Raw genomic sequence first — 144,179 nt, 5'->3', positions numbered from 1 at the left:
CTCAAATATGTCCAGAAATCATGTTTAGGTGCTTTGTGAACTTTTTGATTCCGGTTAAAAACAACGCCCCCACGAGTGGCAATCTCGGCATTAATTGACAAAACTTCACCGCGCGAGTCGCGAAGTGAGTTTTTGCCACGAACGCACCCAATACACTCAAATATGTCCAGAAATCATGTTTAGGTGCTTTGTGAACTTTTTGATTCCGGTTAAAAACAATGCCCCCACGAGTGGCAATCTCGGCATTAATTGACAAAACTTCACCGCACGAGTCGCGAAGTGAGTTTTTGCCACGAACGCACCCAATACACTCCAATATGTCCAAAAATCATGTTTAGGTGCTTTGTGAACTTTTTGATTGCGGTTAAAAACAACGCCCCCACGAGTGGCAATATCGGCATTAATTGACAAAAGTTCGCCGCGCGAGTCGCGACGTGTGTTTTTGCCACGAACCCACCCAATACACTCCAATATGTCCAAAAATCATGTTTAGGTGCTTTTTGAACTTTTTGATTCTTGTTAAAACCATTGCCCCCACGAGTGGCAATATCGGCATTAATTGACAAAAGTTCACCGCGCGAGTCGCGAAGTGAGTTTTTGCCACGAACGCACCCAATACAAACCAATATGTCCAAAAATCATGTTTTGGTGCTTTTTGAAATTTTTCGTTCCAGTTAAAAACAACGCAACCATGTGTGGAAATATCGGCATTAATTGACAAAAGTTCGCCGCGCGAGTCGCGAAGTGAGTTTTTGCCACGAACGCACCCAATACACTCAAATATGTCCAAAAATCATGTTTAGGTGCTTTGTGAACTTTTTGATTCCGGTTAAAAACAACGCCCCCACGAGTGGCAATCTCGGCATTAATTGACAAAACTTCACCGCGCGAGTCGCGAAGTGAGTTTTTGCCACGAACGCACCCAATACACTCCAATATGTCCAAAAATCATGTTTAGGTGCTTTGTGAACTTTTTGATTGCGGTTAAAAACAACGCCCCCACGAGTGGCAATATCGGCATTAATTGACAAAAGTTCGCCGCGCGAGTCGCGCCGTGTGTTTTTGCCACGAACCCACCCAATACACTCCAATATGTCCAAAAATCATGTTTAGGTGCTTTTTGAACTTTTTGATTCTTGTTAAAACCATTGCCCCCACGAGTGGCAATATCGGCATTAATTGACAAAAGTTCACCGCGCGAGTCGCGAAGTGAGTTTTTGCCACGAACGCACCCAATACAAACCAATATGTCCAAAAATCATGTTTTGGTGCTTTTTGAAATTTTTCGTTCCAGTTAAAAACAACGCAACCATGTGTGGAAATATCGGCATTAATTGACAAAAGTTCGCCGCGCGAGTCGCGAAGTGAGTTTTTGCCACGAACGCACCCAATACACTCAAATATGTCCAAAAATCATGTTCTGGTGCTTTGTGAACTTTTTGATTCCGGTTAAAAACAACGCCCCCACGAGTGGAAATATCGGCATTAATTGAGAAAACTTCACCGTGCGAGTCGCGAAGTGAGTTTTTGCCAGGAACGCACCCAATACACTCCAATATGTCCAAAAATCATGTTTTGGTGCTCTGTGAACTTTTTAATTCCGGTTAAAAACAACGCCGCCACGAGTGGCAATATCGGCATTAATTGACTAAAGTTCGCCGCGCGAGTCGCGACGTGTGTTTTTGCCACGAACCCACCCAATACACTCCAATATGTCCAAAAATCATGTTTAGGTGCTTTGTGAACTTTTTGATTCCGGTTAAAAACAACGCCCCCACGAGTGGCAATCTCGGCATTAATTGACAAAACTTCGCCGCGCGAGTCGCGAAGTGAGTTTTTGCCTCGAACGCACCCAATACACTCAAATATGTCCAAAAATCATGTTTAGGTGCTTTGTGAACTTTTTGATTCCGGTTAAAAACAACGCCCCCACGAGTGGCAATCTCGGCATTAATTGACAAAAGTTCGCCGCGCGAGTCGCGACGTGTGTTTTTGCCACGAACCCACCCAATACACTCCAATATGTCCAAAAATCATGCTTAGGTGCTTTTTGAACTTTTTGATTCTTGTTAAAAACATTGCCCCCACGAGTGGCAATCTCGGCATTAATTGACAAAAGTTCGCCGCGCGAGTCGCGAAGTGAGTTTTTGCCACGAACGCACCCAATACACTCAAATATGTCCAGAAATCATGTTTAGGTGCTTTGTGAACTTTTTGATTCCGGTTAAAAACAACGCCCCCACGAGTGGCAATCTCGGCATTAATTGACAAAACTTCACCGCGCGAGTCGCGAAGTGAGTTTTTGCCACGAACGCACCCAATACACTCAAATATGTCCAGAAATCATGTTTAGGTGCTTTGTGAACTTTTTGATTCCGGTTAAAAACAATGCCCCCACGAGTGGCAATCTCGGCATTAATTGACAAAACTTCACCGCACGAGTCGCGAAGTGAGTTTTTGCCACGAACGCACCCAATACACTCCAATATGTCCAAAAATCATGTTTAGGTGCTTTGTGAACTTTTTGATTGCGGTTAAAAACAACGCCCCCACGAGTGGCAATATCGGCATTAATTGACAAAAGTTCGCCGCGCGAGTCGCGACGTGTGTTTTTGCCACGAACCCACCCAATACACTCCAATATGTCCAAAAATCATGTTTAGGTGCTTTTTGAACTTTTTGATTCTTGTTAAAACCATTGCCCCCACGAGTGGCAATATCGGCATTAATTGACAAAAGTTCACCGCGCGAGTCGCGAAGTGAGTTTTTGCCACGAACGCACCCAATACAAACCAATATGTCCAAAAATCATGTTTTGGTGCTTTTTGAAATTTTTCGTTCCAGTTAAAAACAACGCAACCATGTGTGGAAATATCGGCATTAATTGACAAAAGTTCACCGCGCGAGTCGCGAAGTGAGTTTTTGCCACGAACGCACCCAATACACTCAAATATGTCCAAAAATCATGTTCTGGTGCTTTTTGAACTTTTTGATTCCGGTTAAAAACAACGCCCCCACGAGTGGAAATATCGGCATTAATTGAGAAAACTTCACCGTGCGAGTCGCGAAGTGAGTTTTTGCCACGAACGCACCCAATACACTCCAATATGTCCAAAAATCATGTTTTGGTGCTCTGTGAACTTTTTAATTCCGGTTAAAAACAACGCCGCCACGAGTGGCAATATCGGCATTAATTGACTAAAGTTCGCCGCGCGAGTCGCGACGTGTGTTTTTGCCACGAACCCACCCAATACACTCCAATATGTCCAAAAATCATGTTTAGGTGCTTTGTGAACTTTTTGATTCCGGTTAAAAACAACGCCCCCACGAGTGGCAATCTCGGCATTAATTGACAAAACTTCGCCGCGCGAGTCGCGAAGTGAGTTTTTGCCTCGAACGCACCCAATACACTCAAATATGTCCAAAAATCATGTTTAGGTGCTTTGTGAACTTTTTGATTCCGGTTAAAAACAACGCCCCCACGAGTGGCAATCTCGGCATTAATTGACAAAAGTTCGCCGCGCGAGTCGCGACGTGTGTTTTTGCCACGAACCCACCCAATACACTCCAATATGTCCAAAAATCATGCTTAGGTGCTTTTTGAACTTTTTGATTCTTGTTAAAAACATTGCCCCCACGAGTGGCAATCTCGGCATTAATTGACAAAAGTTCGCCGCGCGAGTCGCGAAGTGAGTTTTTGCCACGAACGCACCCAATACACTCAAATATGTCCAGAAATCATGTTTAGGTGCTTTGTGAACTTTTTGATTCCGGTTAAAAACAACGCCCCCACGAGTGGCAATCTCGGCATTAATTGACAAAAGTTCGCCGCGCGAGTCGCGACGTGTGTTTTTGCCACGAACCCACCCAATACACTCCAATATGTCCAAAAATCATGCTTAGGTGCTTTTTGAACTTTTTGATTCTTGTTAAAAACATTGCCCCCACGAGTGGCAATCTCGGCATTAATTGACAAAAGTTCGCCGCGCGAGTCGCGAAGTGAGTTTTTGCCACGAACGCACCCAATACACTCAAATATGTCCAGAAATCATGTTTAGGTGCTTTGTGAACTTTTTGATTCCGGTTAAAAACAACGCCCCCACGAGTGGCAATCTCGGCATTAGTTGACAAAACTTCACCGCGCGAGTCGCGAAGTGAGTTTTTGCCACGAACGCACCCAATACACTCAAATATGTCCAGAAATCATGTTTAGGTGCTTTGTGAACTTTTTGATTCCGGTTAAAAACAATGCCCCCACGAGTGGCAATCTCGGCATTAATTGACAAAACTTCACCGCACGAGTCGCGAAGTGAGTTTTTGCCACGAACGCACCCAATACACTCCAATATGTCCAAAAATCATGTTTAGGTGCTTTGTGAACTTTTTGATTGCGGTTAAAAACAACGCCCCCACGAGTGGCAATATCGGCATTAATTGACAAAAGTTCGCCGCGCGAGTCGCGACATGTGTTTTTGCCACGAACCCACCCAATACACTCCAATATGTCCAAAAATCATGTTTAGGTGCTTTATGAACTTTTTGATTCTTGTTAAAACCATTGCCCCCACGAGTGGCAATATCGGCATTAATTGACAAAAGTTCACCGCGCGAGTCGCGAAGTGAGTTTTTGCCACGAACGCACCCAATACAAACCAATATGTCCAAAAATCATGTTTTGGTGCTTTTTGAAATTTTTCGTTCCAGTTAAAAACAACGCAACCATGTGTGGAAATATCGGCATTAATTGACAAAAGTTCGCCGCGCGAGTCGCGAAGTGAGTTTTTGCCACGAACGCACCCAATACACTCAAATATGTCCAAAAATCATGTTCTGGTGCTTTTTGAACTTTTTGATTCCGGTTAAAAACAACGCCCCCACAAGTGGAAATATCGGCATTAATTGAGAAAACTTCACCGTGCGAGTCGCGAAGTGAGTTTTTGCCACGAACGCACCCAATACACTCCAATATGTCCAAAAATCATGTTTTGGTGCTCTGTGAACTTTTTAATTCCGGTTAAAAACAACGCCGCCACGAGTGGCAATATCGGCATTAATTGACTAAAGTTCGCCGCGCGAGTCGCGACGTGTGTTTTTGCCACGAACCCACCCAATACACTCCAATATGTCCAAAAATCATGTTTAGGTGCTTTGTGAACTTTTTGATTCCGGTTAAAAACAACGCCCCCACGAGTGGCAATCTCGGCATTAATTGACAAAACTTCGCCGCGCGAGTCGCGAAGTGAGTTTTTGCCTCGAACGCACCCAATACACTCAAATATGTCCAAAAATCATGTTTAGGTGCTTTGTGAACTTTTTGATTCCGGTTAAAAACAACGCCCCCACGAGTGGCAATCTCGGCATTAATTGACAAAAGTTCGCCGCGCGAGTCGCGACGTGTGTTTTTGCCACGAACCCACCCAATACACTCCAATATGTCCAAAAATCATGCTTAGGTGCTTTTTGAACTTTTTGATTCTTGTTAAAAACATTGCCCCCACGAGTGGCAATCTCGGCATTAATTGACAAAAGTTCGCCGCGCGAGTCGCGAAGTGAGTTTTTGCCACGAACGCACCCAATACACTCAAATATGTCCAGAAATCATGTTTAGGTGCTTTGTGAACTTTTTGATTCCGGTTAAAAACAACGCCCCCACGAGTGGCAATCTCGGCATTAATTGACAAAACTTCACCGCGCGAGTCGCGAAGTGAGTTTTTGCCACGAACGCACCCAATACACTCAAATATGTCCAGAAATCATGTTTAGGTGCTTTGTGAACTTTTTGATTCCGGTTAAAAACAATGCCCCCACGAGTGGCAATCTCGGCATTAATTGACAAAAGTTCGCCGCGCGAGTCGCGACGTGTGTTTTTGCCACGAACCCACCCAATACACTCCAATATGTCCAAAAATCATGTTTAGGTGCTTTTTGAACTTTTTGATTCTTGTTAAAACCATTGCCCCCACGAGTGGCAATATCGGCATTAATTGACAAAAGTTCACCGCGCGAGTCGCGAAGTGAGTTTTTGCCACGAACGCACCCAATACAAACCAATATGTCCAAAAATCATGTTTTGGTGCTTTTTGAAATTTTTCGTTCCAGTTAAAAACAACGCAACCATGTGTGGAAATATCGGCATTAATTGACAAAAGTTCGCCGCGCGAGTCGCGAAGTGAGTTTTTGCCACGAACGCACCCAATACACTCAAATATGTCCAAAAATCATGTTCTGGTGCTTTGTGAACTTTTTGATTCCGGTTAAAAACAACGCCCCCACGAGTGGAAATATCGGCATTAATTGAGAAAACTTCACCGTGCGAGTCGCGAAGTGAGTTTTTGCCACGAACGCACCCAATACACTCCAATATGTCCAAAAATCATGTTTTGGTGCTCTGTGAACTTTTTAATTCCGGTTAAAAACAACGCCGCCACGAGTGGCAATATCGGCATTAATTGACTAAAGTTCGCCGCGCGAGTCGCGAAGTGAGTTTTTGCCACGAACACACCCAACACAAACCAATATGTCCAAAAATCATGTTTAGGTGCTTTTTGAACTTTTTCGTTCCGGTTAAAAACAACGCCCCCACGAGTGGCAATATCGGCATTAATTGACTAAAGTTCGCCGCGCGAGTCGCGACGTGTGTTTTTGCCACGAACCCACCCAATACACTCCAATATGTCCAAAAATCATGTTTAGGTGCTTTTTGAACTTTTTGATTCTGGTTAAAAACAACGCCCCCACGAGTGGCAATATCGGCATTAATTGACAAAACTTCGCCGCGCGAGTCGCGAACTGAGTTTTTGCCACGAACGTACCCAATACACTCAAATATGTCCAAAAATCATGTTTAGGTGCTTTGTGAACTTTTTGATTCCGGTTAAAAACAACACCCCCACGAGTGGCAATCTCGGCATTAATTGACAAAACTTCACCGCGCGAGTCGCGAAGTGAGTTTTTGCCACGAACGCACCCAATACACTCAAATATGTCCAGAAATCATGTTTAGGTGCTTTGTGAACTTTTTGATTGCGGTTAAAAACAACGCCCCCACGAGTGGCAATATCGGCATTAATTGACAAAAGTTCGCCGCGCGAGTCGCGACGTGTGTTTTTGCCACGAACCCACCCAATACACTCCAATATGTCCAAAAATCATGTTTTGGTGCTTTGTGAACTTTTTGATTCCGGTTAAAAACAACGCAACCACGTGTGGAAATATCGGCATTAATTGACAAAAGTTCGCCGCGCGAGTCGCGAAGTGAGTTTTTGCCACAAACGCACCCAATACACTCAAATATGTCCAAAAATCATGTTTTGGTGCTTTGTGAACTTTTTGATTCCGGTTAAAAACAACGCCCCCACGAGTGGCAATATCGGCATTAATTGACAAAAGTTCGCCGCGCGAGTCGCGAAGTGAGTTTTTGCCACGGACGCACCCAATACACTCAAATATGTCCAGAAATCATGTTTAGGTGCTTTGTGAACTTTTTGATTCCGGTTAAAAACAACGCCCCCACGAGTGGCAATATCGGCATTAATTGAGAAAACTTCACCGTGCGAGTCGCGACGTGTGTTTTTGCCACGAACCCACCCAATACACTCCAAATTGTCCAAAAATCATGTTTTGGTGCTTTGTGAACTTTTTAATTTCGGCTAAAAACAACGCCCCCACGAGTGGCAATATCGGCATTAATTGACTAAAGTTCGCCGCGCGAGTCGCGACGTGTGTTTTTGCCACGAACCCACCCAATACACTACAATATGTCCAAAAATCATGTTTAGGTGCTTTGTGAACTTTTTGATTCCGATTAAAAACAACGCCCCCACGAGTGGCAATCTCGGCATTAATTGACAAAACTTCGCCGCGCGTGTCGCGAAGTGAGTTTTTGCCACGAACGCACCCAATACACTCAAATATGTCCAAAAATCATGTTTAGGTGCTTTGTGAACTTTTTGATTCCGGTTAAAAACAACGCCCCCACGAGTGGCAATCTCGGCATTAATTGACAAAACTTCACCGCGCGAGTCGCGAAGTGAGTTTTTGCCACGAACGCACCCAATACACTCAAATATGTCCAAAAATCATGTTTAGGTGCTTTGTGAACTTTTTGATTGTGGTTAAAAACAACGCCTCCACGAGTGGCAATATCGGCATTAATTGACAAAAGTTCGCCGCGCGAGTCGCGACGTGTGTTTTTGCCACGAACCCACCCAATACACTCCAATATGTCCAAAAATCATGTTTAGGTGCTTTGTGAACTTTTTGATTCCGGTTAAAAACAACGCCCCCACGAGTGGCAATCTCGGCATTAATTGACAAAACTTCGCCGCGCGAGTCGCGAAGTGAGTTTTTGCCTCGAACGCATCCAATACACTCAAATATTTCCAAAAATCATGTTTTGGTGCTTTGTGAACTTTTTGATTCCGGTTAAAAACAACGCCCCCACGAGTGGCAATATCGGCATTAATTGACAAAAGTTCGCCGCGCGAGTCGCGAAGTGAGTTTTTGCCACGAACGCACCCAATACACTCAAATATGTCCAAAAATCATGTTCTGGTGCTTTGTGAACTTTTTGATTCCGGTTAAAAACAACGCCCCCACGAGTGGAAATATCGGCATTAATTGAGAAAACTTCACCGTGCGAGTCGCGAAGTGAGTTTTTGCCACGAACGCACCCAATACACTCCGATATGTCCAAAAATCATGTTTTGGTGCTCTGTGAACTTTTTAATTCCGGTTAAAAACAACGCCGCCACGAGTGGCAATATCGGCATTAATTGACTAAAGTTCGCCGCGCGAGTCGCGACGTGTGTTTTTGCCACGAACCCACCCAATACACTCCAATATGTCCAAAAATCATGTTTAGGTGCTTTGTGAACTTTTTGATTCCGGTTAAAAACAACGCCCCCACGAGTGGCAATCTCGGCATTAATTGACAAAACTTCGCCGCGCGAGTCGCGAAGTGAGTTTTTGCCTCGAACGCACCCAATACACTCAAATATGTCCAAAAATCATGTTTAGGTGCTTTGTGAACTTTTTGATTCCGGTTAAAAACAACGCCCCCACGAGTGGCAATCTCGGCATTAATTGACAAAACTTCGCCGCGCGAGTCGCGAAGTGAGTTTTTGCCACGAACGCACCCAATACACTCAAATATGTCCAGAAATCATGTTTAGGTGCTTTGTGAACTTTTTGATTCCGGTTAAAAACAACGCCCCCACGAGTGGCAATCTCGGCATTAATTGAGAAAACTTCACCGTGCGAGTCGCGAAGTGAGTTTTTGCCACGAACGCACCCAATACACTCCAATATGTCCAAAAATCATGTTTTGGTGCTCTGTGAACTTTTTAATTCCGGTTAAAAACAACGCCGCCACGAGTGGCAATATCGGCATTAATTGACTAAAGTTCGCCGCGCGAGTCGCGAAGTGAGTTTTTGCCACGAACACACCCAACACAAACCAATATGTCCAAAAATCATGTTTAGGTGCTTTTTGAACTTTTTCGTTCCGGTTAAAAACAACGCCCCCACGAGTGGCAATATCGGCATTAATTGACTAAAGTTCGCCGCGCGAGTCGCGACGTGTGTTTTTGCCACGAACCCACCCAATACACTCCAATATGTCCAAAAATCATGTTTAGGTGCTTTTTGAACTTTTTGATTCTGGTTAAAAACAACGCCCCCACGAGTGGCAATATCGGCATTAATTGACAAAACTTCGCCGCGCGAGTCGCGAACTGAGTTTTTGCCACGAACGTACCCAATACACTCAAATATGTCCAAAAATCATGTTTAGGTGCTTTGTGAACTTTTTGATTCCGGTTAAAAACAACACCCCCACGAGTGGCAATCTCGGCATTAATTGACAAAACTTCACCGCGCGAGTCGCGAAGTGAGTTTTTGCCACGAACGCACCCAATACACTCAAATATGTCCAGAAATCATGTTTAGGTGCTTTGTGAACTTTTTGATTGCGGTTAAAAACAACGCCCCCACGAGTGGCAATATCGGCATTAATTGACAAAAGTTCGCCGCGCGAGTCGCGACGTGAGTTTTTGCCACGAACCCACCCAATACACTCCAATATGTCCAAAAATCATGTTTTGGTGCTTTGTGAACTTTTTGATTCCGGTTAAAAACAACGCAACCACGTGTGGAAATATCGGCATTAATTGACAAAAGTTCGCCGCGCGAGTCGCGAAGTGAGTTTTTGCCACAAACGCACCCAATACACTCAAATATGTCCAAAAATCATGTTTTGGTGCTTTGTGAACTTTTTGATTCCGGTTAAAAACAACGCCCCCACGAGTGGCAATATCGGCATTAATTGACAAAAGTTCGCCGCGCGAGTCGCGAAGTGAGTTTTTGCCACGGACGCACCCAATACACTCAAATATGTCCAGAAATCATGTTTAGGTGCTTTGTGAACTTTTTGATTCCGGTTAAAAACAACGCCCCCACGAGTGGCAATATCGGCATTAATTGAGAAAACTTCACCGTGCGAGTCGCGACGTGTGTTTTTGCCACGAACCCACCCAATACACTCCAAATTGTCCAAAAATCATGTTTTGGTGCTTTGTGAACTTTTTAATTTCGGCTAAAAACAACGCCCCCACGAGTGGCAATATCGGCATTAATTGACTAAAGTTCGCCGCGCGAGTCGCGACGTGTGTTTTTGCCACGAACCCACCCAATACACTACAATATGTCCAAAAATCATGTTTAGGTGCTTTGTGAACTTTTTGATTCCGATTAAAAACAACGCCCCCACGAGTGGCAATCTCGGCATTAATTGACAAAACTTCGCCGCGCGTGTCGCGAAGTGAGTTTTTGCCACGAACGCACCCAATACACTCAAATATGTCCAAAAATCATGTTTAGGTGCTTTGTGAACTTTTTGATTCCGGTTAAAAACAACGCCCCCACGAGTGGCAATCTCGGCATTAATTGACAAAACTTCACCGCGCGAGTCGCGAAGTGAGTTTTTGCCACGAACGCACCCAATACACTCAAATATGTCCAAAAATCATGTTTAGGTGCTTTGTGAACTTTTTGATTGTGGTTAAAAACAACGCCTCCACGAGTGGCAATATCGGCATTAATTGACAAAAGTTCGCCGCGCGAGTCGCGACGTGTGTTTTTGCCACGAACCCACCCAATACACTCCAATATGTCCAAAAATCATGTTTAGGTGCTTTGTGAACTTTTTGATTCCGGTTAAAAACAACGCCCCCACGAGTGGCAATCTCGGCATTAATTGACAAAACTTCGCCGCGCGAGTCGCGAAGTGAGTTTTTGCCTCGAACGCATCCAATACACTCAAATATTTCCAAAAATCATGTTTTGGTGCTTTGTGAACTTTTTGATTCCGGTTAAAAACAACGCCCCCACGAGTGGCAATATCGGCATTAATTGACAAAAGTTCGCCGCGCGAGTCGCGAAGTGAGTTTTTGCCACGAACGCACCCAATACACTCAAATATGTCCAAAAATCATGTTCTGGTGCTTTGTGAACTTTTTGATTCCGGTTAAAAACAACGCCCCCACGAGTGGAAATATCGGCATTAATTGAGAAAACTTCACCGTGCGAGTCGCGAAGTGAGTTTTTGCCACGAACGCACCCAATACACTCCGATATGTCCAAAAATCATGTTTTGGTGCTCTGTGAACTTTTTAATTCCGGTTAAAAACAACGCCGCCACGAGTGGCAATATCGGCATTAATTGACTAAAGTTCGCCGCGCGAGTCGCGACGTGTGTTTTTGCCACGAACCCACCCAATACACTCCAATATGTCCAAAAATCATGTTTAGGTGCTTTGTGAACTTTTTGATTCCGGTTAAAAACAACGCCCCCACGAGTGGCAATCTCGGCATTAATTGACAAAACTTCGCCGCGCGAGTCGCGAAGTGAGTTTTTGCCTCGAACGCACCCAATACACTCAAATATGTCCAAAAATCATGTTTAGGTGCTTTGTGAACTTTTTGATTCCGGTTAAAAACAACGCCCCCACGAGTGGCAATCTCGGCATTAATTGACAAAACTTCGCCGCGCGAGTCGCGAAGTGAGTTTTTGCCACGAACGCACCCAATACACTCAAATATGTCCAGAAATCATGTTTAGGTGCTTTGTGAACTTTTTGATTCCGGTTAAAAACAACGCCCCCACGAGTGGCAATCTCGGCATTAATTGAGAAAACTTCACCGCGCGAGTCGCGAAGTGAGTTTTTGCCACGAACGCACCCAATACACTCAAATATGTCCAGAAATCATGTTTAGGTGCTTTGTGAACTTTTTGATTCCGGTTAAAAACAATGCCCCCACGAGTGGCAATCTCGGCATTAATTGACAAAACTTCACCGCACGAGTCGCGAGGTGAGTTTTTGCCACGAACGCACCCAATACACTCCAATATGTCCAAAAATCATGTTTAGGTGCTTTGTGAACTTTTTGATTGCGGTTAAAAACAACGCCCCCACGAGTGGCAATATCGGCATTAATTGACAAAAGTTCGCCGCGCGAGTCGCGACGTGTGTTTTTGCCACGAACACACCCAACACAAACCATTATGTCCAAAAATCGTGTTTAGGTGCTTTAAGAACTTTTTCGTTCCGGTTAAAAACAACGCAACCACATGTGGCAATATCGGCATTAATTGACAAAAGTTCGACGCGCGAGTCGCGAAGTGAGTTTTTGCCACGAACGCACCCAATACGCTCAAATATGTCCAAAAATCAAGTTTAGGAGCTTCGTGAACTTTTTGATTCCGGTTAAAAACAACGCCCCCACGAGTGGCAATATCGGCATAAATTGACAAAAGATCACCGCGCGAGTCGCGACGTGTGTTTTTGCCTCGAACTCACCCTATACACTCCAATATGTCCAAAAATCAGGTTTAGGTGCTTTTAGAACTTTTTGATTTTGGTTAAAAACAAAGCCCCCACGAGTGGCAATATCGGCATTAATTGACAAAAGTTCACCGCGCGAGTCGCGAAGTGAGTTTTTGCAACGAACGCACCCAATACACTCAAATATGTCCAGAAATCATGTTTAGGTGCTTTGTGAACTTTTTGATTCCGGTTAAAAACAATGCCCCCACGAGTGGCAATCTCGGCATTAATTGACAAAACTTCACCGCACGAGTCGCGAAGTGAGTTTTTGCCACGAACGCACCCAATACACTCCAATATGTCCAAAAATCATGTTTAGGTGCTTTGTGAACTTTTTGATTGCGGTTAAAAACAACGCCCCCACGAGTGGCAATATCGGCATTAATTGACAAAAGTTCGCCGCGCGAGTCGCGACGTGTGTTTTTGCCACGAACCCACCCAATACACTCTAATATGTCCAAAAATCATGTTTTGGTGCTTTGCGAACTTTTTGATTCCGGTTAAAAACAACGCAACCACGTGTGGAAATATCGGCATTAATTGACAAAAGTTCGCCGCGCGAGTCGCGAAGTGAGTTTTTGCCACGAACGCACCCAATACACTCAAATATGTCCAAAAATCATGTTTTGGTGCTTTTTGAACTTTTTGATTCCGGTTAAAAACAACGCCCCCACGAGTGGCAATATCGGCATTAATTGAGAAAACTTCACCGTGCGAGTCGCGACGTGTGTTTTTGCCACGAACCCACCCAATACACTCCAATATGTCCAAAAATCATGTTATGGTGCTTTGTGAACTTTTTAATTCCGGTCAAAAACAACGCCCCCACGAGTGGCAATATCGGCATTAATTGACTAAAGTTCGCCGCGCGAGTCGCGACGTGTGTTTTTGCCACGAACCCACCCAATACACTCCAATATGTCCAAAAATCATGTTTAGGTGCTTTTTGAACTTTTTGATTCTGGTTAAAAACAACGCCCCCACGAGTGGCAATATCGGCATTAATTGACAAAACTTCGCCGCGCGAGTCGCGAACTGAGTTTTTGCCACGAACGTACCCAATACACTCAAATATGTCCAAAAATCATGTTTAGGTGCTTTGTGAACTTTTTGATTCCGGTTAAAAACAACGCCCCCACGAGTGGCAATCTCGGCATTAATTGACAAAACTTCGCCGCGCGTGTCGCGAAGTGAGTTTTTGCCACGAACGCACCCAATACACTCAAATATGTCCAAAAATCATGTTTAGGTGCTTTGTGAACTTTTTGATTCCGGTTAAAAACAACGCCCCCACGAGTGGCAATCTCGGCATTAATTGACAAAACTTCACCGCGCGAGTCGCGAAGTGAGTTTTTGCCACGAACGCACCCAATACACTCAAATATGTCCAAAAATCATGTTTAGGTGCTTTGTGAACTTTTTGATTGTGGTTAAAAACAACGCCTCCACGAGTGGCAATATCGGCATTAATTGACAAAAGTTCGCCGCGCGAGTCGCGACGTGTGTTTTTGCCACGAACCCACCCAATACACTCCAATATGTCCAAAAATCATGTTTAGGTGCTTTTTGAACTTTTTGATTCTTGTTAAAACCATTGCCCCCACGAGTGGCAATATCGGCATTAATTGACAAAAGTTCACCGCGCGAGTCGCGAAGTGAGTTTTTGCCACGAACGCACCCAATACAAACCAATATGTCCAAAAATCATGTTTTGGTGCTTTTTGAAATTTTTCGTTCCAGTTAAAAACAACGCAACCATGTGTGGAAATATCGGCATTAATTGACAAAAGTTCGCCGCGCGAGTCGCGAAGTGAGTTTTTGCCACGAACGCACCCAATACACTCAAATATGTCCAAAAATCATGTTCTGGTGCTTTGTGAACTTTTTGATTCCGGTTAAAAACAACGCCCCCACGAGTGGAAATATCGGCATTAATTGAGAAAACTTCACCGTGCGAGTCGCGAAGTGAGTTTTTGCCACGAACGCACCCAATACACTCCAATATGTCCAAAAATCATGTTTTGGTGCTCTGTGAACTTTTTAATTCCGGTTAAAAACAACGCCGCCACGAGTGGCAATATCGGCATTAATTGACTAAAGTTCGCCGCGCGAGTCGCGACGTGTGTTTTTGCCACGAACCCACCCAATACACTCCAATATGTCCAAAAATCATGTTTAGGTGCTTTGTGAACTTTTTGATTCCGGTTAAAAACAACGCCCCCACGAGTGGCAATCTCGGCATTAATTGACAAAACTTCGCCGCGCGAGTCGCGAAGTGAGTTTTTGCCTCGAACGCACCCAATACACTCAAATATGTCCAAAAATCATGTTTAGGTGCTTTGTGAACTTTTTGATTCCGGTTAAAAACAACGCCCCCACGAGTGGCAATCTCGGCATTAATTGACAAAACTTCACCGCGCGAGTCGCGAAGTGAGTTTTTGCCACGAACGCACCCAATACACTCAAATATGTCCAGAAATCATGTTTAGGTGCTTTGTGAACTTTTTGATTCCGGTTAAAAACAACGCCCCCACGAGTGGCAATCTCGGCATTAATTGACAAAACTTCACCGCGCGAGTCGCGAAGTGAGTTTTTGCCACGAACGCACCCAATACACTCAAATATGTCCAGAAATCATGTTTAGGTGCTTTGTGAACTTTTTGATTCCGGTTAAAAACAATGCCCCCACGAGTGGCAATCTCGGCATTAATTGACAAAACTTCACCGCACGAGTCGCGAAGTGAGTTTTTGCCACGAACGCACCCAATACACTCCAATATGTCCAAAAATCATGTTTAGGTGCTTTGTGAACTTTTTGATTGCGGTTAAAAACAACGCCCCCACGAGTGGCAATATCGGCATTAATTGACAAAAGTTCGCCGCGCGAGTCGCGACGTGTGTTTTTGCCACGAACCCACCCAATACACTCCAATATGTCCAAAAATCATGTTTAGGTGCTTTTTGAACTTTTTGATTTTTGTTAAAACCATTGCCCCCACGAGTGGCAATATCGGCATTAATTGACTAAAGTTCGCCGCGCGAGTCGCGAAGTGAGTTTTTGCCACGAACGCACCCAATACAAACCAATATGTCCAAAAATCATGTTTTGGTGCTTTTTGAAATTTTTCGTTCCAGTTAAAAACAACGCAACCATGTGTGGAAATATCGGCATTAATTGACAAAAGTTCGCCGCGCGAGTCGCGAAGTGAGTTTTTGCCACGAACGCACCCAATACACTCAAATATGTCCAAAAATCATGTTTTGGTGCTTTTTGAACTTTTTGATTCCGGTTAAAAACAACGCCCCCACGAGTGGCAATATCGGCATTAATTGAGAAAACTTCACCGTGCGAGTCGCGACGTGTGTTTTTGCCACGAACCCACCCAATACACTCCAATATGTCCAAAAATCATGTTATGGTGCTTTGTGAACTTTTTAATTCCGGTCAAAAACAACGCCCCCACGAGTGGCAATATCGGCATTAATTGACTAAAGTTCGCCGCGCGAGTCGCGACGTGTGTTTTTGCCACGAACCCACCCAATACACTCCAATATGTCCAAAAATCATGTTTAGGTGCTTTTTGAACTTTTTGATTCTGGTTAAAAACAACGCCCCCACGAGTGGCAATATCGGCATTAATTGACAAAACTTCGCCGCGCGAGTCGCGAACTGAGTTTTTGCCACGAACGTACCCAATACACTCAAATATGTCCAAAAATCATGTTTAGGTGCTTTGTGAACTTTTTGATTCCGGTTAAAAACAACGCCCCCACGAGTGGCAATCTCGGCATTAATTGACAAAACTTCGCCGCGCGTGTCGCGAAGTGAGTTTTTGCCACGAACGCACCCAATACACTCAAATATGTCCAAAAATCATGTTTAGGTGCTTTGTGAACTTTTTGATTCCGGTTAAAAACAACGCCCCCACGAGTGGCAATCTCGGCATTAATTGACAAAACTTCACCGCGCGAGTCGCGAAGTGAGTTTTTGCCACGAACGCACCCAATACACTCAAATATGTCCAAAAATCATGTTTAGGTGCTTTGTGAACTTTTTGATTGTGGTTAAAAACAACGCCTCCACGAGTGGCAATATCGGCATTAATTGACAAAAGTTCGCCGCGCGAGTCGCGACGTGTGTTTTTGCCACGAACCCACCCAATACACTCCAATATGTCCAAAAATCATGTTTAGGTGCTTTTTGAACTTTTTGATTCTTGTTAAAACCATTGCCCCCACGAGTGGCAATATCGGCATTAATTGACAAAAGTTCACCGCGCGAGTCGCGAAGTGAGTTTTTGCCACGAACGCACCCAATACAAACCAATATGTCCAAAAATCATGTTTTGGTGCTTTTTGAAATTTTTCGTTCCAGTTAAAAACAACGCAACCATGTGTGGAAATATCGGCATTAATTGACAAAAGTTCGCCGCGCGAGTCGCGAAGTGAGTTTTTGCCACGAACGCACCCAATACACTCAAATATGTCCAAAAATCATGTTCTGGTGCTTTGTGAACTTTTTGATTCCGGTTAAAAACAACGCCCCCACGAGTGGAAATATCGGCATTAATTGAGAAAACTTCACCGTGCGAGTCGCGAAGTGAGTTTTTGCCACGAACGCACCCAATACACTCCAATATGTCCAAAAATCATGTTTTGGTGCTCTGTGAACTTTTTAATTCCGGTTAAAAACAACGCCGCCACGAGTGGCAATATCGGCATTAATTGACTAAAGTTCGCCGCGCGAGTCGCGACGTGTGTTTTTGCCACGAACCCACCCAATACACTCCAATATGTCCAAAAATCATGTTTAGGTGCTTTGTGAACTTTTTGATTCCGGTTAAAAACAACGCCCCCACGAGTGGCAATCTCGGCATTAATTGACAAAACTTCGCCGCGCGAGTCGCGAAGTGAGTTTTTGCCTCGAACGCACCCAATACACTCAAATATGTCCAAAAATCATGTTTAGGTGCTTTGTGAACTTTTTGATTCCGGTTAAAAACAACGCCCCCACGAGTGGCAATCTCGGCATTAATTGACAAAACTTCACCGCGCGAGTCGCGAAGTGAGTTTTTGCCACGAACGCACCCAATACACTCAAATATGTCCAGAAATCATGTTTAGGTGCTTTGTGAACTTTTTGATTCCGGTTAAAAACAACGCCCCCACGAGTGGCAATCTCGGCATTAATTGACAAAACTTCACCGCGCGAGTCGCGAAGTGAGTTTTTGCCACGAACGCACCCAATACACTCAAATATGTCCAGAAATCATGTTTAGGTGCTTTGTGAACTTTTTGATTCCGGTTAAAAACAATGCCCCCACGAGTGGCAATCTCGGCATTAATTGACAAAACTTCACCGCACGAGTCGCGAAGTGAGTTTTTGCCACGAACGCACCCAATACACTCCAATATGTCCAAAAATCATGTTTAGGTGCTTTGTGAACTTTTTGATTGCGGTTAAAAACAACGCCCCCACGAGTGGCAATATCGGCATTAATTGACAAAAGTTCGCCGCGCGAGTCGCGACGTGTGTTTTTGCCACGAACCCACCCAATACACTCCAATATGTCCAAAAATCATGTTTAGGTGCTTTTTGAACTTTTTGATTTTTGTTAAAACCATTGCCCCCACGAGTGGCAATATCGGCATTAATTGACTAAAGTTCGCCGCGCGAGTCGCGAAGTGAGTTTTTGCCACGAACGCACCCAATACAAACCAATATGTCCAAAAATCATGTTTTGGTGCTTTTTGAAATTTTTCGTTCCAGTTAAAAACAACGCAACCATGTGTGGAAATATCGGCATTAATTGACAAAAGTTCGCCGCGCGAGTCGCGAAGTGAGTTTTTGCCACGAACGCACCCAATACACTCAAATATGTCCAAAAATCATGTTCTGGTGCTTTGTGAACTTTTTGATTCCGGTTAAAAACAACGCCCCCACGAGTGGAAATATCGGCATTAATTGAGAAAACTTCACCGTGCGAGTCGCGAAGTGAGTTTTTGCCACGAACGCACCCAATACACTCCAATATGTCCAAAAATCATGTTTAGGTGCTTTGTGAACTTTTTGATTCCGATTAAAAACAACGCCCCCACGAGTGGCAATCTCGGCATTAATTGACAAAACTTCGCCGCGCGTGTCGCGAAGTGAGTTTTTGCCACGAACGCACCCAATACACTCAAATATGTCCAAAAATCATGTTTAGGTGCTTTGTGAACTTTTTGATTCCGGTTAAAAACAACGCCCCCACGAGTGGCAATCTCGGCATTAATTGACAAAACTTCACCGCGCGAGTCGCGAAGTGAGTTTTTGCCACGAACGCACCCAATACACTCAAATATGTCCAAAAATCATGTTTAGGTGCTTTGTGAACTTTTTGATTGTGGTTAAAAACAACGCCTCCACGAGTGGCAATATCGGCATTAATTGACAAAAGTTCGCCGCGCGAGTCGCGACGTGTGTTTTTGCCACGAACCCACCCAATACACTCCAATATGTCCAAAAATCATGTTTAGGTGCTTTTTGAACTTTTTGATTCTTGTTAAAACCATTGCCCCCACGAGTGGCAATATCGGCATTAATTGACAAAAGTTCACCGCGCGAGTCGCGAAGTGAGTTTTTGCCACGAACGCACCCAATACAAACCAATATGTCCAAAAATCATGTTTTGGTGCTTTTTGAAATTTTTCGTTCCAGTTAAAAACAACGCAACCATGTGTGGAAATATCGGCATTAATTGACAAAAGTTCGCCGCGCGAGTCGCGAAGTGAGTTTTTGCCACGAACGCACCCAATACACTCAAATATGTCCAAAAATCATGTTCTGGTGCTTTGTGAACTTTTTGATTCCGGTTAAAAACAACGCCCCCACGAGTGGAAATATCGGCATTAATTGAGAAAACTTCACCGTGCGAGTCGCGAAGTGAGTTTTTGCCACGAACGCACCCAATACACTCCAATATGTCCAAAAATCATGTTTTGGTGCTCTGTGAACTTTTTAATTCCGGTTAAAAACAACGCCGCCACGAGTGGCAATATCGGCATTAATTGACTAAAGTTCGCCGCGCGAGTCGCGACGTGTGTTTTTGCGACGAACCCACCCAATACACTCCAATATGTCCAAAAATCATGTTTAGGTGCTTTGTGAACTTTTTGATTCCGGTTAAAAACAACGCCCCCACGAGTGGCAATCTCGGCATTAATTGACAAAACTTCGCCGCGCGAGTCGCGAAGTGAGTTTTTGCCTCGAACGCACCCAATACACTCAAATATGTCCAAAAATCATGTTTAGGTGCTTTGTGAACTTTTTGATTCCGGTTAAAAACAACGCCCCCACGAGTGGCAATCTCGGCATTAATTGACAAAACTTCGCCGCGCGAGTCGCGAAGTGAGTTTTTGCCACGAACGCACCCAATACACTCAAATATGTCCAGAAATCATGTTTAGGTGCTTTGTGAACTTTTTGATTCCGGTTAAAAACAATGCCCCCACGAGTGGCAATCTCGGCATTAATTGACAAAACTTCACCGCACGAGTCGCGAAGTGAGTTTTTGCCACGAACGCACCCAATACACTCCAATATGTCCAAAAATCATGTTTAGGTGCTTTGTGAACTTTTTGATTGCGGTTAAAAACAACGCCCCCACGAGTGGCAATATCGGCATTAATTGACAAAAGTTCACCGCGCGAGTCGCGAAGTGAGTTTTTGCCACGAACGCACCCAATACACTCAAATATGTCCAGAAATCATGTTTAGGTGCTTTGTGAACTTTTTGATTCCGGTTAAAAACAAGGCCCCCACGAGTGGCAATCTCGGCATTAATTGACAAAACTTCACCGCGCGAGTCGCGAAGTGAGTTTTTGCCACGAACGCACCCAATACACTCAAATATGTCCAGAAATCATGTTTAGGTGCTTTGTGAACTTTTTGATTCCGGTTAAAAACAATGCCCCCACGAGTGGCAATCTCGGCATTAATTGACAAAACTTCACCGCACGAGTCGCGAAGTGAGTTTTTGCCACGAACGCACCCAATACCCTCCAATATGTCCAAAAATCATGTTTAGGTGCTTTGTGAACTTTTTGATTGCGGTTAAAAACAACGCCCCCACGAGTGGCAATATCGGCATTAATTGACAAAAGTTCGCCGCGCGAGTCGCGACGTGTGTTTTTGCCACGAACACACCCAACACAAACCATTATGTCCAAAAATCGTGTTTAGGTGCTTTAAGAACTTTTTCGTTCCGGTTAAAAACAACGCAACCACATGTGGCAATATCGGCATTAATTGACAAAAGTTCGACGCGCGAGTCGCGAAGTGAGTTTTTGCCACGAACGCACCCAATACACTCAAATATGTCCAAAAATCAAGTTTAGGAGCTTCGTGAACTTTTTGATTCCGGTTAAAAACAACGCCCCCACGAGTGGCAATATCGGCATAAATTGACAAAAGATCACCGCGCGAGTCGCGACGTGTGTTTTTGCCTCGAACTCACCCTATACACTCCAATATGTCCAAAAATCAGGTTTAGGTGCTTTTAGAACTTTTTGATTTTGGTTAAAAACAAAGCCCCCACGAGTGGCAATATCGGCATTAATTGACAAAAGTTCACCGCGCGAGTCGCGAAGTGAGTTTTTGCAACGAACGCACCCAATACACTCAAATATGTCCAAAAATCATGTTTACGTGCTTTGTGAACGTTTTGATTCCGGTTAAAAACAACGCCCCCACGAGTGGCAATATCGGCATTAATTGACAAAAGTTCGCCGCGCGATTCGCGATGTGTGTTTTCGCCATGAACCCACCCAATACACTCCAATATGTCCAAAAATCATGTTTAGGTGCTTTTTGAACTTTTTCGTTCCGGTTAAAAACAACGCAACCACGTGTGGCAATATCGGCATTAATTGACAAAAGTTCGACGCGCGAGTCGCGAAGTGAGTTTTTGCCACGAACGCACCCAATACACTCAAATATGTCCAAAAATCAAGTTTAGGTGCTTTCTGAACTTTTTGATTCCGGTTAAAAACAACGCCCCCACGAGTGGCAATATCGGCATAAATTGACAAAAGATCACCGCGCGAGTCGCGACGTGTGTTTTTGCCTCGAACTCACCCTATACACTCCAATATGTCCAAAAATCAGGTTTAGGTGCTTTTAGAACTTTTTGATTTTGGTTAAAAACAACGCCCCCACGAGTGGCAATATCGGCATTAATTGACAAAAGTTCACCTCGCGAGTCGCGAAGTGAGTTTTTGCAACGAACGCACCCAATACACTCAAATATGTCCAAAAATCATGTTTACGTGCTTTGTGAACGTTTTGATTCCGGTTAAAAACAACGCCCCCACGAGTGGCAATATCGGCATTAATTGACAAAAGTTCGCCGCGCGATTCGCGATGTGTGTTTTTGCCATGAACCCACCCAATACACTCCAATATGTCCAAAAATCATGTTTAGGTGCTTTTTGAACTTTTTGATTCTTGTTAAAAACATTGCCCCCACGAGTGGCAATATCGGCATTAATTGACAAAAGTTCACCGCGCGAGTCGCGAAGTGAGTTTTTGCCACGAACGCACCCAATACAAACCAATATGTCCAAAAATCATGTTTTGGTGCTTTTTGAACTTTTTCGTTCCGGTTAAAAACAACGCAACCACGAGTGGCAAAATCGGCATTAATTGACAAAAGTTCGCCGCGCGAGTCGCGAAGAGAGTTTTTGCCACGAACGCACCCAATACACTCAAATATGTCCAAAAATCATGTTTAGGTGCTTTTTGAACTTTTTGATTCCGGTATATTACATCGCAACCACGTGTGGCAATATCGGCATTAATTGACAAAAGTTCGCCGCGCGAGTCGCGAAGTGAGTTTTTGCCACGAACGCACCCAATACATTCAAATATGTCCAAAAATCAAGTTTAGGTGCTTTGTGAACTTTTTGATTCCGGTTAAAAACAACGCCCCCACGAGTGGCAATATCGGCATTAATTGACAAAAGATCACCGCGCGAGTCGCGACGTGTGTTTTTGCCACGAACTCACCCAATACACTCCAATATGTCCAAAAATCATGTTTAGGTGCTTTTAGAACTTTTTGATTCTAGTTAAAAACAACGCCCCTACGAGTGGCAATATCGGTATTAATTGACAAAAGTTCACCGCGCGAGTCGCGAAGTCAGTTTTTGCCACTAACGCACCCAATACACTCAAATATGTCCAAAAATCATGTTTAGGTGCTTTGTGAACTTTTTGATTGCGGTTAAAAACAACGCCACCACGAGTGGCAATGTCGGCATTAATTGACAAAAGTTCGCCGCGCGAGTCACGACGTGTGTTTTTGCCACGAACCCACCCAATACACTCCAATATGTCCAAAAATCATGTTTAGGTGCTTTTTGAACTTTTTGATTCTTGTTAAAAACAATGCCCCCACGAGTGGCAATATCGGCATTAATTGACAAAAGTTCACCGCGCGAGTCGCGAAGTGAGTTTTTGCCACGAACACACCCAACACAAACCAATATGTCCAAAAATCATGTTTAGGTGCTTTTTGAACATTTTCGTTCCGGTTAAAAACAACGCAACCACGTGTGGCAATATCGGTATTAATTGACAAAAGTTCGACGCGCGAGTCGCGAAGTGAGTTTTTGCCACGAACGCACCCAATACACTCAAATATGTCCAAAAATCAAGTTTAGGTGCTTTCTGAACTTTTTGATTCCGGTTAAAAACAACGCCCCCACGAGTGGCAATATCGGCATAAATTGACAAAAGATCACCGCGCGAGTCGCGACGTGTGTTTTTGCCTCGAACTCACCCTATACACTCCAATATGTCCAAAAATCAGGTTTAGGTGCTTTTAGAACTTTTTGATTTTGGTTAAAAACAACGCCCCCACGAGTGGCTATATCGGCATTAATTGACAAAAGATCACCGCGCGAGTCGCGACGTGTGTTTTTGCAACGAACGCACCCAATACACTCAAATATGTCCAAAAATCATGTTTACGTGCTTTGTGAACGTTTTGATTCCGGTTAAAAACAACGCCCCCACGAGTGGCAATATCGGCATTAATTGACAAAAGTTCGCCGCGCGATTCGCGATGTGTGTTTTTGCCATGAACCCACCCAATACACTCCAATATGTCCAAAAATCATGTTTAGGTGCTTTTTGAACTTTTTGATTCTTGTTAAAAACATTGCCCCCACGAGTGGCAATATCGGCATTAATTGACAAAAGTTCGCCGCGCGATTCGCGATGTGTGTTTTTGCCATGAACCCACCCAATACACTCCAATATGTCCAAAAATCATGTTTAGGTGCTTTTTGAACTTTTTGATTCTTGTTAAAAACATTGCCCCCACGAGTGGCAAAATCGGCATTAATTGACAAAAGTTCGCCGCGCGAGTCGCGAAGAGAGTTTTTGCCACGAACGCACCCAATACACTCAAATATGTCCAAAAATCATGTTTAGGTGCTTTTTGAACTTTTTGATTCCGGTATATTACATCGCAACCACGTGTGGCAATATCGGCATTAATTGACAAAAGTTCGCCGCGCGAGTCGCGAAGTGAGTTTTTGCCACGAACGCACCCAATACACTCAAATATGTCCAAAAATCAAGTTTAGGTGCTTTGTGAACTTTTTGATTCCGGTTAAAAACAACGCCCCCACGAGTGGCAATATCGGCATTAATTGACAAAAGATCACCGCGCGAGTCGCGACGTGTGTTTTTGCCACGAACTAACCCAATACACTCCAATATGTCCAAAAATCATGTTTAGGTGCTTTTAGAACTTTTTGATTCTGGTTAAAAACAACGCCCCCACGAGTGGCAATATCGGTATTAATTGACAAAAGTTCACCGCGCGAGTCGCGAAGTCAGTTTTTGCCACTAACGCACCCAATACACTCAAATATGTCCAAAAATCATGTTTAGGTGCTTTGTGAACTTTTTGATTGCGGTTAAAAACAACGCCACCACGAGTGGCAATGTCGGCATTAATTGACAAAAGTTCGCCGCGCGAGTCGCGACGTGTGTTTTTGCCACGAACCCACCCAATACACTCCAATATGTCCAAAAATCATGTTTAGGTGCTTTGTGAACTTTTTGATTCCGGTTAAAAACAACGCCCCCACGAGTGGCAATATCGGCATTAATTGACAAAAGTTCACCGCGCGAGTCGCGAAGTGAGTTTTTGCCACGAACACACCCAACACAAACCAATATGTCCAAAAATCATGTTTTGGTGCTTTTTGAACTTTTTCGTTCCGGTTAAAAACAATGCAACCACGTGTGGCAATATCGGCATTAATTGACAAAAGTTCGCCGCGCGAGTCGCGAAGTGACTTTTTGCCACGAACGCACCCAATACACTCAAATATGTCCAAAAATCATGTTTAGGTGCTTTGTGAACTTTTTGATTCCGGTTAAAAACAACGCCCCCACGAGTGGCAATATCGGCATTAATTGACAAAAGTTCACCGCGCGAGTCGCGACGTGTGTTTTTGCCACGAACTCACCCAATACACTACAATATGTCCAAAAATCATGTTTAGGTGCTTCTTGAACTTTTTGATTCCGTTATACAACATCGCACCCACGTTAGGCAATATCGGCATTAATTGAGAAAGGTTCGCCGCGCGAGTCGCGAAGTTAGTATTTGCCAAGAACGCACCCAATACACACCAATATGTCCAAAAATCGTGTTTTGGTGCTTTTTGAACTTTTTGGTTCCGGTATAGTACATCGTTCCGGTTGAAAACAACGCAGCCACGAGTGGCAATATCGGCATTAATTGACAAAAGTTCGCCGCGCGAGTTGCGAAGTGAGTTTTTGCCACGAACGCACCCAATACACACCAGTATGTCCAAAAATCATGTTTTGCTGCTTTTTGAAATTTTTCGTTCCGGTTAAAAACAACGCAACCACGTGTGGCAATATCGGCATTAATTGACAAAAGTTCGCCGCGCGGGTCGCGAAGTGAGTTTTTGCCACGAACGCAGCCAATACACTCAAATACGTCCAAAAATCATGTTTAGGTGCTTTGTGAACTTTTTGATTCCGGTTAAAAACAACGCCCCCACGAGTGGCAATATCGGCATTAATTGACAAAAGTTCACCGCGCGAGTCGCGAAGTGAGTTTTTGCCACGAATGCACCCAATACAAACCAATATGTCGAAAAATCATGTTTTGGTGCTTTTTGAACTTTTTCGTTCCGGTTAAAAACAACGCAACCACGTGTGGCAATATCGGCATTAATTGACAAAAGATCGCCGCGCGAGTCGCGAAGTGAGTTGTTGCCACGAACGCGCCCACTACACTCCAATATGTCAAAAAAATCATGTTTTGGTGCTTTTTGAACTTTTCGATTCCAGTATACAACATCGCACCCACATGTGGCCATATCGGCATTAATTGACAAAAGATCGCCGCGCGAGTCGCGAAGTGAGTTTTTGCCACGAACACACCCAATACACTCCAATATGTCCGAAAATCATGTTTTGGTGCTTTTTGAACTTTTCGATTCCGGTATACAACATCACACCCACACGTCGCCATATCGGCATTAATTGATAAAAGTTCGCCGGGCGAGTCCCAAAGTGAGTTTTTGCCACGAACGCACCCAATACAAACCAATATGTCCAAAAATCATTGTTTGGTACTTTTTGAACTTTTTCGTTCCGGTTAAAAACAACGCACCCACGTGTGGCAATATCGACATTAATTGACAAAAGTTCGCCGCGCGAGTCGCGAAGTGAGTTTTTGCCATGAACGCACCCAATACGTTCCAATATGTCCAAAAATCATGTTTTGGTGCTTTTTGAACTTTTTCGTTCCGGTTAAAAACATCGCACCCTGGTGTGGCAATATCGGCATTAATTGACAAAAGATCGCCGCGCGAGTCGCGAAGTGAGTTTTTGCCACGAACACACCCAATACACTCCAATATATCCGAAAATCATGTTTTGGTGCTTTTTGAACTTTTCGATTCCGGTATACAACAACGCACCCACATGTGGCCATATCGGCATTAATTGAGAAAAGTTCGCCGCGCGAGTCCCAAAGTGAGTTTTTGCCACGAACGCACCCAATACAAACACATATGTCCAAAAATCATTGTTTGGTACTTTTTGAACTTTTTCGTTCCGGTTAAAAACAACGCACCCACGTGTGGCAATATCGACATTAATTGACAAAAGTTCGCCGCGCGAGTCGCGAAGTGAGTTTTTGCCACGAACGCACCCAATACGTTCCAATATGTCCAAAAATCATGTTTTGGTGCTTTTTGAACTTTTTCGTTCCGGTTAAAAACATCGCACCCTGGTGTGGCAATATCGGCATTAATTGACAAAAGATCGCCGCGCGAGTCGCGAAGTGAGTTTTTGCCACGAACACACCCAATACACTCCAATATATCCGAAAATCATGTTTTGGTGCTTTTTGAACTTTTCGATTCCGGTATACAACATCGCACCCACATGTGGCCATATCGGCATTAATTGAGAAAAGTTCGCCGCGCGAGTCGCAAAGTGAGTTTTTGCCACGAACGCACCCAATACAAACCAATATGTCCAAAAATCATTGTTTGGTACTTTTTGAACTTTTTCGTTCCGGTTAAAAACAACGCACCCACGTGTGGCAATATCGACATTAATTGACAAAAGTTCGCCGCGCGAGTCGCGAAGTGAGTTTTTGCCACGAACGCACCCAATACGTTCCAATATGTCCAAAAATCATGTTTTGGTGCTTTTTGAACTTTTTCGTTCCGGTTAAAAACATCGCACCCTGGTGTGGCAATATCGGCATTAATTGACAAAAGATCGCCGCGCGAGTCGCGAAGTGAGTTTTTGCCACGAACACACCCAATACACTCCAATATATCCGAAAATCATGTTTTGGTGCTTTTTGAACTTTTCGATTCCGGTATACAACATCGCACCCACATGTGGCCATATCGGCATTAATTGAGAAAAGTTCGCCGCGCGAGTCGCAAAGTGAGTTTTTGCCACGAACGCACCCAATACAAACCAATATGTCCAAAAATCATTGTTTGGTACTTTTTGAACTTTTTCGTTCCGGTTAAAAACAACGCACCCACGTGTGGCAATATCGACATTAATTGACAAAAGTTCGCCGCGCGAGTCGCGAAGTGAGTTTTTGCCACGAACGCACCCAATACGTTCCAATATGTCCAAAAATCATGTTTTGGTGCTTTTTGAACTTTTTTATTCTGGTTAAAAACAACGCCCCCACGAGTGGCAATATCGGCATTAATTGACAAAAGTTCACCGCGCGAGTCGCGAAGTGAGTTTTTGCCACGAACGCACCCCATACACTCCAATATGTTTAAAAATCATGTTTTGGTGCTTTTTGAACTTTTTCGTTCCGGTTAAAAACAACGCAACCACGAGTGGCAATATCGGCATTAATTGACAAACGTTCGCCGCGCGAGTCGGAAGTGAGTTTTTGCCAGAAACGCACCCAATACACTCCAATATCTCCAAATATCATTTTTTGGTGTTTTTGAACTTTTGATTCCGGTATATAACATCGCACCCACGTGTGGCAATATTGGCATTAATTGACAAAAGTTCACCGCGCAAGTCGCGAAGTGAGTTTTTGCTACAGACGCACCCAATACACTCCAATATGTCCAAAAATCATGTTTTGGTGCTTTTTAAACTTTTTGATTCCGGTATACAACATCGCACCCACGTGTGGAAATATCGGCATTAATTGAAAAAAGTTGACCGCGCGAGTCGCGAAGTGAGTTTTTGCCACGAACGCACCTAATACACACCAATATGTCCAAAAATCATGTTTTGGTGCTTTTTGAACTTTTTCGTTCCGGTGAAAAACAACGCACCCATAAGTGGCAATATCGGCATTAGTTGACAAAAGTTCGCCGCGCGAGTCGTGAAGTGAGTTTTTGCTACGAACGCACCCAATACACTCCAATACGTCCAAAAATCATGTTTTGGTGCTTTTTGAACTTTTTCGTTCTGGTTAAAAACAACGCACCCATAAGTGGCAATATCGGCATTAATTGACAAAAGTTCGCCGCGCGAGTCCCGAAGTGAGTTTTTGCCACGAACGCACCCAATACAAACCAATATATCCAAAAATCATGTTTTGGTACTTTTTAAACTTTTTCGTTCCGGTTAAAAACAACGCATCCACGTGTGGCAGTATCGGCATTAATTGACAAAAGTTCGCCACGCGAGTCGCGAAGTGAGTTTTTGCCACGAACGCACCCAATACACTCCAATATGTAAAAAAATCTTGTTTTGGTGCTTTTTGAACTTTTCGATTCCGGTATACAACATCGCACCCACGTGCTGCACTATCGGCATTAATTGAGAAAAGTTCGCCGCGCGAGTCCCAAAGTGAGTTTTTGCCACGAACGCACCCAATACAAACCATGATGAGGACATCAACACCGTCGATACATCCACGTCCCCCCATGTACAGCATGATGGTCCTATTACCCGCGCTCGTGCACGTCAACTAAATTATCAGGTGAGTTCTTTCTTGAGTTCATATTCCTCGTCTTTATACCCCGGAGACGCGTGCACTCGTGTTTTACTCAGGAACGATGGAGAGGATCCAAAGGGAAGAGGATTCGCGCGGGGTGGATTCGGACTGCAGGGCAGCGCCAACTTCTGACGGCCGCCACGACTTCATGTGAACTCCGATTTGGGCGTGCAAGTACTTCATGGAAAGCTTATCAAGTCTACTTTCAAATGGATCCAGCCACATGTCCATATCTCTTCTGGAGCGGCCGCAATTGTCATTTTACTCCCGACTGTTTTCTGTCCATGGTGCTGCGTCACCTCTTTTGGCCCAATGGGCTGTGTATCCAAGTTGGGCCCATTAGGGGCGCGTCCTAGGGTTGGAGCACGACCCTATGGTCGTTCTTCCCCTCTTCTTATACCTCTAGTCGCCGCCAAGAACAGGCGGGTTTTGATGATAGAGATAGCTACTTGCTACCGGCTCGCAGCGCGCGTGTTGGCTAAACCGCCCGTCTGCCTGTAATCGGAACCCCACCATATTGTGTTTGATAGCGAAACTTTCATCTTTATCTAGCAATTTCAGTGCTTGTCCTACTTGTTCTTGCTTGTTCTTCGATTGCTTGCAGGACGAGTGCCCTCGTGGCCGGGTTGACACGCACCACAAGTTCGCGGCGACCATAGGAGACGGTGTATCGGTTGCTAAGGCGCAGCGTCTTTGGACGGTTGTAGTCGGGCCGTGAACGTCGTCTTCATCCAATCGAGTTATCCCTTACCTCTCATCGAAAGATCGGGCCACAAACCCTAGCGGGTTCGCATCAAACCAATATGTCCAAAAATCATGTTTTGGTACTTTTTGAACTTTTTCGTTCCGGTTAAAAACAACGCACCCACGTGTGGCAATATCGGCATTAATTGACAAAAGTTCATCGCGCGAGTCGCGTAGTGAGTTTTTGCCACGAACGCACCCAATACACTCCAATATGTTTAAAAATCATGTTTTGGTGCTTTTTGAACTTTTCGATTCCGGTATACAACATCGCACCCACATGTGGCAATATCAGCATTAATTGAGAAAAGTGAGTTTTTGCCACAAACGCACCCAATACACTCCAATTGTCCAAAAATCATGTTTTGGTGCTTTTTGAACTTTTTCGTTCCGGTATATAACATCGCACCCACGTGTGGCAATATCGGCATTAATTGACAAAAGTTCGCCGCGCGAGTCGGAAGTGAGTTTTTGCCACAAACGCACCCAATACACTCCAATATCTTCAAATATCATTTTTTGGTGTTTTTTGAACTTTTGATTCCGATATATAACATCGCACCAACGTGTGGCAATATCGGCATTAATTGACAAAAGTTCACCGTGCAAGTCCCAAAGTGAGTTTTTGCCACGAACGCACCCAATACACACCAATATGTCCAAAAATCATTGTTCGGTACTTTTTGAACTTTTTCGTTCCGGTTAAAAACAACGCACCCACGTGTGGCAATATCAACATTAATTGACAAAAGTTCGCCGCGCGAGTCGCGAAGTGAGTTTTTGCCACGAACGCACCCAATACGTTCCAATATGTCCAAAAATCATGTTTTGGTGCTTTTTGAACTTTTTCGTTCCGGTTAAAAACATCGCACCCTGGTGTGGCAATATCGGCATTAATTGACAAAAGATCGCCGCGCGAGTCGCGAAGTGAGTTTTTGCCACGAACACACCCAATACACTCCAAAATATCCGAAAATCATGTTTTGGTGCTTTTTGAACTTTTCGATTCCGGTATACAACATCGCACCCACATGTGGCCATATCGGCATTAATTGAGAAAAGTTCGCCGCGAGAGTACCGAAGTGAGTTTTTGCCACGAACGCACCCAATACAAACCAATATGTCCAAAAATCATTGTTTGGTACTTTTTGAACTTTTTCGTTCCGGTTAAAAACAACGCACCACGTGTGGCAATATCGACATTAATTGACAAAAGTTCGCCGCGCGAGTCGCGAAGTGAGTTTTTGCCACGAACGCACCCAATACGTTCCAATATGTCCAAAAATCATGTTTTGGTGCTTTTTGAACTTTTTCGTTCCGGTTAAAAACATCGCACCCTGGTGTGGCAATATCGGCATTAATTGACAAAAGATCGCCGCGCGAGTCGCGAAGTGAGTTTTTGCCACGAACACACCCAATACACTCCAATATATCCGAAAATCATGTTTTGGTGCTTTTTGAACTTTTCGATTCCGGTATACAACATCGCACCCACATGTGGCCATATCGGCATTAATTGAGAAAAGTTCGCCGCGCGAGTCACAAAGTGAGTTTTTGCCACGAACGCACCCAATACAAACCAATATGTCCAAAAATCATTGTTTGGTACTTTTTGAACTTTTTCGTTCCGGTTAAAAACAACGCACCCACGTGTGGCAATATCGACATTAATTGACAAAAGTTCGCCGCGCGAGTCGCGAAGTGAGTTTTTGCCACGAACGCACCCAATACGTTCCAATATGTCCAAAAATCATGTTTTGGTGCTTTTTGAACTTTTTTATTCTGGTTAAAAACAACGCCCCCACGAGTGGCAATATCGGCATTAATTGACAAAAGTTCACCGCGCAAGTCGCGAAGTGAGTTTTTGCCACGAACGCACCCAATACGTTCCAATATGTCCAAAAATCATGTTTTGGTGCTTTTTGAACTTTTTCGTTCCGGTTAAAAACATCGCACCCTGGTGTGGCAATATCGGCATTAATTGACAAAAGATCGCCGCGCGAGTCGCGAAGTGAGTTTTTGCCACGAACGCACCCCATACACTCCAATATGTTTAAAAATCATGTTTTGGTGCTTTTTGAACTTTTTCGTTCCGGTTAAAAACAACGCAACCACGAGTGGCAATATCGGCATTAATTGACAAACGTTCGCCGCGCGAGTCGGAAGTGAGTTTTTGCCAGAAACGCACCCAATACAATCCAATATCTCCAAATATCATTTTTTGGTGTTTTTGAACTTTTGATTCCGGTATATAACATCGCACCCACGTGTGGCAATATTGGCATTAATTGACAAAAGTTCACCGCGCAAGTCGCGAAGTGAGTTTTTGCTACAGACGCACCCAATACACTCCAATATGTCCAAAAATCATGTTTTGGTGCTTTTTAAACTTTTTGATTCCGGTATACAACATCGCACCCACGTGTGGAAATATCGGCATTAATTGAAAAAAGTTGACCGCGCGAGTCGCGAAGTGAGTTTTTGCCACGAACGCACCTAATACACACCAATATGTCCAAAAATCATGTTTTGGTGCTTTTTGAACTTTTTCGTTCCGGTGAAAAACAACGCACCCATAAGTGGCAATATCAGCATTAGTTGACAAAAGTTCGCCGCGCGAGTCGTGAAGTGAGTTTTTGCTACGAACGCACTCAATACACTCCAATACGTCCAAAAATCTTGTTTTGGTGCTTTTTAAACTTTTTCGTTCCGGTTAAAAACAACGCACCCATAAGTGGCAATATCGGCATTAATTGACAAAAGTTCGCCGCGCGAGTCCCGAAGTGAGTTTTTGCCACGAACGCACCCAATACAAACCAATATATCCAAAAATCATGTTTTGGTACTTTTTAAACTTTTTCGTTCCGGTTAAAAACAACGCACCCACGTGTGGCAATATCGGCATTAATTGACAAAAGTTCGCCGCGCGAGTCGCGAAGTGAGTTTTTGCCACGAACGCACCCAATACACTCCAATATGTAAAAAAATCTTGTTTTGGTGCTTTTTGAACTTTTCGATTCCGGTATACAACATCGCACCCACGTGCTGCACTATCGGCATTAATTGAGAAAAGTTCGCCGCGCGAGTCCCAAAGTGAGTTTTTGCCACGAACGCACCCAATACAAACCAATATGTCCAAAAATCATGTTTTGGTACTTTTTGAACTTTTTCGTTCCGGTTAAAAACAACGCACCCACGTGTGGCAATATCGGCATTAATTGACAAAAGTTCATCGCGCGAGTCGCGTAGTGAGTTTTTGCCACGAACGCACCCAATACACTCCAATATGTTTAAAAATCATGTTTTGGTGCTTTTTGAACTTTTCGATTCCGGTATACAACATCGCACCCACATGTGGCAATATCAGCATTAATTGAGAAAAGTGAGTTTTTGCCACAAACGCACCCAATACACTCCAATTGTCCAAAAATCATGTTTTGGTGCTTTTTCAACTTTTTCGTTCCGGTATATAACATCGCACCACGTGTGGCAATATCGGCATTAATTGACAAAAGTTCGCCGCGCGAGTCGGAAGTGAGTTTTTGCCATAAACGCACCCAATACACTCCAATATCTCCAAATATCATTTTTTGGTGTTTTTTGAACTTTTGATTCCGATATATAACATCGCACCCACGTGTGGCAATATCGGCATTAATTGACAAAAGTTCACCGCGCAAGTCGCGAAGTGAGTTTTTGCCACGAACGCACCCAATACACACCAATATGTCAAAAAATCATGTTTTGGTGCTTTTTGAACTTTTTTATTCCGGTATACAACATCGCACCCACATGTGGCAATATCGGCATTAATTGAAAAAACTTCACCGCGCGAGTCGCGAAGTGAGTTTTTGCAACGAACGCACCCAATACGCTCCAATATGTGCAAAAATCATGTTTTGGTGCTTTGTGAACTTTTTGACAATATCGGCATTAATTGACAAAAGTTCGCCGCGCGAGTCGCTGATGTGACCATGGCTACCACGGATGCAAGCATTGCTCACATCATGGATGAACAAGAAGATATCGAGATAACATCGTCCAAGTGCTGGAATCCGATTTGGCCACCTGCTACACTGCTGACTTCAAACGGCCGCCGAATCTACATTCGACCTCCGTTTTCGGCCCGTGAGTACTTGATGCCAAGCTCTAGGAACCCTGTTTCCAACGGATCTAGCCTCATCTCCGAATTCCATCTCGTGTGGCCGGAATCACAGGCACAGTGTGCTGCGTGACCTATAATGGGCCTATGGGCTTGTAACTTCATTTGGGACCCCGAGCCAGGTGGGGCCCATGTGGGGTGAGCCCCAACCAGGTGGAGCACGACCCTAGGCACCCCTAGATCGTCCTCCCACCCCTATATATAGCTAGATACCCCTTCAGGGTTTCTCAGGTTTTGTTTAGATGAAAGTTTAGCCATTGCTACTTCCTTGCAACGCGCGTGTCGGCTAGACCGTCCGTCTGCTTGTATTCGAAACCCAAACTTATCGTGTGTATTCATTCCTATTTGCAATTCAGGTTGCTTTTATCTTGTTCTTGCTTGTTTCTTTGATTTGCTTGCAGGAATAAGGTTGATCTGCACTGGCAAGATCAACAACCCACGGAGAGGTGTATCGATCGCAAAGGCGCAACACAACGTCTTGTACGGTTGTAGTCGGATCATGAACGTTTCTCCCAAATCGTAGTTATCTCAACTCACCGAAAGATCGGGCCAACAACAGCCTTGAGTGCCGAGTGGAACTCAGGGTTCATCAGTCGTGAAGTGAGTATTTGCCACGAACGCACCCAATACACTCAAATATGTCCAAAAATCATGTTTTGGTGCTTTTTGAACTTTTTCGTTCCGGTTAAAAGCAACGCACCAGCGAATGGCAATATCGGCATTAATTGACAAAAGTTCGCCGCGCGAGTCGCGAATTGAGTATTTGCCACGAACGCACCCAATACACTCCAATATGTCCAAAAATCATGTTTTGGTGCTTTTTGAACTTTTTCGTTCCGGTTAAAAGCAACGCACCAGCGAATGGCAATATCGGCATCAATTGACAAAAGTTCGCCGCGAGAGTCGCGAAGTGAGTTTTTGCCACGAACGCACCCAATACACTCCAATATGTCCAAAAATCATGTTTTGGTGCTTTTTGAACTCTTTCGTTCCGGTTAAAAACAACGCTCCCACGAGTGGCAATATCGGCATTAGTTGACAAAAGTTCGCCACGCGAGTCGCGAAGTGAGTTTTTGCCAGGAACGCACCCAATACACTCCAATATGTCCAAAAATCATGTTTTGGTGCTTTTTGAACTTTTTGATTCCGGTATATTACATCGCACCCACATGTGGCAATATCAACATTAATTGACAAAAGTTCGCCGCGCGTGTCGCGAAGTTAGTTTTTGCCACGAATGCACCCAATACACTCCAACATGTCCAAAAATCATGTTTTGGTGCTTTTTGAACTTTTTAATTCCGGTATACAACATCGCACCCACATGTGGCAATATCGGCATTAATTGAGAAAAGTTCACCGCGCGAGTCGCGAAGTGAGTTGTTGCCACGAACGCACCCAATACACTCCAATATGTCCCAAAATCATGTTTTGGTCCTTTTTGAACTTTTTGATTCCGGTATATTACATCGCATCCACATATGGCAATATCGGCATTAATTGACAAAAGTTCGCCGCGCAAGTCGCTGATGTGACCGTGGCTACCACGGATGCAACCATTGCTCACATCATGGATGAACAAGAAGATATCGGGATCACATCGTCCAAGTGCTGGAATCCGATTCGGCCACCTACTACACTGCTGACTTCAAACGGCCGCCGAATCTACATACGACCTCCGTTTTCGGCCCGTGAGTACTTGATGCAAAGCTCTAGGAACCCTCTTTCCAACGGATCTAGCCTCATCTCCGAATTCCATCTCGTGTGGCCGGAATCACAGGCACAGGGTGCTGCGTCACCTATAATGGGCCTATGGGCTTGTAACTTCATTTGGGACCCCGGGCCAGGTGGGCCCATGTGGGGTGCGCCCCAACCAGGTGGAGCACGACCCTAGGCACCCCTAGGTCGTCCTCCCACCCCTATATATAGCTAGGTACCCCTTCAGGGTTTCTCGGGTTTTGTTTAGATGAAATTTTAGCCATTGCTACTTCCTTGCAGCGCGCGTGTCGGCTAGACCGTCTGTCTGCTTGTATTCGAAACCCCAACTTATCGTGTGTATTCATTCCTATTTGCAATTCAGATTGCTTTTATCTTGTTCTTGCTTGTTTCTTTGATTTGCTTGCAGGAATAAGGTTGATCTGCACCGGCAAGATCAACAACCCACGGAGAGGTGTATCGATCGCAAAGGCACAACACAACGTCTTGTATGATTGTAGTCGGATCGTCAACGTTTCTCCCAAATCATAGTTATCTCAACTCACCGAAAGATCGGGCCAACAACAGCCTTGAGTGCCGAGTGGAACTCAGGGTTCATCAGGTGGTATAAGAGCTTTCGTTGCTCGGTGAGTTTTTATCTACCCATAACTAGAAAATAGCCATACAAAAAAATTTGTATCATTTACCTAGCCATATTGTACCATTGCATTGTTCATTTCTGTTTTTGCTTTGTTGAATTTTGTGTTGCATCGTCACGTCGTCTTGCTGGTCTTAGCATCTAGTTCGTTTAGAGTTTCGAGTTCTAGTCACGTTTTATACCACAGTCGTCGTCGCCTCCGTGTCTCTGTTGTCGTCGGGACCTACGAAAACAGAATCGGCTCGCTGCCACGGTTCTATTTTTGTAGTTTTCAGAAGTTTTTATCGGCCAGTTTTGGAGTTGCATCTAGCTTTTGCTTGAGTTTTGGTTTGCCCGTGGATAGATCGCTCGTGCTTGTTGCCGGCGCTGAGAGGAGGAAGAAGAATTTCCAAATTTGTTTTTGGAAGTTTGAGAGTTTAATTTGAAAAGAAATAGTAGATCAGATTGATTGAAGATCAGTTTCCCTTTTTTCTCTCACCAAATCCGGACTCCTAGAGATGCCGTATCCATCCACCCGTCGCCCACTACCACCGTGAGGAGTCCGATTCCCTCCCTCTTCTGTCGGTTTAGATCCATACCGTGTCTTCCCGCATAGCTTGGTAAAAATTTTCAGAGTGTCCGATTGGAGATCCGTTTGGAAAAACGGAACCAGTATAAATTCAGCATTCCATTTTTGTATAATTTTAATTTTGGATTTGCACTTTTACAGTTGAGTTCCTGTAATTTTTTTATTTACGTTTGAGTCCCTGTAACCTTACTTTGAGGTCCTTGAGTCTGTTTTTGGTGAAAAAAAAATCAAAAAAAAGGCAGAAAGGTGCATAAAAAATGAAAAGAAAAGCCGCACCAAAAAAAAAAAGAAGAAAAGGAAAGGAAAGAAAAAAAAGAAAGAAGAAAGAAAGAAAAGAGAAAATATTGTTATGTTCGAGCTGAACTTCATATATCAGAGTTGTGCATGAGTTGTTCCTAGTGCTATCTTGTGGTATCGTTTGTGTCTAGGCTCGCATCTCTACTACGTTCTAGCCTAGGACCAGCACGGTACTTGACTTTGAACCATTATTCAACTTTGCATTATCTGATTTGAGCATTTGTTATCCCTTTGCTACATATTTAAGCCTACCTAGAGCTCCACAGCTCTAACTATAGCCGTACAACAGGTGTTTGCCAAGGCATCAATACATCCAACCTCCATTGGGGTGCTTGGTTGAGTCGATGTATGTCACCATTCCGCTTGCATTGATAAGAATTTATAAGAGCTCAATATAAAGCTTGAGTGTGTGTGCTTCCATTACCTAGTAGTTGATAGGAACGTATATATTCTTGTATATATTTCTTGTTTGCTACTAACTATAGCAGAGTTACACAAAGAGTTAGGAGCTGTTCGTGCTCAATGTGGACATTTTCACCTGCGACAACACATGGCAAGTGACCAACATGACGCAAATAAGGTACATGATCATAATCTTGCAAGAGTAGAGTCTGTTTTGCCATCTTTTGATGGAAAGTATGATTCCGCTGCATACATTAATTGGGAGCTAGCAGTAGAAAAAATAATTTGATGAGTATGATTTTTCTAATGCTTAAATGATTAAGGCTGCTAGTAATAAGCGTACCGGTTCTGCATCTTTTTGGTGGCATACTGTGGGAAATAAGCTTGAAACTTGGGATGAACGCAAAATACTGATGAGAAAAAGATTTGTGTTTTCATACTATAGACATGCTCTCCTTGAGAAGTTTGAACATATAAAACAAGGTGACAAAACTGTTAGGGAGTACTTTCATGATTTTAAAATTTGTATCACTTATAGTGGTTTACAAGAATCTAATGAGAACACAATGACTAGATTTTTTAGAGGGCTTAATTCCAATATTCAGGCTGGGCTTGTTAATGTGACATATAATCATATAGGCCAATTGTTCATGCTTGCTTGCAATGTTGAGCGCAAAATTTTGGAGAACCCAATGGAGCAACAAGCTATGCTTGTGCCTCCTATCACTGATGTTTTGCAGGAAGTTCAGAACAGTCCCCAAAATGAGAAGAACGATATGTTTGAGATGTCACTTCCATCACTCGCGAATGAGGAGAAGATTGATGCACCTACATTATCTGAAGAGGGCATAAAAGGTAAATTAAATGGTGTTGGTATTACTCAAGGTGAGTGTGCTTCTGATGAGTTACATTTGTCCACTAACCATGCTAATCTAGAGCAAATTTTGGTGAAAACTACTTCTGATTTGCCTTTGTCACAAGTTGATTTACTTGCTGTTCCTTGTGATAAAGAAGAGTTGTGTGATAATGCTTCACTTATATCCCTACCACAACTAGTGAATGAACATGCTATTTCTAGTGTTTCTTTGTGTGCCGATTTTAAGCATGTTGTTCACATTGCTAATGATGTACAGGAACGTGAATTGCTATCTTCTTTAAATATTTTGGGCTATGTTCAGTTTGATGGTTTTTGTGAGCTCGATAATTTGAAGAAGAATTTATTTGCTAAGTCTGATTTGCCTTGTCCAACTAGTGCTATTTTTCATATATTTGGTGAATCTGATGATAGAGGAATATATTTGGTGCATAGAGTTTACATATGTTCAGATTTAGAACCTCCTATACATGTGGATAAAACATGCAAGCTAGAGAGAAATGTTATTGCTAACAAAATTATCTCGAGTTTGTCTTATTTTGATTTGATGAAACAGGTTGTTTTAAATCGACCACGCGTTGAGCACCATATGGAAAAACCGAGGACGGTTTTCCGTGAAGAAGGGGAGGATGATGTGACCATGGCTACCACGGATGCAACCATTGCTCACATCATGGATGAACAACAAGATATCGAGATCACATCGTCCAAGTGCTGGAATCTGATTCGGCCACCGGCTACACTGCTGACTTCAAACGGCCGCCGAATCTACATACGACCTCCGTTTTCGGCTCGTGAGTACTTCATGGAAAGCTCTAGGAACCATCTTTCCAACGGATCCAGCCTCATCTCCGAATTCCATCTCGTGTGGCCAGAATCACAGGCACAAAGTGCTGCGTCACCTATAATGGGCCTATGGGCTTGTAACTTCATTTGGGACCCCGGGCCAGGTGGGGCCCACGTGGGGTGCGCCCCAACCAGGTGGAGCATGACCCTAGGCACCCCTAGGTCGTCCTCCCACCCCTATATATAGCTAGATACCCCTTCAGGGTTTCTCGGGTTTTGTTTAGATGACAGTTTAGCCATTGCTACTTCCTTGCAGCGCGTGTGTCGGCTAGACCGTCCGTCTGCTTGTATTCGAAACCCCAACATATCATGTGTATTCATTTCTATTTGCAATTCAGCTTGCTTTTATCATGTTCTTGCTTATTTCTTCGATTTGCTTGCAGGAATAAGGTTGATCTGCACCGGAAAGATCAACAACCCACGGAGAGGTGTATCGATCGCAAAGGCGCAACACAACGTCTTGTACGGTTGTAGCCGGAACGTCAACGTTTCTCCCAAATCGTAGTTATCTCAACTCACCGAAAGACCGGGCCAACAATAGCCTTGAGTGCCGAGTGGAACTCAGGGTTCATCAGCCGCGAATTGAGTTTTTGCCACAAACGCACCCAATACACTCCAATAAGTCCAAAAATCATGTTTTGGTGCTTTTTGAACTTTTTCGTTCCGGTTAAAAACAACGCACCCACGAGTGGCAATATCGGCATTAATTGACAAAAGTTCACCTCGCGAGTCACAAAGTGAGTTTTTGCCACGCACGCAACCCAATACACTCCAATATGTCCAAAAATCATGTTTTGGTGCTTTTTGAACTTTTTGATTCCGGTATATAACATCGCACCCACGAGTGGCAATATCGGCATTAATTGAGAAAAGTTTACCGCGCGAGTCGCGACGTGAGTTTTTACCACGAGTGGCAATATCGGCATTAATTGACAAAAGTTCGCCGCGCGAGTCGCGGAGTGAGTTTTTGCCACGAGTGGCAATATCGGCATTAATTGACAAAAGTTCGCCGCGCAAGTCGCGAAGTGAGTTTTTGCCACAAACACACCCAATACACTCCAATATGTCCAAAAATCATGTTTTGGTGCTTTTTGAACTTTTTGATTCCGTTATACAACATCGCACCCACATGTGGATATATCGGCATTAATAGAGAAAAGTTCACCGCGCGAGTCGCGAAGTGAGTTTTTGTCACGAACGCGCCCAATACACTCCAATATGTCCAAAAATCATGTTTTGGTGCTTTTTGAACTTTTTCGTTCCGGTTAAAAACGACACACCCACGAGTGGCAATATTGGCACTAATTGACAAAAGTTCGCCGCGCGAGTCGCGAAGTGAGTTTTTGCCACGAACGCACCCAATACAGTCAAATATGTCCAAAAATCATGTTTTGGTGCTGTTTGAACTTTTTCGTTCCGGTTAAAAGCAACGCACCTGCGAGTGGCAATATCGGCATTAATTGACAAAAGTTCGCCGCGCGAGTCGCGAAGTGAGTTTTTGCCACAAACACACCAAATACATTCTAATATGTCCAGAAATCATGTTTTGGAGCTTTCTGAACTTTTTTATTCCGGAATATTACATCGCACCCACGTGTGGCAATATCGGCATTAATTGACAAAAGTTCACTGCGCGAGTCGTGAAGTGAGTTTTTGCCACGAACGCACCCAATACACTCCAATATGTGCAAAAATCATGTTTTGGTGCTTTTTGAACTTTTTCGTTCCGGCTAAAAACATCGCACCCTGGTGTGGCAATATCGGCACTAATTGAGAAAAGTTCACCGCGCGAGTCGCGAAGTTAGTTTTTGCCACGAACACACCCAATACACTCCAATATGTGCAAAAATCATGTTTTGGTGCTTTTTGAACTTTTTCGTGTGCCACGAACGCACCCAATACACTCCAACATGTCCAAAAATCATGTTTTGGTGCTTTTTGACCTTTTTCGTTCCGGTTAAAAACAACGCACCCACGAGTGGCAATATCGGCATTAATTGAGAAAATTTCACCTCGCGAGTCACGAAGTGAGTTTTTGCCACGAACGCACCAAATACACTCCAATATGTCCAAAAATCATGTTTTGGTGCTTTTTGAACTTTTTCGTTCCGGTTAAAAACATCGCACCCTGGTTGTGGCAATATCGGCATTAATTGACAAAAGTTCGCCGCGCGAGTCGCGAAGTGAGTTTTTGCCAGGAACACACCCAATACACTCCAATATGTCTAAAAATCATGTTTTTGTGCTTTTTGAACTTTTTGATTCTAGTATATTACATCGCTCCCACGTGTGGCAATATCGGCATTAATTGACAAAAGTTCACCGCGCGAGTCGCGACGTGAGTTTTTGCCACGAACACACCCAATACACTCTAATACGTCCAAAAATCATGTTTTGGTGCTTTTTGAACTTTTTGATTCCGGTATATTACATCGCACCCACGTGTGGCAATATCGGCATTAATTGACAAAAGTTCGCCGCGCGAGTCGCGAAGTTAGTTTTTACCACGAACACACCCAATACACTCCAATATGTCCAAAAATCATGTTTTGGTGCTTTTTGAACTTTTTGATTCCGGTATACAACATCGCACCCACGTGTGGCAATATCGGCATTAATTGAGAAAAGTTCACCGCGCGAGTCGTGAAGTGAGTTTTTGCCACGAACGCACCCAATACACACCAATATGTCCAAAAGTCATGTTTTGGTGCTTTTTCAACTTTTTCGTTCCAGTTAAAAACAACGCACCCATAAGTGGCAATATCGGCAGTAATTGACAAAAGTTCGCCGCGCGAGTCGTGAAGTGAGTTTTTGCTACGAACGCACCCAATACACTCAAATATGTCCAAAAATCATGTTTTGGTGCTTTTTGAACTTTTTGATTCCGGTTAAAAACAACGCACCAGCGAGTGGCAATATCGGCATTAATTGACAAAAGTTCGCCGCGCGAGTCGCGAAGTGAGTTTTTGCCACGAACACACCCAATACACTCCAATATGTCCAAAAATCATGTTTTGGTGCTTTTTGAACTTTTTGATTCCGGTATACAACATCGCACCCACGTGTGGCAATATCGGCATTAATTGAGAAAAGTTCACCGCGCGAGTCATGAAGTGAGTTTTTGCTACGAGTGGCAATATCGGCATTAATTGACAAAAGTTCGCCGCGCGAGTCGCGGAATGAACTTTTGCCACGAGTGGCAATATAGGCATTAATTGACAAAAGTTAGCCGCGCGAGTCGCGAAGTGAGTTTTTGCCACAAACGCACCGAATACACTCCAATACGTCCAAAAATCATGTTTTGGTGCTTTTTGAACTTTTTGATTCCGGTATACAACATCGCACCCACATGTCGCAATATCGGCATTAATTGAGAAAAGTTCACCGCGCGAGTCGCGAAGTGAGTTTTTTCCACGAACGCACCCAATACACTCCAATATGTTAAAAAATCATGTTTTTGTGTTTTTTGAACTTTTTCGTTCCTGTTAAAAACAACACACCCACGAGTGGCAATATTGGCACTAATTGACAAAAGTTCGCCGCGCGAGTCGCGAAGTGAGTTTTTGCCACAAACGCACCCAATACACTCAAATATGTCCAAAAATCATGTTTTGGTGCTCTTTGAACTTTTTCGTTCCGGTTAAAAGCAACGCACTAGCGAGTGGCAATATCGGCATTAATTGACAAAAGATCGCCGCGCGAGTCGCGAAGTGAGTTTTTGCCACAAACACACCAAATACACTCCAATATGTCCAAAAATCATGTTTTGGAGCTTTCTGAACTTTTTTATTCCGGAATATTACATCGCACCCACGTGTGGCAATATCGGCATTAATTGACAAAAGTTCACTGCGTGAGTCGCGAAGTGAGTTTATGCCACGAACGCCCCCAATACACTCCAATATGTGCAAAAATCTTGTTTTGGTGCTTTTTGAACTTTTTCGTTTCGGTTAAAAACAACGCACCAGCGAGTGGCAATATCGGCATAAATTGACAAAAGTTCGCCGCGCGAGTCGCGAAGTTAGTTTTTGCCACGAACACATCCAATACACTCCAATATGTGCAAAAATCATGTTTTGGTGCTTTTTGAACTTTTTCGTTTCGGTTAAAAACAACGCACCAGCGAGTGGCAATATCGGCATAAATTGACAAAAGTTCGCCGCGCGAGTCGCAAAGTTAGTTTTTGCCACGAACACACCCAATACACTCCAATATGTGCAAAAATCATGTTTTGGTGCTTTTTGAACTTTTTCGTTCCGGCTAAAAACATCGCACCCTGGTATGGCAATATCGGCACTAATTGAGAAAAGTTCACCGCGCGAGTCGCGAAGTGAGTTTTTGCCACGAACGCACCCAATACACTCCAACATGTCCAAAAATCATGTTTTGGTGCTTTTTGAACTTTTTCTTTCCGGTTAAAAACAACGCACCCACGAGTGGCAATATCGGCATTAATTGAGAAAATTTCACCTCGCGAGTCACAAAGTGAGTTTTTGCCACGAACGCACCAAATACACTCCCATATGTCCAAAAATCATGTTTTGGTGCTTTTTGAACTTTTTCGTTCCGGTTAAAAACATCGCACCCTGGTGTGGCAATATCGGCATTAATTGACAAAAGTTCGCCGCGCGAGTCGCGAAGTGAGTTTTTGCCACGAACATACCTAATACACTCCAATATGTCTAAAAATCATGTTTTGGTGCTTTTTGAACTTTTTATTCTAGTATATTACATCGCTCCCACGTGTGGCAATATCGGCATTAATTGACAAAAGTTCACCGCGCGAGTCGCGACGTGAGTTTTTGCCACGAATGCACCCAATACACTCTAATACGTCCAAAAATCATGTTTTGGTGCTTTTTGAACTTTTTGATTCCGGTATATTACATCGCACCCACGTGTGGCAATATCGGCATTAATTGACAAAAGTTCGTCGCGCGAGTCGCGAAGTTAGTTTTTGCCACGACACACCCAATACACTCCAATATGTCCAAAAATCATGTTTTGGTGCTTTTTGAACTTTTTGATTCCGGTATACAATATCGCACCCACATGTGGCAATATCGGCATTAATTGAAAAAAGTTCACCGCGCGAGTCGCGAAGTGAGTTTTTGCCACGAACGCACCCAATACACACCAATATGTCCAAAAATCATGTTTTGGTGCTTTTTGAACTTTTTCGTTCCGGTTAAAAACAACGCACCCATAAGTGGCAATATCGGCATTAATTGACAAAAGTTCGCCGCGCGAGTCGCGAAGTGAGTTTTTGTCACGAACGCACCCAATACACTCAAATATGTCCAAAAATCATGTTTTGGTGCTTTTTGAACTTTTTGATTCCGGTATATTACATCGCACCCACATGTGGCAATATCGGCATTAATTGACAAAAGTTCGCTGCGCGAGTCGCGGAGTTTTTGCCACAAACGCACCCAATACACTCCAATATGTCCAAAAATCATGTTTTGGTACTTTTTGAACTTTTTGATTCCGGTATATAACATCATGCTGTTGCTGCATCATGTTGTTGATGTTGGCGAACTGAGCATCAGCGGATTGTTGCCATTCTTGCGTTTGAGCTATGTGTTCCGTGAGGTTGTACTGGATCTCCCCCGTCTCCATATCAAGGGTGTCCATTCTCCTAGTGATTTCACCCATGTCCTAGCGAGAGGAACTCGAGCGCCATTCACTTGGAGATGGAGGCACACCACTTGATCTGGGAGGTTGATTGTCCCCCCATTGGATATCATGAGGCGCATGGCATCGGTCCTCACTGGCGCTTGCCCAGGTCGAGACTCCGATGCTATGGCGTGGAGCTTGGGTCCATCCAGGTGCATCCCCAGTTGGTGCCCAACCTGCCTCATACATCTGTATGGGTGTCGAGGATGATGAACCTTCTCGTTCGTTCCTTGTCATGTTACGCGTTTCCCTGTATGTTCCACCTGCACGAGATTCTTCTATGGTCTGCAGGGGAATGGTTAGTTCATGGCAGTTGTACAAATGATACCCCGCATTTGGCAACGGGATTTCATTTGTACAACCGGGGAAAAAGTATATCAAAGATCCATCTGCTCCATGTTTTAGAATATGCCCTTGCACTAGATAAGCCTCATCAATACGCGAACGAGCGGCTGAGATAAAAGCAATTTGGTCGCTAACGACCCCTAGCCCTTTTGCTATCCGAGTAATCAGAGAAGTGCACTCAACAGGAGCAGAGAACTTTATACTTTTTAACCATTGCTTTATCATACACTTCACAGGAGCAATTTTGATTTTTCTAACCATGGCAAACATGATAATTAGTTCATCTCCCCTAATGGGTCTCAGATCACCTCTAGGAAACAAAGTCATAGCAATCCATTTGTGCATGAGCCTAAGTGTAGTGTTATGGATATCATTCGTTCTAGGTTTCTTGCAAATTGGAGCACCAGAAATATCTTCCCAAAACCTATTTTTCTCGAACCTAGAAATTCCTTTCTGGAGATCGATTTTACAGGAATCGTGAAAACCAAGAAGTGTACTTAAGCCTTTCCATGTGAGTGCGAACTCCTTACGGAAAAAGCGAAAAGAAATACCATCTTCAATTTCTTTCAAAGTGCACAGAAATTGCAAAGTAAGCAAACGAGAACCAGGCTCATCTACCATAGCAAATCTCTGCCAACCAACAACTTTTCAAATAGAACGAAATTCAACATCCATACCTATATTTTTCAGCAATTCCGGTGAGTATTCTCGTGTGTGAGCATACTCCTGGTCGCTCAACATGTAGTAGGCTTGTCTCTCCCGATCACTGACAAGGTCGAGGTCAGTGTCGTTCAGGAGTCGTCGCGGAGCTTCGGCGTCTTCCATCAAGACATCAGCTGATGAACGAGTATTAGACTCGTCATGATGACTTGATGAAGAACCGGACTCCTTGAACAGACGAGACAGTCGCCTCCTCATACTGCATAATGAAGCAAGAACGGACTAACTCGGCGGGGGTTAGAAATGACAGGAGTTTCACCCGCCGGTTAGTTTCACCAAAGCAATTTGTATATATGCAACTAAAGATTTGAATTTGAGGGAAACTATCAAAGCTTGAATGAACTTGAGAGCAAACTTTGGAGAGGGAATGAAAATGTGTTGAAATGGGGGTGAAGTTCACTCTCTCGGCCGGTTGGCTTAAGTAGTGCACCCACAACGGTCAAAATTGACATGTGGGGCCCATTAGCCGTTGCCTCAAAGGAAGAGGCAGCCGACCGTTGGCCTGGCCGGTTCGGCCGAACCCCTGGTGGGCCCAACCAGCCCCACATTCGGCCGTTGGATTCCAACGGTCAATGTGGTCGTGGCACAGTGAATTTTCGTTGAAAATAAAATTTTGGTTTGCTCTAAAAAATTCATTTGAAGAATTTCCTCATAATTCAAAAAAAATCCTAAATGCATATTTGAAATTCAAACATGTCATGATGCAAAAAATTCAAGTTGTTGAAAACAAATATGCGGATACATACCAATTTACCTGTTGGCGAAGGTCGCGTCATTTAAAGTCCGACGTGCAAGACTGTACCTCCTTCCGATTTAGTTCACGGATTTTCTACCCGTCTCCGGAGGTGATGGAGTGGGCGTCTTTGGCTTCTCCCTCCACACCTTCTTTGGTTTTGGTGCGGAGGACAGCTTCTTCTGAGCCGGCTGCTCTAACTTCTTGGCCGGTATGGGTGATTTTACCGGCGTCCTCCAATAACGGTTCCTAGGCATCGTTGTTACCTTCTCTAGGAAGTTCTGCATAAATTTCACCAGGCTGTCCGTCTTGGGTGGCTCCACTTCGACCTCTTGAATATTCTGTAGGTTCGGCCCGTACTTTATTCTGACCATGGAGCATTGTTCCGTCCTTGGATGAAACTCAAACTCCTTCTCCTTCCCGTTGATATGGAAATAGATACTCCCCATTCCCATGTCAATGTTGGCTCCTGTGGTGCTAAGGAATGGACGCTCCAGGATAAGCGGCGTTTCCTTCCCTGTGTCCATGTCTAGTACCACGAAGTCAACCGAGATGAAGAAATCCCGTATTTTGACTAGCACATCCTCCGCTATCCCCGCCGGGTAACGGACTGACGAGTCAGCCAGTTGGAGGCACATCGGTGTCGGTGCCAACACCGTGAAGTTGAGCTTGTCGAAGACGTCTTTTGACATAACACTGATGCTGGCTCCAAGGTCACATAAGACCTGGTCGAATAGTTGTGCCCCGATCGAGCAGGTGATCGTAGGACAACCTGGATCTTTCTTCTTCTCCGGGAGCTTGTGGAGTATCAGGTTGCTGCATTGTTCCATCAGCTTGACCACCTCCATTGTTGGGAGTGGTCTCTTGTTGTTGAGTATGTCCTTGAGATAACGGGCGTATGTCGGCACTTGCATAGCATCCAACAATGGCACGTTGATGTGGATCTTTCGGATCACTTCAACAAAAGCGAGCGAATTGCTCATCCACTGACGGTTTTCTTATCCGTTGGGGAAATGGTAGCAACCGTGTGTCGCAGTACTCCTGCGGAACGGTCTTTTCTGGCTGAACCTCTTTGTCAGCCGAGTCATTAGATGGCGCTTCTTTTGACATCCCATTAGTTCCTGCAGGGTTAGGATATGACGGATCACGAGTGGACTTACCTCCCCTCGTCATGATCGCCTTGACATTTTCAATGGTGGAGTCAGGTTGCCCCAGAATCCTCCCAGTTTCATTTGCAGGGACTAAAGATGCCAACTGAGCTAACTGGGTTTCTATCATTTTGTTAAAGCTCAGCTGATTTTGAAAGGCAGAAGCAAGGCCATCTAACTTGACATTTATGTTCTCTAGGATCTTGTCGTTAGCAGCAAACTTTTTGCTTAGTGAATCAGTAGTTTTGGCTTGCGCAAAAACGAGATCCTTTAAGGAGGGCTGATTAGAGAAGTTACCGTTATTGTTACCTCCTTGATAATATGGGCGTGGTTGGTTCCACCCCTGACCTCCTTGTGGCCGGTACCCGTTGTTGTTGCCCATGTACATCGCCTCCTCACGGGTTTCCGGGCAATCATTCCCAGAATGACCCATGCCGCCGCAGACTTCACACGTGACGTGTGAGTCCAAGGCCTTGACGGTGCCTTGTGGCCTTTTCTCGTGGTCGTCCAAGCGTTTCATGAGGAGAACCAGCTTGGCAGCAAGTAACTCCGTCTCCTTGACGGCGTGCATGCCTCGCTGACGGGTCTAGAGTCGTTCCTCGCTCCAGCCCATATTGGAGACCATCTTCTCTATTAATTCAACGGCTCCTTGCATCGTTTTAGAGAAGAAAGCCCCTCCAGCTGCCGCGTCCAGGTGATCGCGGGACATTGGGGTGAGTCCATTATAAAATTTCTACAGGATCAGCTAATCGTCCATCCCATGATGAGGACAGGCGGCCACATACTCCTGCAGACGCTCCCATGCTTTAGGAATAGACTCATCCCTTGTCTGCTGGAAACTTGAAATCCTTCCACAAAGGGCATTGGTTTTGCCCATCGGGAAGAATTTCGAGAGGAATGCCGTAGAGCATTTGTCCCAGGTGTTGACAGCAGCACGGTTGGCATAGAACCACTGCTTCACTCTCCCGAGAAGGGAGAACGGAAACAGCCGTAGCCTGACGGCATTGGGACTGACGCCCTTGATGGTGTACGTGCTACAGATCTCCAGGAACTGTTGCAGATCAGCATTGGCATCCTCATTAGGCTTGCCACATAACGGGCTAGCCTGCGCCATCGTGATGAGGCTGGACTTCAAGTCGAAATCCACGTCTCCTATGTTGACCTGCGGCCCAATGGCCACATTGTCAGCAGAGGGAGCAGCGAACTCGCAAAGAGTCTTGCTGGCCATTGTCTTGAAGGTCGGTGGCGCTGGTACGACTGGTTTCTCTATCGGTAGAGTTTTCTGCGGAGCAACGACTCGCGGCCTGACGCTCCGGAAGAAAGCTTCTGGATTTTCTTTGAAGTTTTCCGACAAGTTGAAACCAGTCATGCACTACCCTGTTTTTACAAAAAAAGTGAAAACAACCAAGGTTAGCCTGCAAAGGAAAATGATTATACAAAGGTAAATATGAAGTATTAGTTCAAGCAATCTCTATTATGAATCTTGCCCGGCAACGGCGCCAGAAATGCTTGTTGGTATTTCTTAACGTCATTACTACAAATATAATTCCCAGCAATGGCGCAGAAATACTTCTGGTATATTATGGTTACAGAGTTCATCAGCAAGCGCACGGATATACCATTGTAGCATTTCACCCGAGAGTATTCCAAGGGTATCGTATTTATTTTATCCCGTGGGAAGATCATGTAGAGAGAGATTGACTAATAGTTTATATATATTACTTGTAATAATCATATTCTAAGCAGGGTTAAGATAATCCAAGGGTAGAGTGACACACAAGCATTAGCAACTCATTCTCATAATAAATGATCTAAGCTAGGTGGAAAGAAAAGAGAAAGAAAATCTATTCTTATACTTCTAATATACATAGTATACATACATTCTAGTTAACTGATATACTAGCTAATACCCTCTATCTAATGCCCTCCTGGTACTTCGAGAAGCCATCCCTGACTGCCGAGTTCCTTACGATAGCCCGTCATGACCATACAACCGGGGCTAAATACGGAGGAATACCCTCCCCAGGAAATTAACTTAGGATTATATACCGGCGCGGAGGAATACCTGTACTGAGCTGTCACCATCAACGGCTCACCTCTCCTCCGCAATATATAACCCCAAATAATGATATCCCGTAATCTAGACACCACGTCTAAACTATCAAATACTACTCTAATATCATCGTCATGACATAGAGTAATTGCATTAGCAAACATTATATCCGCACCAAAGCATCTCCCAGATAAGCTAGCCGTATATTCAGTATAACATGAACATAATGTAAAGTAGGTACTCATACTATACTATACTATACTAGAAGTATATGAGTCAATGTGCTTGACCTCGTTCATGGCGACGAACACCTTGTTCACGTCCTCGCCGGGCGACCGCGTCGATCTTCTCCCCGGTCAAGTACTCTGTCCCGAGCTCCTTGCGGACGAACCGGTAGAGCGAGTACGACCTGCACTTGGTGATCCTGTTCACCTTTGTGGCGGTGCCGTTCTCCACGGCCGCACGGGGTAGCCTCCACTTCCCTGGGCAGCGCCGCGCGGAGCTCCTCCTCGAACATTGCGACCTTAGCGAACACCGAGATGTTGACGTTGCGCTCCGCCTCGCTGTTGGCCAGCGCGTGCTCGATGAGGACGGTGCGCATCTTCTGCATCAGCGTATGCGAACGGGCTCTTGCCGTGTGGTGGCGTTCGTGCTCGACGGCCTTCTCGGTGAGGAGGAGCGGGACGCTCGTCGACGTCGTGCGGTGGCGTTCGACGTGTGGCGTCCCACTTGGCGGCGATGGAGACGGCGTAGGAGACGAGCGGGAGGAAGAGCATAATATACTATACTAGAAGTATATGAGTCGATGTGCTTGCCCTGGTTCATGGCGACGAACACCTTGTTCACGTCCTCGCCGGGCGACCGCGTCGATCTTCTTCCCGGTCAAGTACTCTGTCCTGAGCTCCTTGCAGACGAACCGGTAGAGCGAGTACGACCTGCACTCGATGATCCTGTTCGCCTTTGCGGCGGTGCAGTTCTCCACGCCGCACGGGTAGCCTCCACCTCCCTGGGCAGCGCCGCGCGGAGCTCCTCCTCGAACATTGCGACCTTGGCGAACACCGAGGTGTTGACGTTGCGCTCCGCCTCGCTGTTGGCCAGCGCGTGCTCGATGAGGACGGTGCGCATCTTCTGCATCAGCGTACGCGAACGGGCTCTCGCCGTGCGGTGGCGTTCGTGCTCGATGGCCTCCTCGGCGAGGAGGAGCGGGACGCTCGTCGACGTCGTGCGGTGGCATTCGACGCGTGGTGTCCCACTTGGCGGCGTAGGAGACGAGCGGGAGGAAGAGCTTGGAGGCCGCCCGGACGAAGAGGCGGAGCGCCGAGTGGCCGAAGCGGCTGCGGTAGGAGCTGAGCATGACGAGGAGGGCGAGTGAGAGAGAGAAGAGGAAGGGAGAGAAGAGGGGAAAGAAAGAGGAGGCTGACATATGTGGCCCACGTGAGTCCCACGCTTACTCAACAGCCACATAGGATAAAACTAGGATCAAAACTGCCGAGGAACCTATTGTGACCAGTATAGTTAAGGGACCTCGCATATCTGATTTTGTGATTTGAGGATGTTTGTTTATTCCGATGACAAGTTGAGGGACCTTCGGTGTACATTTTCCTTTCACTTTTTCCTTGTCCCAACCGACTCACGAAGTTATTGGACCAGGCGAGCCCAGCAACTCCGCTATTATGCCTACCGTCCCGCGCGCTCTACCCTGCCAGCACAAAATCCCCAATCCACCCGCGAGCTAGGGTTTTTCCGCGCCGCCGCACCCCCACACGATCCAGATCCCCCAACCTCCTCTTCCTAACCCTACCACCTTTCCTCCCCGGCGGCGGCGAGAAGCAGTAGCCCGACAGCGAAGATGAGGCCGATCCTGATGAAGGGGCACGAGCGCCCGCTCACGTTCCTCCGGTACAACCGCGACGGGGACCTCCTCTTCTCCTGCGCCAAGGACCACACCCCCAACGTCTGGTTCGCCGACAACGGCGACCGCCTCGGCACCTACCGCGGCCACAACGGCGCCGTCTGGTCCTGCGACGTCTCCCGCGACTCCACCCGCCTCATCACCGGCAGCGCCGACCAGACCGCCAAGCTCTGGGACGTGCAGACCGGGAGGGAGCTCTTCACCTTCCGCTTCGACGCCCCCGCCCGCTCCGTTGAATTTGCCATTGGCGACGGCCTCGCCGTCATCACCACCGACAACTTCATGGAGAACGTGCCCACCGCCCAGGTCAAGCGCATCGCCGAGGACCCCGATGACCGTAAGACGCGTCTCCGGTCTCCTTCTAGTTGGAAGCTTCTGGATGTGTTCTAAAGTGTGTGGTTGTGGATGCAGAGTCGGAGGAGTCTCTTCTCGTGATTACTGGCATCAAGGGGAGGATCAACAGGGCCGTGTGGGGGCCGTTGAACAGGACTATCATCACCGCCGGTGAGGATGCTACCATCCGCATTTGGGACACAGAGGTTAGCTCGGATTACCTATTTGCACTAGTTCTACCGACCATTGGTGCTACTTCTACTCATCACTAGTACTAGGTGCTTGGTGCTCGTCAGGAATATACCATTTGCTTATAATTATGGACATGTTTGCTTATAATTATGAACACGTAGTTCTCTTGTATAGGATCATTTGACGTACCTGGACTGACAAGTGAAGTTTGATAGTTAAATATGTTGCCGGATATGATTGAAAAATCACTGATAAGCATGTGTGATTGTCACAGTTTGTTATTGATGGCAACATTATGCATTAACAAGACAAATGTTAACTCGTTGAACCGGCGATAAATACCTTGCAGGCTTCTCGATTTAAATTGACTCTGGGAATATATATTGGCAATGGCAAAATGGTGTTTTGTGTTGTTTGCACACTAACCGAAAACATGCTACATTTAATGCATAAATGCATAACGTATACTTTCCAGGTTATATGTTGCCATTTGACCTTGTATTATATTATACATGCAAGCTATCTAACTGTGGGGGAATGTACATGCTTCTCGGTCAACTTTATCATGGTAATGTTTTACATTCTGTTTGGTTTTGGCATGTACAGACTGGACAATGTCTGAAGGAGTCAGACAAAGAGCAAGGACATCAGAAAACAATTACTTCACTTTCAAAATCTGCAGATTGGTCGCATTTCCTAACAGGCTCCTTGGATAAGTCTGCTAAGGTGATATTTTGTTGAAGCTGCTAGCATAATCATGTCTTCAATTGTTTGTACTTTGTACTTCAAATATGATTATTTACTGACATGCACATTGCTATCTGGATAGCTATGGGATACAAGAACTCTGACGCTGATCAAGACATATGTCACTGAGCGACCTGTTAATGCTGTTGACATTTCTCCTCTTCTTGACCATGTATGTGCCTATGTCACAATACGTAATATTCTTCTATAGGTGCAATTCTTTTATAATCACGTTACATATGGTCATGCTTTAAGTTACTTGGTTTTATGTCTTGCTAATTGGATGTGTTCCCAATATGTTATTGTTTGGATAGAAATGCCTATGGCCTCCATTTCTTTATTTTGCTTTGAAGAAAACTTCTTTATTTGTTGAAGTTGGATATTACTTCATTTTTTCGATGATTTTGGCTGTCACAATTTTTTTCTTAGTTTTGAGTCGTTTTCTTTCTATGATTAGTTTACTATAAGACAGTAGAGCAACAAATGATCCATTCACATACTTATTATCTGCAATTAGTACTTCTACATGTATAGATAACAATGAATATACAGCGGGAAGTGCAAAGCACCTATGTACTGTCCAGCACATCTTTTGACCCTGGATTTACCCCAATTCCATATAATTTATTTGAGTAATGTTGGCTGTCATGGATTTGTATTTGTACTAACACTGGAAAAATGTCTAATTGGCCACATCTGTATTGTTCACCTGTAATTTATTACTGTAACGAGTAGTCAGTCTTGTTCTCACTAGTAATATGCCCATGCTAATGCTACGGAACCATTATATTTTTGAAAAAAACTATGAAAATTGTCATGTTAGTGAAAACAATGTTCATATGTCCAATTGAGATTTTAATTCGATTTAAGTTGTATATGAAATATATTTAACGCAAAGAGCAGTAATTATATTGCCTGAAGATAATGATTCATGACCATTGATAATTATATAGAATCGCGTCAATATACATTATACGAGGGCAATATATATGCACAATAAAAAGAATGGTGGGAAGTTATTCCATTAATTCGTTCCAAGTCCAAAAATAAAGCATTTGATACAATATAGAATATAACCTACAACTAATTAACTAATCCTAACTTTGAATATTTGGTATTGACTTAGAAATTCTTAGGTTCTCTATCAAGGGGTGCAAGTTGGCTGGCCCACTAACCCACTTATAGTAAGCAACTGGGTAACCTGGCGGGTTACCCACTTGTTTGTACTATTAGTGGGTTTGCGGGCCGGCCCACTTGCACCCTTAATTTCTAATAATACCTATTATAGGCTGGGGAAATCCTAATAACACCTTTAAGTTGGAGGTTGGGATGCTTGGGTGTGAGGAAGGCAGGTCACATGCTGTCAGGAATCAGGAACTTCAGTCCATGGGAACCATTAGTGCGTCCATCTTAATGGTTCACCAAAAATAAGCTTTATTAACCATCACGAAGGTGTAAAATAAAATCTTTTTACTTCATCTACCAAAAGCAGTGGATGGCAGAAACATCAACCTTCGGTCAGTTCATGCATCTTGAAAAATATAAGGCTTGATGACATTTTATATGCACGGATAATTTAACCTGCCATTAATCATTATCTTGGCCCTAGCTTATTTGTATTCCACAAATTTCTGAAGCAGAAGAAGCATCTCTGCATATTTATCCTCATAGTTCTGAATACACATAGGTAAAAGAGAAATGCATTCTTCAGTCTTGGTGAGACAAAATGAACAGTTAAGAAGATTAGGTTCCTTTACTATGGACTTAACCAAAACACAATTTATTACTACACAGCTTTAGTACCGCTAATATCATCGATCCATTTTGTCTATTATCTTTGCTGTTACAGCATTGCTGCAAATTACTCATCAGTTGTGACAAGAAAAGCTGTATTTTCTTTGAGTGATGGCAGTTTAAATTTATAGGAACATGAGCATGCCATTCTCAAGTAAGATATCATCTACAATGTACAGGAGACTGGTCATATGCACATTATCTTTTTGTCAGTAGTACCTTTCTGGCTTTCTCCCAAAATTCATGGCAGAACCAGAGTAGGACAATGATAATTATAAAAATTATACCTTCATTGGATTGACTTATAGCACATACAAATAGAAAGGTTAGGCACTGCATTTTAGTAGTATTTAACTGTTGATCTAGAAAGCAATGGGGAAACGATATAGCTAGATAAGGGTCAGGGTTGCCATGGAGGTGATGCCATGGTGCCCAATTCTGGATGTTTCAACCTTTGAATAGGAGAATCTAGTTTTCCCAAATAAATCTTAAACCTAATAACAAACTGCAGCCATGTCATATCGGACCAACATCAGTGAGCTCAATAACAAAATGTGGCGACTCGTGGATGCCACAGAGGATCGTTGCCGGCATGGTTATGGACGATGGGGGAGCTATGCCAGTAGTGATCTTGAATGTCGGGACCTGGCGGCAGCCGCGGCAGAGTGAGAGAGTAAGAGGCGGCACTACGGATCGGGGTTTGCGGTGGTTGTTGAGGCGTCGATGCAGGGTTGACATCTGGTCTCCGATCGGCGGCACCCCGCGTCTGTGCAACCGGATTCGGCGACGGTGATGGGATATAGGATATTAGGGTTTGGTGGAGAAGGCGTGATTTGGGGGAGAAGTGGGGCTGCCGGGGCTGGGGGGGTGAAATGATAGAGGATTATCGGGTGCGGGGGAATTGATAGGTGTGGCCATGTGGTGGTGGGGGGCACCGGTGCGGGTGAGTGAGGGGTACGATCTAGGCTGTTGAATAATAGTATTGATAAATATGAGCTGTTGCATTTGTAAGATGTAAGAAATGTGAGTCTAAAAATGAGGGATGAGTAAAATGAGTTGTTGAATTGTAGGGTAGGCTCGTATTTCAACTACTAACCATAAGGGCATCACCAATGTATATGGCAAAAGTGATCCATATAGATTGGGCCCACATAAAGAGACTTTAACTATAGCAACCTTCACAATGTATATATATATAGCAAATAGTATTAGGAGGAGAGAAGTAGAGACAAATAATATATTTTATTCTCTATGGGTAGCCCATATGCTTATGGGTAGCTTTTGTTATTTCTTTGCTATGGACTAGTTCCACAATGTTGCTAGGTAGTTGAATGAAATATTATATTGCTTATGGACCACTTTTGGACTACATTGTGGATGCCCTAAGAAATCTTGTTGTGTTAGGTGGTTATTGGAGGTGGTCAAGATGCGATGAATGTGACTATGACAGATCGTCGTGCAGGAAAATTTGAAGCGAAATTTTTTCACAAGGTCAGTTCTTCTCACATAGTTTCCATCTTATGTTTTAGTGAGAACAATGATCGTGTGGTCATCTTTTCAAAGTTATATTTTGCTGTTCAAGAATGAGAGTTCTATATTTTTCTTTAGATTTTGCAAGAGGAAATTGGTGGTGTTAAAGGCCATTTTGGACCAATTAACGCGCTGGCATTTAATCCTGATGGGCGGAGGTAATATTCTTAATACATGTATTTGTATTTACGTTCTGCCCCTGCACTTATGTTCTTGATTAGCTTTTTCCCATATTTGTGTGCTTTTTGCTCAATGATTAACCCATGCACCATGGCAATACACGCTATTCTGAATCATATTAAGATGCCATAAACATTATGAGAGCAGATTCTATTTTGTATTTTATCTGACCATGTAGATTTTTAATACATTCTTGTGGTTCTACTGGTTATTATGTTCCCATGGGCATCTCTCCTTTTACTTGAAGCTCTTACTTTTGTATTGTTGTACAACAACTCATCATTCACCTTTGCCATTTTAATCCACCACCTCTCTAGTTTTGTCCCTTAAATTGATTCATTGGTCATGTTTGCCATAGTTGTTCTCTATTGAATTCTTATGCTGCTGTTTGTACATATGAGAACCATGCCATGTCCAATATTTAATTTGATAACCTGTTAGTGCACAATTGAGTTGCATTCTTAGATGTTTGAAGTGTTGTTTATGTCTAATGATTTTGAAGCTCAATGCAATCAAGTTGGTTTTATACGCTATTCTGATTGCAGTGTTTTTTTATTAGGACTTATGAGAGCTATCTTTCCTCCCAACATCGGATTAATTAATTATTTGCCACTTTTACGGATGGTGATAAATGATTTGCCATTGGACCCACATGTCATAGACACATGAGGGCCCACATGTCATAGACAGCGAGTGGCAAATAATTAATTGCCACATCTTAAAAGTGGCCTAGAGTTAAATGTCCCCTCAACATCCACTAGGCGTCCTAGGAAGAAACATAGGAAGCTGTCACCCCCATATTATAATTATTATGTTGATGCAAGGTGTTTTTGTATTGATTCAATGTATGTGCAGGAGTCTTCATTACTATTCCAATGCATTTTTCATTGGGAGCCACTATTACTGTATCTGAAAATTGTATAGTATTTCAGCATAAAAGAAGTTTAAAAAATTGTAAATTAGATTTGACGATATCTCAGTGGGGGCACCGCTGGCCTTCTAATGATTGCTGTATACTTTGATTTTATCTCAGGGTGGCTCAATAATTGTTGCCAATCACATTTGGTCATATATGCTATTCTGATTTCTATTGGTGAAAACGAATTTATGAGAGCTGCTTTATGTGATGACTAGTTCTCTTCAAGCATGTTTTTTTTCTCTCATGTGATGGATAATTGAAGTGTTTTTGCTTTGAGCTTCAGTTATTCATATCTATGATGCGATGTTAAACAGCTTTTCAAGTGGTGGTGAAGATGGATATGTAAGGCTGCACCATTTTGATTCTGACTACTTCAACATCAAGATTTAAACCTAGAAGTTCTGAAACTCTGAGGTAAAATGCCCTTCGGCAGCAAAGCTAATACACTGCATCTTACTGAGTTCTTTTTTTTTTCTTTTGCAACTAGTGAAGTTTCCATTTGCAATTATTTGTGATATACTCCGTATTAGACAGTGTACCGTTGGGCGTTGGCCTAACCAGCTTTTCTTGAACTTGTCTCCAGGCTGCACTTGAGAAAGGCCAAAGGTATACCTTCTGGTTGGGCATTGTTGTTTAATCTCCATCAATCTCCGTCGTGTGGAGAGTCTCAGGTGCAGTGTTTAGCAACTGATGGAGTACTTGTCGGACTTTCTTGTTGCACTGGACATCCAGCTTTATAGATGCTTGAGAGATTTTGTACATTCAGCAATCGAAGGCTCCTTATACTGCAAAACTAGCTTAATTTGCTTTTCATCATTCTTGGCTCACTTCTTCCATATATCAAGTTTTGGGCAGATGATTTGTCTATACGATGTTGTGTTTCGGTTCACGTTCTAATCATGTGCATATGCTTCACTTGGGTGAATTGTAAGATGTCTCATCGCATAGCAATTTCATGACTTGAAGCATGCACGGTGAAGTGCTGGCACTCTCAACTGTGTCAAGTTTACTAGCATAATCCTTTAATAATCTACGGGAGCAGAATTCTAACTTAATATCAGTGTAATACTAAAAGAGGAAAGAAACAAATCAGAACAACTTGGTTTTGTATTTGCCATTGTCTACTACCCCTGTTTCATATTATAATCATAATGTTTTGACATTTTTCTAGTTAAACTTTTAACCAATTTTTATAGAAAAATATATATTATCAAAATATATTAACTATTTGTTTTAATAAAACTAATTTGGTGTTGTAAATGTTGCTATTTTTTAGAAACATAGTTAACCTTAAAAAAGACTGATTACAGAAAAAAAGTATAAAAAAGACTTATAATATAAAATGGATAAAAAAGTTTGATTAGAAAAAAAAGTATAAAAGACTTATAAAATGAAATGGATGAAGTATTAATGTAGAAATGATGACGGTAACAAACTGAGGGCATGATCAATGCACCACGCTATCTGTTGATATTGATCATGCCCTCATGCTGGCTGTTGATATTTCTTAACGATATTACTATAAACGATTCTAAAGTTGCTAGAAATATTAAACGTTAATCTTATAGGTTATAGAAGTAAATCCGCAAACGGTAATCTTATGGGTTTTAATAAAACTAATTTGGTGTTGTAAACAGCTTTCCAAGGTATTGTAAACTTCATTCTAATTTGTTTATTTATAGAAATAAATCAAAAAGCACCCGGAAGTATTTCCAAGGTATCGTATTATTTAATCCTAAGAGAAGATATGGTAAAAAAATATTATGGTATAAATTCTTATCACACTTATATGAATCAAAGTGTTATACATACGTTAATCAATTCAGGTTAAGGATAGGTTTGACACAAGTAATAGTTTAGAATTCTCTCACTAAATTATAAGTCTAGCGACATATTACTGCAGCCTTTCTCATGCTTCAGGAATGATCTCATTTCTCGTCTGCTGGAAACTGGATATTCTTCCACGAAGAGCATTTGTTTTGCCCATCGGAAAGAAATTGGAGAGGATCGCAGTTGAGCACTTATTCCAGGAGTCCGATTGATGCACGGTTCCCGCAAACCACTGTTTCGCTCTCCCAATAAGAGAGAACGGGATCATGTGGAGTCGGATGGCATCTTGGCTGACTCCCTTGATAGTATAGATGCTACAGATCTCTAGGAATTGCTACAAATGAGCACTTGTGTCCTCGTTTAGCTTGCACAGAATGGGCTAGCCTGCGCCATTGTAATTAGGCGTGCCAGCTAATTTGATCCTGTAATCAGCAAAAAAGACAAGCAGAGTTAGTCAGCTGATAGTGTATCATTGGCGGTCTCAGCCGATGGAGTTAGACCGCATTGACTATGGACTGGATATATTAAAGAATATTAAACCCTAAATATGCCTCATCGGCTGTAACATTGTCTTATCAAGATTGATAAAGAAGCTTAAGAAAATATTATTAAAATAGCCGATGTAATAGTATTTAGAGCAAGAAAGATAATGTACTAGCTAATACTCCATATCTATATAGGCAAATCAATACTAGCTAATACTCCATATCTATATAGGCAAATCAATCTATAGTAATATGTTAAATAGAGGTCAATAGTCAATATTGATAGCCCAGTCGATATGACCTAGACTCGATATATTACTGTAAGGTGATCTATCTATATAGATGGTAAATATACATGAAACAAATAAAGATGCATGTATATTAGGTAAGATCAGCTAAAACCCCGATGCTACCCTTATTAGTAATCAAGAAGCAGGCTAGAGACCATGGTTCTAAACACGACTTAGTAGGTCGAATGTACTGATGCAGCACTATGTATAAAAAGAAACACAATATCTAGACAATCAAGCCGTTGACTGATTTTCCGAGTGGTAGATGTCTAAGCTAACCTAATCTAGCAAGACGATTTAGCCGATACCGAAAGAAACCCTAAAGCGAGAAGCAGCCGATAGAGCTAAATCGATATGCTAAGACTAGATTAACAGAGACATATGATAGCAATGGTCATGATACAAGGACTAAGATATCTAAAACGACATAATAGCCCCGATTGTACAAGTCATCGAGACATGTTACCTCTTGCGAAGCGAACTCGTCGAAAAGTAAAAATGAAAAGGGTGGCGATGCGCCAAAGTTGTATTGGATTATCTCTATGTATTACAATGTTAAGGGGTTAATATTTATACCCCGAATACAGACTCAGTCCTTTATGGATACGACTCAAACCTTTCTAAAGATAAGATACAAACAAGACCATACATGGCGGTCTCTTGTCAAATCTAACAAACTGACTCAAATATCCTAATTAATAGATACAATTGCCTTAAATGAGCTCTATCTCTAATTGGTAATGATGATTATTCCAATCTAGGCCCAACACGAGCCCAAGTCATACAATATCGGTTATATCGACCATCGGCCTCATCAACCTTGATCAACTCACACTCTATTTCCAGCCGATGTGCGGACTGACTTCGATTTCAACTTGATTCCGCACCAAATTCACCTCAATCTTTCTCCTTCTTCTCCGAATTTGATGCAAAATTCCGTTGTTAACACATGCCCCCCATTTCCGTTGTATTATATAATGCAGCGGAATTTGCTTTTGCCGAACCTGCGAAAATCTAGGGTTTTCTGTTTTCACTGTTAAGCTTAAAAGTAGAGGTCTCCTACTTAAAACCCTTTTTCCGGATAAGTCTTCCACTAACACTCTTTCTGCAAAAATCCTCTCTGTCCCCGGCGATCTTTTCGGTAATCCAGTCTCTCGTTGGCGAGTGCCAGCTCCATCAGCTCAACCGAGCTTGCGTCAATGGCAACCATATCTGACATCCCCGAGTGTGGAGTTTATGGATACCCCATACCCACACGGCATGGATATCCATCTGGTTATAGGGGATGCCATGTATAGATAGAATATATTTAGTAAAGGACTCGGTAGATATGTAAACTTGTATATCAAGAAAACACCTCGTAGTTCTAGTCGGTTACGATTGTAGTTTATCTCATACACCTATTCCGTTAGGAATATGGACTGTATTTTGTAAATACCGACTCCTCCCCCTATATAAGGAGGGGTTCGGGTGCCTCTTGGGGCAAGAACTTTTCCCACAGATCATACGATCAATAACACACTCGGCAGATCAATCCCCGGACAGGAGTAGGGTATTACATCTCATTGAGAGGGCCTGAACATGTATAAACCTCGTGTCTCTTAACCCATCCACTTTTCCTGCTTGATTGCTACCCCATTCTAGTATTGTCGAAATCTTGTTTCGACGCCGAGGTAAGTTCTTCACCCATTATCACCGACTATCCTTTGCAAAACTCGCTCGAAATCAATATTTAGGGTTTCTTGCTTTCTGAACCCTTTGTTTCAGCACCTTAGAGATCAAGTCTTAATTCCCGTCGTTCACGCCGATACCCGTTACTTCCTTGGCCCTATGGGTGATCCAGACCCCACAATATTCATCACTACCGAGACAAATAGAATCCCCTTCTGAGAATCAAAACCAAAGTTCAACCATTGGCCAAACATTTTCAGATCTTGGCCCTCAAAACTTGATTAGTGGAAAGATTGGTTCAAGAGGGTATCAACTGCCAAGCGATCATCATGGAAGAAGATAGGGATAGAACAGTGCCTTCAACTATCCCTAGCCGATATGCCAAAGAGCGAGTCCATGTTATTGGCCGCGACATATTTTTGGTCTAATACCATTAATGCATTCATTCTTGGACATGGGCCGATGACCCCAACTCTCTTAGATGTAAAAGTGCTCACATGCTTGGATATCACCTCATCGGCCAACCCCATCAACTTGAAGACTAAATGTGAGCGCAAAATCAATGCCAAAGTTTGTGGTGGCTGGTTGGGATATGTTACCAGATGCATGGGTACTGGACTAGTGACAAATGAAGAACATATTGCTTTCCTCAACCTCTGGTTGAAAAGGTCTATATTTTGTGGCACAACTTTCAACATCTGGCTCAAGCTCTTCATGAAGAAAATTCAATCCTACTTGGGAAATTTATACTAGGAGCAACATATCAGATTATGAGTCAAGCGTCGACCAGATTACTGATGAACTCTTCAGTCAAACATGGTGGCCCTTGGTGGTTTGTTCAGCTATGGCTCAATATTTATATTGTCAATTCTATCAACCATCAGACTCTTCAAGACTTCAGATTCCCATCCATCGAGGACAATGAGGACGACAGACCTTGTATGTCTTTTGGCGAGGCTGCCTACATGTTTGCTGGCTCCAACCTATCAGCTGAACCCTTTGAGCATTGGTTCAAGCATTTCTATGATGGTTTCCCAAACGATACAGAAATGTGGTATGCCTATGAAAATTTCGAAGACTTTGAATGTCCAGAGGACTTGAGGATAGATGATTTGAACAATGAGTTCTATCCTGAGAACAAAAAGAACTTCATATCGGCCCTCTTACCATGCATTCTTCCTACTGGAGTATCCCAAGGTCGATTCACTCAGAATTCATATGAATTCTATCATCCAATGATAGCAGCAAGACAATTTGGACTAGGCCAACTTCCCTTGAATCTCCATTTCTCAACAAAAATCCAGGCTAGAGATATAGTGTGGGGGTGGTCTCGGCAACTCAGCAACCCGGGGTGGTCTCTCGAAACACCAGGAGGGCACTATTAGGGGGTATCGACCACACAACTGTATACTAGCAGATGTAAACTAAGATTGAGTGTATACTAAAAGTACAGGAATTGATTGCTTTTCTATTTCTTCTTCCACATAGCTTAGGATTATTTAATGAGAGATATGAGTTCTTTGCTTCGTGTCACTCTACCCTTATGAACTTATTAACCCATGCTTAGACTCTGATCATACAAGTGGCATATATAAATTATTATCATAGTTCTCTCTTACAATCTTACCTTGGGATTATAAATACGATACCTTGCAATACTTCCGAGTGAAATGCTACAATGGTATATCTGTGCGCTTGCGGATCCCTTCTGTAACCATATATATACCAGCATTATTTTCTAGCGCCATTGCTGGGAATTCATATTTCTAATAATGTCGTTAAAAAATACCAACACTCGCGCGCGTCGGCGACGGCTGGCGACGGCGATGGACTCCCCGCGCGCGTCGGCGTCGGCCGGTGGCGGTGGTGGTTGACCTCCCCGCGGGCATCAGTGTTGGCCGGCGGTAGCAGTGATGAGCTTCCCGGCGGCGTCAGCGACGATTGATGAACCCTGAGTTCCACTAGACACTCAAGGTTGTTGCTAGCCCGATCTTTCGGTGAGTTGAGATAAGTAAGATTTGGGAGAAACGTTGTCAATCCGACTACAATTGTACATGACGTTGTGTTGCGCCTTAGCGATTGATACAACTCTCCGTGGGTTGTTGATCTTGCCAATGCAAATCAACCTTATCCTTGCAAGCAAATCAAAGAAACTAGCAAGAACAAGATAAAAGCAATCTAATATTGCAAATAGGAATTGAAATACAAATGATAAGTTGGGGTTCTGAAGAACAAGCAGACGGACGGTCTAGCCGACACGCGCATTGCAATCAAGTAGCAATAGCTAAATTTTAATCTTACAAAACCCGAAAAACCCTGAAGGGGTACCTAACTGTTTAAGGAGGTGGAAGGATGACCTAGGGGTCTCTAGGGTCGTCCTCCACCTGGTTGGGCGCACCCCACATAGGCCCTACTTGGGCCGGGGTCGCAAACAAAGTTACAAGCCCTAAGGCCCATGACAGGTGATGCAGGACCTTCTTTCTGGGATTGCATCCAAAAGAGATGGAATTCGGAGTTGAGGCTAGATTCATTGGAAAGAGGACTCCGAGAGCTTTGTATCAAGGACTCACGGGCCGAAAACGGAGGTCGTATGCAGATTCGGCGGCCGTTTGAATTCAGCAGTGTACCAGGTGGCCGAATCGGATTCCAACACTTGGAGGACTTGATCTTGATATCCTCTTGTTCATCCATGATGTGAGTTATGGTTGTATCCATAGTAGCCATGGTCACATCATCCTCCCCTTCTTCATGGAAAACCGTCCTCGGTTTTTCCATATGGTGCTCTTCGCGTAGTCCATTTAAAATAACCTGTTTCATCCAATCAAAACTAGAGAAACTTGAAGTAAATTGATTAGCAACAAAATGACTCTCTAGATTGCAAATTTTATCCACATCTATAGGTGGTTCTAAATCCAAATAGATGTAAACTCTATGCACCAAGTATATCCGTCTATCATTATATTCGCCAAAGATATGAGAAATAATATTGGTTGGACATGGCAAATCAAACTTAGCAAATAATTTATCCTTCAAATTATCGAACTCAAAAAATCATCAAACTAAACATAGCCCAAAGTATTTAAAGAAGATAGCAAATCATGTTCCTCTTCTTCATTAGCAATATGAATAACATGCTTAAAATCAGCGCAGTAAGAATTAACAATAGGAATAGCATGTTCGTTTACTAGTTGTGGCATGGATATAGGTGAAGAATTATCACACAACTCTTCTTTATCACAAGGAACAATAATTAAATCAACTTGTGACAAAGGAATCTCCACTAATGGTTGCTCTACGATAGCATGAAAAGTGGACAATTTCAACTTATTAATGGGACACTCACCTTTATTAATCTCAACATCGTTTAATTTACCTTTGATGCTCTTTTCAGATGACGGAGGTGCATTGGACTTCAGTTGAAGCGATGAGAAAGGCGGCTCCGTCATGATTCTCTCCTCCTTGTTGCGGTTGTTCACTTCCTGCAAAATATTAGTAACAGGAGGCACGGGCACAACTTGTTGCTTATTCACATCCTCAATTTGTTTTTCCACATTGCAAGCAAGTTGTAACAAATGAGAAAGAGATTTATATCGTTGACAAGCAAGCATGTCCTGAATTTATTTGTTAAGCCCACGTGAAAACCTCAATTCTGTAGCTTCTTCGCATTCATCTAAACCACAATGTAATAAACAAGCATGCACATCATTATAGTATGAACTAACAGTTCTGTTATCATGTTTTAAACATTGCGGTTTGTTGAACACAATGTCAGCATCTCCCAAATATTGTTTCAGGTCTTTCTAAGGTTGAGGTATTTTGCAATGCCTACAAAGATGTTTCCAATCATAAGAAGCATTTTTAAGTAAAACACTAGAGGCATACTTAACATTTTGTTTCTCAGACAAGCCATGCTTTTTAAATTCACTATCAACCGCTAGCTCCCAATCAATATAAGCACGAGGATCATAATTTCCTTCAAAATAAGGTAGTGGTAGCTCAAATATCACAGACACTCAAGCTTTTAACCAAGCTCTTACAACGTCTTACCAAAGCAAGTGGAATGGTGACATACACCGACTCAACCAAGCACCCCAATGGAGGTTGCATGTATTGATGCCTTGGCAACCACTTGCTGTACAGCTGCAATCAAATTTGTGGAGCTCTGGGTAGGCTTAAATATGTAGCAAAGGTATAGCAAATGCTCAAATCAGATAATGCAAGTTGAATAATGGTTCAAAGTCAAGTATCGTGCTAGTCCTAGGCTAGAACGTGCCAGAGACGCGAACCTAGACACAAACGATACCACGAGATAGCACCATAAAAAACTCAAGTACACTCTGATATACTAAAGCAAACTCAAAGATAAGAGCTCATTTTCCCTTTTTTTTTCTTCTTTCTTACTTTCTTTCCTTTCTTTTTCTTTTTTTATTTTTGATGCGGCTTTTCTTTTTTTTTTTGCACCTTTCTGCCATTTTTTCTCTTTTTTTTAATTTTTTTCAGAAACCAACTGAAGGACCCGGATGCAAGATCACAGGGACTCAAATGTAAATATAAAAATTACAGGGACTCAAGTGTAAAAGTCCAAACCCAAAATTAGAACTATAAAAAAAATGGAATGTTCTCGATGTTGGTGATATGCCCTAGAGACAATCATAGAGATGATTGTATCACATACTATGTTTACATATTTATCTGACTTTGTTCCTTGAAATACGTAACTCATTATTGGTCAATGAATATGTGATTCTTTCATGCGACTCTTTATGTTGTTTGTTACTATTTCTAAAAGATCCCTGATCAAATATCATATGTGGAACAAATATGTTTAAATGATCAGCACATGTATTAATTGATGATCATGTCTCATGGATCATGGTACAGAGATACCAACATGAGACACTGCAAGAGCCATATGTGTTGTGTCATCAGTGATCTCATTTAGTGTTGGTGCTGAATCCTTAGACATGAGATTATGATGGTTCCCAACGGGCCGAAAATGGAGGTCGTATGCAGATTCAGCGGCCGTTTGAAATCAGCAGTGTAGCAGGTGGCCGAATTGGATTGCAGCACTTGGAGGACTTGATCTTGATATCTTCTTGTTCATCCATGATGTAAGTTATGGTTGTATCCATAGTAGTCATGGTCACATCACGACCGGCGGTGGGAGAGGTTAGGGTTTTCCACCCTTTTTTTGTTTCATCTTTGAGCTTTCATTCGGGATCCAAGACCTCATCTTCTTCCCCTCTAGATCTACTCCTAAAACATGCTCTGATACCATTGTTAGGTTCTTAGGACCATTAGGAGCCGATCTAGGGGTGATTTGCTCATAGGAATTATGGTGGTTATCATAGAGAGTGAACTGTAGAGAGAAAGAGATAGAGGGACCCATACATGATGGGTCTTAGCTGCCTGCTACCGGATTAACCTCCGCCAAGACGATATGGCCGGATGCAATTTGGTTGCTGTTGTTGGGGCCTCAGTTGCTGTCATTGAGTTCGCCTCGCCGCTGTCATGAGGATGCGCGGGTCGACGCGGAGCTGCGTCGTGTGCCATCGAGTGCCAACACACCAAATTGCCACACGGGAGTGATGTCATCGCCGTCGTCCTGCCAATCGGGGTAGTGGATGGGTCGTCGATGACCTCCTCGCTGTGCGCCGCCCTAAGTCCCTTCAAAGTCGATAGTCGATGGCCTCCATTGTCGCCGCCGTACCCGAGGGGCCGGTGCGTTGGGCAGTGGACGCCGTTGCAGAAAATGAATGGGAAAGGGGAAACCCTAATTCCCCCCTTCTCTTTCTTGCTCATTTAGGCGAACCGGCTGGGCCGGTCTGCCTCCGCCTGACAGAATAAAGCCCAACAGTAACGAGACAGCCCAAACAAATTAATAAAAATAATAAACCTGGAAATCCTCATGGGCCTAGAGTTTTGGAAATTCGGCCCATTAGGCATTTTGGGCTACACTGTGCTTGCTAGCCCAAATAAGATCGTGGCCTGAACGGTAATTCAGCCCGATTAATTTCGGTTTATTGACACTTACGTTTAAGCCCCGGGAGTGTTGGGTTTTTACGCTACAATTCACTGTTTAATGGAATTTTACAGTTTGAACCTTGTAATTAACAAGAATTATATTAAGTTTCTTTGTGTGGCTATATCTTGTTGCTTAGGCCTTGTATAGTTTAGTTTTGCATGTGAGTCTCCAAACCAGTAAATAACCATGTAATGGTGTTTTTTAAGCATTGCTTTGTTTTTAAAATTGATGCAATTCCAACTAAATAATCTAGAGATGGTTTTCTAGGTTATGATGCTTCCAAAAATTGTGTTCACATAGTGTAGAATTCCCCCTTGGAAGCATTATGATGGGTTTATTTTCCTGCATTTATGTGTGATGGTTTTCTGTGTGGCATAAATATTGGGAATATAATGTCAAATAAGACCAAGTAAATAACAGAAAATTACCTAATGCACGAAAATTCTGGGAAATTAAATCGGGTTAATTGGATCCATGCCACTGCAACTTTGCGAAATTAAAAAAATGCCACTACTATTTGTTATATCGGCTACATGCCACTAAAAATTTCTAAAATTGGAACCATGCCACTGCCATCCCTTTTCCATCCCCTCTCTCACTCCGTCTCCTTCCCCCGTTTAATGGTTTCAATCTCCCATTCTCTCTCCCTCCGACTGCAAAAGGATAGCGACGGCGATGCCGACGGCAGCTCCCGAGCACTCCCTCCACGAACAACATCGAGGACGGCAGCGGCGGCAGCTCCCGAGACTGAGCTCGCCCGGCGCATCGTCGAGCACGGCGGCGTCACCATGTGTGCAGCGGCGGCGCCATGCTGCGCTGGCCGGGCACGTAGCAGCTGCGGCGCGACGGGGGTAGGGAGATGTCGGCGACCAGGAAGTCGTCGTCTTCGTCATCGCCATGGATCTCCAGGGGGAGGAACTCCTCGTCGCCGTCGTCGTCGTCGTCTCTGGCGTGCTTGAATGTGGCTTACGGTCGGCGTTGGCCGTCGGCCCGTGACTTCCACTCCCCGACGCGCTCTTGCCGCGGTGGAGCATGAGGAGCGAGCCCGGGGGAAGGTGGCGGCCACCAGTGTCGGCCTCCTCGCCGAAGAAGAGGAACAAATGGTCGGCCCGGCGGATGCGGAGGCCGTCGAAGCCCGCGAGCGTGGTGTCCACGCGCAACACCCGCATCCTCACCGTCGTCCGCCGCGCGCTCCCACACCTCCGCGACCTCCTCCGCTCCCTCCTCTACTCCCCCGCGGGCGTTGCCGTCTTCCTCTCCGACGTCATTGCCTGATGCAGCAAGAGCAATCCATGATGGACTGTACACCGCAATTGATGTCTTTCTCAAGGTATATTTGCTTGACAATGACCATGATGCAAAACAGTGATCATTTTTCATCTTTTCTAGTTCTTGAATTTGCTTTATTGTACATGTTGATGTATATTTTCATCCACCATGTCAAGTATAAACTACTAATATATTTTGTATATGATTTCTAAACTATTATTTTTGACATGAACATGTTGCAATCTGCTGTCACTTGTCAGTTGCATCTGAACTTGCCGAAGGCGGAGAAGAGGATCCGAAGATCTCGAGCTTGATGGATGTGAAGAAGCTGTCCAAGGAGGCGTGCATCCACGCGGCGCAGAACGATCGCCTCCCGCTCCGCGTCGTCTTGCAGGTGCTCTTCTTCGAGCAGCTGCGCGCGGCGGCGGGGGCCAGTCCGGCGGTAGTGAGCGGCGGCATTGCGCGGCGTCTGGTGGAGGAGGAAGATGAGGACAACGACGATGTTAGTAGCGGCGGTGGGGACTGGAGCAAGTCCCACCCGCTGTCGACGCCGACCTCCTCAGCCCGCGAGCGCTCGCCATGGCCGTCGAGCTGGCAGGAAGAAAGAAGAGGGAGATGGTGTGAGATGACGCCACATCTGATGGGGGAAACGATACGGCGTGAGATAGGAGATGGAAAAAGGGACGGCAGTGGCATGGTTCTAATTTTAGAAATTTTCAGTGGCATGTAGCCAATATGATGAATAGTAGTTGTATTTTTTTAATTTCGAAAAGTTGCAGTGGCATGGATCCAATTAACCCAATTAATTATCCATGGATATGGATAAGACCACTCTTTACTGATACACTCCTCCATACATAAATGGTGATCTCGATGTGTCTACAAGATTGAGTCACATATACTTGTTGTACAAGATCCATGCTTTTGCCGAATTCATTGCGCATATTGTCCGTTTGCGTGTTGCGTTCTTTGAGAACCGCATGAAACGATTCGGATGATATTGTTGGTGATTTCACGTTAAGGCCTTCAATAACTATTGTATGGCTTTGGGCATTAATGTAGATCATTCTGTCCCTATGATCACACTCAAGAATAGGATTCTGAGTCGTTGAAATGTGTGGAATTAGTCAATGTGCTTGGGAATCATTGTGCCTTTCCCCTAGTGGCTTAACATCTCAATCAGAGTATGGTCGGACTATGGTCAACATTTTGCTTTCCCAATGGTTGAGAGCACGCTTTTCTAATTTGGAGATAAATGATTATACCTCAATTTTCTGGCAACGTGGAGTTGCGAGATTCAATAATTTGAGATATTTTTCACCTGGTCCGGTGAAAGATGTAAAGTGTTTTCCATGTGGTGGAATGACACTATTCATATGGTTGCCCTTGGTGTGCATAAATCTTCTCAATATTATTTGAAACCTGCTGTCTTGTGAGGACACCGGAAAATTGGAGGCAAATCTAACGGAATAAGCCCGAGGGTAGATGCTGTGAATAGGCATGATTCCCACTTCACTATAGCGCCAACAGCTAAACTTGGGTGTTGAATTGGAGGCATATCTAACGGAATAAGCCCGAGGGTAGATGCTGTGAATAGGCATGATTCCCACTTCACTATAGCGCCAACAGCTAAACTTGGGTGTTGACCCAGTCTTGGTCCTCGTGTGGATCTAGCGCTAAATGGCCACCTTTGGTTGATGACCAACGGTTGGTAGTGTTTGTCTAATAAAGTTGTTTTGACAACGGGAGTTGTATGGCTAGTTTAGAGCATGTCCTAGGAGGACACCGGTCGACTATACTATTGCCAAGCAGTTTATCTCTTGCTTAGTTTGGAACTTTGCATTAGATCGATATTTCCTAGATAGATAAAGTTTTTGGTCTTTCTTGTTCTATTCTAAAGCTTATCTTCATGCTGAAATTGATAAAATGCTTTAGTTTAGAAGAACTATTAGTGAAACTGTATTTCAGACAAATGTTACAGTTACGCTGAACTGTGTCCGAATTGTATTTCAGACAAATGTTGGCTATGCACTATTGCGTTTTATCGCGCACTCGTAGTCGGTGACTACTCCCAGGTTGTGCTGGTTGATCGCCCATGGGTTGATGACCATGCCTGTCGCATACTGCCGCAATGGACGTCTGTAAGCCATGTAAAAGTTCATCGTGTTGCATGCGTTGAGCTCGCTGTGACAACGACGGTTGCTCCGACACATCCCACTATTTTTGTGGATATGTCTTAACATAATGGTTTCATAGTGAATATTACCATTGTTGGAGGTGTTGATTATCTCTCAATGGCTATGTCTAGGGGATATAAGCTAATGTGGTTTGACAACTCGCTCGTGGATTGTACCTAAAACTTGCTGCTTAACCTGAGTGACCCAATTCTAGAATTTGGTATGAGTAATTGGGGTCAAACTTGGGCATTAGACAAGTTGGACTTTAACACAACTCTGCACCACAAAAATCTGCTTGGCAGCACAGGCTAGTGGCCACGCACTTTACTATCATACTCCTTGTTGAGCGCATAGGAGTGTGTTTTGCCACCATAGGATGCCTTCTTAAGCATAAGGCATGGGATGTCTAATCCACATCGATCCGGAATCGATTGTAAGTTTGAATGGCACTAGGTGAGCATTAATCCATGGAGATTGCATATGGCTAAAATATTTGCATGTTGGTTGCATATACATTTGGTAGCAATGGTGGTTTTTGTAGACTTGTATATCCTAACTAGGAGGTTGAGGATAACCCTTCTGAGAAAGGAAGAATACGGTATTCATGCCACTGTATTGGTATATGTGGGCTCACTACATATAATGGAAAAATCTCTCCTATTAAAGTCCGTAATATTTCCCAAATATATCACCAACGTAGCATACATTCGTGGGAGAACACATGTGTTTGAGGTGAAATGCCTTAATATTGTGCCATGACATGGGGATTGTAAGTATGCTATTGCAAGACATCTCGCATTAGGGGGGGAGAAATGCACATTTTGAAATGCTTGGAGATTTCTTTCAGTGAACGCATTAAATGAGTTGAACTTGTATGTTTAGTTCATACTCCTGATTGCTTGGTGCACGGAGTTTTTCCCAACAAAATCATATGAGGAACAACTGGATAGTTGTTAAAAAGAGTAATGCTCCCAATTGTGGTAAATGTGGATAGACCCGGGAATAATATTGTATCCACATAAGACTTATGGCATTTGATCATATTCTGCGGGGATGCCTGCTAACACGATCCGTGGGCCTTAGTCAGAGCATAAGAGTTCTCACTGGATGTGAGGATACTCCTCTGATTCTCCTTGTGGAGAATTCACCTTTGGAAGGTGATATACCTCATAATGATGTTCGTCGTGGAGACGACATTCCTAGCAATGCGTGCATATTATGGTGCTAGGAATACGGAACAACCATGGATCGATCATTTCGGGAAATGACGAAGATCTGGTTAAATGTGTAAGTGGGAATAAATGTGTCGACACTATGTCGCATCTTGCTAAGGATTCTCTCTGAGAAAACCCGGATCCGGAAAAAGTCCATAGCATGAGCATGCGATGCTCAAATCGAGCCAAATGAAAATGCAATTGAGGCTAAACCGAATCGCCAATTGAAAGTCGCGAACGTTGTTCAGATTTTTAAGGTCATTATTGAGATAATGAGGTGGTGGTGTGTGATGGTTCAAGTAGGTCCTAGATGAGACCTCTCCCACGTGAGTTGAATGTTCCGCTAAATAAAGGTATTGGCAAAATGGCATGAAATTAAATATGCAGTTATGGGATTTGGGAAATCCATGAGGAGGTCTTGAACAAACTCTGTAGTGAAATTGCAGCAAGCAAATCTCGTACCAATGGGTATTCTGGTAAGAGTACCATCTCCCGTTTGGAGAAAATCTCATTGACGGAATTTTCTCTGAGGGGAGACCTCATTGATGAAATTTCCTCTGAGAATAATCTAATTAATAAGTCTGAGCACACCAATAATTGTGTAATCCCTTGGAGGGATGATGACCCATTTGTGACCCGATAATATTGCAATGAGGAACCTAATGACATCAAACAGATGGGGTCTGTAGGCACATAGAGTGTGTACACTGGTGAAATCTTCTCCACCTGATGGTTGGAATGGTGGTGTCGTCTAATACCTATTGAGGTATACTTGGTGTTGTTGGCTGTGTGTTATCCCCCACAGTCATAGTTGAAAAAACCGGACCGGAGATCGAACCGCTTGAGTCCCTGGGTCACCGGTCTAGCGTTTGAACCGCCGGTTCATGTGGTTCGAATGCTGAACCGGAAGTCTTATTTTATTTGCATATTCTCTGTACATCCCACATGAAAGATGGCCGGATGGTGGAGGCGTGGAGATCTCAGCCAACCAACCTGTGTTCGAACCCCCATACTCCACCTTTTTCTTGCTATTTTCAACATTACATGCAACGTGGGCCTTAAGGGGCCCATCTTCTCTCCGTGTGCACAAGGCCCATCTCTCTTAGCGCGATAAACCGACCTGCTCGGTTTGCCCTGGTTCACCGGTTCACATGAAAACCGTCCGGTTCAGGCGGTTTGCTCCGATTCAGATGCAGGGGCCGCCCAAACCTCTGGTTCCGGTTCAACCGTCGGTCCGGTCCCGTTTTTTGTACTATGCCCACAGTGCTTAAATTTTCAGACTAGCTAATTGCTCTGATCGTTACAACATGTCTTTGGAAGGCTTGTGTTTGATCTTGTGGATCCCCAATTGTTGTGGACACCGTCGGAGTATGTTGCAATGATCAGGCCTAATGCTTGATAGAGTCACGCCCAGGTGGTGCATGCCATTGCGACTTATTTATCCCCATAATCCTTTGGAAGGATGAAATAGATTGCGTTGCACAACAGTATGGTATTATGGTACATGATAGTGATGGAAGGCATTACTCTCTATGTTCCCTATTCTCGTTTTAGTGGTGAAATGAGATAAGTCTTTTAAGACTAATGGTTTGAGGATCTGAAGGATTCTTGCCTACGCATACATCTGAGAGATGTTTTATGCTATGGGAACATGGTTTGTGACAAAATTTGTCGTCAGGGGGAGTATGTGCTATGTGTTGATTGTCATTTGCGAGACATTGAAATGTCTTAGAGTATGCCAAGGGCATTGACTCGATGATGATCACTTGACTTGTTTCTAAGGTCCTATCATAAGAAGATATGTCTTTATTGACCGACACCAAATACAAGTTGGCTACCTCACAGACTCCTTAGGCGAGGTGAGGTGAGTAGCAATTCAAGTTGAGTGATAATCTAGAGGATTGATCACCTAGTCTCTCCCAACTGTTAGTTCTCATAAGCTTGTCTGGAGAATTGGGATGAGAAGACTTGAGGTTTGCTAGGTTCAAGGGGAGCGCACCCTAGAACATGACCCACAGTATGGACCGTGTAGTCCATAGTGTTATACTCTTTCTCCTAGCCTTTTTCCCACTGGGTTTTGGTAGGAGTTTTGACGAGGCATGAGTTGGTCGCGGATAGGCCCAAGGGGGAGTGTTGTGAAACAACTCTAGGAGATATGTTTCTTGTGGGCTAATCTGAACCGGAGTAGAGATAAGATCTATCTCTTCCTACGACCCCTATATATATAGGGGCAGGGTCTGACATCTAAGGTTGGCTTGTACTCAGATGAAAACTATAATAAAAAGAGAGCTCCACCCTATATATGTGTCCATTGTCTACTTCTGCAATATTCTTGAGGGCAAAGGGATGGGCGCGGGTGTTCTACATCATCTCACGCCTCTACTGCTGTGTGAGGGAAAGGGAACGGATCCGGTGATCCGATAATAGGCGCTTTGGTTTACAACAAAAACGAGATAGATCGAGAACGAGAGAAGAGAAATGGATAAGAAAGAGAGATGGTAGGGACCACCAGTGGGACCCACAGCTTTGACGACTCCTCATGGGCCATTGACTTACTAGGAAAGTCTACATCACCTCCCTAAACTCCCTGTCCAAACCCAGAGTAGCAATTCCTATAGAGTATGTATTACCTCCCTTCTCCAAGATCTCAGCCGTAACCCACCAGCAACCCCCGTGTTCCCCAAAGTTTATGTTGCATCTCTATACAACCCAAAGCCCTCTCTGAAAGTCCAAATCACCTCCCTACCCGAGGAGCAGCTCCTCCTCGGTTTATAAAACCTTTTGACTTCGAAAATCCATATCTTTCAAACCGTAACTCCGATCGACTCCGTTCAACTTCCATAATCTCTCAAAAATCGAGATCTATTTAATGGCACCATTAGTTGTATTGAATGTTACTCTATTTCATTTCTTTTAGGCTTGTGTATGGTTTCTTTGGCCGTTTATCGAACATGAATATTCTGGTTATTCTTCGATTGTGGGTATTCTAATTATCTAACTGCTGCGGATCTCTCAAAGACATTAGGAACTGATAGCAAGGCAAGTCACTATGCTCCCTACCTTGAACATATTGATCCTATATTTATAAATGTTTTGTTTACAAATAAATTTAATGCTATTTATAAATTGTGTACCTACAATTAATTATAGCTTGCCCTTGATATTGATTACCTTTATACATATTGTATACCTTTGAACACCTAAGTCATTTATTTATATGCGATCAATTATTGACAATGCTTAGTAATGCTATTGTAGATATACGTACACTCCATATTTATGCTAGATGATTATGGATGTGAGATCACTCGATGTGAGTGATTGATGATTTGAGGGTGGAGACATGAGCGCCACCCGCCACACACAAACCTTTTGCGAAAACCAAAACTTAATACAACAAAACTATTTCGACTAGGGCGGCATGAATAGAATATGGGTGGGTCTAGAAATGGTTAGTCGCCGACCCAGCTTAGTTAAGGACCGAGTCAAGAAGCTATACGGGAAACGAAAAAAGTACGACCGCATTTAATGTGTATGGGCAGACCTGATGGATTAGGAAGCTCTCGTGGGGCGGCACCTCATTCATAGTTGTAGATATCCCATTTCCCGGGAGCACCAGGACTCCCCTCACCATCCGGCAGTAGGGTTTTGGAGTGCTGGGGTGCAATGGGGGTTCATAGTCCTTGGAGCAGGTGCCGAAATGCGAGAGCGACTGAAAAGCCGGGCCATGGCGAGTCTCATGTGTTGGGACTAGGCTCATGTGTTGGGCAAGCCGCGGAGTGCGGGATTAAAATCGTACATCCACTGCAGTGTGAGTAAACCAATCTATTCGAGTAGTCGTGCTCGCAGTTAATTAGCGTCGGGACCTGTACTACCATTGACTAGACTCATAGATTTTAATACTGCTTAGAGTAGATATGAGAGACATGTGAACCTTGCCCAAAGAGTGGGAAGGTTAGTATAGTAGAGTTGGTATAAGGTCAGTATAGTAGAGTTTCGCTTCCGTTGTTCTATCTATTGCTTGGGTATTTTGTATTGTAAGTGACCATGCTTGGTCTATTTTGGGACCCAATGAGGATACCCTTGTATTATTATCATAGAAACACCTATAAACGATGTCAGCTGTGATATACAACTGTGCTATGTGTGTACCATCTACTGATCCAGGGAATGGTACTATCAAAGTAATTTTTCGCAAATAACTAGCTGAATGGTAGTGGGCTGCACTAAACCAACCCTAGGTCTTAATGCTGGTCGCTAGGGTCTTTATGTCCTACTGTCGCCTAGCTCTGATACCACTCTGTGGGGACCCCTGGTTTTATACAACGGTAATCCCATGTGTTATATAGAACCATTGATTCTTACTACTCTTCCCTATCTCGAGGATTTTTGAAAAATACATTTACTAAATCTCGACTTACCCCAATATTCAAATACTCCTATATAGACCATAAGGATTAAAAATGAAGAGATAGATGATATGCTAGAGCCATCCCAATTACTAACCAAGTTGACTAAAGACACTAGATGCGTGTTGTAGATGTTGTATTGAGCATAAGCCGTTTCATATTACGAAAATTAATACGGGGCAGCAAATCATTGTTTTTGTAAGATACACTACGAGAAATATGACCTTCTATGATGAATTCCTCGTGACGTCGGAGCTATTCGTCACTAGCACATTTCATTTTATGATGATTAGTATGAGATGGGGTGGCTTAGTGACGAAAAAAAGGTGTTCGTCGTTAATACCAACTAGAAATCGTCATAAAGTATTTCAATGGGACATCGTGGCGAATATTAATTTGTCATAAGGGGCACAAAGCAAACGGCATAAATTTATATAATGCATTTCTAGAAAAAATATATTAAAAGTTAAAGCAATTTAATCAAGTGAATTAATGAGGAAACTAAAAATTTCCTTTAAACATCATGGCCGGAAATATTTTTGTAATATTCTACGTGGTCTAACTAATTCTCTGAAATTTTCTGTAAATTTTCGGTGCTCCATAACTAATTCTAATACCACAAAGTTCATTTAATCTATTAAAATAAATGGAAAACAAATTAAAATTCCTCTCTATCTCCTTGGGCCTTTTCGGCCCAAGTATTACTCTCTCCCTCCCTCAACCCGCAGCCTCTCTCTTCTTCCTCCTCTCTCTTCGGGCCGCCGGCCTAGCCCTTTTGATCCTCCCTCGCCGAGAAGTCTATTTTGCCTCCCTCCTCTCAATTCAAATAATTTTTCGGGTAGTAAATGATTTCAAATGAAAAAATTACCAACAACAAAGTTATATAACTGATCAAGATCTACAACTTTAGTTTTGGTCATTTTGATATATGGCTTTGTTTCAATAATTTGAATTTGAATTTTAAATTATGACAACTTCAAACAATGTTTTCAAATACTAAATGATTTCAACTGAAAAAGTCATCAACAACAAAGTTGTATAACTCATCAATATCTACAACTTTTGTTTTGGTCATTTTGCTATATGACTTTATTTCAATAATTTGAATTTGAATTTCAAATTATGACAACTTCAAACAATATTTTCAAATACTAAATGATTTCAACAGAAAATGTCATCAACAACAAAATTGTATAACTCATCAGTATCTATAACTTTTATTTTGGTCATTTCTTCATCCGACAAAATGATAGTAACATTGTTCACAAAATTTATATATCCCACTTATAGTTTATAAAACCATATGAGATGTGTAAAATTTGTGAACAATGTTACTGTCACTTTGTCAAATGAAGAAATGACTAAAATAAATGTTATAGATATTCATGAGTTATACAACTTTGTTTTTATGACTTTTTCAGTTGAAATCATTTAATATTTTAAAATGTTGTTTGAAGTTGTCATAATTTGAAATTCAAATTCAAATTATTGAAACAAAGTCATATAGCAAAATGACCAAAATAAAAGTTATAGATATTGATGAGTTATATAATTTTGTTGTTGATGACTTTTTCATTTGAAATCATTTAGTATTTGAAAATATTGTTTAAAGTTGTCATTATTTGAAATTCAAATATTATATAGGTCAATCAAACTTAGATGGAGAAATAACCAAAATAAAATTAGTAGATCTCAATAAGTTATACAACTTTGTTTTTTTGACAACTTTTTCACATAAGTTCATTTAGTATGATTTTTTTTTTGTGTGTTACTTCATAATGATACAATAAAATAAAAAGAAAAGAAAGGTTAAAAAGAGATGGGATGAAAGAAGGCTTGTTATGGGCTAGCCCTTTTGCTCTTCCCTCGCCAAGAATTCTATTCTACCTCCCTCCTTTCAATTAATTTCAAAATAATAAAACTTCGATTCGAATTTTATCATACTAAATAAAGTTATGCGAAAAAGTTGTCAAAAACAAAGTTGTATAACTTATTGAGATCTACCTATTTTATTTTGGTTATTTCTCCATCTGAGTTTGATTGACCTATATAAAATTTCAATTTCAAATTATAACAAATTCAAACAACAGTTTCAAATACTAAATGATTTCAAATGAAAAAATCATCAACAATAAAGTTGTATAACTCATCAATATCTAAAACTTTTGTTTTGGTCATTTTGCTATATGACTTTGTTTCAATAATTTGAATTTGAATTTCAAATTATGACAACTTCAAACAACATTTTAAAATATTAAATGATTTCAACTGAAAAAGTCATAAAAACAAAGTTGTATAACTCATGAATATCTATAACATTTATTTTAGTCATTTCTTCATCTGACAAAGTGACAGTAACATTGTTCACAAATTTTACACATCTCTCTTATAGTTTATAAACTATATAAGTGTCAGGGTTATAGATACCACATACCTAATAGTAGTCGACTAAATCTCGGCAAGACCCACCACATACCATGTCCTATACGGAAACAACCTGCGAATATAGGAGGAGTTCCGGATAAGGGAAGACAACCAGAGTTCTACATGAAAACGACAAGGACTACTCGGATTATATCTATGGGTATAAATACAAGGCCCCCTAGGAGGAGAGGGGACACACCCACCATGGAAGAGACCCACCATAGACGACAATCAACATACGTGGAACAATAGATCAAGACACAAGATCAACATATAAGCCAACATACGCCAAGACAAGCCGCCAGATATCGACATCAGAGATGCACTTGGATCGACCCTATCCGGTACCTACAGAGGCCGGCCATAGGGATCTAGCGCTGTCTTTGATCTCGCCGGGCACGAACTCGAGGAGGAAGACTACCCTGTTGTCGACTACGAGTCAGACCTTCATACCGCCATGTCGACAATAGTTAGATAGGCTACCCCAAATATTGTACTGGTGTGATTATGGTGAATAAGAGCAATACCGGCTTCGGCCAACAGGATGTAGGGTTATAACCACACAATTCAGGGGCCCGAACCTATATAAAAATCCTCGTCCCCGTCTCTTTTACCTCAGTCTCGCGTATATCCTAGTACCAACGATCCCTATACTATGCAAATACCGGAATCGCGACATCAAACGTCGACAATAAGATATATGTACATTTTATGAGCAATGTTACAAATTACTTTGTCGGATGAAGAAATGACCCAAATAAAATTTATAGATCTTGATGAGTTATACCTCTTTGTTATTGATGACTTTTTCAGTTGAAGTCGTTCACTAATAAAAAATTCTATCTGAAATTCGCAAACTTTGAATTTCAAATTTCAAATTATTCAAATAGAGTCAGATGAAGAAATGACCAAAATAAAAATTTTGCATCTCGATGAGTTCTACAACTTTAGTTTTGATGACTCTTCCATTTGAAATCATTTATTACCCCAATTTATATTCGGAGTTGTCAAATTTTGATAATTCAAAATTTGAATTGTTCAAATGAACTTATTTGTAAAAACGGCCAATACAATAGTTGTATATCTCAATGAGTTCTACAATTTTGTTGTTTATGATTTTTACATTTGGAACACAAAAATCAACCTAAAATTAAATTTAAAGTTCTCATAAGTTGAAATTAAAAAGTACAACATATTATTTGTATTTTTTTTTGCCAAAAACAAAACAGTGGTTGCGAACGATAAATTTTCAGCGTGGCGGGAGTCAAAAATATTTCACGGTGAAATGACCATTTTGTCTAGGAAACTTGTATAATGTTTGCAATTTAGAAGATGATCATATGATATATGACTTGGTTGTGCTATGCTATGTACAGGGACCCAGTTTCTTCTGGAAAATTTGTATGAGGTTTGTTTTCTAGGCTGTGATGTCATGACTGGTTGAGCCTGTCATTCAACTCATTAGCTAAATATATCAGGGTAGTTTCCTCTTGGGTTATTGTCAAAATATTGGAGTTTACTCTATAACCTATTCTTATAATGCAGGGAAACAACATGAATGAGATCATAAGATTTAACAAACAAAAATGCCATGGTTTGGTCGAGATGCTGAAAGGCTTTGTAAGAAATCAGGTAGAATCAATAAAAATTCAATTACAATGTTATTCTTTTGTCTGCTGTTGTGGATCCTTTCAATCTATTAATGAAAAGCAAATGATAAAAATGCATCTACTTCTGTATTCCAACAAAATTCCAATAGTATTGATATGTGATAAGTTCGCTTCCTTAGTTGTGATATGTGATGATTGATGCATTACTATACCAGTAATCCAACAAACTATATGCAGGAGGCGCGCCCCGTCATCTAGTTCTTGAAATGGGTGGAGGAGCTTGGGACCGTGACACTGTTATGAGTGCTCGGCGAGCTGCATACAACAATCCAGAACGGGCTATGGAGTATTTGTACACTGTAAGAATCATTTATGCTTACCTTCCATTTTTTCCCTGTCTTGTTGCTTGGACTTCCTAATGTGCTATTATGTCGTCAAAACTTTTAAAATAAATAAGGACTCTCAAAATTTTAAACTCATAGAAAGATGTTGTTAATCTGTGTTATTTAAGTTTTTGCAATTACTTGTTAAAAATAATAACAATAAACAGATCAAAAAATAATTTTAAGTGACATGGGCACTTCTTGCCATTCCTGCGTTGGTATGTGCTCTTGGACAACAGGAAACCACTTATTTCAAACAATTGTTGCGTCCTTTTCTCTCCTTTGTACTTATTTCTTCCACTTCAGCTGTTTCTCAGGCACAGTTTTATCATGTAATGAGTCAATCGGTGACTAATATATTGCACTTTGTGTATTTGATATAGGGGGTTCCTGAGCAAGCTGAGGCCCCTGCCGTAGTTCAAGCACTTCCTGTCCCTGCTGCAGTTCAAGCATTTCCCACGAGTGACCAACTAGTTGATTTGCTGATTTGCTGTGTTGTAAATTTTGTGTTGTATTGGATGTTTGTCGGGTTGTGTTGGATGCTAATTGGGCTGTAACCTTTGTGCTATATGGGTTGTTATTGTGTTTGGTTGTTGGGCCTATATGGGCTTAGCCCACTTGTTATTTGATACTAATATAACGAATATAATTTGATGGGCTGAAAATGGTGTGGTATAATGTTTGGGTCTATATGGGCTTTTGCAATGGACTTGGCCCATTTATTATTTGATATTAAAGCAAATGGATAAAATAGAATTGGGCTGAAAATATGCTACATCATAGATAGGCCAGGCTAAAATCTAGTCGGGCTTGCTGTTGGGCTAAGCCCATAAACATGGTGCTCAATACATGTATTTTAATGGGCCATTAGATATTTTATGACGTTTTTTAGGCTAGATAATGACGAATATGAGCGTCACAAAGTTATGACGACATAAGGATCGTCACTAGATTAATGACGAAAAAATAAGGTTTCGTCATAGAACGCCATTAGAGACGCATGATAGGTGACGAATGAATTTTCGTCACGCGAGCGTCGTAAATTACGGAACGTGGCGAAAAATTCAATGTTTGTGACGTAAATGAAGCATCATCTATCATAAGATCTCTTGTAGTGATAATTAGTAGCTCATCCCCTTCCCTTTTTGTGCTCATCAAGTGTATGAAACACATCACCCAAATAATTAAAACTACCTATTAAGTAGCTCTTTCTTTTAGAGATCAACTAGCAATAATCGCGCGCTCCGCTGCACGAGTGCGTAAGATGATACATAATAGGTGGTTGTCAGTGATATTTTTAATCATACATAAGATGAAAAATTTATATGTAAGCTAGCACAAAGATATATTTATAAGTCTAAACTACTCAATGTGCCTGAGCCCTTACAATATAATTGTGGGAACACCCAATTTAGGCTTGGTGCCCCGAAAATCCACTCGTGATCGTCCAGGATTTCGATCACGCACAGATTGATATACAGAACAACTTTCGATTATTTACACAAGTTTGTTCATACAAACTAATTATACAACTGTTAAAGGGTGAAAAGATTCAAACTAATATATCCTTATTTGAAATACAAGAAAATCCAAAGTGCTAAACTACTAAACTCCTAAGCTCTTCAACTACTAAAACTACAACTAATAAACTCCAAACAACTTCAAAGAACTCCACAGGCAAAAGCTCGAGTGTAGATTAGCCTAGAAGAAAAACTTGTCGTTGCCGTAGATCTCGCTTCCTTCCAGATTTCTTGTTAGTTTAACTATATGTCAAATTATGCAAGGGTGAGTACTTATGTACTCAGCAAGACATATTATAAATAATTAAGGTGAAGAGATATGAATACATAAATCAATAAGAAAGTAAATGAGTAATAAAATCATATATTAATCTTATCCTCAAAACTTAAATTTTAAAACTACTTATACTTCAAGAGTAGGAATCACCCTGATGACACAACTCCAGAACCGGGAGTACGGCACATTCGAATGATTTAATTCACCTCTACAGAGACTGTCCAGCTTTACCCACACGATAAGAACAGTTTGCAAGACTGAAAACACCATAGCCGTTCGAAAGTCCCACTTACTACTAGTTACTGCACAGTGGGGTGTTGGTTCATCATAGTGGTCGAACTCTTGCCAGGCCTAAGACAAGGTATCTATATCGTCACACTTTCATGAATCCCACTGTTGTGAAACACTGCCCCCTAACTCCTTACGCATGTTCACCCCAACCGCTCATAGAGCCACCCAACAGTCTTTCATATAGTGGGACAATGTACTAGGCTAAGTCCAATTACTTGTCATGTGGATGGACGCAACTATGTCACTTCTCATGGTATAAGGGGGGTAATTATAATCCGGTTAAACCACCCAAAACTTTCCAAACTCCCCGCACCAACAAACTTCATTATATATAACATTCAAAAATACCCATTTTAACCGGATTCCTAAGTTTGTAAAGATGTTTGAATAATAAATCACATAAAATGATGTTTAGTGTATCTTTCCATAATCTCATATAACAATGCTTAAAAGCATTAAATATCATTTTAAGCCCCCACAATGTTATTCTGAAGTATAACATCTACCCATGAGATGTTAAAACAGTAAATATCATGCATCAAATTTAAATATGAAGATTATATCAAGTTTTCTATATGATCAAAATTTTAGTTGTCTTGCCTTGCGCCTTAAGATTTCCTGCGGCTTCAGCGTAGCCATCTGGGTCCACGTCAGCTCCTTGGATGCCGATAGAACTTGTTGTACGGTCTAACGTACGAATACGAAAAAGATAGCAAATAAAGCCTATAAGCAAATTGCTACAAAGAAACGATAAAGCCAAGAAATAAATAAAATTGGAGCGAGGCGAGAGGAAAAAGGAAATGGGTTAAAAATAAACTTTTAACTTGAAGAAGAAAAGAGAGGTGATGGTTTCTATAGGTTGGAAATTGAATAAAATCGAAGAAAGGATAATTTTGGATAGGTGGGGTTTATTTGGTGGATTGGTTTCTAGTCGATGCTAGGGTAGGGTAGCACGACGGCTAGATATTTGGATTAGTTAGCCGATGCTAAAGATGGGTAGCATAACGGCTAAATATCAGCTCGTCTAGTCAATGCTACAGCTAAGTAGCACAACGACTAGTGAGTTAGGAGATTTGTGTGGAGGGGAACAGTGTTACTCTGCAGTCATGAGTGACAACAGAGCGGCTAGGGTCGCACATAGCTCAAGGACTAGTGTGCGGCGTGCTGTGGAGGTCGAGAGAGTAGTGAGGCTCTGACCACTGTAAGCGTTGAGGGCTTGAGGCGTGGGGTGCGAAGAGCGACACTTCAACCTTAGGATTAGGTGATGCCGGGTTTTACGACCAACGGTTTGACGTCGAGGTGTAAGACCACGCGAACGTCTCCATGGAAGGAGTAAAGTTCCAAGGCAGTTATTTGGTGGCTAAGGGATGGTTTTTTTTTAAAAAAAGTATCAAATAAATTTGAATTCAAAAGGGGGTTTTAAAATAGATTAAAGAAATAGAATTTAAAATGGTAAAAGAAAAGGGTATTTAAAGAAATTAAAGGATAATTTAATTTTTAAAAAGGTTTTTAAACGATAAATTTAAAAATTAAAGGGATATAAAGTAAATCAAATAAATTTAAAATAATTTTTAAAGGTTAATTAAAATAATTTAACATTAGAAAGTAAATAAATAAATAAGAAAAAGGTATTTAAATAAAATTTTAAAAATAGAAAATTTGGTATCAAAAGAGAGGGTTTGAAATTAGATGAATTTAGGTCAAAGAATTTTTGGAATTGGATCAATGGTTGGAGAGATATGGATGCTCAAAGATTGGAATTGGATAAAAGAAAATGGAATTACTTTATAAAAGGTGGGGCCCGCTTGTCATATGTTTCTTCTACCTCTTCTTCTTTTCTTCTGTCTGGCAGTCGAGAGGAAACAGAGGGGAGGGCGAGCGAGGTGCCAGCTCTCCGGTGGCCGGGAGGTAGGAACGCCGGTGGGAGATGGTGTTCCCGAGCAACGCGCACCCGGGAAAGTGGTGGAAGGCGGAGAGAGAGAGGGAGATGGCCGGAACGGCGGTAGCAAAAGCTCAGACCGGCCGATAAGAGAAGGTGGTGGTGGCGGTTTATCTTAAGGTGGAGGGAGAGGGGAAAGGGAAAAAATGGAATCACCTTGACGAGGCGGAGTTGGTGGCGCGAGGGTTTGGCTTGCGAAGCTCCGGTGAGGGAGATCGGCCAGTGGTACTAATGGCCAGACATGGGAGACAAAGAGAGAAAGAGAGCTTGAGGAAGTCGGTTTGTGTGTGGAGGAAGAGGGGACCTCGTCGTCCTTTTATAGGCGGCGAGAGGCGGTGGCGTAAGGCGGTTGCGGAGGAGGAAGATAAGGAGAACTCAGCAACGGCGGCGTGGAGAAGTGGAGCACGGCGCCAGCTCTGTTCGTTGATTGGTTGGTGATGGCGGTTCGATTCGGCGGCTGACGTCGGCGGCGTGACGTCGCAGCTGACGTTGGTGACGGATCCTTCGCCTCGAAGGCAAGACGACGGCGGCGGCGCAAAACGGCGGGCGGCATCGGGAAGTGGCGAGACGGCGGCGACGGCGGCGCCCTGTGCGTGCGCCAAGTGCGCCCACAGGAGGAGGGAGCGGCTCGGCCATGGGCCGGCTTGGCTCGGCTCGGCTGGGCTGACAGCCCAAAAGGGAGGAAGGAGACATGTAGACTTGTGCTGATTGGGTTAATTGAAGGAAATTTGGCCCAAAATGAATAGGGGTTTTATGAATTTTGTGTGGAGGGATTTGAAATGGAATTTCGAAGGAGATGAAAACTAAGGGAAAATTTGAATGGAGGGTTTTAATAGATTTAAAAGAGAAATATTTGGGGGTCTTTTGAATAAGGGTTTTAAAGCAAAAGGAGTTTGAAATATTTTTTAAAATAAAATCAAAAATATTTATTTTAAAATAAAAATAAAGATGCTCCAATCTTTAAAAGAATTCAATAAGGATCAAAATGCTCCAATTTTATAGAATTCAATAAGAACCAAATATAAAAATTGTCACAAAAGATTTTCTTTAATATTTAAAATGTAAGATTGAAATAATCAAATGGGAAGAAAAGGAACACAAATAATTGATCTTCTAACTTTAGATAAATTTTGGGATGACGTCAAAAATAGATGGGGGTAAATAATTAGGATTTTAGCCTCCAAAATATGTGGTATGGATTCTTGATGAAATATTTGTGGCTAAAGGAAGTTGGACTTTGAATAGAAGGGATTGGAAATAAGTTTCTTAGCACAAGAGCAATCACTCAATTATTTGTGATAGTATAGTTCTTGTGACGAGGAGGAAATCAAGCCATAGGAATCAAACAGGCGGCTCGATCAAAATAGGAACTTGACCCTAGAATATTTTGGATCGATGTAGAGGAATTAAAGGTTTTTGGGGATAGGTTTAGATAGAGGTGTGATCCAAAATAAATTCCAACAAAAAGGGAGTTATACCGGTTTAGTCCCAAAGATAAAAATGGTTAATGGGATATAACAGAGAGTCGGGTCAATCGGGGAAATATTGGCCCAAGCTAAATAATAGACTTTGAAATCTTTAATGGATAATTTAGATAAACGATATTTCAAAGGGGAAATATTTGTGGAAGATAAAACTAAAATTGGTGGTAGTGTGGTAAACTCTAAATAAAAAGGTATTAACTCTAGAGAAATTGATATTTCATGTGCTCTAGAGATGGTTGAACGGGAATTGAAAGGGTATTTGTTGGAGGTGTTCGAGAATGGATTCAAAGGAAATATAATTTAGAGCCAAAGTTAGAGATTACAGAAAATAAATGGAAAGGTTTTATAAAATTTAAAAGAGTGATTAACTTTGCAATTAAAGTTTATGTCCAAAATAAAAGAAAAGATTAAAAGCAATATCACTCCAACACAAGAATCGAGAAGAGCATGACTTAAAAATAATTCGCAAAAATTTTTCCCTGAAATTTTGAGTCCGTTTCAATAATGATTGCACACGGCTGGCACATGACACATTCATCTGGTGAACAAAATATATACTCATCTCCAGATTCCTGCAAAAAAAAACATATCTCCAGACTCCACATATATAGCATGGGCATTTTTTGGAATCCCATATGCCATCAGCTCCAATCGTTTTGGTTATCTAGTTAACTACAAACAAAGGACTTTCAGAAAAGACAAACCATTAATAATATTGATTGGTACCATCAGAGAATAAAAGGAGATCATAAATAAGATGGTTAATATCAAGAACACATAACCCATAAGCACATACTAAAGTTGGTGATTTCTCAACCTGGTGATAACAATTGAGAAGAGTATGAATCTACTACAGACATTGCATCTCTTGATCTGTCTCTGCTCACAGTGCTACATATATATATATTGCATTCTAAAATAGTAAATACTATCTAAATGCCCAAAATGTAGATAAAAAAAAGAAAACATTGGACTATTCATATCAACAATTTTAGCCATTTATATCTGGTATTGATACTACCATCTATATTTAGGGCATGTCTCAACATGCTGCCAATTATCTTGTTATACAAAGAGCTTGAACTAAGATAATGAAGAGATCGTAAAAATGTGTATTTGTGGTCTATTAAATTCTGGCCAATATCAAAATCTCGAACTGAAATATATATATTTTTAACCATTGTAGTTGTTTCAATATAATTCCCGGGATAATGGAGCCTACTCCAGATATGATGGCTAAAAGACTTGTACCGCAATATAACATCGTTACTTTAAAGACGCCACAATTATCTGTCTAAACTGAAGCCTGAAGACCATGAGGTTCATCTCTTTGAAAATGAACTCCAGTATCCAAATAAATATAGGGGCAAAAATAGGGGAGCAACAAATCAATAAAAAATCAAACAGAGGCAAATGCACTGGAAGGAACATACTGGCACATTCGCATTCCTTGGTAAGAAATAAAGGAATTATAGAATATATAGCTTTGCATTAACCAAGTGGCTTAAGTATAAACCAACTGGCTTGTTATAAACTAACAATATTATCTGAATATCATCTAATACAATGTTCAACCATACTTCAGATTTTTAAGGTAGGAAAAATGTACTGACCTCCCTCCTTATTTAGGGTGAACACCTTATTCCGAGTCCATGTATAGATCAAGAATATAGAGAAAATACACTGAGAACTACAATGCAAAGAAGGCAGGAAGAACTGCCAACCTAATGATCTATCATACATATATCAGGAAAGTGAGCTAGTAAAAATGGAGATATAAACAAATGGTACCTTTGGACTGGCCAAATTGGAACGCTGGATGCAATAATATGTCAGGATTGTCAGGTTCACCGAGAATCTTTGATGTCATCAGAAAATTTAAGCTTTGCCGGGTCATATGTAATACTTCCAGATTCAAGTCCATGTTTAGTGTGTTCTATTTCTTGCTGACAGCGCTGCTCATTTCCCGTTTGCACACCTGATAAGAAGCACAGAAGGGAACTTATTACCAAGGAAGAAAGCTGAAGAACTTAGTTTAACATAGCTTGCATGTTCCATTTGGAAAATAAAATTGGCTTCACCTTTACACTCACTATAACAACAAAAATAACCGGCATGTATCATGGAACTATAATAATGTGATGAGCAATCTGACGACCACATGTACACCCGAGAGAAGACTGTCCAGACCTCCAAACAGAAAATAACCTCATGAATACTTTGGATGGGAAAAATATTGTTCAGTAGGTGCCAACAAACTAAAACGGTGAAATGTAAAAGGCGTAGAAGTTGGTAATATAAATTACTTCCAATAACCAAATAGCACAGTACATAACAGACCTACAACATATTTCTTTGGTTCAAAGCACATTGTAGTCAATATGGCAAATTTTGGTTGTATCAAATATTGAGAAAGCCTATGGAAACGGAAGTCATGGTACTAATAAACCTGATATGCAAAATGTAAGAACTAACCAATTCAAATTACAGATGGATATTTTGTATGCTTAGACAATGGGTAATTCTAAAGATAAAATACAACATTGCAGTTATTATTATAGATTAATGATAGGCATATATGTCACTCTTGTGTTCCCAACCAAAAGTACATAGAGAGACCATGGCAACAGTTCGTATTAATACTGCAACACTAATGTGCAAACAGGTAAAACTAATTGTATAGACAAATGATCTATTAAAACTCATGCTCAAAGAATGAAGAAGAGCATCTAGGAGACAAACCAAATCATAATATCAATACACTCGATTCATATACAACATATGCATGACAGAAGGAGATGATTTGATCTGTAGCTGGGTGGTGATGTTTAAACATTAGTACTGAATAATCTAGCATTCTAGCCTGCACTCCCTTTTTTATTTCCTTCCTACCAATCATGTGAAACTCACAATGAGCAGCAAATCAAGAATAGAGAGCAGGGGCTAGAACATATATGTATATATGCATATAATAGGGAGAATCAATGTTTTAGAAGTAGTCATGTTGAAAGAATGAAGAACATCTAGGAGAAAAACCGAAGCACAATGTCCCAATTTACTTGCAGCCGTCGTCACCATACCTTGCCATAGTCTGTGCCTTTCTGCCGTCGTCGCCATACTTTCCCATAGCCCATGCCTTGCCGCCGTCATGGCTTTGGTGCCCAAGCTGCTGCTCTTGCTCTCCCCATCCTCCTTGAAACCGGTCGGCACGTGTCCTCCTCGTACCAAATCCAGCAGCCCCTGAGCTGGATCTGGCACCGAGGGGAGGTGAGCGGCGTAGAGAACGGGAGGAAGAGGGTGGAGAGCAGCGTTGTATTGCCGAAGAGGGCCACGACCGAATCCGCCATTGGAAAATCGAGGGAATCGGACCTGGGACCGCATCAGGCATAGAGGATAGGGTGAGAGAGAGGTTAACGTGGAGATGAGATGAAAGAGGAGGAGAGGGTGCAGTGGCTTGCACCACTCTCGTCATTGCACCCCTCTCGTCCGGGCAACCGACAATCCACCAGCGAGGAGGCTGCCGTTGCCGGATCTGGAAGCCCTGCCTTCCTCGCCGGCGAACATGACGGGCCTACCTGCCGGCGCGGAGCGAGGTGTGATTTTCGTCTTACGATTTATAAATTATTTAATAAATTGTTGTTAGAATTTATATTAAATGTTCATTAATTTATAAGTTAAGTTAAATATGGGAAATAAAATTTTCTAAATATAAAGCATGGATGGATTTAATTTTTATTAAATTCTCCATGATTAATTATACTCTCTGAAATTTTCTCAGATTTTTCAGAGCTCAATTATTAATTTTAGTAATACAAAAATTATTTCATTAATTAGTTAATCAATAAGATAATCATGAAATGATCTATTTGTAATTTTGATAAGTGCTTTGCTTGTTTAAAAATCCTTAAATTATAAATTGAATTTTTATAAATGATCTTAAAGGCCTAAAAGAAAAGATCTAAGTTTAGTTTAATAAATCTCAATAAAAATGGGCTAGATAAAATTTTGGTAAATACTTATCTTGTTTCTATAGTTCCTAGATTTTTATGGGATATATTTGAGCCAAGGAAGTATTTTTAATAAATGGAATTGCATTTCATGAATAAATTTAAATAGAAAAGGTTTTTAAATCTCCTTTTCGGCTTTGGGCCAAAAGTCGGCCCAGCCTTCCCTCTCTCTTCTCCGGCCGCGTGCGCTCGGCCCAAGTCGGCCCAGGCCGAGCCGCCCCTCCTCCCTACATCCCCTTGTCTTTTCTTTCTTTGTTCTCAGCCGGCCCAGACTGAAAGTCTACTTTTCTCCCTCGTTACTGTTCGTCTTCAACCTCAGGACAGCCGAACCGAGACCGAGTTGGCTCGGTTTTTCTCCTCCAAATCCGGCCTTCTCTCTAGTGTATTCTTAAAATTAGTTGAGGGGAAATATTTCCCTTATCTCCCTCTTTCGTTTCCCCCGAGAATCGGAAACCAATTCCTTGTATTCTATAAGAATCAAACTCGTTTAGAGTTTATCTCTCCAACTAAAACATAGGATTTTCCGCTTCGATTCCTCTCGTTCCGAGTTCGATCTCCTTAATCCAAGCCTATAAATAGCATCCCCTAGTCGTGCTTTTCCGTTTGGCCCGAGTTTTAGCCGCAGCCGCCTCCTATAGCGCCGTCGCCGCGCAAACCTAGCTCCGTAGCCGCTTCAGCCGCCTCGCGCCGTCGCCGTGGTGGTCGCCGCCGGTCGCCATCGCTATCACCGGGTTCGCAAGGAGGAGCCGCACCCCGTCCACCCCTCCGTTTCCGCCGAAGCCCACCGGAGCACCGCCGACGCCGTCAAGCCGAAGACCGCCGCTGACCCGACCTCGTCGCCGGCCGTTTCCCATCGTCTTCCGTGGTCGCGCCGCCCCTTGTGAGTTCCCCGCGTCGTGCTCGTCGTGTTGGTGCCCTCTGTTCGCGCCGCCGTGCCCTAGTTCGCCGGCGACCAAAGGAGCCTGAGCCGCCGGTGATGACATCATCGATGATGTCATAAAGCCTTTTTTTTTCTTTTCTAAAATAAATCGCAAATCCTTTAATGTTCAAGGCTAAAATCAGATTAATCTTAGAAAATTTATATCTAATTCATGGTAAGTCGGATTAATGTGATTCAAGTTATAAAAATTGTATAAAATAAAGACCTATATATTAAAATTATATATAAATTGTGTTATAAATTTATTTAATTTATTTGAATAGGTTTAATTGAATTAAATCTTTTAAAATTCATAACTAATTCATATGAAGTCAGAATGAGGCTGTTCAAGTCTCTAAATTCATCTAAAATCAAGATCTAAATATTTGTTTACTTTTTATGTACTGTTTATTTGGTTTTTATTAGTCTTTTTCTCCGTTGTGCATGTTAGCTTGTCGTTTCCATCGTTTCGAAGGTTCGTGAGTGCGTCGGAAGTGTTCAAGAAGACTAATTGAAGACCGATTATTGCAAGGCAAGTCACACAGACCCTAAACACAATCCTTTGAGCATGTTGATCCTATATTTAAATTCTCTATTTATTTCAACTATGCATTTATTTTCGAATGTCACCGGGTGGTGTGAACCTTTCTTTGTTATGGCCAATTTGCATTGATTACCCTATTCTTTGATACCTTAGGTTATAATTTGACTAGTTGGACTTTATATATTGGTTCAACTAGATATATATTAGTATAATTGCTTAGCTTTGCTTAGAAACATTAGCACATGATTGGGATAACTAATGTTACACTATCACTTTTGATTATATTTAATAATAGCTCACGCTGGTCAATCGTGATTGGTTAATTAATTACTTGCCAACTAAAACTTGACAATGGTGGGTTGTGAGCATATGGTTTTGAAGGTCGTGCTCATGACAACTAAGGACTGGTTCGCGAGCTACTGTTGTGAGACATTAATCGTGCCAACCACAAGCCAGCGTGGGCAACGGCTTTATCTTCTGTATAGCATGGTTTATTGCGGGGCGCCAAACTGTGAAGTGGCGAGAAGTCCGTGGGGGTCGTTGGGGAGTCCATGCCTCTAGATATTGAGGGGGTGATTATGATCCAGGAACGGTGCACTGTGGTGATTTGTGTTGTGCAGAGGGTATTGTCACAGCCTCTATTCGGGTACTTTCCAGTATCGCGACGCATGGTAGACATGATGTTGAGGCTGTGTCTTGTGGGTACAGTGGTACACATCTGGCCAGAGTAAAACTATTCGAATAGCCGTGCCTGCGGTCATGGGCGGGTTGAGCAATGTTTTTCGTGATTAGTCTTACACCTCTCACAATAATTATTGATGCTATAACTGGTAATAATTTGCTTAGCTCCTGGTTTGGAGTTAGATCTGTACAGCCGTGTATGGTTGTTCAGGATGGTTGGGCCTGAGCAGTATGGGTGTGCTGTTCAGTGTTGATTAAAATTGATGATTAATTACTCTACTGTTTTACTACTCCTAAATGTTTGCTAAATGCTGCTTTTGCAAATGACCCTATATTATGCTATCCTTTGGTATCCTTGTGCACTTACCCCTTGTGGGCCTAACCAGAGGGTTTTCTCATGTACTACAAAACCCAGAGAACTCTCTGAAGCCAGTGCGTTTCCTCCATTCCGGAATAATCTAGCCAGGGGTATTTTTGTCATTTTCTTAGATTAAGAGTATAACCTTATTATGTGTGCGTGTGACATCTCAAAAAGGAACGGAGGGAGTATTAAACTTGCTCTTACAATTCGAGTCCAAACTTGAAGCCGAGCTTGAGCAGTTTGCGAGCCGAGCTTTTTTTTTTTTTTACAGTCCTAATCGGAGCTGCTCTCCAGCTAGGCCCATAATCTGCCTCGCGGTCGGCCTACTTACCCGAGGAATTAATATTGGCCGCACCAAACACGTGCATACCGCTTACGGCCTTGGCCTCCCTCGACTCACCACATCCGTCGGTCGGTCGGGCACCAGACCCCCTTCGTCCGTCGCCTGCCACTGCCGTCGCGTCGATCTCCATCATCACAAGTAAAGCAGCGGTGCGGGCGTTTTGCCGCTTCCGCCGCATACTCTCGCCTGATTCCTTGCACCCAAGTCAATCTCCCGTAGCGTCGGTCTCAATCTCCTCGCGAGAGTTGCCCGCCGCCTGCGCCTATCTCCATCCACCACGTGAGTCGAGCAATGGTGTTGTCGTCCTGCTGCTTCCGTCTATGGTGAGCATCCCCTGCCGACGCACATCCTCTTTCTTTCTCATCCCTCTCCGCTCATATTTTTGCCTTTTATCTTATTATCTCTTTCCTTCTTGATCTATAAGCTAGGTTTTCTCTCTCCCCTTTTCTTTTTCTAACCTTATTAGTACTAATAACTTTCTTTTTTTTTTATGTTAGGTCGGCTCCTGCCAACCATGCCGTCGGCGCCCGACGAAGCCCAAGCGGGTGTCACCACCGGAACCACCGATCATTCCTCCTGCAACGGCGGCAAAGAGTTTCGGTTCATCTTGTCACAGGACATCAGCCTGCCGCTGTCGTTCCGCGTCAACCGCTTCGTGCCAGGTTCCACTCTTATTTAGCCTATTTTCTATGCACTCTGTTCGTTGTTCGTGTACTATAAAGCTTCCTGTATAGTTTGAGAAAATTGCAATATTGGGATTGCAAACATGGGGGCTTCGCTGTATAGTTTATGTCTGATGTGATGGTTCTATATTTTGGCCTGGTTTAGTTCCCAACTTTTTCTTCAAACTTCCAACTTTTCCATCACATCAAAACTTTTCTACACACAAACTTCCAACTTTTCTGTCACATCGTTCTAATTTCAATCAAACTTCTAATTTTGGTGTGAACTAAACACAGCCTTTATCAAAGCATGTGATACATTTACTTAAACAACGAAAACCTTTTTCCTTTTGCAAGAAAATCAATCTCCATTTGCATTGATGCGCAAATTTCTGTTTTGGTAGTTCCTGATTTGTTCTTGAACTTATTTGAGTTGACCTGCTGTAGTGAATTTATATTGTGTTGCAATTTTATTCGAGAAAAGTTAGATAACTCGAAGCCTATACTTATTATTTCAATTCCAACTTCAACTTGAGTGTTTCAGTTGATAAGCATAATATCTGGTAGAAAGATTATACCAATGTTTTTCTTTACTCCTTTAAACATTCCTTGTGGTGGTTGCGGCGCCACCACCCACTGACATTTGGGCCCCACATAGCTAGTAACAAACAATGTTCTAGTTCATGTTCAACATCTGTCTGGACCTCCTTTTGTTAAACTTTTGGACTGATAGATTTATTCATTATTATTTATCATTTCAAAAGGGATCTCTGCGCTTAAAATTGATTTCATGCTTAATTCATCTGATTTGGTGGTATATTCCACTTAGTAACCCTTCTGTTGTATACAATGTTTTAAATAGCTAGCACATGCAGCTTTAGGTACACCCTCTATTTAGATACTTTTGATTTTATATAAAACGTGCAGTTAAAGGTCTCTACCTTTTCCTATAATATATATAAGAAATGTTTAGTCTGATCAGTTGAAAAAGTCTCACTAGATTTTTCACAACTCGTAAAAGATGTTCCCATAATATTACAATTTATAGGTATTCACTAACATATTGATGTTCAAGACATCGTAAATTTGTAAATAAAGGGTGTACATGTCAGACTACATTTCTCCCTTTCATTTTCATATTATATTGTATCAAATGCCAATTGTTTCTCTCAAACATATTATAATTGTGATTTTGACTATAGTTTTTTAATTATGTCATGGTATATACTCCCTGCTCCCAAAATAGAGCAACTTTCAGCTATGAATCCGGACAAGTTGTCAAGATTCATAGCTGAAAATTGCTATATTTGGGGATGGAGAATAACTCTATAAACTTACCCATTTTTAGCATTTTTAACTTGGTTGACACTAAACAGTGTTATTAAAATACTTAAAATAAATCTTCACTAGAAAATATCTTTTACCGTAGTTTCTAATGTTGTTATGAAGGCGCAAAAATCATGATTTAGTACCTTGGTTGTAAAGACTATTCGCAGAAGTTATTTGCTAAATACTTGGTACTTATTATAGATCATGGAGATTCACTACGGAAACACCAGTTTAGGGCACTATTGGCACCCTTCCCCCATGACTGTAAACGTGTTTCGCAACAGTTATATCAAATAGTAGATATATAAGATTCAATACTAGAGATAATGAATGAAGTTTTGATATTTTGGTTAGATTAGAAAGAGCTACCATGATTTTGTAAGTACTCATTAATTATAGAACTTGGATTTGTATACTTTTTCCATAGTTTCACTTGGAATGCTTAGTGAACCTTAGTTTCAGTAAATGAAATGATTAAAATCTTCTCTTATAATCTCTAGGGAGTTTATTTTAGTTGACTAGTTGTCGTCATCTTGAGATGCACTAAATCAATTGAGTTTTGCTCATATGGGCTTTACTTTTTATGGTATTTAAGTTCTCTTGGCCCAGGTGATAGCAATTAACTATGTCAGAGTTAGCATGATTACCTTTCAGGATGTTCATGTAATGGAGTTATATATACAATAATGTTTGTTTTATTCATAGATCGCACCCTGTTGATTGAAAGAAGTGCTCCAGTGCTCTTTGTTGAGTGTACACTATACATTGATGGAGTACAGTTTGGATTGTCCACAAATACAAGGTAAACCTAATATGATTATAAGAGAAAAAAGTAATAAATTTAATCTTGAATGATAATTTATTTTGTTACCATGATCATGATCAGTTATATTTACTGGAGTTAATTTGTGTTCTCCTTCAGGTTGAAATCTTTGGGATCACCATACTGCTGGAATGAGCTTGTAACATTAAGTGCCAAATACAGAGACCTAACGCCCTTCTCACATCTTGCATTCACGGTGTGTTTTGTTGACTGGACTATGCAACATAGTCAACTGTCATTTTTTTTAAAGATGTCTGTGGAGGAAGTGAGTTGCAATGTTAACATTCAACTTAATTCAAGGACTATTCATCCTTATTTTTTGCTGTAAAAAGGCACACCACATTTATTCATTAAATCTTATTTGACTTTGCATGGACCAGGTACAGGCTTTAAATTTTGCAATTAAATTAAAACATCTCCACCATCAATCTATTCGTTTGCCATAATCTGAATGGTTCAATGGTTCTGGACAGAAGATGTTAACCTTGATATTCTTTAAAAAAGAGGATAGTAACTTTAGATGCTCTGGGACTTATGACTTAAACTAGCAGCCATGTTTTAGTTGATGCGCATGAAATTTGGATGTACTATGGTAGTAGTAGACATGGTTCAGTTGTGCATGAAGTTTTTATGTACCATGTTTTGGCAGTAATAATGGTTTGAAGCAGTCACTGTTAACTGGACTATGCACTGCATTGTGCATTGTTGTGCTCGTTGGAGTCGAATTAGTTATAGAGAACCTCCACGGGAGAGATTGCTGATTAGTTATTATTTAGTTAATCTAGCAAAAAGGGGGAATCTAGGATTTGCTACTCCAAAAATATTAGCTCTAGGATTTACCATTCAATGTTTCAATGACTTGCGGTGTTGGCATGTCAGTGAAACATCAAGTTGTAAAATCCTAAAATACTCTGATTGGAGACTTGGAGTTGCAAATCATAGGATTCCCTAGTTAGGTAGCAAAATAGCAAATTATTTTCTTCAATAAGATTAATCAAGAGATAGGATGCATGGCGTACACAGTACTAAACATCCATTAGTTATTGGAGATCAAGTTTCTTGAAGTATCTGGTAGTATAGGTATCTATTTACTACTCCGTCTGTCCCAAAATACAACAACTTTTAGCACTCAGGATTTGTCTTAAAATATGACAAGTTCTCCACCAACATTCCTTTCCCAACCAATCACAACCCTCCACCATTCACTTTTCCCACCTACTTCCACTTCTTAACCAATCACAACATCTTCCTATTTAATTCTATCTACTTTCTTAATAACCGTGTCCAACTATAAAACTTCTTATATTCTGGATGGAGGTAGTACCTCTGTCCCAAAATATTTACCTTTCTAGTTCAAATTTGTACTAGAAATGTTGCTATACTTTGGGATGGAGTACTTGCAAACATTAAATTAAAGTGCAGGCCCTCAAATAATCAGATCTCTGAGGGTGTCATGATCTATCACTTAGGTCCTTAAAGAGTTAGAGGTCACAGCTTCAAGGCCCTTTTTCCTTTCATTTACAAAAGAAAAAATAAGTCCATTTTACTCCCCTGAACTATTTTATTTGTTCACTTAACGCCCCAAAACTGTTTTTTGGCTCATGTTACACCTTAAACCTTAATTAACCCTAATGGATCACCTCATTCCCTAAAGGTGTTTCTATTTTTTTGTTTCTATACAAGTTGTATTTTGCAACGAAATTTGGTAGGATTGATATATGCATTATAACTTACCTCTCAGCAGTTTTTCAGAATTTTTTATCACTGTTTACATAGATTGGAAGCACTGTGATTGATTTAAACATCGAGGTTTTAAATTTCAAGCAAATAGTCATGAAAAATTTTGAAAATATTTTTATAACTTTGATAATGGTGTCATCTATGGCTCTACAAAATTTCAGCTTAGGGGGTAAAATGAGCCAATATATAACTTTTATAACTTTGATAGAGAAATGATATTAAGTTGTAAAGTGAACCATTTTAACAGATTAGGGGGTAAAATGAGCCAATATATAAATATATATTATCTATCTATATCTATCTATCTATCTATCTAGATCTTAGGATGGGATTGCTGTGGTACGCATGTAGTATTCTGATTTAAGCCAAATGCTCAATACACACATCTAAGCAGCAACTATGAAACACAAAGAATTTAATATCAAATGACGTTGCAAACCTTGAAAGATAGAGAGAACTACCTAAACAACTATTCCAGCTTATGCTTTGCGACTTGAAAGCTAAATGATTGGCTGAATGACATAAATGATGAATAGAAACAGAACAGTCTTACAACTCACAAGTTTAGTGACCTACAACAAAATTTACTTTTGAAAAGAAAATCAACTATGCGGACAAACAAAAAGGCAAGCTGTAAGAAAGCCTTTAGATTAAATGATAATCTATGACATGACACCAATTATTTTTAGTGGGTAGAAAATATGCTGAGTTGCCAGTTTATCTACTATGGGGTTATTAGAGGCTTCCTCATGTGGAGCATTAAATCATACACATATCCAGATTCCCTGGATATAGTCTATAAAAGATGACCATGTTAATATCAATTTCTACTACTTAAAAAAGGAGATAAGTTAGTGAAGGAGATAAGTTAGTGATGATCTATCCCTTCACTTCAAAAGATCATTCTCTTCACATGTGTTCTTGTAAATGAAATTGCCTGTTGATCTGATGTGAATTATCTATGCAATTCATAAACTTGAGGACGATTAAAATTTGTTGTCGCATTTTTTAAGCTTAGACATTGTTGGTTCTGAATTTGTTTTGCTGTGTTAGATTGTCAGGTTTATGCCATGTTCTTCTGCCATTTTTCTTAGTTTATTGATTTATTAGCCCAAATGGAGGGGTATACAACTTTTTTGGAGACCTGCAAAACGTGTAAAGTGAAGCTCAGCTATGTGAACCTATCCGACAACCTGTATTGAGGAAAGGCGATGAATTCACATATAAAGCATAGACACATGCCTGGATTAACAACTATGGTGGCTCTCCATGAGGGAGGGCCTCAGGGCCAGATGACCACAACTTAAACATATAAAGACAGGGACTCTTTTTTCTAGTTCTCCGTTAGTTGACTCAACTCCTATGAAGTGCACTCATGGCATCTGGCTGGCTTATGGCTGGACTCTACCTTATTATTTCCTTATAAGTGCACACCAACTAGTGCAATGTGGAAGTTACTGGATCGAGTTTGAAATTCAATTAACCATGCAACGGTGATTAACACTCAATTTTTTGCTATGTCCAATGTACACTGATGTATTTAAATAGAGTATTATATCATCGGATTTTCTTTATTTTTGAACAGTTCAACCATTTTGCCTCGGCCTCATACATTATAGTGTTTTGTTTTTGGGTAATATAGGTGTGGGATATGTCATCTGGTGAAGACAACATCTATATTGTTGGTGGAACCACTATATCTCTTTTCAATAGCAAAAACCAACTTAAAACTGGGAGGCTGAGGCTGAGAGTATGGCCCAATAAAATGGCAGATGGAAGTCTCTCCACCTCTACCCCTGGCAAGGTATATAACAAGCTTTATTGTCTCTATATATAGATTTCAGAATGACAAATGTTTAACTCTGTTTACTAATGTTGGCATCAGGTTATTTTATTTATCATGCACTTAACACTTTTTTATCAACTTAAAGGTTCCCAAGACCAAGAGGGAAGAAATAGAGAGGTTGGAAAGGGTTGCTAACAAGTACATCAGAGGGCAGATACCACATATAGGTTGGCTAGACAATCTCATTGCAAATGCTGCTGATAAACTTGAGAAAGAGAGTGAGAGAACTGAAAATTTGCATTCTAGCCTTATTGTTGAACTATGCAGCTTTGAACACAGAGTTGTCTTTCAGGTTGCACTATTTGACTATTCAGTTCTTTTTTGTTCCAAATTTCATGGAGGTTTGCTTTAATAAATAATATTCTTGTCTGTTATATTTTAACATTATAGTTAAATATGCATAGCGCATTGGATAGCACACATATTTTGACGGAATAAATTTTCATTGGTATTATTTGAGCTGAAGAATGCTGTATTACAAGGTTTTTTTTTTTTTTTTTTTGCACTCAAGGATGCATTATGTTTGGTTTATCAACCTTGCTCTATTGCTCGTCCTGGATTTTGTTATTGAGCTAGTGCCTTTATTGTTCAAAACTATTGTCACTATATTAATAATTCTCTTGCTATTCTCGATTCTTGTGTAGAGCCAGGATGTTTTTCTTTATCTTGCATGTCATCATGTCATAAAATTTTCTAGAGTATTTTACTGTCTTACTATTATTCTTTCATGCAGGAATATGGAGCAAAGTTGCATACATCAGTCCCTTCATCCTTAGTGGATATATCTAAGAATAAACTTGTTATTGCATGTGATCCTGAGATTGGGCGAATCAATCCATCTGAGCATAAACACTCTGTGCTTGCTTGGAGCTTGGCTCGTGGAGTAAATGATAGAGAGATGAAGCCAAGCTCAGTTGACCGAAAGTGAGCTTGAATTGCATTCATATCTGAGCAAATGTCATAAAACTATGTTTCATTGTAAAAAATATCAAAGAACCACACTTCTAAAAAATAGTGTCACAAAAGTAAACTTTAAATTAAAACTGGTTCAGTAGTGGCGGAGCCTAGATTTCACCAATGGGGGCATTGACTTAAGTGATAAAATTATCTACAATTCAAAAAATTTGGTCCAACAAATTACTGAAATGGTTTAACGAAAGAGAGTTATGAGTTCAAATGGAACAAGTTACATGTTCTGGTAAATGGCCGTTTACAATTCCTTTTTGCTGAATTGTTTCACTCCTTCCTTTTTAGGTTAATACAAAACATCCTCAAGTATCCACCCACACGCACTTTAAATGTGGATGAAAAGCAATTGTTGTGGAAATTTCGTTTCTATTTGACATCTGAGAAGAAAGCTCTTGTAAAGTTCCTCCTCTCTGTGGAATGGAGTGACATCCAGGTTAGTAAAAGCATCCACATGATTGAAGATTGCTTTTATTTTACATTTGTAATTTTTCATACACATAGCAGGAAATGAACAAGTTTTTTTTTTATTATGATAAATTTATTTACCTGGATGGTGCATTCTTTCTTGTAGCAAGAAAGATATCCATTCCACCCCACCTGTTCCACAATACACATTTTTCATATTATGGCTACGATGCCTGTAATGATCACTATGCATTTAACTGCTCTGAAGTCATTTGCGCTTCAAATTTACTACCTCTGTCCCAAAAGGGGTGCAATTCTAGGTGCATAGCCAGAATCATATTCTTTTTGGGACAGAGGTAGTATTAATTTAGGAGCTGACAGGGGTCATATACGTCCATGTTTGTTTTAAAGCTCAGTCAGTGTTTTGCTATTTGCATTTAACTATTGTAGCATTCTCTTATAACTATTCCATGAGAACCAGTATTTTGTTTAACCTGTAATGATGCTTGCTCATTCAGTTCATGGTTATAGAGATATATCGTTGTGCAAACACAAATTTCAGTACTATGTGTTTAAAACTTGGCGTGCAGACTGGATTTCTGTTACTAGTATGTGAAACTGAGATATCTTCCTATTACTTGCAGGAAGCCAAACAAGCTGTTGCGTTGATTCCAAGGTGGGAATCTATTGATGTGGCTGATGCATTGGGGCTTCTTTCACCAGTTTTTCAAAATGAGGAAGTAAATGGTTTTTTTCTCAATTTGTTACTTCCTTTGTTTTCTTATATGCCTATGTGATGTGAAGGTTGAAAACACTAGCTGATTTGTACATATATTTTTGTTTTTATGTCTGTTATGTAAAGTGGATTTTATGAATTGGTGGTTGATCATAACTTTATTGACATATATATCCTCTGTACTGATATTCCACTTTTTCTTCTGAAAGTTCACTCATGCCATCATGCAATGGGCTAACGTATCTATCTTAGCAGTGTGGCACGCCCATTTTTTTGCTTTTTGCATGCGGTAACCTTCCTGATAATGCGGTTGCTTCAAAATGTTGTGTTGATGACATAACTACCACTTCTGTGCAAAGGTTCGTGCTTATGCTGTCGGCATGCTTGAAAGGGCCAGCGACGAAGAACTGCAATGCTATTTGCTGCAACTTGTACAAGGCCTGCGGTTTGAAAGATCTGACAGATCTCGTCTAGCACACTTCCTTGTGAATCGGGGTATGTTCTTTATTCTTGTTATTTAAATCCTTTTGTGGTCATTTGAATGATAATTGAGGACAAACTTACATAGAATATTCCTATGTAAGTTTGTGAAAGTTTGATTTTAGTTATTTATTTTGCAAAATGTCAGATATACCTTACCTTGTTTTGCTAAGAACTGAATTTTAGAGAACCTCCTTTGAATTTCCTGAAAAACAGTTGGGGATGTTTCTTCATAGTAAGAACTATATTATGTTATGCTGGTTTTGTGCTAGCCAACATGATTCGCTATTTAGGTTTGGGCATAACAAAGTTGTATGCTAATTTAGGTGGTTAGACTTCATCAGTCATCACTACTTCATTACAATCTGCTTTTTATGTGAACTTAAGATTCAAGCAAGTGCACTTCCAGATTTGTCACCATGAAGTTGGACAAAAGTACACTTCTAGGCAACTAAGCTCCCCGGGTAGTCTAGTGTGTATGGGTCTCGGTACGAGGGCTCCGGCACTCCTACTTTGTTTTTTCTTTGTGTTGTGTTTTTGTATTGTTTTTTCTTCCCCTTAATGAAATGAAATGCAGCTCTCCTGCGTTTTTGAGAAAAAAAAATGTTGGACAAAAATAAAACTTTAAAATAGGTCCTGCGTTTGTGATAGGTGCAGTCATAATATTATTTTGCATGGTTGGATGCCCTATGGACATTTCCGTAAAAAGAAGAGAGAGTTCATAGAAGTTGTAAAAAGGGCTACATGTTGGTGTAACTTGATCATAATGTGCTGCTCTAGTCCTTTATCTTGTTTGGCTTGTTACGGCATATTGTTTACTCCAATCAGCATTAAAAGGCATAATCTGATTTGAAAAGTTCAAAAACTTATAGATTTTGACTAATATTATTCAAATTATACATTTTGCACAACATTTATACTAACAGATTCAAATATATTTCAAAATTCTTTCAATTTTTCATTTATTTTTGTAACTCAGACATCAATGGTCAAAGTTGACTGTCAAATTATGATATGCCTTATAAAAGTGAATGGATTGATTTCTATATAATTTCTAGGTATGGCATTGCTTGCTGAAACAAGTGATACTAGAGCATATGCATGTGCATTTACGTGTAAAATGTTTTAAGCGTCTCCAGATGACCCAGACCTAGCAAACCTTTTACATCTAGAAATTATGTTACTAGCAGAGAATTTTGCCACCTTGTTATCTGATAGTTTGATGGGCTATGTACCTTTATTTTCTATCATCATGTTGTGTCCATAATTAACTGCAGGTGAAATATGTTCTTCAAAAGACTAAAATCAATACTAATATCACTTTTTTTTCTGTTTTCAGCTTTGTCAAATTACGAACTTGCTAGCTTTCTTCGCTGGTATTTAGTTGTTGAGCTTCATGATCCTTCTCATGCAAGAAGGTATCTATGTACATATGAGATGCTTGAAGATGCTATAATGAGAGTATGCTTCTCTTTCCCTTTTGGGTTTTGAACACAGTCTCTTCACTCTGCACAATTCTCGGGCATGAACTGGGTTTCTAATAATCTATATTTATGTTCTGAACAGTCAGTACATAAGGAGGAAAATGGATTTCAAGTGTGGCAGAGTTTGATAGAGCAGGCAGAACTCACTGCTCAGTTACGTTCTATAATGAAGGAACTATCAAATGTCAAACATGACGCACAAACTAAAGGCAGGATATTAGAACAGTTATTCTCCGGAATTTTCAGTGAGCTTAAAAACTTCAGTGAGGTGAGATTCTTCTCCTAACTTAGGTTATTCTATTGTTTGCTATGCAAAGCAATGAGCCAATGACATGATCACTTAATCAAGATGCTATTTGTAGCAATTCTAGACCTAGTACCAGATTATGTTGTTATCCATTTAACTGATATGTTCTATTAAATTTCTTTCAGCCAATTCCATCTCCATTAACACCGACTGTCCTCCTTGACGGAATTGTGCCTGAAGAGTCATTGGTATTCAAAAGTGCTAATTATCCATTGTGTATAGCATTTAGTACTGTGAATGGGGGTACATCGAAAATGATTTTCAAGATGGGAGATAATCTCCGCAAGGATCAGTTGGTAACTAGATTCAATTGTACTTTAACATTTCTATGGAAAATACAATTTTAAGTTTTATAGAACAAATTCTTATCTGTATGCTTTCTAGGTTATTCAAATAATCTCTTTGATGGATCGGTTGCTCAAGTCAGATAATCTAGACTTACACCTTACTCCTTATCAAGTTCTTGCGACTGGTCTAGAAGAAGGGTTGGTTGAGTTTATTCCTTCAATTTCTGTTGCAAAGGTAACCCTATTATTCAGCAATTCATGATAATATCTCTACAAAATCTAGCTTCTTCATAAGTAGCCTCATCTTTACAAATCACTGTAATTACAGAGCATGCATAGCTTTGAAGCTTAAATTTTCCATCTTCAACACTATGTCCTGCATCTCCTTTCACTCTATAATGTGACAATGAACCACACTGCAGTCCCTCAAATCCAGTATATGTTAAAATACTAATCCCTTGCAGAAGACCACATGTTCTGTTACTGTAACTTCTTTCAAACTGTATCCAACAAGTCATTGATATTTTAGGACAGGTAAGGAAGATTGAAGTGCTGGCTTATTAACAATTTGCAAAAGTTGGGATCACAAACACTAACAGTGCCTGGGTTAAATGTTAATTGAATCATTTCTCTTATAGGATAAAGTCCATTTAGACACTCTATTGTTCAGTTCTAGAAATCATCCTCCATCTGTGGAACCAGATGGAGTGCCAGCTGATTGGATAGTGGCCTTCCCATTATCCTGTTAATATTTACTACATAGATATGAATTGAATTTAATCATTAAGAATACATAAATATGAGTGGAATAGCTACTCAATTTCATCAAATTCGAACAGACACAACTTAAACAAAGTCCTCTTTCAGATATGTGCATTTAATTTAATTTGAATTCGTGTAATATAATGTTTCAGATGAAAAACCTAAAACATGCTCAAATCCATACCTTTAGTTGAATTTGAAATGGGGAAACTGTTAATCTGATGGGGAAAAAATCTAATTCAGATTCATGTCCTATCGAATACAGTAGTCAAAACTTTCCATTTTGACACCTGTACATGTAGGTACTTGATCCCTTCCAACAGTGGGTATATCGCTAATCTCATGCCCATTCAATACCGGGTTTTAACTGATGCAACACATATGTCAAATGTTTTCAATATGTGGAATTAGGCTCGCCTGTCTCCCTTCACCTCTTCTATCCTTCCTCCCCTAAGATTTCATCATCCCCATGGCATGCTTAGATGGTAGGTCGGCAACTGTCTCCCTTGCTCATTGCACCCAAGCATCAGGGTCACACACAAGGCGCATGGCACACTGACGCGTGCAGCCTCTGCTTCTTTTGTATTATTTCTTGGTGTAGTTGAATTTATAGATCCCATGTAAACTAGTATGTGGCTTCTAGATGTCATAGGAAAATCCTTTCTATAACAAATAGTATTATTAGTTTCTAGTTGATGACTGCTGCTCAGAAGTAAGGCTTGTAAGTTCTAGGCCAGTAATGGCAACACGGTGGAGCAGAGCATTCACGTGCTTATAGGCTGTCTTGGCCTAGGAAACAAGGTTCTATTAGGCTTGCAGGGCTGCTGCTCTTTGAAAGTGGCATGCTTGACCAGGTGGTAATGCATTACAGAGGAACTGGCAAGCTTGGTACAGCACTTGAGAGACGAGGAGAGGAGGAAGAAGGCACATGAAGAGGAAGATTAGATGCTCATATATATGGGTCCCACCATTCTTAGTTTTATCCATTGATTATGATGGATTCTGTGTTATCCAAGAACCACCTAGGGTTAATGTTACTTGTAGATTAACTGGGAGGAGGGGTGGGGATGACTTTATAACCCTCTTTTACACTGAAGTCCTTCTGAATATTTATCAATACAGGGTAGCAAACACACACCACACTCACACCACCTCATGGGCACAGATGTGTGTATCCTCTACACACTAGTGTTTCCGGGACACATGTGTCTAAAGCTTATCTAGCATGTCGAGTTATCGACTCATGCTTATGCAGGGACATCTGACAGCTCTAGCAGTGTCCGAGCTGGAGGAAGGGATGCGAGAGAGAGACAGGCTGCAAATCTTCCTCCTGGAAAATATCATAGACACCCAATGCCTCAAAGGAACATGGCCATGCGGCATGCGCATACCCATTAAACAGACTCATGTCCTAAAATTTGGATGGGCATACTGTCTAGGACTTGAACCTTGATGGGCTAAGTGTACATCTGCGCTCCAAGCCATCGGGTCTTCTGGCACAGCCAACTTCCACCGCTTTGAATTTTTGAAGTCACATGGTTTTGCCTTAGTAACAATAGCAGTGTGAATTTTCATGAATGTTTTCTTTTATGAACTACTATTATTGTTTTTCCTATCAGAACTTTCCCAGAATGTTTATTAAAATTGTCAACTACAATTTTTTTTGCTGCTAATTTTTATTTGTATGAACTGTCAATCATTAACGTTTGCCTCTTATTATCTTTTTTACTTAAGTTGAAGCATATCCAGCAAGGTATCTATTGTTAATAACAAATTACTGTTTATTTGCAGATTATACAAAAAACGGGCAGTATAGAAAGTTACCTACAAAAGTGTAATCCGGATGAAGATGGCCCTTTTGGTATAACTGCCCAATGTTTGGAAACTTTTATAAAAAGTTGTGCTGGCTACAGTGTCATTACATACATACTGGGGATTGGAGACAGGTTAGCATTTTTGCTACCTAGTATAGTTAAGTTGCATACATCTAGGTGTTTTAAGCTTGTGCTCTAAGCATATCACACAATGCGGCATCTTTTTAGTTGCAAACATTTCTGAAGCAAGCTTCCTCTGAATTGTATTCTCCTTGATGACATTTGGTTCGTTGGCACTGGATGGCTATTGTGCATTTGTGCCTTTTGTTTTATCCTATTTTTTCATCCTTTTTGTAAGGACAGATGTAGTTTTTATAGGTGTTGTTATGCGTGTTTTGCATTTGATCGTTAGCCCCATGTACGTGTATACATTGTCTTTTGTCCTCAGAAATGCAGTCAATGCACGCGGGTCTTATTCCTAACACTGGTATCAGAGGCAATGGCACTCTCTCCTGGTGTTATGTGCCATTTTCTCCCCCAAAGCTCTCACACAAACTCAATTACTCAGTTATAGAGCCATCAATCACCAGGCAGTGGTGGCCGGTCGGCAAACTTTGTCTGGACAAAGTTAACCTGGGGTGATGGCGGAATGGTAGGTGGTGCCGGCGGCATCCGGGGTACACGAATCTGGCCTAATGGCTAGATCCAATGCTTTCTGGTTGATAAAAGGTGGCTGTGGTTAAAAGGGAAGACGCCGTTGGGGACCGAGGTGGCTGGATCGGGCTTAATGGCTAGATCCGCTGTACTTCTGGAATGCATTTTGGTTCGAAGATGGCCCTTTTGGTTCGAAGAAAGCTATGAGTGCCATGGACAGGACAACGACAAGCTGGTTGGCAATGCTGGTATAGATGGGGCGCGGCGCTCAATCTGGGGCCTAAATGTTGCTGGATCTGAGGTGGCCGTGCCCGAATCTCACTTGCAGGGGTCTCTTCTCTGCCTCCTCTGGATGCCGTCGGCGAGCAAATGCACTAGAGGCTGGGAGTTGATGAATCTGGATCGATTGGATCCAGCTGAGGTTGGGGCAGGGTGGCAAAGGAGCCGGTGAAAGGTGGATGGAACGTGGATGTGGGCTGCACAAGTTCGAACTGCATATCTAGATCGTCTCAGTGCAGTTTTTGGTGTGGCAGGGTTCGTTAGGCAGCAAAAGATGGAAGCTAGTCATAACAATATTTTCATTTTGTGTTTTTGTTTTTCAGTTATGAGACTTAGAATCTAAATTCCTATAACCTTTGGTTCTGTATATCCACTCGTAGATATAAAAGGCTAGATTTCTATCCATTATATCTAAAAAAATCAATCACCTTCACTTCACATCTTGTAGTTCAGTCCTGTCTGGTCTTATATGGCAACTGGAGTATACAAACAACAAAACATCAAAGCAACATGCAGTTTTTCCATTTTTTTGGAGGTCAAGCATTATGCAGTTTGTAAGCAATAAATAACAACTGCTTTTCTAATCTAGGCATCTTGACAACCTTCTCCTACAAGACGATGGAAGACTTTTCCATGTTGACTTCTCGTATATGCTTGGGGAACAACCACATCGATTTGCACCACCATCACCACCGATGAAATTATGCAAAGAAATGGTTGAGGCCATGGGTGGTACTGAAAGGTAAATGCTTTATTTAGTTATGTATATATAGTTTTGCACCTTTGCTCATTTCACAGATATTTATTCTTTGCATGTGACTTCCATTTTAGTGAATACTATGCAAGATTCAAGTCCTACTGTTGCGAGGCATACAACATATTACGAAAGTCCAGCAACCTCATACTGAATCTTTTTTATCTGATGACTGGATCAAATATTGAGAGTATCACAGACAAAGGGACTTCTAAGGTAAGTAGCTGTTAAAGTGTTTAAGGGATAAGTCCATTTTACATCCCCTAGCTCTTTTTTTTTTGTCTAGAATCCACCCCTTGACTCTTAAACCAGACACTCAATACCCTCAACTATCAAAACTGTTCAACTTACACCCGAGTCAAAATCAAGCGGTTTTCTCCTACGTGTCAATCGACATGGCAATTTAGTCAGGAAAAGTATAAAAAGAAAATACAGGGCCCAACTGTCAGTTAGGAGGCATTCTTCTCCTCTCTCTCTGATCTCTCCTCTCCCCTAGTTCCCTATGTCGACGCACCCAAGACAATCAATGGCATCGAAGCCCTCCTGAGTGGGATCTGCAAGCTCAAGCTCGGGGGGTGACAGGGGAAGTGGAACTTTACCTCGCCGGCGCATTTAGGAGACACTCAGTGAGGAGAGGGGGCACCTGAGCTCGTCGGCACATTGGGGAGTAGGCTAAGAAGCTGGCCTAACGCCCTGTACATGGAGCATGTGCTCAGGGTGGCGAGGAGGCAGAGCTTGAGCTTGACCACGTTAGCACATGGAGGAGGTGCTTGGGGGGCATGGCGGGAGCTGGAGCGGGAGCTTGAACTTGCAGCAGTTGGGGAGACGACGGGGGTCCAGGGGGGAGGGGGGAAGGGAGGGCTCGAGTTCACTGACGCCTGGAGAAGGAGGCACTCTGGGATGTGGCGGGAAGCCAAAGCTCGACCTCGTCGGCGCATAGAGTGGGGCAGGCTCAGGGACATTTATGTGGCGGGAAGCCGAAGGTCCAGCTCGCCAATGCATGGAGAAGGAGGCACTTGGGGAGACGGAGTTCAACCTCACCGGTCGGGAGGCGGAGGTGGTCGTTGCCTCGTTGGCAGGGGCGATGGAGCCCATTGACAGAGGCGGATTGAGGAAATCTCAAGAAGATGGAGAATGAAGGTGAGAGTAGAGGAAGAGGGTCTCAAACTTTTAATGACATGTGGGACCATTATTCTTTTTAATAATTTTGCTAACCCAGATTGGTATGTTGATACCACATAAGCAGGAAAATCACCCTGGTTTTGTCTAGGGGTGTAAATTGAATGGTTTTGATAGTTGGGGTTGTTGGATGCCCGGTGTTTAAGTTAAGGTGTGAATTTTAGACGACAGGAAGAGTTAAGGGGTGTAAAATGGACTTACCCTAAAGTTAAACACCTACAGAATAAGTGACATCGTCTTTCCATTTTTTCTGTGGACATTAATCAGCTACAGCAAAATTTCCGGTTGGATCTAGACGACGAGGATGCTATACATTTTCTCCAGGGTCTTATCAACGAAAGTATCAGTGCTTTCTTCCCTCAAGTGGTTGAGACCATCCATCAATGGGCACAGTCTAGGCGTTAAAAACATTTATAATATTTGGTCAAGACATTTATAATATTTGGTCTGTACATGTCAGTTTTGAAGTTCTTTTCTGTTACGGTGACATCATATTTTCTTCGATAACTACAAGGCTCTTAACTGCATTCTACAACATAATGTGTATTTTATGGTGATGCAACAGATCTTCTGTTATCATCAGTTACAAAGGAAACTGCCATCTCTGGATGCTGGTCTTATTCATATATCTACCAAAAGCACTACACATGTTGCCATGTAGTTGGAAGAGAACTTCAACCCGTGGGATCAATATTTAGGGTATAATGTCACTCATCCGCAATGTTGGATTTGGAGTGCCCTGGAGAACAGAGTAAAAAGAGAAGGATGCTGCTATATGTTCATTAGTAGACGATTCTTATAACTAGCTTCTGATTAGCAGTCAGTTTTGTACAGTACCATCTATACTAGAATGTCTATAGTTATATGAAGTTACTTACTAAACCGATAGCATATTGTCTTGTGTATAACTACTGTCCAAAGGAAAATTTCAAATTTACTTAACTATTGCCTTTTTCTATTCACTCTGCCTATACAATAGTACTGGACACTTTCAACCTAAGGGCGCTTTTACTGTACCTCCCACTGCTAGTGGTAATAGTGTAGTAGAACTATAGAAGTTTCATCTAACCGTTGATTACGATAGGTATTTTAGAATTTAATGTAATGCATTTTTATTATTAGATCTGGTTAATTCGTGCATAACATATCACTCGTCTCTCTAGGCTATGAATCATCGCTCGATACCCATCTCGTTGGCACCGCTGGCCAGCTCGCCGTTGCGTTGATCTCCTCGCCGCCGCTAATTTCCATCCTGACCATGTATGCAAACGTGAGTCCATGGAATAATTGGAACATGGTATTCTCTCCAACTAAGCCACACATAATCCAACGATTAGCCAAGAAATTTGGATCTGTACGTGCGCATGGATTACGGATCAATTAATTAGGACTTGGCCCATCTACAGCCTGAGAAGGCCATGAAACGACAGAAAAAATAGGAGATTATGAATTTTAAAAATACATATTTTCCAAATTTGCCCCTTTACAATTTCTACTGTCAAAATTATTGGGTGTAATAGAAATGAATATGATCCATTGGATCAAACTAGATGAATGGCTCGTATTCATTGGAGGATACTCTAAAAAAATCCGTGATTCGATGGATGCGAGCATATGGTGTGCACTGTGCAGTTGTGCAGGTATTTACTCTTCTCTTCGATTTGGTTTTCACTACTCATATCTCTGTATGTTAATCTCCAAACTTTTCTGATGCAATTTGGAATGGAAAATTTTACCGCTTATCTAAGCCCATTTCACCTTTTTTAGGATAAATTTTCTGAATGAACCTTTCTAGAATAAAATTTCTTGAATTGATTTGAGTAACCTGATAATCCGTTTTAATTTGACCAAAGACTGCACCACGGCTGTGCATAGGTGCACAACTGAATTTAATTTTTGGTTTCTAATAGACAACATTTGAATTTGCAGTATCTGCATTATAAAGCGATCAGCTATGTTTCAGAACTGGTATTAGGACTTCTTCGACCTTACTGGACTGTAAGGTGCTTTGGATTAATCGCCACTTCATTTAGTGGATCATTCCATCCCTGATTTTTAGACACTACTGGACTACTATCTTGCTAAATGTTTTGGAATTATGCTAATCATTTCATCCTGTCTCATGAATAAATGGTTGCATCGATGTACCGGGTCGTGCTTCAAAACCCACCTCAGAATTGGGTGGTCTTTGAGAGTAAGAGGTGACACTGGTTATGGCGTGCTAAGCTCTGCATATGGAAAATTTTACATCTCTGTTTGTGCAGAGAACAGGAGATATTGGATTTTGGGCTGACGATATCACTTCGTTGCCCAGGCAACACTGTTCTCTCCTCAATTATTCTACCATTTATTCCTTCGTATTTTGTTAGGTTATCTAGCAGTGAAAATTTGTGGCCTTTTATAATTTTCTCAAATTGTCGGAAGGTGAACTCCTCATGCGGGGGACAGTGAAGCCCCCCTTTTAGTTCGGCCAGGGGCAGAGGATGAGATTCGTGAGCTTGGTGAGCGAAGCTATGTGACGTAGAGGAGGTCAGGCTCCTCGAGGACGATGAGACAAAAAGGGTTTATACAGGTTCGGGCCGCTGAGAAGCGTAATACCCTACTCCTGTGCTATGCTGATTGAGAGAGAGATTACAAGATCTCCTTGTTGGAGAGTAGAAGGTGTTGATGATGAGGGGCAGGAGACTGCTCTAATGAAAAGGGCTCATCTTCTCCCTAAGTAGGCATGGACCTCCTTTTATATCTCAAGGGGTTACAACATGGGCCCATCGAGCCTATTCAGGGAGGATAATCACATTAAATGCATGTCTCGTTGCTTGCCTTGGAAGTCTCTTGTACGCCCTGCTGCGGCGTGGGGTCCGCCGAATCTATCCGGCTGACACGGGGGACACACCCGTCATTTGACATTTAATGAGTGAGGATTTTTGGGTCCTCACTTGCGCCGGGAAACGGAAACCCCGCCCTGACTGGGTTAGGCAAACCGTCTCTGGCTGTGATGAGAGGCTAAGCAGCCTTTCATCATCACGACGTGACGGGGGCGTTAGGCGGCACGCCGTCTGACATAGAGCCAGTGAGCAGACGCACTAACCCTGCCACATCAGTCATTCGACCGGTCACAGACCGGTCATAGACTAGTCAGACGCGCACCACATTTAATGCAGCGTGGTGCGCTCGCTCAGACCGCCTTAAATGCGGTTAGGTGGCGCTGGGAGTGCCTATCTAATGCGGCACACGCGGCACCGCGCGGAGGGGGACGGGGAAGCCCGACCCCCGGGCATGTAGGGGGTGCCGTCACCCTACCTCAGGCCTGACCCCCCTCGGGGGAAGGCCACGTGGCAACCAAGTGCAGCCTCCTCCCTATGGTGCTGATAGCCCCGGACCCATATCACCGACACAGATGGTAGTATTCTGATTCTCTACTGTTTCAGTCGCAATAATCGATCTAGGTTTGGCAAAGTTCCATTTTCTTCTATTTGCTGGTGAAAAAATGATCTTATTTAGTGAAAAAATGATGTTGCCATGCAGGCATGCACCTCCTGCAAAATAAATCAGGGTAGAAATGCAGTATATATAAATAAGTGTATGTTTCCCATATTCCAATCTTTGTGACCTAGATAACGGTGAAGTGTGCCTATCCAATTGAATCAGCATAAAATGTGTTTATGTTTTATGTGTGATGGTTGAGAGAAACTCAGTCTTTAATTTCTCCATCCGACTTATTGATATGAAGTACATGTCTAACAAGCATGTCTACAAGAACCTTTACAGGCCATGAATTGAAACACCAAAACAGTTGACATAGCGAGGTGTTTATGTGCTAATAGAATTTCTTCTTACCGATTTATGTGTTGTTATTGCAGATTGTCCCTCTACTCAAGCACATGCTGAAAAATCTAATTCAAAGTAAGAATTCGTTTAATCTCCATGGACTCATTTCCGTGGAATTAGTTATTGGCTAGGAGGAATTGGATAGTAGTTTGAGATGTTTATGAAAAATGAATCGATTTATCATCTTTTCCTGGATTGCCATTTCGCTAGATTTCTTTGGAGATCTATATAGTTCTCGTTTATATTATACCCTCCACATAGTATATCTCATATGTTTGGGAATTGGTTTGTGGGCGTTAATAAAAAAAATCAAGGAACTTATACTTGATGAAGCTTCCGTTATTTATTGGGCTCTCTAGCTTAGTAAAACGAAATGGTTTTTTTTGATAGATCACCTTCAAAATCTTATTTGCAGGATTTTTTCAGGGTAATATATTGGCCCAACTACAAAGGCATGATGATCTTATCAAGCTAATAAAAGATGTGTGTCGTAAACTTAAGTCGACGATCGTACAGCTCTTTGCCAGCTTCGCGTGAAGATTCACCAATAGAATTAAGTAGTTGTGGAGTCTTTACCTTGTTTGGTTTTTATTAGTTTGTTTCTACTTTTGGTTTCGTTACTTTTGCTACATACTCACTCTGTGAGTTTGCTTTTGTGTGAACTTTGTAATAATTGGCTATAACTTTTTAGCAAAAGCAGGAATGTTTCATTACATTATCTGAAACAAAAGCTATTGTTAGTGCTAACTTCCATAGAGACCAGCAACTATTTTAGCTAAATGTTTTGTAATTTATGTAAATTCTTACTTTTAAACGGACTCTGTTGATTGATGATAATCAAAGGGGTGTTGACTATGAAGATTGATCCTAGGAGAAATGGAAAGGAATATTTTTGCCTTATGTGTGCTCTTAGAGTATAGTCCCTCCGTTTTTTAACAGATAACGCCGTTGACTTTTTCTCACATGTTTGACCATTCGTCTTATTCATCAAAAATTTTATGCAAATGTATAAGATATAAATCACACTTAAAAAGTACTAAGAGTGATAAAACAACTCATAACAAAATAAATTATAATTACGTAAATTTTTTAAATAAAACGAATGGTCAAACATGTGAGAAAAAGTCAATAGCGTCATCTATTAAAAAAAAGAGAGAAAAAGTCAATAGTTCATCTATTAAAAAAAAGAGGTAGTATATGTCAATGCGTGATTTTTTATGTGGGTACTTTTGTTGGTTTAGCTACATTGACTATGTGCTTGGATCCCTTCAATTATGCACATAGTGCTCACTGATGTGCTAGTTCGGATGCCATGATATTGTTGCATATGTTCTTCCTATCTACTTATATTACAGTGCCAAGAAAGTTGGTCATCAAAAAATTTCAAGTGGATGGAAGAAACCAATGTTTCTCTCCGTGGTTGAAAGGAGGATCAAGATCGATTGCAACGCGGCGCCTTCCAGCTGAGCTCAGAAAACACAATAGATTCCCATTGCCTCCATGATTATTTTGTATGTGTTAGTCCACATGGAGGTAATGAGAATTGTAGAGAATTTCTTGCACTTCTCATAAAACACAACCATATTGCCCATAACAGATATCTCCTGGGAACCACAGCATGGAACATGTGACTTACAGAAGCTGATAATCTGGCAATGAGAGTGACCTTTGTCCAGCAGCATAACCGGACGTATTCGATTGCAGCTAAAACGTCTGAGTCACAAGACATTCCATGCAGCTTTGGATGGTATGAGCCTTGTCCATCCATCAGCCTGAAACATCAATTCTTACATGGTGAGCTTGCAAAGAACATATACCATTTCGGAGGTCGAAAAGCCGACTCTACACAGCAAAGCCAGAAAGCGGTGCTCGAAGAACTCAAGGACTTCTTCATCCATCAGGATAGTCTGGGTCAATGACGAGGGTTTATACTACAATGGGTTTAGTTTGGATGATCTTTGTTGGGAGGAATAGGCAAAAAAAAAAAAAGCACGGAAGAAGAGCTACACTACTACTCGCTTGAATGGGCAGATGCGGGATAAGCCATTGAAGCATCTGTTGAGCCAGAATCGATTCGGGGTGCACGGAGAACTCAAGTTCCAGCACCGTAACAGGAGGCCTGACTGTTACTCTCAGTCACCATATCTTGTTCTTGACCCAAAAGAGCATCAGTACTATCCCAATCACAATGGCAACAGGGGCATACTTGCAAATAAGGGCCTGAAAACCATGAAGGAAAGCCTTGTCACAGACATGAAAACAGGTGAAGTGGGTAAACTGGTAATGCATATCAGGTGTTTGTTATGCTTAACAGTCCACCAGTGATATGACGAGATAGGACATAGTAGCGCATGAGAGATTCCCATATCCCATGTGCATTGGTGAACATAATTTGGGTGTATGGCAGGAATTCATATGGTCAAAAAATAAAGGATGTAGACATGTTCTAAGCATTATTGTGTTAAATTGATCGCAGCAAGACCAACTTAGTTGTCGACTCCTTGAGCACAAATTCCCCTTTTTTCTCCTCGAAGAGCAATGCAGGTAAGGAAATTTGAAGTGGAGTTGCTGGAACTAAGCAAATACAATTTTATGGATTTTGAAAATAAATTGCAATTGCCCATCGATCATTCTACGAATAAGCCATTAACTAGTAGAATTAAGAGAATGAGTATAAAGAAAGATATCATGAATGTAAGAACCATACCGAACTTAATAAAAGCATATGGTCTTGCAGCAGTTTCAATTTGGTTGCCATTGACCCTCTCAAATTCATTTTTGAGATCTTCTAAGTACTGGAAAGCAAGTTTCTTCGGATAAGAGTGGTCACACATTGTCAAATAGCACACATGGCCCTCGATGATGTAACTGTTTGATCAAGGTGCAACAAGTGTACCACAAATGATTTTCACAAGGCAAACAGGATGAAAATTCAAGAAAGGATTAGTTTCTTAACATACGGCATTAGTAACACAACTTTCCTGGCATCTTGGTGCCATTAACATCCAAGTATATGGCGAAAGGCAGATGATGCATATAGGGCATAGAATATACAAGTTCCTGCTGATGCAAAAATTGGGAGAGTGGTAGACCAAGTAAAATGTCTAATACAATACTTATTACTCACCAATTCACTCCCCCATAAGCAGCAAGAATATGTTGTCAATGGAATGAGCAGTTAAATTTAAAATGAAGAGGAAAACTAAACAGAGTGTGTATGCATCAACCAACATATCTAGTTGGAATCATTGTCTTTGCTGCTGCAATTAAAATTTGAGCCTAAAACCACAAAAAGGGTAACCATGAGTTAATCTTTTAAGAATTGGCGTGAAACCCCTATAAAAAATCATGAGGGAATAATCTTTTTCAACAGGAACTCTAAATCTGCAGATAGCATAAGAATTAAGGATACTGGAAAAGGTACGGCCCAGTCTCAATTGACATCCTTGATGCTTCATGTTGCCCTTTCGATAAGTTCTTGAACAACAGTTTAGCTTGCTGCTTGTAGAAGTCAGCATCCTTCAGATCCCGACCATCATCTAATCCCTCCACTAACGGAAGGCCATCAGTAACACGTGCTATCATTGTCAGCTTCACCATTTTGGATATGCAGCGTGAAATGAATTAGCATAGGCAATCTGAAAGTGCCACCTGCATGGTAAAGCAGATAAAGGGTAGGAGATACATTAGGCATGTCCCACAGTCAAACTTAGCTGCAAAGTTTTAATGTTCAGTGTGAATTCTACTTATTGCAATGGGCCAGATCTAGTTTTGGAGAAATTCCATTTTAATCACTATATCTAAACCGGAGTGCAAATAGTACTATCATGGGATTCATTATCCAACTTCTCAAATAGTACATTAAGCTTCCTAGTTTCAGAGGGCAGACACAAATACGCAATCCATACGAGAGCCAACAGGAATGCATGATGGTGATCAAACAAACTGCAGCAGAACAGGTGGAAGTCGTCTGAACTTTTGCATTCTTCAATCAATCATTATCTACACATGTTAAAAGCCTACCACAACCAATACCAGTGAAACTTTAGATTATAAAATATAAGTGCATATTCGGACTTTGGTATTCTTAAGCTTGACAGGAACACCAAGAAATTATAAACTAATCATACGCTCTGCACAACACTAGTGAGACTAGTAACAACAATGTTACGACCAACCTAGAAAGTGCAGAAACCTGACCAAATTCAGCCAAAGTAGATAGCAAACAGTCTGTACCTATAGCCCTACAGACCAATTTCCCTGTAACACTACAACACAGCAGCCCACTGATTTCTGTAATAATAAATTGTCTCTGTTGTATTTCATCAAGAAAGTATCCAATAGAAATCCAATCCATGCGTTATTCTGTATCAATACACAGACTATGTACGATACGACATGAGAAATCACCACTTTGCTATATAGCCATATTACCATGTTTTTTTTAAAAAAAAAAATGATTCAGCGTGTCATCTTTCTCTAACTATAACAGAACACGGTATAAACCTTAAATAAGAATGCCCTAGATTTTGAGTGTGAGAACTTCCTAGTCTGTGCTTGCAAATAGAAAGGAAGATCATGATTGCTTACTTCCTGTGTGATTGATCATGATTGCTTACTTCCTGTGTGATTGATTATGAATTTATTCAAAGCATTATAACTCTAGAGATGATGAAACCTCTCTCGAAGCATTATCACTAGAGATGATGAAAACTCTACTTCAAAACTCTCCATCAAAGCATTATTACTGGAGATGATGAAAACTCTACTTCAAAACTCTCTCCATCATGTGCGATGGTGTGTTTTTCACGTCATCCTTCTCTCCCGCTTCAACCATGAGGACATGGGTACCTTAGTACTTTCCATGCCATTCATGCATCCGGGGTGCAATTCCTCTTAACAGCTTTCTTCCCTTCTAAATGATGTCCTTCACAACAGAACGCTACAAGGTGAAAAGTGGTTTGTGTACTTAGATAAGCTGCTTTTCATAGCTGTATGGAGATAGGCAATATGAAAGAGAACTAGAGAAGAACACAATTACCGGGAACATCGAAACTGCGTTAGTGAAATCTTCTTGCTGAGATGCTTATTCAAGAACAAGCGAGCCTTCGCAGAGTTCCCTTCCATTGGTTGTTATTATCTACAAAAGTACAAAAAGGGAGAGCTTGATGTCATCATCTGTTGTTAGACTTTGTCCCACAAAAACTGTATTTCTAATCACGTGGGACCCAGCAAGTAATTTAAGAATGGTAATTATGTGAGTTAATTGTCTCAAAATTCCTTTTAATCAATTTTATATATGGAATGTATGCATGTATGGGGTTCATTAAATAAGGTTATTGTGGTCAATTGTCTATCCTCCTAACCTGTCCTAAATTAGCTAGAATTTCAATTTTTATGGGATAAAGGTAGTACAATCTGAATCAAAGTAGCACAGACAAGCTGACAGATGTGTGGACTCAGAAATCCAAATGCTAACTAATCCTTGCTATAGAAGGCCTGACCTCATCAAATGAGCTCTGGTAGCAGGTAAATAGCACCTGGCATCACAACATGATTACTGCTCCCACTCTCAGACCGCAAATGCCAGCCACTCACAAATGAAGGTCAAGAATCTGCCACTTACTCCATGCAGTTCTGTTACGTCTATTAAATTACTACCAATCTAACCAAAAGCGTTATAGAACGGAAGTAAGAAAGGGCTCATCATCTTACGGCATGGCACCCAATGTGGCGTTGTGCGTCCTACAATCCCACCGTGGCTCCAGGTGACCTGGAAAGACTTGAACAGAAGCACTGTCCTGTACACGATGTAGAGCATGTAGCCCTCTTCACCTTTGTGATACATCCTGCTACATGTTTCCATGACCTGCACATAGCAGCGGAATCAGGCGGACACATGGTGCATGACCCAACCAAACCAGTTAGAAGAAAAAGTAATGCATGTTGTAGGTTACATGACATCCAGTTTACCGTGTGTAGATATATGGATTTGATGTGGATAAACTGGATATCAGATAGTCCTTCAGTAAAAGGAACAAAAACTCAAGATTGATGAGCCCACTTAAGTCTTCCAGCCAGTATAGGTCGGCAGCTTGCTTATCACAACATCCACCATGCAGTGCCTAAAGTTCAGCATAATCCAACAGGTGCTACCTCTTTTTTGATGCCTCCCTAGCCAAAATGGTGTATATATGGAAGCTAGGCATGTAACGTCTGGTTTCCATTATGTGCAGAAATTCCATGCACAAGTCTTTGTATCCATCCCTGAGCAATCCATCGATGAGCACTGCCTGTACAACGTCATCAGGATTCCAGGTCCTCATGAGCATGTTTTCAAAAGTAATCCGGGCTTCCTTTCTTCTGTGTAATTGGCATAAAGCACATATTAATTCTTTATAACCATTAAGGTGGACCTCACAACCTTGAGTAGACATATGCTTAAATACGCCCATAGCAAGGTCAACGTTCCGGACTCTCAAGAGTGAGCATAATAAGGAATTATATGCCTCCTGATCTGGGCATAAACCCTGACTAATCATGCTTCCTAACAACTCATTTGCCTCAAACCATCTCCCAGCTGTACTTAAGCTTGAAACTAGTGCATTCTGCACCTGAACAGATAGGCCAGGATCCAGTTCTGCTAACTTAGCAGACATAACTGACACAGCATCTTGATCAGTGGTTTGATAACCAAAACTGCAGTTTGGAACTACATCTGGCAAGGCAGCAAGTCTCTGGTCAGCTAATAGGTACTCATTTTTCAAGCCTTTAATCAAAACACCATATGTCCACAATGTTGGTTGGCACCCAGCCTTTATCATTCTTCCAAGAAAATCAAACGCATGCTCAACTTTCCCTGACATGATATATGCTTCAATCATCTTAACATAGGTAATTTCATCTGGAATGAGCCCGTGCCGCTCCAATTCTGCAAACAAATTCTCAGCTTCCTCTACCTTGCCTTCTTGACCTAGAGCGCGGATAAGAGAACTGTAGGTAAGAAGATTAGGCAAACAACCCTGCTCAATCATCTTGTTGAACATTTCAAGAGCCAAAGATGTGGAACCATTTTTGCACAGCCCATCAATCATTGCAGTGTAAGTGACTACATTTGGAAATATCCCTTCTTCAATCATCACTTTACATAGTTCCTCTGCACCAGAAAAATTATTCTGCTTAGTCAGACCATGAATAAGAACGTTGTATGTCTGAACATTTGGTCTGCAACCACTTCTCTTCATATGTTCCAACAATGTTGCAGTGTCCAGTTTCTCATCCTTGCAGTACCCATCTATCAGTGCAGTATAGGTAACTTCATTGGGGCATAAGCCATCATCCACCATTTCATTGAACAATCCAAAAGCCGACTCCATTTTGCTTATCTTGCAAAAACCACATATCAGTTCGGTGTAAGACCACTCGTCAGGTTTACATCCACCATCCCTCATAAGGTCTAGAATCCTAAGAGCACTTGTAGTATTTCCTGAGTCACAATATCCTTTGATAATGGTGTTGTATGTTACAAGATTAGCTGAATGTCCTCTCTGCAACATATTGTTCATCACTAACATTGCCTTCTTAGGATCACCAAGAATGCAATAGCCCTTAATCATTTCATTGTATGTCACGATGTTTGGTGAACAACCATTTCTGCCCATCAAATTTAAAACAACAAACGCATATTTGATTCTCCTGTTCTCAACCAGAATATTAATCAAAGCATTATATGTCACTGTATTAGGGAACACACCATCTCTAGACATTCTATGAAACAGTCCAATGGCCACTTTCAATATCCCTGACACACAAAGACCACTGATAAGTGCTGTGTATGTATACACATTTGGTTCACACCCCTTATTTTTCATATCAACGAACAACCTCCAGGCATCTTCATAGCACCCCATGTCACATAATGCAATAATAGGGCCAGTACAAGTGTGCGCTGTCGGCAGAATACCATGCAATATCATCTCCCTAATCAAATCAAATGCCTCGTTAACCCTCCCACTATCACATAACCCATTGATTAATGTCGAGTATGTTACCGTGTTTGGCTCACAGCCCTCCTTAGCCATCTGGTTGAAAACCTGCAATGCTGAATCCAAGTCATGTTTCCTACAGTGACCAAGAATCATGGACGTGTAGGTGAACGTGTCAGGGCTCATCTCGGATTCGAACACCTTCTTCATGATTGTCTCTGCATCCGCTACATTGCCATCCTTGCACAATGCATTGATTACAGCATTGTAGATAAGTAAATTTGGCTGTACACCCTCGCTCAGCATGCGGTGGTACCTGTCCATGACGGCAGCAGTCATTCCAAGCCTGCTCAGATGGATCAACAGGGCGCTATATGCGAAGAGACCCATCCTGAGGCCGCTTTGGCTGAGCATATCCAGGAAACTCATCGTCCTCGCCATCGCCTCCTTGCTGTGGCAGGACTTGATCAGGTGGATGCGCGCGCGCCCCGCGGCAGCATACCGGCGCGCGTCCACAAGGCGCCTGGCGAGCGCGGCGAACGTGCCCGGCCGGTACGAGTGCGAGCGCTCCCGCGACAAGAAAAGCAGGAGGTCGAGGCCTCGCGCGGCGATCGGGTGCGACTCCGCCACGGAAGCGGCCTGCGCGGGCGTGAGGGAGGCGAGCGCGGCGCTCCGGTGCCAGTCCGGCCGCGCCAGCGCCCGATGGGCCCTCCAGATCAGGGCGTCGTCGCCCGGATCCTGATTCCTCCGCCCGCTAACGCCCCCCGGGTCCACGGGAAGTGGCCGCTCAGATCCTAGGCCCCGAGACGAGGAGGAGAAGGCGGAGACGAGGAGGACGAGCGACCTCAGGCGGGCGGCGCGCGGGGGAGGCCAGAGGGGGCGGAGACGAGAGGGAGGCAGCGACTGGAGGGGCGCTGCCATGGGGAGGATGAGGAGGTGGCAGGTGGCGGCGACGAATGGCGGAGGTAGAGGCCGCGCGGCGCCGTTTCGCCGCCGCTCCGCTCGGCGCCCCGCCGCCGCCGCTCCACTCCGCCGCGCCGCCGTCGTCCACGGCTTCCGCCCCGACGAGGAGAGGTGGAAGCTGGGGCGGCGTCGACTGAAGACCTCGCCGGCCTCGCCCGTTCCCCGCTCCCGCTCCGCTGAGAGCCCTGCCGCCGTCGCCGCCCCGTCGCCGTCCTCGATCCGCCGCCGCCGCCCTCAATCCGCCCTCGATCCGCCGCCGCCGCCGTCGCCGCTCGGGCCGTCCCGGCGCTCGCGCCTCGCGCCGCCCGACCGCTCCGTCGCCGCTCGGACCGCCGGCCGCCGCCCCTCACCCCTGGCCCGAGTGGGGAAAGAGAGAGAGAGCGGAGAGGAAGATGAGAAAGGAAAGAAAGAGAGAGAGGAGAGAGGGGAGGATGAAAAGGTAAAAGGGTTAATTTGATGAGTAAAATTGATTGGTGGCACAGAAATTGTTCTAGTACCGAAAAATAGCACAGAAAATTTATGCTTTCATTTGAAAGCACAGCTCTGTTAAAATCTTCTGGTTTATAGCACTCCCGTCTCCTTTAGATATAATGGTGGAACTAGGGATGAAATTGCCCTCACTGTCCCACACCAGAATACACCGATTTCCTTTCCCTCGTTCCCTTCTCTCTGTGTGCTCTCTACGGCAGCGGTGGCGCCTGCTCGTGCCGCATGACCACTTTGTCGGCTACCCGAATATCGGCCATCCACGAATAACTGCGGCGGCACGAGTGCAGTGTCCAGGCCCAGCAGCGCGGAGCTCGTCCCAGCGGGCACTGTCTCCCATGGAGTCCTCGCTGACGCCGATGTCGCTATGACGCCCAAAATAGCAAGAACAAAAGAAATGCGAAAACAACAGTATCGTTGGTTGGCTTTGAGCAAGCAACAGCAGTAGCAGCCAGCCAAGCCGCGCAGTCCCCATCCAACAACAAAGTCGTCATCGTCGTGGTGCTTGGCCTCCTCGAGCACCCAGGAGTAGGTGTCAACAGCTAGTACTACAGAAGGCAGTGAGGAGGTCCGGATCCAAAAGCATGGCGAACGGGCTCCGACGATAGCGGCGCGGTCGAACGAGCTCGCGGCCGTGGAGACATGGTTGCGCGGGCTAGATGGTGTCCATGGCAACGTGGCCGCACGGGATAGACGGTGCCGTGGCGTACGGGCTCGCCGCCATGCCGTCGCGCTTGGAGAGAAGCGAACAAGGCAGCAAAAGGAAGATGGTGAAACAAAGGTCCTTTTAGTCTTTCTGCATGCCGATTCCTTTGACTAATGGCTAAACTGACAGAAGTGCTGTAAAATCAAAAAAAATTGACGGAGCTGTGCTTTCAAACGGAGGCATAAATTTTTTGTGCTATTTTCTGGCACTGGGTGAATAGTTGGGCTATCAATCGAATTTCCTCTAATTTGATTCATGCCATTGCAAATGTGGCTATTCAGAAAAATGTCATTATAATTCGACTATTCGTAACCGTGCCACTTCAATTTTACGAAATTAAAGCCATGCCACTGTCATCACCTTTTCCATCCATCCTCTTCCTTTCCGTCTTGTTCCTCACGCCGCTCGGGCTTGCTGGCACTAGTGCTAGCCATTACTACAGATGGGCACGGAGCTGATCCACGCGCGCGACGCCGGCAGTGCGGTTACCATTGCGCACGACGTCGATGGATGGGTTCACGCCGCCGCCGCAGCTACCTCCCTATCCTCGTCATCTGCGCTCACCTTCAACGGCCACGGCGAGGAGCACAACGCAATTCGTGGATGGACATGGACATGGACGCCCACGCCACCGAGCTGCAACTAATCGGCCATGGCCTGACGGCGACGACCTCCTCCTCCTCCTGCTTCAGCTCCGGCAGTTCCGGCGACAACGGCATGGTGATTGTGACAACCACCCCGAAGAGCGCTACCGCCTCTGGTTCGCAGAAGCGGGCACGCACGCCGTCGTCGCCGTCGCAGGGAGCAGAGCTGCTCGAGTACTCCAAGAAGCAGCGCGCCAACAACATGGAGACACAGAGCTCAACTGCCAAGGTACTACATTACATTGCATCCATGTCGACGATCTATGAACAAAATGTTGCAGTGTTCATCAGTTGGAGATGCAAGTTCTCCGACGAATTGAATTGAACTGAACGCATAATTGTGTTTGTTTTGGCATATGCAGAGCCAGCACGAGAGGAAGGAGATGCGCGAGAGGATTAGCGAGAGGAAGGAGACGCGTGTGCCCATGCTACTTGACCTCCAGCTCTGCGCCGCCTCCGCCGCCGACCGCGCCGACTCCGACGAGGCCTACGTGTTTGAGGCCAAGACGGTGCGCCACATGGAGCTGCTCGTGTAGATTGGAGGTGGCCTCGCCACCGGCCTTCGGCGTGGGCCGCCGCGGCGTTGCTCGTGACGGCCAGATGGTGCAGCGGCGGCGACGACGACCACGAGCTCCTAGCCCTCATCGATGCCTCCAAGGTCAGTAGTAATGGCTAGCACTAGCGCCGGCGAGCCCGAGCGACGTGAGGAAGAAGACGGAAAGGAAGAGGATGGATGGAAAAAGGGGACGGCAGTGGCATAGTTATAATTTCGTAAAATTGGAGTGACACGGTTACGAATAGACGAATTGTAATGGCATTTTTCTGAATAGTCACATTTGCAATGGCATAGATCAAAATAGCACGGAGCCAGTCGTTGGCCTCCATTGGGTTGGTGGTGCTTGAGAAAGTGGGTGGCTTGATGCGGAGAAAGTCTAACAGTTTGGACAAGTGGGATGGTGGGGGACCAAACTGTTGGTTCTGTTGCGCCTGCTGCAACATCTGATGGTAATGTTGTTGCATCTGTTGCATCATCATTGTCATCATCTGAGTGACCATTGGGTTCTCGGGCGGTGGAGATGGACTGCTGCTAGATGCACCACTAGTATGAGCTCCATCGGTCTGCTCTTCGCTGCCACTGGCATCGTTGGAGTCACGGGGATCGTTCCTTGTCTTCACCATCTGGACGAGGATAGGTAGAAATAAGAGAAAGGAAGAAAACAGATGGCTCGGCAACTAATCTTTCTTGTAAATTTAAGTGCAATTATCTTAATCTTGATTAAAACACTGAAAAGGAAGCAAACAATTCCTAATTAAGGTAGCCATACCACTGGCACTTGATATCGACCGCCGACTAACACACAAGCAACAAACCTAAACACAGAAACTAGCAAGCAATCAAAACTAAGAAGATGATAAGGCTAAAGGCGACGACTCTGAAGCTTCGAGCGTCGCTTGCGAATGAGGAACAGGTCTGACATCTAAAGAGGACAGAAGGATAGGAACCAACACATGCTCAAAACCAAATTAAATAAAGCAACAAATGACTCAAGTAACTCGCCGAGCATGATGATTTTTATGCGTGGAACATTTTTCATGAACCCAAACAAAGATACTAATGCAACTGACTAAACGATAAATTAATGCACAAAATAGATGCATAGCTATAATACACACATAAAATTGCCCATCGAACCTAGACACGACTTAGTGCATATCACCTAACAAATTCCCGACTGACTGCCAAATAAATTCCAAATAAAGTTTTTCTAAAACACCATACTATTCCTAGTCGATAAATCCAATTGAAATAGCGATCAAGATTTTTCCCACGAATCAAAAGAGCAAACCCAAAATTTTCCCGAAACAAATCCAAGTGCAAAAGGCATGTGCAGATGAAAAGGTTTCAGAGGGCTCTTAGGGTTTCCAGTTAGCTTGTCCTACGGTCAAGGTCGGCTCTGATAACAACTTGTCACGCCCAGAAATTCACGAACCAGAATTTCTAAGATGAATGTGCATTAAACCCCTGTCCAGGACCAGCCAGGGTACACAAACGACAATTGTTGACATACAGATCCACGTCTTACAAAAATATAAAAGATTACAAATGCAGTGGAAAAGAAAAAAACGAGATAAGCCTGAAGACTTGACTCCTGCAGCGGGCGACTCCATTCCACAGGCAATCCTTGACGGCAGCGACGAAACCAACCTCTTCGAGACATCACCAACTGAGAAGAACTTCAACTCTGGTGTGGGGGAAAAAGAGAGCAAGACTGAGTACTACCCACTGTACTCAGCAAGTCATACAAGAAGAGGAGGTATGATGCAGGATATATCCAAGGGAGGCTAAAGGTTCTTTTGCATAAAGCTAGCATTTAAAAGCAGTAGTTGAAAGCAGTAAAACAGTTGCAGTAATTAATCAATATTAACCAATCACTGCTCAACGCTACACCACGTTAAGACAGGCCCAAACCACCTCCTGAACTAACCAGTTCCATTAGCTAACTAGGGGTGAGACTAATTACGGTGAATCTGGTCGACCGCCCATAACCGCGGGCACGACTATTCGAATAGTTTTACTCTGATCAGAGGTGTACAACTGTACCCACAAGACACAGCCCCACGACACGTTTCCGTGTGCCGACATGCCACCACGACATACCGAAAAGAGGCCGTGACAGGACCCTTCGCATAACCCCCTCTAACCGATCGCACCACACCTTAGGGTTCGCCCCCGTCCCCAGCGGGCAACGGGCAGCCCCCCTTTCGTGCCGCGGTGAATCCGGAAGCCGATCAACCGGACACCCCGGCCGACCCAACTCCATCACGCCCACCCTCGCCTGGGTACGTCGGCTAGAGGGAAGCTACACTACAAGCCCAGTCGTTGCCCACGCTGACTTGTGGTAAGCACGATAAATTCTTCTAGGGTTTCCCGCGAACCGGTCCTTAATCGCCATGGGCACAACTCGCAAAACCATGCACCCACAGCCCACCATGTAGTGTATTTTAATTAACTAACACCATTACGGTGGCACTAATCCAAAGCTATGCCAATAATCAAAGTCTATGCATTAATGTGATTCCCCTTTGTGTACTAGTTGAACTAAGCATGGCTAAGCGTTCCCTAAACCAACATCTAATCATTTTGATACCCAAGTTATCGATGGCATAAGGTAAACAATATATGGCTGAGTAGTAGGACCCATCCCACATGATATTGTAAAACAATGCAACATTTAATAGAAATGCGGGACATTTGTAAATTGGGTACAATATGATCAATTGTAATGCATGACTTGCCTTGCTCTTGCACTGATGAGACCATAGCAACGTCTTCGAGGAGCCACGGATCGACGAAACGACCGAAATCTACGCGAAAAACAAAGCACACAAGCAAAACATGCTATAAGTCTACTGAAACAGGAAACAAAACCATTTTTAATGGATTCTATACATTTTTACGAATTTACTGAGACTTGAATGGACTAAAACGGAGCTCGAATGAATTAGATATGAATTTTAGAAGATTATCTGTATTTTTACTAATAAAGAAAAGCCTTAATTTATTGCGCAATATGTCCCAGGGCTGACGTCATCCAAGGGGTGGGGCGGCGCCGACAGGCGGGGCCCACGGGTCAGCAGCACAAGAGAGAGGGTGGTGACCTGGCGGGTGGGCCCCACCTGGCGGTGGCTTAAAGGGGAGGAGGAAGACGGCCTTGGTCGGCTCAGCTTCTAGCCAGCTAGCCGGTTATGGCGAGGGCGGCGGCGGCAAGCGACCACCGACGGCGGCGGCCGGCGAGAAGACGGCGGCGGCCGGCGACGCGGGCGACGGCGCATCGCGGCGACGCGCATATGGGAACGGCGGCGCGCACGAAAGGAAGAGAAGAGGAGGGAGTTCTCACCGGGGTTCAGCCGGCGCGGGAGGAGACGACGACGAACGGCGACGGTGAGCGACCGGAGGGCGACGGCGAACGGTGGCCGAGCTCCAGGACACCCTAAGAGAGGAAATGGGAGAGCTTAGAGGGAGAGAGGGAGTCCACGGCGAGCGAGAGCCATGGCCGACGGTGGCGGCTATGGAAGGGCTCACCGGCGCGCGGCGAACGGCGGCCTCCGATGGCGGAATTTGACGGAGGAGAGGTGGACGAGGTAGCCCTCGGCCATGTGAACCTGAAGACGATGACGGCGCAGCTCGGCGGCGGCGCTAGCGGCGGCGAGCGGCGGCCGGAGGAGTGGAAAAGGCGGCGGCGGCGGGTGTAGCGGCGCGGGAGCGATAGAGGGCACGGGAGGGAGCAGTGGAAAGAGGAAAAAGGTGGAGGGGAGTGTGGGGAAGCCTTATAGGGGCTCGAGAGGGGCGGACACGGCCGGGAAACCCCCCGATTTGGCCGGCGACGTGGGGGAGTGGGGAGAGAGAGTTTGGGGGGATTCGAAACGAATCCCGCCCATTCTCGGGCGCGCGCAAGGGCGGGAGAAGCGGAGAGGGGGTGACGACGTGGGCGCGGCATGGAGTGGGGAGGAGTGGGCGCGGGAAGGGCGGGTAACGGCGGCGGCGTGGGCGGTTTCGGCGGCGGCTGCGGTTGTCAGAGGTTGAAGACGGGGCCGATAGGTGGGCCCCACCTGTCGGTGACCCGGGGAGAGGAGGGAGGCGGCTTGGGCCGGCCCAGCTGAGAGGAGGGCGGGCGTGCGGGAGGAGTGGGCCGACGGCCCAACAAAGGAAAAAGGGAAAAAGAAAAGAAGAAAAAGGAAAAAAGATTTTTCCTAGGATTTAAAATATTACACATGCTCATTTTTAATTGGTTAAAATTATTTCCAAGGCTCTGAAAATTCCACTAAAAATCCTGTTAGCATATTTTGACACGTAGAATCCAAGAAAAATTCCACACGCCGATTCCGATTATTAACTGTATTTATTAATATAGGGTTTCTCTCTTGCCTTTAAACAAATAATTTCTTAAAACAATTTATCAATTGAATTTTTGCTAGGAAGAAGAACTTCAGGGCGTGACACGCACGCTGTGGGGCAAGTGTCATTGGGGAAAGCCGCGACGACCTAGAGAGGGATGGAACCTAGACCACGTCCTGGTGGGGCTTCCTTGGGGAAAGTGGCGGCGCGCCATACGTCGGGAAGTGGCACCATCTGGATAAACCTGGATGCCGTCGCCATCTTCAGTCCACATCTCCACCGACAAGTCCGAGCTCTCCGCCGGCTCTCCGCCTCCAAACAGCAACAAATTGACCCGCACCACTGGGACAATAGCCCATGGCCATGTCCGGTCATGCACGAAGCCACTCCGGAGCTTCATGTCGGCGACGTCAGACGGCTCATGGGAGGTGCGTGAGGAGGAGAGGAGGCGATGCATCGACGGAGGAGGAGAAGAGGCAATGCGTTCGTCCCCACTCGCGAGACCGAGTCAAAGGGCACGGTTTTGAGGGTACCCAGGTCATTTCGCCTTAGCTCGCATCGCTTTGGCTATGTGGGCTTGGTCACGTCCACTGTTGTGGGCTGTGTATCCCCATGTGTGGCTATAGATAGGTTTGGACCTTGTTTGAGGCCATATTGCATTATGGATCCTGAGACTTTTAAAGTACTTAAATCTATTTGGTCCTTCGGGGCTGAATAGATGGATGACACATTGCTTTTGCCCTTATAATCCTCTTGTCAAAGAAGCGGTAAGAGGAGTGGTCTCCTACCTTTTCAAATTAACCCTTTCAGACTGGGGTAAGGGTCTGTTTGGAGGAGGTGTTTGGGGGGAGGTTTAGATTCTGAGAAACAGCTGTTTGGTAGCTAGCTTCCGAGAATCTGGAAAAGCTCTGAAACCCAGCTTCTCTAGCTTCTGGCTTCTTAGTTCATTTTTCAGAATCTGTAACTACATATTCTCAGAAGCTGTGAACTGCTTGAGACAGCTTCTAGCAGAAGCGGCTTTTGGAAAAAGCTGCAGCTGGGACAAGCTCTCCCAAACAGGCTCTAAAAGCAGGGAATCTGGGGATTCTGGGATCCAACCGGTACAAAAATAAGAGAAGAGGAGGATATACCCAACGAGGGAGAGGTTGAGGAGAGATGCCGGAGCTGCCGGAGGTGGAGGTGGCGCGACGGGCGCTGGAGGAGCACTGCGTCGGGAAGAGGATCGTGCGGTGCTCGGCGGCAGATGACACCAAGGTCATCGACGGCGTCGCCCCGCCGCGGCTGGAGGCAGCGCTTGTCGGGAGGACCATCTCCGCTGCTCGCCGCAAGGGCAAGAATCTGTGGCTTGCGCTTGATTCTCCGCCCTTCCCTTCCTTCCAGTTCGGTCCGTGGATCTCCACACCCTCTCTATAGTCACATTTCCCTTCCTTTCCGCAATGGACCATTTATTGCTTTTCTTTTTATTACTATTATTTTTTAAGATAGAACCGTTCTTCAGGAGGTTTAGGGTTTTTCTTGAGTTGTTTTTTATTTGTGACATTTTGGAATCTTGTGTCATGCTGTTCTTGTGGATTTTTCATGTTTCGTTGACGCTGCTCTTAGCGAGTCCCTTATTTTAGTTCTGGTAGTAGTGTAAATATATATCTGTAGGTTTTCTTTTGTACAGAATGCCTATAAGGTAATTAATTACTATTAAACTAAATGCGCAACTCTTGGAGTGCTAAATGGAGTGCCTAAGCACAATGGTTGTTTTGGTAACCCGGCATTATCATAGGCACCTCATTTTTTTTGTGTTATGTCAACTTTCTTGGAGCATTTGATCACAACATATTTGTCAATCAACAACTACACTTCTAGTCTTTCTCCACGTGCTACAGCTATCTGGATCTTAGTATTCGTGTCTTACCTAAAGAAACGGAAACACAAAATTAAGTACGCAATAGCTAAAAAACAATAAAAAAGAAATGAAGGTGAACAAATACTGAAGGAGAGGTGTGACTAGCTAAAGTTCAGGTTAAGGAACTCCGGTGAGTAAAATTTGTACTGGAACCTTCAGTGCAGTTTTTGACTAGTGAAAATTCCACCAAAATCTTGATTACAGTTTCTCTTTGCCCCTTTTCTTTGTAAATATGTTTTCTTCCTTATTAATGAAATGAAACGCAGCTCAACTGCGTTTTCGAGAGAAAAAAAAAATCTTGATTTTACAGTTTTTGCCGAGTTACAATTCAGTCTTTCCGCCATGTGTGATTCTGACTCAGCAAAAGTGCAATGGCACTAACTCAGTGTGCCAGCATTGACATTAAAATGGGCCAAATTTGATGTTTAGAGGGCTGCTTTTGGACATTTTAATAGTTGAAGGACCAATTTGAGGCCACTGTCAATTTCAGGGGTCATTTAGTGCATTAACCCTTTTAAGTTCTAAGTATACAAAGTTACAAACAGTACCTAATTGTTAGTTTCTGTTACAGGAATGGCTGGAGCTATTTACATCAAGGGTGTGGAACTGAGCAAATACAAAAGGTCGGTGGCACATAATTTATTAAACAAGACAATGAAATGGCTTATCAATCATACAATATTAAGTATTAGCTTTATATTTAACTATTTAGGACTATTCTGCATGCTTTTCTTCATTAGCAGATACAATCAATTTGTACTGAAACATTTGCAGCCGCCTAATGTTCTTGATGCCTGTTGGTGATTCTGCCAAAGAAAATTTTCATCTATTGGTGTATTCCATGAAATCGTGGAACCTTAGGAAGCCCTATATTTGGCGAATAGATGATTTTACTCCACTTTCAGGAAAATGTTATGATTCCAATTGACATAACTGGAGAGACACAATCAAATACATAATTTGGTTACACTGTTAATTACACCCTGTGCTGATTCTATTCTGCTATGGTTTTTGTCGTAATTTTTTTAGAAATGTCAGAAAAATCTGTGAAAAGCTATGACGACAAATAGTTTAAGTAGATAGATGGTCAACGTTTTCATATACTTTTTTCTATTTTTCATTGATACTAGAGAAAACATAATGTGAATATGCCTTCCTTGGGTTGTATGGGTGGATGTTATTTCGTGATAAGAGTTATTTGGGATATTATTAAAGCAATATGCTTGCATAAACCAAAAAAAAAAAATCATTTGAGCGGCAATCTAGTTATGTCCAGTGGACCAGCCTCTGTGACAATACTTCAACAGTCTTGTAGAATTTCAATATGTGATCATGTCTATATAATATATATCCACTAGAATTTTGTGTCTGCTAAGTGTTAATAAGTGTCCGTTAGGTCTATTAAATTGGTTGGAATAGTTGTAGTTTATCTCTACTATTATAAAAACTGTAAATGTTTTTGCCAAACGTTTGGTACGTCGTCCGTGTTGTATATGTGTTCCCATTTGGTGCATGCGTTGTGCACTCTTGTCCTCTGCCGTCGGTGCGTATGGCCCGTGTTGTTGCCTGGGCTAGGCCCATAGCTAGCTGGCTTCCATTTGAAGTATTTTTGTTGCCGTCCGTATAGGACTCGGTGAGGTGCTGCTGCTTGCAAGCCATGCTGTGGGCTGCCTCTCCAAGGTAGGCCCGCAGTGTGCAAGAAACAATTTCCTTTCTTCCCTGGAGGACCCATCGCATGGTCAATTGGTAAATGAAAAAAATACGAGTTGAATTATCTTTTTTTAGAAACGAATTAAATTATCCGAATGACAAAAAAAGGACTCAAACCGTATATTAAAATAAAATTAAGTTCTTATCGTTTCACATAAATATAGGGGTTGACATACATATTTTTAGGGTTGGTGCCTGTGCCGGTTATCAATTTTTTGGCTAGTCAGTATTTATAATGAAAATTCCTTGTATAATTTTTTGTTAGGAAGGTGGGCATGATTTGAATAGTGTACTACTCATGGGGCAGACTAATTGATGTATGTACCGTATAAAAGAACATAAAAAGATTGAAAGTTTTGTTTATTAGTTCATAATCGGCTTATTATGCTAGAAATTCAGTTTTTTTATCTAAACAAAATCCCATCCCCTCTTGCTCTAGCATATGTCGCCTTCATTACCGTAGAACAACCGCTCTATCTCTCCTTCCACATTGCCATCTTACTTGGTTGTTTGCCGATCATGCTCTCTCTCCATGTACACAATTTGTTCCATTTTCTTCCCATTGCAATGCACGGACACTTTGGCTAGTTCAACTAAAATATTTAGCATATTTTTCGTGTGGCATTTGATATAGGTCTGCAGTGAGCCCGACTGAGGAATGGCCTTTGAAGTATTCCAAGCTGCTTGTTGTAGTATGAATTCTAATCTTCTATTCCACACCTATTTTTTTAATGCATCCGCCAGTTCACTGATGAATTTGAAATACTCCTTCCATATCCAAATAAAGATTATTTTGTGTTTTTGTGGTCTTCAATCCAAGACTTTGACTGCATTGATTTTATAGTAATGTACTAGTAAATTGTAGGAGCTAAATCCACATGTTTTGAAAATACTTTCAAAGGCAAGTATAACAATATTGTTTGTGTGAGGTTTATGTACTTTTTGCATATACTATCTACTTCTAGATAAGGTCACCGTGGGAAGTGTGCTGTCAAACTGAATTTATTCCATTAATAGAAGTGCAGAAATGCATTAGGTGCTAGCAAGCCACCCATCTAGTGCCTAGCACCTAAGTTAACACCGAGAGTGTTATAGGGGTTGTTCATGTAGGATTATGTGATTTGTGACCTGTCTCTGGGTTCTGCTTCTTGGACATATTTATCTTGTTCAGTCTTTTTAATTTTATTAATGATTGAAATATGTATGTTATGCATTGCACTTAAGTTTATTGAAGGATTCTAGTAAATATATTATATTGGAATTCATACTTTTGGTGGTGGCTTTGCTTGCATGTTTAATTGTTTTTCCTTCTCTCCATATTGTGAAAAGAATATTACTTTCTGTTTGGAAATGCTCTAATCCCTCATGATACTCCATGCAGTTCAGTCCTGAGGCAGACGTCAACTAATGATCTGTTTAACACTTTAACTTACATCAGGTTCATTTTTATTTCTGTCAACATCACAGATGGATGATGGTTTGGAGTTTTCCTTCACTGATAAGAGGCGTTTTGCAAAAATTCGCTTTCTTGACAATGTAACTCTCAAGTGATTATTTGACTTCAAAGTTTATAGCTTCAGTATGCTGCAGTAATTCACTTTGGAATTTTGTCTGTATGTTATAATAGCCAGAAGCTGTCCCACCAATTTCTGAGCTTGGACCAGATGCCTTATTTGAACCTCTTCATCTTGATGATTTTGTAGAGTCACTAAGTAGGAAAAAAGCTCCAATAAAAGCCCTTTTGCTTGATCAGGTATCAATCTTTAATGCTCCGTTCTCTGATCAAAGATCTGCATTGTAACAATTGGATATCTGAAATTATGCATGCTTAGTAACAGAAGGCGAAATTTTCCCTTATATATGTGGGAATCAGAAATAACTAAAAAGTTGTCTTTGTCAATTGTTGCCCAGATTTGGTTAGTGAACCTGAAAGTCAGTAATTTGTGTGTTTGACTAGTAAATTAAGATATTACAATTTTATACCCAAATGTAGTCTAAATACCACAGTAAATACTACACTTTTGATTCTGCTAGCTTCTAAGACTGTTTTTCTGAATCATGTTTTTCAGAGCTTTATATCAGGAATTGGCAATTGGATTGCAGATGAAGTGCTTTATCAGGTCAGTTTCCCTAGAGTTGGCTTGAAACTACAGAAAACTGTCACTGTACAAACACATTACATGTTTATTTGCTGACCAAAAACTTTTCGCTGCCCAAACACACAAAATTTTGAATATTGTATCCAGTGTTGTAAAAAATAATTTAGGCCCTGTTTGGTTCATGGGACTAATCCATTAGTCCCTCCATTTTAGTCCCTAAGAATCCAAACAGGGGTGACTAAAAGGGACTAAAAAGTGCATATGGGACTAAAATTCCATTAGTCCCTCTTGGAGGAACTTATAGGGACTAAAGTGGCAGCCTCTCTTCTCTCTCCCTCGGTCCACGTGCCTTTAGTCCCTTTTAGTCCCTGAATCCAAACAGTAGGGGCCTAAAGTTTTTAGTCTAGGGACTAATTTAGTAATTTTAGTCCAGAGACTAAATGATCCAAACAGGGCCTTAGCTTCATAGGTTGTTTGGAGGCCACGGCAGCAAGGCCCAATTGGCACATGTCACAAGCAGCTCGGCTATGCTGGAAATGGTGCAGTACCTGTGCATGAATTACATGTTTAGTAGTAGTACTCCAATTTGTTAACTAAAGATTAGTTATTTGCTTAGTTATCTAGTTGGCTAGATATTCTTATTTGGGCTTGTCTCGTCATATAAAATGGGCAGCTTTATTTGAGTTTAAGTGTTTGACCATAGAATAATATATTTACCCATATATCGTTCTCTCTCCATCCCATGACCTAAGCCCGTAACACATTCTCTTCTCCGGGCCATCAATCCTGAGCCATTTGTTTCTTCCATGTACCCAATCCTCATGATATAGGCCATAGATGAGATATGATGTTGAACCTAACATGTGGGATTTAGCTTTGGTTTAAGTGATTGTGTCAAATAAAGTGCTACTTCTATGGGAATATCATGTATCCCCATTTAGGCATTTTTTTCTACAGAACACCCAAAAAATTGTGTAATTTGCTGGTAGACATCGCAAAAACGTGTCACAGCTGAAAGACGCCCTAGAAAATCGGTAGCTTGCCGGAGGACATTCTCAACTCAATTGGAGTGAGAAATTCTTCAAATAGGGGATAATACCCCTGGAGCCATAGGCTTCAAACATGGTGTTGGAGTGAATATTTGAAACTATGCAACTGTAAATCTGTCGTTACCCCAACTACATTGCTAGCATACATCATATTCCATCTTCACGACATCCTCAGGTCAGAAGTGTTTTGGCCTAGGGGCATTCTCACCTTTTTGAAAGTGTCCTCCGGCAAATTCCTAGTTTTTTTAGTGTCTTTCAGCCATGACATGTTTTTACGATGTCTGCCAGCAAATTACACAAATTTTGAGCATCCTGTAGTAAAATTTGTCTTCCATTTAACCAACAAAGATGTGGCCTTGTTTTAGACATAACCTTCTTTGGGCATCTAAATTGTATAATACTAGGTTATTTTTTGTGTTATTCTTTTCATAAAAAAAACATAGGCATGTTTCATCCTTTGCTTGCTTGATGCGTAGGCAAGGATTCATCCAATGCAAACAGCATCGATGATTTCTAAGGAGAAATGCAAGGCACTCCATCAGTGCATTATAGAGGTTAGTGTGATGTGTGTCACATGGTTGTTCTTTAGGAATGGATAGCATGTGGCATCCTATATATTTATAAAGTTCATCCCCACTAAGTTTAGTTAATGCTAATTCTCTCTTCTCTCATGAAGCTACATCACCTTAATTGTTTTTGGCCTTTAGATGATTTCATCAAGGGTGCAAATTGCATCTCCTCCCCAAAAGCCACACCATACAACCCAATCATTTATAACCTTTGGATAATTGATTAATGTACAAAATATATAAGCAAATGAAAGAAAATGGTATAATAAGTAAAAAAGAAAATTTTATAACTCATATCGACTATTTTATCACAATTCTCCCACGGCAACACGAAGGGTACCCATCTAGTTGATTTGTGAACTTGGGTGCATTTTCTATTTATTTATCAATTCAACATATATAAAAAAATGATTGCATTTTATATACGAATTAGATACTGATATCTGAGTAATGTATCATGTTAGCATATACTGATATCTGAATACTAGATATGCACAGTTGTTTTTTGTGTCTTGCCTGAACTTAAGAAAAACACCTCTTATATAATGTATCATGTTAGCATATACATTGAAAATATAACTGAATATTAGAAATGTTTCAACATATTGGCATATTAAGCCCAATAGGAATCTGGTTTACCTGTTGAGTATTTTCATCGCAATGTCTTTACTGGCCCAATAATATCGCAATGTCATTATTGGCATAAGGAGTCCATTTCTGTGTATGATAATCTTATTTTGTGTCTATGACTCTAGGTGATTGAAAAGTCCTTAGAAGTTGGTTGCAACAGCAGTCAGTATCCAGAAAACTGGATATTTCACTCCAGGGAGAAGAAACCCGGCAAGGCCTTTGTGGAGGGTCTGATCATCTTTTCTTTGGTAAAACATGTGTTCGTGATGCTTAGCATTATTGAAGATTGAGTTTTGTTGCTTGCAGGGAAGAAAATTGACTTCATTACAGTTGGTGGCAGGGTAAGTCCTTTACCCATTTGGATCAAGCTCAATATATCTTTCATGCGTTGCGCTGATCGCTGATCCCATTCTCACTTGTTTGTTCAGACTTCAGCATATGTGCCAGAGTTGCAGAAGCTGGACGGGATTGATGCAACAGCAAGCAGAGCGAAAATAAGCAAAGAACAGAGCAAATCAAATAAAGCTGCTCGTGAAGTGGACGATGATGAGGAAGAGGCTAAACCTGCCAAGAGGGGAAGGAAGCAATTAGTGAAGGCAACCCATGAGATCCAAGAGGATGAGGAAGATGCAAAAGCATCAAAGAGAGGAAGGAAGCAACCAGCAAAGACATCGAAGGGCTCGTGGAAGAAAGCTCATCATTCTTCTGAGGGTAGTGGTGACGACGACAGTGATGATGAAGCAGTTGATAAGGTGGTCGCGGAACAAGGGAAGAGGAGGGATCCAAAGCAACCATCAGAGGCGAAAAGCTCGTCAGACAAAGGAGGAAGTGCTGCCCCAGCAAAGAGGCCACAGAGGAAGAAGCGGCAATTATAGACCCTTACGGCGGGTGGTGAACTGTCTGAAGTACCTTAGGGTGGTGTTTGGTTCGGAAGTGGTAACGTAAACTCTCATGGTATTGCCACCGGCCGTAACAGCTACCATTGTATCCGATTACACGGTTAGTTTGGTTGCAGACGGTAACATCATTTGTTTACATTACGGCGTTTGGTTGAGGGTTGCAGCCAAGGAACGGGAGGCCGATCCACAGGACACGATTCGAAATTTGGAACAGAAACTTTTGGGAAGATCATTTGCTTGGAGAACTGCTTGCTTCCAGACAACTATTGATCAAATAATTGATTAAATGAAGCTGGTATACAAGTATGCAATTAAGCACATGGCATATGCTATGAAACATTCGCGGAAGATACACTCCAGTACTATATCAATAGCAGCTGACATCAAAAGCTACATAAAGAAGCTCAACAAATTTTGGCATGCAAATATTTGAAAGCAGCTAGTTAGAAGTCATGAAATTGTATCTAATATCAGCCTAGCATCATATCCTGGAAGATCTCTGAACAAGATCTTGTAGATCTACTTCAGACTCAAGAGTAAATATTGGACACCATGCATCACAAAGCAGAGAATTGGACGCATCATTATATTAACATCTCATCTTCATCTAATAAAGAAAAAAACAAACGTGAGTAAACCACGCGATTTACATAGCTAATTGCACAAGAATATAGGCATAAAAACAAGTAAAATGTCTCCAACTCATCAAAGGTATATGAAAAGTTCTCAACTTTAAAATTTGCACATGCTTGAAAGCACCTAACACAAATTAAATCCTCTATTTCTCTGTTTTAGAAGTCATTTTGTGACAACCAAGCTGTTGAACGCAATTTATACAACAGTACCAGATTTTGTGACATTCATGTTTATGATAGTAGCTAGCAGTCTTATCGTCTTTTAACCAACTGCACAATATTACAAACTGTCATAGTGCAAGCTTATAAAATTTCAACGTACTGAAAATGAACATGCTCATGAAAAATAAAGGCAGGCCTCTAATCCCGAAGTCAAATGACCTACGAATTCAAAATCTCGTAATGAGCATCTGATAGATTAAATGACATATAGCCATCACATGAATTTTTCTTCATTGCTTCATCTGGTAATAAAAAATTTCAGAAGTTAGTAAAAGCAAGATATTGCGAGGTTACATAATACTCATGCATTTAGTCATCTACTGACAATGTAGATGTGCAGTACAATAAAGTGAGTAAAAGAAAGTGAGATTTCGTGCGATACTAAAAAAATCTTAACATAAGAAAATAAAGTGAGTTAATTGTTAAATACTTAATAGAATGGCATGAAATCTAATGTCACAGGGATCAATTCATGAAATAAAAATAGCCAGAATAATGATGCAACCATAATCATCAATAATTAGTTCAATGACTTACTCTGCCATGATCATCGTATTGTTGTTTCTCGCACTGCACCATCTTGACTCAATTGCACCAAACTTGGTCCTAAAGTGCATCACTCATGACTCAATGTGCAGAACAGCAGTAAGGCAAGAATTTGGCAACCTCTTACCAAGTACGCTCTCTAGAACTTGACGGTATCCATTTTTGAAACCCCCTTTTGATTTCGACCTTGGATCCAAAGAAAGCTCAAACAATACCTTCAAATCCTTTTGTTCTTGCCTCTTCCACGCATAATGCCTAGACTTTAAGGAAGCTCCGTAACACTGCAATATTAGAAATTCAACAGAAAACTAACATTAATAAACAAACTTCTTTTTTTAGTTCTTATTTGCAAATAATTAGAAATTCCATACAATTAATTCAGACAAATATAAAAAATGTTTGTTACATTTGAGAAATAAATTGAAGTGTCTACTTACAGCCTCGCCACTTCAGGAAAAAACATAAATTTAAGAGTAAAATGCACCAGCGGTCCTTAAACTTGTCAGGAGGTTTCACTTAGGTCCACGAACATGCAAAGTGCACATCGAGGTCTCTAAACTTGGTTTATTGTATCATCCCGGTCCAAAGCCGCGTTTGACCGTGGTCTTGCCTACGTGGCACGCCACGTGGACGATGACATGGAATTTTTTTCTCTTCTCCCTTTTTTTTTGGACCCGCTGTGGCCTCAAAACCTCCTCTCCTCTGCCGCTCGTCTCCTTCTCGCTGACTCGGCCGCCGCCACCGCCGCCTCTCCGCGCCGCGCCGTGCCACCGTAGCTGCTGACGATAAGCTGGCCATAGCGGCGACGGCGGATCCGCGGGCGAAGCCGCCCGCCGCGACGTCGACGCACCACCTCGAGCCGTGGGGGCAGCCGCCGCCGCCGCCGCCAACTCCCTTCGATGGTGGGATCGAGGAGCTTTGGGTGAAGCTCATGGGTCACCTACGAGACGCCGCCAACCGTCTCCGCGTGCCCCAGCCTAGCCCCCCACCCCCGCTGCCGCTGACGACGACAAAGCCCGAGAGCCTACCTGCGGAGATGGACTCCGAGCCCGAGTTCAAGGCCCTGCCTCCGCCTCCACTTCTCGCCCTGCCACAATCGCAAGCGGACGGTGCAGCGAGGCCGTGGAACCTGCTACAGTGGACACGGCGGCGCCCAGCCGCCTCCATGTTGTGGGCGGCGGCGGTGCCCGTGCCGTCCTCGTCCCGACGCCAGAAAGCGCGCCATTCTTGGTGGCACTCACCCCGGAGGAGATCGAGGAGGACATCTATGCGCCGCCGTCCCCTCCCTCCCGTCAGCGCCACTGTCCTCCCTCCTGTCGCGTGCTTGCCTCCAGCACGGCGGCTCGGCGAGTGGAGTAGAGGCTGATGGAAAAGGAGATGGAGGCCCGGCTGTGGAGCTCGTGGTGCAGCGGCCGCCGGAGAGAAAAAAAAATGAAGAAGGGAGAAAAAAAAGGAGAAGAAGGGAGAGAAAAAGAAGAAGGGAGAAAAAAAATTCCATGTCATCGTCCACGTGGCGTGCCACGTTGGTAAGACCACGGTCAAACGAGACTTTGGACCGGGATGATACAATAAACCAAGTTTAGGGATCTCGACGTACGTTTTACAAGTTCGTGTACCTAAGTGAAACCTCACGACAAGTTTAAGGACCGTTGCTGTATTTTACTCTAAATTCAATATCAATCATCATATTTCTAAGTCCTACATTTCTTCTCCAGATTTTAGTACTTAAGGGAAGGGATGATGAGCCATAGTAATTTATAAAAAATACAAATCAAAACAATTATTAAACCTATATCCAGAATATATCCCGGTAGCACACATAATACATCAAGCTGCCACTCAAATGAACAAGAGTACATATTAACTTTTGCTAAAAATAAACCATCCCTTAATTCTTACTTCAAGATCAATCACAAGAAAATTGCATCAAATTAAAGCATATCATCATAAATCTTGAGCACTACTGATTAAAAGAATGGATTGGCCCAAGATGTTATTAGAAAATTTCAGAGGTTGCAGAGTTGGACAAAAAAAGATGGTTTCAGCAGGGGTTCTCACCAACAAGGAGTAAGTAGTGATTGACCGTGAAAACGACGAAAACATAGTGATTGATGGTAAGAGAACCTCCTGGGCACCTTCTCTGTGTACCTCAGGATCTTCGGCTAGGGGCTAGGGGAGCGGGGCCTCCTTGAAGAGATGTCGATGAACGATGAGGTCAGTCTCCTTGAAGATGGCGAAGTCAAGCCGCTTGTTAGGGTCGAATCCATGAATGGACTAGAGACGAAGCTCTGGAGGTGGTGGAGGTCACCGGCCTTGCCGAGGTGGCCAAGCTCCGGTGTCGACAGCGGCGCGCACGGGACTCGGGGAGCGGCGGTGGTGGCGAGCGCGTGGAGGGGGAGCAACACCGGTGAGGCTGGGGGCGCCGGCGACCCGCGTGGGGAAGGCGAAGCGGCGGCGGCGCTTAGGCTAGGTCACGAGACTCGCGACAACACAAGCGTTGCTTCCGCTCCGTATCGTTAAGCTTTACCACAAGTTTTGGAGCGGTAATGGATTTGTACTAGGCCCGGATCTGATTGCAGTGTATTCGATTGCAGGCCACCCAAAACAAACAAACAAATGTAATGGGGTTCAATTAAGGAAAAAGTACACCGAAAGTCCCTCAACTTATCATCGAGTTACAAAATCATCCCCAACCGCAAAAACCAGATATAGAACATCCATCCACTTAGAATCGTTCACTTTAGATCCTTCGGTAGTTTTGACCCCGGTTTTGTCTGACGTGGTGGCTGTCAGCGACCCACGTGGGCCCCACATGTCAGGATGTCACTTCATCACCTCTTTTATTTCCCTTCCTCTCCCTTCATCCTCTTTCTCTCACTATTCTCACTGGGCAAGGCCGGAGGGCAAAGGAGGTTCGGCGACGCGTCGACGGAGGCAATGCCGCCGTCCGCATCCTCGTTGTCACCGCCATGGTGGCCTTCTTCGCCTCTTTCCGCTGAGCGGAGTCGTCAGCGGCGGCTTTCTCCACCGCGTGCCGCCGAGCTTGACGCGGGGGATGCCGCTGGCGGCGGGGCCGTGTCTCGCCATGTAGGAGCCGTCGACGATCCTTGCGTCGCCGTCAACAATACAGCAAAAGCAACAGGGGATAGGGTTCGGCAGGAGCTGGAGCGACAGGAGGCAGGGACAGGCACGATGACGGTGGCTTTCCGGGACCAAGCGTCGTCGCCAGGAGCACAGGAGGCTAGCATCCATGGAGGCGAGCTCGGCAGCATGCCGGCGTCGATTTGTAGGACACCCATCATCTGGCCACCATGACAAAAAGAGAATATTTACCCACCAACAAGCAGATCTGAGAATGCGACTATAAATACCCCCATTCCCCTTCCAAGCCAAGGTTGCTGGTGCTATTGAACATTATTGTCTTTGGCTTGATTTGCATTGAGATCCACTTTTGAGCCTTGCTCTCTTATTTCTCCTCTGCATCAATCTTCAAACTCGGACTTTGTGTGCGTTTGTGTGAAAGTTGTGGATTTAAGTTCGTGTGAGTGTTTTGTGTTGACTTCGTGAAGATTTATTGAGGACGTATTTTATCCCATTGAGATTCTTGCTCCATCCTTTACTTTTGGAGGTTAAGAAGTGCTAGAAGACTAGTTGTTACTTTTGAGCTATCAATCTACATATGGTTAGCTAGCATAAGTTTGTCAAGGCCGAATCTTATCTCCGAAAAGAAAGAGATATCACTAGGGAAAAAAATAGTGAAGTTTATGAAGATCGAATCTCACCTCCGAAAGA

At 42.5% G+C, this 144,179-nt stretch overlaps 4 protein-coding genes, 1 long non-coding RNA gene, 3 other non-coding genes and 3 pseudogenes across 11 annotated transcripts; 8 read left to right on the top strand and 3 right to left on the bottom strand.

Annotated features, from left to right (window-relative positions):
* The first annotated feature begins 49,054 nt into the window (after positions 1-49,054).
* On the top strand, positions 49,055-49,161 carry LOC127783410 (small nucleolar RNA R71). The gene has a single exon (XR_008019314.1). It is a non-coding gene; the product is annotated as a small nucleolar RNA R71 (small nucleolar RNA).
* Positions 49,162-50,961: 1,800 nt separating this feature from the next.
* Positions 50,962-51,486, bottom strand: LOC127783038 (phenylalanine ammonia-lyase-like; annotated as a pseudogene).
* Positions 51,487-52,043: 557 nt separating this feature from the next.
* Positions 52,044-58,899, top strand: LOC127782341 (eukaryotic translation initiation factor 3 subunit I-like). The gene is made up of 8 exons (XM_052309504.1): positions 52,044-52,601; positions 52,676-52,803; positions 53,396-53,515; positions 53,619-53,708; positions 56,735-56,821; positions 56,939-57,018; positions 58,274-58,373; positions 58,543-58,899. The coding sequence occupies exons 1-7, from the start codon at positions 52,202-52,204 to the stop codon at positions 58,347-58,349; spliced, it is 981 nt and encodes a 326-aa protein (XP_052165464.1). The 5' UTR covers positions 52,044-52,201; the 3' UTR covers positions 58,350-58,373; positions 58,543-58,899.
* LOC127783429 (small nucleolar RNA U54) lies at positions 57,107-57,186 on the top strand. Its single transcript, XR_008019332.1, has one exon. It is a non-coding gene; the product is annotated as a small nucleolar RNA U54 (small nucleolar RNA).
* On the top strand, positions 57,541-57,613 carry LOC127783431 (small nucleolar RNA U54; annotated as a pseudogene).
* Positions 58,077-58,156, top strand: LOC127783430 (small nucleolar RNA U54). The gene has a single exon (XR_008019333.1). It is a non-coding gene; the product is annotated as a small nucleolar RNA U54 (small nucleolar RNA).
* A 24,252-nt stretch (positions 58,900-83,151) lies between the features above and the next one.
* LOC127781126 (uncharacterized) lies at positions 83,152-90,842 on the bottom strand. Its single transcript, XR_008018913.1, has 3 exons — positions 90,338-90,842; positions 89,339-89,437; positions 83,152-89,235 (listed from the first exon to the last, which is right to left on the bottom strand). It is a non-coding gene; the product is annotated as an uncharacterized LOC127781126 (long non-coding RNA).
* Positions 90,843-92,464: 1,622 nt separating this feature from the next.
* On the top strand, positions 92,465-111,027 carry LOC127781578 (phosphatidylinositol 3-kinase, root isoform-like). Its single transcript, XM_052308550.1, has 18 exons — positions 92,465-94,435; positions 94,610-94,774; positions 96,809-96,905; positions 97,026-97,122; positions 100,309-100,470; positions 100,598-100,804; positions 101,246-101,436; positions 101,767-101,914; positions 102,531-102,626; positions 102,982-103,117; positions 104,442-104,563; positions 104,669-104,854; positions 105,019-105,189; positions 105,278-105,415; positions 107,734-107,888; positions 109,279-109,431; positions 109,521-109,659; positions 110,890-111,027. The coding sequence occupies exons 2-18, from the start codon at positions 94,627-94,629 to the stop codon at positions 111,025-111,027; spliced, it is 2,484 nt and encodes an 827-aa protein (XP_052164510.1). The 5' UTR covers positions 92,465-94,435; positions 94,610-94,626.
* A 7,055-nt stretch (positions 111,028-118,082) lies between these two features.
* LOC127781574 (pentatricopeptide repeat-containing protein At5g65560-like) lies at positions 118,083-123,790 on the bottom strand. Of its 3 annotated transcripts, XM_052308545.1 has the most exons (6): positions 120,424-123,790; positions 120,166-120,319; positions 119,955-120,087; positions 119,492-119,590; positions 119,302-119,392; positions 118,083-118,101 (listed from the first exon to the last, which is right to left on the bottom strand). In XM_052308545.1, the coding sequence occupies exon 1, from the start codon at positions 123,354-123,356 to the stop codon at positions 120,603-120,605; it is 2,754 nt and encodes a 917-aa protein (XP_052164505.1). In that variant the 5' UTR covers positions 123,357-123,790; the 3' UTR covers positions 118,083-118,101; positions 119,302-119,392; positions 119,492-119,590; positions 119,955-120,087; positions 120,166-120,319; positions 120,424-120,602. The 3 variants fall into 3 exon arrangements, with proteins under 3 accessions (XP_052164505.1, XP_052164504.1, XP_052164506.1); XM_052308544.1 differs by lacking the exon at positions 118,083-118,101 and having other exon boundaries at positions 119,041-119,392; XM_052308546.1 differs by lacking the exons at positions 118,083-118,101; positions 119,955-120,087 and having other exon boundaries at positions 119,041-119,392.
* Positions 123,791-131,242: 7,452 nt separating this feature from the next.
* LOC127782361 (formamidopyrimidine-DNA glycosylase-like) lies at positions 131,243-139,120 on the top strand. 2 transcript variants are annotated; one of them, XM_052309534.1, is made up of 10 exons: positions 131,243-131,515; positions 132,600-132,651; positions 134,373-134,430; positions 135,206-135,274; positions 135,366-135,491; positions 135,808-135,858; positions 137,363-137,440; positions 138,211-138,313; positions 138,392-138,426; positions 138,514-139,120. In XM_052309534.1, the coding sequence occupies exons 1-10, from the start codon at positions 131,287-131,289 to the stop codon at positions 138,958-138,960; spliced, it is 1,248 nt and encodes a 415-aa protein (XP_052165494.1). In that variant the 5' UTR covers positions 131,243-131,286; the 3' UTR covers positions 138,961-139,120. The 2 variants fall into 2 exon arrangements, with proteins under 2 accessions (XP_052165494.1, XP_052165495.1); XM_052309535.1 differs by lacking the exon at positions 137,363-137,440.
* Positions 139,121-140,471: 1,351 nt separating this feature from the next.
* Positions 140,472-141,746, top strand: LOC127783037 (leucine-rich repeat extensin-like protein 5; annotated as a pseudogene).
* The last annotated feature ends 2,433 nt before the right edge of the window (positions 141,747-144,179 follow it).

The sequence above is a fragment of the Oryza glaberrima genome, chromosome 8, assembly GCF_000147395.1.
Source record: "Oryza glaberrima chromosome 8, OglaRS2, whole genome shotgun sequence".
Classification (NCBI taxonomy): Eukaryota; Viridiplantae; Streptophyta; class Magnoliopsida; order Poales; family Poaceae; genus Oryza; species Oryza glaberrima.
This window is presented reverse-complemented; position numbering and strand designations above follow the sequence as displayed.

Excerpts from the sequence above, each read along its gene's own strand:
- LOC127782341 (XM_052309504.1), top strand. The coding sequence starts at position 52,202 with ATGAGGCCGATCCTGATGAAGGGGCACGAGCGCCCGCTCACGTTCCTC. Across the intron at positions 52,602-52,675 it reads CGCCGAGGACCCCGATGACC|AGTCGGAGGAGTCTCTTCTC; the intron begins GTAAGACGCGTC and ends TTGTGGATGCAG. Across the intron at positions 56,822-56,938 it reads AAGCGAAATTTTTTCACAAG|ATTTTGCAAGAGGAAATTGG; the intron begins GTCAGTTCTTCT and ends ATTTTTCTTTAG.
- LOC127781578 (XM_052308550.1), top strand. The coding sequence starts at position 94,627 with ATGCCGTCGGCGCCCGACGAAGCCCAAGCGGGTGTCACCACCGGAACC. Across the intron at positions 105,416-107,733 it reads CTTCAATTTCTGTTGCAAAG|ATTATACAAAAAACGGGCAG; the intron begins GTAACCCTATTA and ends GTTTATTTGCAG. Across the intron at positions 107,889-109,278 it reads ATACTGGGGATTGGAGACAG|GCATCTTGACAACCTTCTCC; the intron begins GTTAGCATTTTT and ends TTTCTAATCTAG.
- LOC127781574 (XM_052308545.1), bottom strand. The coding sequence starts at position 123,356 with ATGGCAGCGCCCCTCCAGTCGCTGCCTCCCTCTCGTCTCCGCCCCCTC.
- LOC127782361 (XM_052309534.1), top strand. The coding sequence starts at position 131,287 with ATGCCGGAGCTGCCGGAGGTGGAGGTGGCGCGACGGGCGCTGGAGGAG. Across the intron at positions 132,652-134,372 it reads GAACTGAGCAAATACAAAAG|GTCTGCAGTGAGCCCGACTG; the intron begins GTCGGTGGCACA and ends CATTTGATATAG. Across the intron at positions 138,427-138,513 it reads TCATTACAGTTGGTGGCAGG|ACTTCAGCATATGTGCCAGA; the intron begins GTAAGTCCTTTA and ends TTGTTTGTTCAG.